The 144179-nt window shown below is 39.3% G+C and overlaps 5 protein-coding genes across 6 annotated transcripts in view; 3 read left to right on the top strand and 2 right to left on the bottom strand.

The window, feature by feature from the left end:
* Positions 1–12501, top strand: part of LOC128518705 (kelch-like protein 10) — a 14116-nt gene extending 1615 nt beyond the window's left edge. Inside the window, exons 1-3 of the mRNA XM_053491948.1 lie at positions 1–197; positions 11217–11597; positions 12145–12501. The exon at positions 1–197 is cut by the window's left edge and continues 1615 nt beyond it. Coding sequence (XP_053347923.1) covers positions 1–197; positions 11217–11597; positions 12145–12501 — 935 coding nt within the window. The remainder of the gene's footprint in view (positions 198–11216; positions 11598–12144) is intronic.
* Positions 12502–25391: 12890 nt separating this feature from the next.
* Positions 25392–30847, bottom strand: il21r.2 (interleukin 21 receptor, tandem duplicate 2). 2 transcript variants are annotated; one of them, XM_053493167.1, is made up of 8 exons: positions 30685–30847; positions 30292–30433; positions 30019–30182; positions 29150–29301; positions 28338–28542; positions 27968–28046; positions 27165–27249; positions 25392–27077 (listed from the first exon to the last, which is right to left on the bottom strand). In XM_053493167.1, the coding sequence occupies exons 1-8, from the start codon at positions 30752–30754 to the stop codon at positions 26514–26516; spliced, it is 1461 nt and encodes a 486-aa protein (XP_053349142.1). In that variant the 5' UTR covers positions 30755–30847; the 3' UTR covers positions 25392–26513. The 2 variants fall into 2 exon arrangements, with proteins under 2 accessions (XP_053349142.1, XP_053349141.1); XM_053493166.1 differs by having other exon boundaries at positions 28338–28545; positions 30685–30846.
* A 74-nt stretch (positions 30848–30921) lies between these two features.
* On the bottom strand, positions 30922–38840 carry il21r.1 (interleukin 21 receptor, tandem duplicate 1). The gene is made up of 10 exons (XM_053493165.1): positions 38630–38840; positions 38461–38494; positions 38203–38336; positions 37961–38069; positions 37596–37783; positions 37341–37495; positions 36833–37019; positions 36033–36114; positions 35419–35518; positions 30922–33467 (listed from the first exon to the last, which is right to left on the bottom strand). The coding sequence occupies exons 3-10, from the start codon at positions 38258–38260 to the stop codon at positions 32787–32789; spliced, it is 1560 nt and encodes a 519-aa protein (XP_053349140.1). The 5' UTR covers positions 38261–38336; positions 38461–38494; positions 38630–38840; the 3' UTR covers positions 30922–32786.
* A 2974-nt stretch (positions 38841–41814) lies between these two features.
* ube2ia (ubiquitin-conjugating enzyme E2Ia) lies at positions 41815–58742 on the top strand. The gene is made up of 7 exons (XM_053492771.1): positions 41815–41941; positions 43233–43333; positions 48449–48532; positions 50028–50100; positions 50199–50308; positions 54723–54802; positions 56499–58742. The coding sequence occupies exons 2-7, from the start codon at positions 43268–43270 to the stop codon at positions 56557–56559; spliced, it is 474 nt and encodes a 157-aa protein (XP_053348746.1). The 5' UTR covers positions 41815–41941; positions 43233–43267; the 3' UTR covers positions 56560–58742.
* Positions 58743–67152: 8410 nt separating this feature from the next.
* On the top strand, positions 67153–125776 carry baiap3 (BAI1 associated protein 3). The gene is made up of 34 exons (XM_053492525.1): positions 67153–67341; positions 79869–80034; positions 94141–94228; positions 95747–95824; positions 96129–96236; positions 97860–97919; positions 99873–99939; positions 101435–101648; positions 101815–101859; positions 102006–102083; positions 102201–102306; positions 102533–102640; positions 103921–104013; positions 104109–104212; positions 104387–104504; positions 104709–104833; positions 108190–108280; positions 108381–108437; positions 109487–109584; positions 109875–109926; positions 110023–110174; positions 110440–110563; positions 110863–111006; positions 111114–111209; positions 111477–111692; positions 114348–114416; positions 114907–114986; positions 115146–115254; positions 118191–118262; positions 118334–118417; positions 119658–119778; positions 119979–120102; positions 120198–120403; positions 123275–125776. The coding sequence occupies exons 2-34, from the start codon at positions 79883–79885 to the stop codon at positions 123376–123378; spliced, it is 3543 nt and encodes a 1180-aa protein (XP_053348500.1). The 5' UTR covers positions 67153–67341; positions 79869–79882; the 3' UTR covers positions 123379–125776.
* Positions 125777–144179: the final 18403 nt, after the last annotated feature.

Genomic DNA, 144179 nt, shown 5'->3' with positions numbered 1-144179 from the left:
GCTACAATGGCAGTACCACTACCAATAATGTGGAGTATTATAATAAGGCAACTGCTAAATGGATCAAAGCGGAAGACATGGGTGTGTTCCGCAGTGCATTGAGCTGCTGTGTGCTCTACGATTTACCCAACATGGCAGAGTATGCAGCACCCCGTAACGTTGTCTACAAAGACCCCAAGAGTGCCCAGAGCACCTCAGTAACAGAATGAGTGTGTTCAGTAAGGAGCTGCTGTTAGCTTGTGTGTTTTCAGCTGTTTTTTTATTCCACATGCTAGAAAGACCGCTGAGCTGGTGATCAGTTTTTCAGGATTTTATCCTGGAAAAAAAAAGACTAACCTGGTAGTGATAATGCCACTGAACTCAGAAAGGTTTCCACTCCACCTATAGACTCTGTTCTATCCTCCGCAAGTTTAAAGGAGTATTGCAGGCATCAGGGCAAAATACCTGTTAGATGTTCAGCTCGGGGAACTAGTGACATGATCTTTAAATGTGTTTCCATGGGAGATCCAGCCTTTTTGTGAAAAACCTCTAACTCCTATGCACCATTCAGAGTAAGTTTACCTAAAAAAAGTCTTGGTCATGTGATTAGATATCATCTCCACCTGTTTTTTTTTTTTTTGTTTGTGATGTATGACAAAGGCCAGACTCCGGTTTGTATTCAGACCGCAGGGTCAATCTGGACCCAGTCCACACCTCAGATTTGCAACGCAAAAATACAATGTAATAAAAATGTTATACAATTACTATTAAATAGGCTACAATACTTTGTTTATTGGTGAGTTTTTATTACATTGTATTATTGCATTGCAACATGGTCATGTCAAATTTTGTAGATTGCTATGGCAATGCTGGCCCGAGGTTATGGTTAAACATAATAGTTTCTCTGTTGTCATGGCATTTTTTACAGAAAAGCAAGACTTCAGCATCTTCTGTCAGTGTATGTTATGTCCCCTGTGCGGTGAAGATGTCATGATCCACAAAGTAAAGTAAAGTGTCTTCATCTAGTGACCACACCTTTTTTGTACCAAGGTTTTGGCAGCTTATTGACCTCAGATTGCTATTTCTCACACTAGGCTACTATGAATGTTGACTGTCTTTAATTTCCCGTCAAAGAGAAATTTTAATTTTTCCAATATAAATTAAAGACACAAAGTGACCTTTTTTAACATGTAGTTCAAAAAACTTAAAAAAAAAAAAAAAAGGAGCCTACAGGCTACTTAAATACTTTTTAAAATGAACAATTAAATAATTATAATGCATAGTTTATTAGGAAAAGGTAGGAGAGAGAGAGAGATAAGGTACTTATATGCACCTCATATTTGCTTGTGTTAAATACAGAAAGTAGTCGTTGTTGAATCACTGTATCAAGGCTTGTATCAGATTCCTGAGAATCATGTGATTGACACTTCCCGGGTGTCAGTTACTTTTCAGCAAGCTTCTTCTTACCTAGACAAATAAGCAGCAATGTGAGATTGCTTAATTATATTCTTTGATTTCTCCCATGGCTTTAACACATTTCCAAAACAGAAGCTCCAGTAGATGCAGGTTGACATCTACACAACCTCCTGCAATACTGACTATCTAACCAACAATTTGTGAGACTGCATGAATGCATGTCTGAAAAAGTGATTAGCATTACAAAATTATTACAGCAAAAAGTAATCTCACGTTTCCTTTTCATATAATACACTGTGGACTTTCAATACAGGACACTAGTGGCTCAGTGGAAGGTGTTTCACTTGCGATACAGAATGCCTGGGTTCGATTCCCAGCTCCAAGTCCCAGACCGCAGCCACTGAATGCAGTGCTGTTCCCAAGCCAGGATAAAATGGGACGGTTGCGTCAAAAAGGGCATCCGGCGTAAAACCCATGCCAAGCTTGTATGTGCAGACCGGATGGTCTGCTTTAGCGACCCCTTGCCGGGAGCAGACGAAAGTTCAACAACTCGGAATCCTGTAATCTGCAAAGGTTCTCGGATGACTCTGCAGTTGTGGAATGTGTTAATAGTGGTCTGGAAGCAGAGTATAGAGACCCAGTGGACAGCTTTGTGGAGTGGTGCGAGAGAAACCACCTAGTCCTGAATGTGGCCAAAACCAAAAAGATGTTTGTGGACCTCAGGAGGACCAGGACTACATTAAGCACAATCTTTTTGGGGTGGAGGTGGAGGTTCACATTGATGAAAGATTGGACCTGAAATGCAACACAGATGCTGTCTACAGGAAGGGACAAAGCAGACTCTTTGAGAAAACCTAGACTTTTTCAATATGTTGCAGAACTTTTAGCAGTCTTTTGTTGCAAGTGCAATATTCTTTGTTGCTGACTGCAAGAGGGGTAGCAGCAGTACAGGGGGTTAGCAGTGCCATTAGGAAAATCTATAAACTCATCATGAACGCCAGCTTAATACTGGGGACTTGAAATTGGTAGTGGGAGATTGATGCTACACAAACTGTTAACCATAATGGAGAACACCTCATATCTGACCCACAATCTACTGACTATGCATCAGAGAAGTTTCAGGAAGTTTCGCTTCAGCTCCACTGGGACAAAGTCTTTCCTGTCAACTGCAATTAGAGATTTACAATAACTCTGCTCTGTGTCAGGAGAGGAAGCTCCTTTTCTGACATTATTATAAATGTGGTCATATATATTATGTATTATATTTATTATCATATGATTAATCTGTTAAGATCCCATCAATGCGCCTTAATCCATAGCCTCTTAGAGGTTGTCCATGTGATTGCACAGATATGATCATGTACACTCATTCTCTTCTTTTTATTAATATTATAACTTGCTGGTGCACATTGTGTATAGTTACTAAGTTATATAAACATCATGTACATAGAAACAGTTTATTCAGAGTATTTTGCAACATTTACCTCGTTAATGCACCTTAATGTGCAGTTCTCAGATTTTTTTTAAGGCTTAATATTATTCTACAACTTGTTGACTATATATGTTGTTCTATAATCAGTGAACTGGCTGCTATAACAGCACAATTTCCCTTTGAGATTAATAAAGTTCTACCCATCTATCTATCCATCCATCCATCCATCAATCCGAACCCAGCCCACCTCAATTTACCAATACAATAATAAGGTTATTAAAACAGGCTGTGAGAAGTTGACCTGGGTGGTCATGATGCAACTTACTGGATGCAGACTGCCGTAAAACAGTCTTGTTTTCTTTGGCCCTAATACCTTACCGTGTACGTTTACATTACATTTAGGCATTTGGCAGACGCTCTTACCCAGAGCGACTTACATTTTTTTTTTATCTCATTACACATCTGAGCAGTTGAGGGTTAAGGGCCTTGCTCAAGGGCCCAACAGTGGCAACTTGGTGGTTGTGGGGTTGGAACCTGGGATCTTCCGAACCGTAGTCCAACGCCTTAACCACTGAGCTACCCCTACCCCAGACCGCGTATTAGTGCAGAGGTATCAGGAACTTTAAATAAACATGCCACCAGGTTTTGATTGCAGCGTTGCCTGGCAACCGCGTGTATAAATGCCCACGCCTTTGTTGTTCAAAACACAGTGCAAAGCATTTTCGCACAGCTCTGCTCCTTATGAGACCCGCGTTGTTACAGGTTATGTCAAATTTTGGAGATTGTTACAGTGATCCTGGCCCGAGATTATGGCTAAACGAAATAGTTTCCCTGTTGTTAGTTTAACGTGATACTGTAAGTTCCCCATTGTCACACAATAAAGAGCGACACCATTGCGACACTTGCAATCATTTTTCCACTACAGTTTAATGTATTTTGTCACAGACTCCCTTGAAAAACAAATTAAAACTCTGCACAAAACCTTTTTAATTTAAAATATCAGAAGTTATGCATTTTTAAGAGACAGTCTCTCCCCTTATGATCCTTATATGAATGTGTGCTGAATAGTCACTCAGTGTCAGCTCGCATGCCTGGAGCGGTGAGGTATACCCAGGCTGCCTTAGCCAGAGCTGGGAACTGCACTTTATAAACATTATACTCTCTGTGGAGTAAAGCCCAAGCTTTTTGAGTTCTTTTGCTAGATGTAGTTGTTTGAGGGTCGACCTACAAGATATAGCTGCTGTCTTTGCGGATTATTCACGCCTAGGAAAAAAGTTTCACACCAATGAATAAAGTTTTTTGGTGGTAAAGCTTTCGGCAGCGGTTCCTCCATTGGGTTTTGCTTTAGAAAAACTTTGCATATAGGAAGTTTGACATCTTTTAAAGTGACTGCAATATGTGGTATCATCAAGTTTAGAGACTATTTCTGTCAGATGGCAGCACGCTTGACTTCTTAAGTCAGTGTACCAAAAGACAATGTCCTGTGTACATTGGGAGCTGTGAACATTTACATTATTGCTTCCAAGTTCGTCCCCAGGCTGCTGACACAGGACCGAAAGAACATCGCATTAAAGTCTGCCAAGAACTCCATTAGTGTGCCTGTCATACATAACGATTAATTCATAATGAAGTCTGCCAAGAACTTCATTAGCGACCTGTCATTAGATGACCTGTTATTCATAACGATTCATTCGTAACATTCATTAATTCATTTGTAATGAGGATCATTAGTGACAAAACTTAAGTGTACTAATATACTGCATCTCAATACTAGTCTTGCTTGATCTTAGTGCTGCATTCGACAATATAGATCATAATATTCTCATAGATCGCTTACAAAATCACATAGGTATTGAGGGACAGGCATTAAAATGGTTTAGACCCTGTCTGATCAATACCATTTTGTAGATCTAAATGGAGAACTGTCTGGTGTAATGCCAGTGAAATATGGGGTCCCACAAGGGTCAGTTTTAGGACCTCTACTGTTTAGGACCTCTACTTGGGTAACATCATTAGAATACATGGGATTAGTTTTCATTGTTATGCTGATGATACACAATTATATATCTCAACAAAACCAGACGAAATACCTAAATTGTCTAGATTAACCAGGTGTGTCCAGGACATAAAAGATTGGATGACCAATAACTTTCTTTTACTAAACTCAGACGAGACAGAGATATTACTCATCGGCCCAAAAACCCGCACACAACAGCTTTCACAATTCAGCCTGCGTTTAGAAGGATGTACTGTTACTCCTAGCTCAACAGTAAAAGACCTGGGCGTTATATTAGACAGTAACTTGTTCTTTGAAAATCATACTTCCAATATTACAAAAACAGCCTTTTTCATCTTAGAAATATCGCCAAACTTAGGAACATCTTATTCGTATCTGATGCAGAAAATCTAGTTCATGCATTCATGACCTCCAGACTGGACTATTGTAATGCATTACTAGGTGGTTGTCCTGCATCCTCAATAAACAAGCTTCAGTTAGTCCAAAATGCAGCCGCCAGGGTTCTCACTAGATCCAGAAAATATGATCATAGAACCCCAATATTATCATCACTGCAGTGGCTACCTGTTCAATTTAGAATTAATTACAAAATAGTATTACCTACATACAAGGCTTTAAATGGTTTAGCTCCCACATACCTAACCAGTCTTCTAATACGCTACAATCCACCACGGTCCTTAAGATCACAAAAGTCTGGACTTCTTGTAATTCCTAGAATTTCAAAATCTACAAAAGGGGGTAGGGATTTTTCATATTTAGCTCCAAAGCTTTGGAATAGCCTTCCAGACATTGTTCGGGGCTCACATTTTCCCAGTTTAAAAGTAGACTCAAGAGGCATCTTTTTAATCTGGCATACGCGTAACTCATCCAATAACTTCATACTTCAGTACAGCCATCCTGAATGGCAACTACGCTAATTCTCTCCATCTGTTTTGTACTTTTCTACCCATCCCGAGGCATCTGGAGATTGTACCAGCTTCAGTAGACAAAGGCCAACCCTGCGAGGATCCTGAGGCATCCAGAGAAGGACCAGCTCCAGCTGGATTCTGCCTTATTATGGTTGAAGCTACACATCCTGCCCCGGTGCTTCCAGTGATCCAGACCCCATCTGCCCTCTGCACCTACTGACTCATCCCTATGATGAACTGGACTTCATGTTCATTTCATGTTCATTCAAGTTCATGTTCAGAAGAATTTCTGTTATATTGTACTTTCAGCTGCATAACACACATGATGTTATATCATCTCTATCTGTTATCATCCTATTGCCATCTCAGGGAGTTTTTTCTTGCCACTGTCGCCGTCACCTTTGGCTTGCTCATCAGAGATATTTAATTAATTTATCTCATTATTATCTAGACACATTTTTCTCACACATACACAATTTATTATTATTATTATTTTTAATTATTATTATTATTATTTATTATGAATTTCTTTTATTTTTGTGAAGCTGCTTTGAGACAATGACCATTGTTAAAAACGCTATATAAATAAAATTGAATTGAATTGTTACAATTAAATTAATACAACTCTGAGACAGTCTACACAGAGTAAGAGCCAATCATCTCCACAATCGAGAAAGGCGAGGCAGGCCCGCAGAGCTTGCATTATCTTTTTCGACATTATGCATCAAGCATAGGGGTAGCTCAGTGCTTAACGCATTGGACTACGGTTCGGAAGATCCCAGGTTCAAACCCCACAACCACCAAGTTGCCACTGTTGGGCCCTTGAGCAAGGCCCTTAACCCTCAACTGTTCAGATGTATAATGAGATAAAAATGTAAGTCGCTCTGGATAAGAGCGTCTGCCAAATGCCTAAATGTAAATGTAAGCACCTCCCCAGGGGACAGACTGTCAATAACAAATTCCATTGCCAGATTTTAAAACATCTAAAGAAGGACATACAGGGAAAGCGACCGGATCTGTGAAATGCAAAAATCTCAAAACTTTTTGACACCCCTTACTGTTCCCAGACTGGTGACGGCATTTTGATGTAATTGTCAACCTAAGTGTTTTGAGTCATCACAATAATATCAGTTTTTATGATTGGCTAGTTGAGAAACAATCGATCAGTAAAATGTCAGAGGTGGCTGAACAGAAATGAATCCAATAGCAGGCAAACGGTGATTAAATGATAGGAAATAATGTTTAAATCTTTATTTTATATACTAAGGCTTGGGTAAGCAGGAGCAGGAGGAGCAGAGGAGAGAAGCAGTGGCTGTGTGTGCTTAGTGACTGGGAGAGTTGGGAAGCCTTTATTGACAAAAGAGGTGCCAGGGCTATGACGCGAGGGGATCTCCACAATCCCAGGAGGCAGGACGCAGGGAATCCTCTCGGGTTCTTGCGAGCGATTTTTTCACCCTCAGCCAAGAAAAAAAAAAAGGCAAGGGAGGCGAAGTGGTGGCTAGAAGAATCGTCTTTGTCCAGGCGAAGGTCGATATCCAGAAATCCAGCAGCGAGAGCAAACGAATCCAAATCGTGAGTACAAATCCGAAGTCCTGAGAGCATGCGAGGTCATACACATTAATCATTCCGATAACAACATAAGTACTAGGAGGGGCGTAGACGAGAGAGAAGTCTGAGAAAACAGGCAGGGTCCATAACAGGCTAGGTCACACTGAAAACTATACATTTATACATATACCCTATACATTTATATCCCATACATGGCAGTGTCCCACTGCTGTTACTGTCTTACCTATTACCACTCATGAAATGTTTCATTTAATCTGATTACTTGGTTGTAACTAACTGTTGTATAATAAAATATAAAAAATGTAAATAATCACAAGGACACATGGTGTTATGTCCTTGGAGGTTATGTTTCTTACAGTTTATATAAATAACCATTATTGAAAAAATAAGGACAAAGACACATAATTTTTCATTTGCTGTCTACAGATCAGATTGGCAGTAATTCAATGGAGTGGGCTTACACTGGCCTTCATTCCTGTTATAAACTCTGTCTCTATTACAGTAGATGTCAGTGTTTAAGAATTAATAACACTTACCTTGACACAAACACGGAAATGTCAATTCATATTCACATACACAACCATACACAGCATTACACGACTGTTTGTGACCTTGAAAAGAAATAAAAAGTAGATTATTAGATTGTTAGAATAAAATAAAAGTAGAAATATGTCAAATATACGAAAATGTAAGTCTGTAAAAAAGTAAGAACTGTATAAATAAACTGTATTAAGTATGTGCAATGTGCAGGCAGCAGCAGAATGGTATGGTCTTGGAGTGTAAAATAGAATGATGAGCTGCAGTGATATTGTCCATCTTTAAAGTTCAGTAGTGCAATAGTAGTATGTAAACATACAATAACCATAGACCAGGGGTGTATTCCAGAAAGCAGGTTATGTGACATACCCGGATAAGTTTGAGGGTAAGTTAGTGGATAACCTCAACTTTCGGTTCCAAAAACGGAGGTAACTTTCTGGGTATGTATGTAACCATAGCAACTTACTCTCTGAAGATAACCTGTTCGGTAGGAGGTTATGTTCCAGGGTAAGTTTGTTTCAGAAGGTTATTGAGCATGGCGTGCCCTTTTGATGATGATCCCGTGGACGTAGAGGCACAAATTATACCAGGTTTTTTTGGCGGAAGAGAGTTATAAGACCGCGTATTGATGTTTTTAATTTCCTAATGATTATTTGAAAGAGTGTTATTGGTTTTTAATGGAATCGTTAATTTACTTAACACATCTCGGTGCATTGATGGCACCCACATTCCTATTAAAGCTCCTTCAATAAATGAGGGAGATGTTAATAGGAAATCTATTCATAGTAGCAATGTACAGGTAACAACTTAATTTTGTGTGCTTAATTTTTTGCCTTGTTAAAATCATTAAACTCATTACTTTTTTAATATGTGAGGCAAATCACATCATTACTAATGGCCAGGATCTATGCCAGGATTTGTGCATGATGCCAGAATTTTCCACAAGTCATCATTATGCCAGACATTTCAGCAGGGTATGTTTTGCTCTGTACAATTTTGTTGTTGTTAGTATATATTAGTATTGTACACTTGAATCATTACAGGACAGTACAATGGTTACTTGCTGGGGGACAGAGGATACCCTTCTCTGCCCTGTTTAACGACACACTACCCTGAACCTGATCCTGGACCACAGACACGCTTTAACCAGGCCCACAGCCAAACACGGGCCAAGGTGGAGATGACCATAGGGATCCTCAAGTTTAGGTTTCAGTGTCTGCGTGGGCTCTGAGCCAGTCCAGAGAGAGCATGCAACATCATAGTGGCTTGTGTTGTGCTTCACAACATTGCCACTATAATAGGAAAGAACCACTCTTCTTGCATTGAAGAAGATGGCCCAGAGGAACCTCTACAGATTTTTGCACACAACAGAGATGGAAGACAGGATTTGTCAAAACTCCTTTTATTAAAGTGTTTGCACTGGTCTGCTGTGCAGTTCATTTCTTTATTTCCTGAAAAAAAAATAAAGTAAAATGAAATGATAATTTAATGATATTGCTTTATATACACAACACTTTTAACATGCAACAGATTAATATATAAGTATTAATATAATAAGTATAAATAATATATAATTAAGTTCTCACCTTAAGGCGATGCTCTAAGAAATTCAATTTCTAGTGTTGCTTTTTTAATGGATAGCCTTTTCTCTTCCAATTAAGGTCCATCTCCATGTCACTTTTTCTTATTTGTTTTTGAAGATGTACCTTATACAGCTCCTTTGCTGGCAACTAGGAAGTAAAAATAAATAAATAAGATTCTGTCAGACAATAAAATTAAAATATGGACAACTGCACACAAATTCTTACATTGATTAGGTTGTGCATTGAGGTTGAAGGACCCTCTTCAGTGGGTAAATCCCCAGGTATGTACTGTGAAAGAACAATGACAGTTTGTTACTCTAATGTACAAAGGGGGCCTGCATTCTACCTCAGTGGATCTACCAGCATTGTCCACTTCTGTCACAGCAGATGTGGTCTCTACATCTTTATCCTTCAGTGAAAATATGCAAGTATACGTTATCTGGCAAAAAGAATAAAATAAAATAAAAGCAACTAAAGGTACCTGACAACAAAACACTTACAACTGTGACAGACTGTTCTTTCTCTAGCGTCCAATAATACAATCCCTCTATTAGTGTAAGAAAATACAACCCATAGAATTTTCAATATTATCAAAGAAAAAAACAATAATGTAGGAAAAAACATGACAAAGTAATAAACTAAGATCACAGTAGCCTATACATCATATGCAGTTAAATAAAGTAAGCCTGCATAAAAACATAAAGCATGTTCTTAAGCCTTTAAGTGACAGAGATCGTAATTTATTAAGTCGTATAATGAAAATAAATCATAATGGTAAACTTACATCTCACCATGTTAGTGTCACTGGTCGCCTTTTATTAAGGGACAAAGCCAGCTTCTCAGATGGGGTGAGGGGAGGTGGTGATGAGCCCCGCCAGTTAAATAGGCTTCAACCTTCTTTCTATTAGCTACATGACAGAAAGAATGTACTAAATCATGTTTAATAAATAGTTCAGTGATCGTGTAATCAAATATTACCTTTTTGCAGAACGTTTTTGTGTTTTATTTTCACTCGGCTTCTGGCTCCAGAAGGATTACACCTATTAAATAAGAAACCATAAATTTCTAGTCAGTATACATTGGTATTTTAGCCAAAAGAAATGAATGGCGGGAAAAGTAAATGCTTTCATTTAACAGTCAAAATGTCATGCTCTCAGCGCTCTGCGCTGATCTAAGACCGCTCCTGTCAGTTGACATTTCCGTTCCCACGCTGTCAAGCTCCTCATCACACGCCCTTGTTTTCCCACGCTGTCATGTCACTTCCACGCCCCCGATCCGCCCTGCCTGCACACCGGTTTCTCATTCAGTGCTGATTTCTCTGTGCTTATAAGGAAGTGCAGCGCACTGGATCTTTGCCAGATTATTGTGCTTCTCATACCAGTTATCTCGCGTTTACTTTGATAGCCCTCACGTTGCCAAGTTTTGTTTCCAATTCTCGTTTTTCTTCTCCTCGCTTTTCGATTCTGATTTGTTTGCTACGCTGACGGATTACACGGCTCACGACCCAACGCGCGCTCTCTCGACTACGGCTTATCTTCAAGTCTCAGCACAGACACCACGCTGACGGACTTCACGGCTCACGACCCAACGCGCGCTCTCTCGACTACGGCTTATCTTCACGTCTCGGCACAGTCACCACGCTGACGGACTTCGCGGATCACGGCCCAACGCACGCTTTCACGACTACGGCTTATCTTCACGTTCCAGCACAAACACCACGCTGACGGATTTCCTGATTCACTATTCAACGCGCTCTCTCCCTGACTTCGACCCAGCGTCACGCTCGCGGCACGATTTCAGCGCCGGCGGATTTCTCTGCTCTGCACGCTCTCACTCATCCTCGACCAGTCAACGCCTCGTTCCTGCACCTGCGTCTGGATCCGCCTCCGACGGACATCACGCCTCTTCGTGACCATCTCCTGACAGAATATTCTGGCCATACTATGGATCCAGCAGGATTAGACAGGATGAGGCAGGCGCTGGAGAATCAAGGCACTCTCCTTGGTAAACATCAGGAGGAACTGGTCACTACGAGACAGACGCTCGCTGACGTCACCGCCCAAATGCAGCGTCTCCAGATGCCTGTAGCACGGTCCACGGACCCTCCACAAGAGCCACACCTGCCAGCCCCACCCACACTTACGGCGGAGAGCCAGGTACATGCAGGTCCTTCCTGTCACAATGTTCTCTGATTTTTGAACTACAGTCCTCCACCTTCTCTCCAAAGAGATCCAGGATTGCCTATGTGATCACCCTTCTCACAGGTAGGGCCCGGGAGTGGAGCACCGCCCTCTGGGACGACCCAGTGTCACTGACCCATGTTGTGACACTTTTGCTGACTTTTCTGGAGAGATGAAAAGGGTTTTTGACCGATCTCACGTCGGCAGAGAGGCAGGCACCAAGCTACTACGCCTCCGCCAGGGGTCGCGTTCCGCTTATGACTATGCCATCGAGTTTCGGACCTTAGCTGCCTCAAGTGAATAGAACACCAGAGCGCTCGCCGACGTCTTCCTGGAAGGTCTGTCGGAGGCACTTAAGGATGAGTTAGTTTCTCGTGAACTTCCTTGTGACCTCCACGAGCTCATGGATCTCTCTGGGAGGATTGACTCGCGCCTTCGCTCAAGGCAGCCAACCCGGAAGTCACCACCCACCAGAAGACCTTCAACCCCCAGGGCGCCCCATCCCTCCTCTCCTCACGCGCAGATTAATCAGGAGGAGCCTATGCAGCTGGGCAGAACCCACATCTCCGATGAGGAGAGACGTCGCCACCGCCTAGAAAGAGCCTGTTTACTGCGGGGGCTCAGGTCACATGCTGAGGGACTGTCCGTTAAAAGGAGGCGCCCTCTAGTCAGACTGGGAGCCCTAGAGGGCGCTCCTCCCGATAAACTCCCAGAACCACGCCCACTGCTCTCGGTAACACTAGTCATCAGCGGCCAGCCTCACCCCATCCAGGCGCTCATCGACTTCGGCTCAGATCGGAATCTGATCAGCTCCGCGACGACCAAGGCGTTACGGGTCCCTGCACGTCGCTGGATCATCCCCTGTCCGTCCAAGCTCTAGATGGAAGCCCCCTTCCAGCCATCACTCACAGAACCCTTCCACTCACCCTAAGAACATCTGGGAACCACTCTGAGGAGATCTCCTTCTTCATTATTAACAAGTCCCACGCCGCCTTAGTCCTCGGTCTTCCATGGCTAGCTCTTCACGGTCCTACCGGCCAGGCTCAAGGAATTTCAAGCCAGATGCCCTTTCACGCCAGTTTTCACCCTCGCAGTAACCCACGTCGGAGGATACCTCGTCGCCGCCATGGAACTGGACATAGAGAGCAATGTTCGGCAGGCCCTGACCCAGGAGCCCTGACCTAGTGATGTTCCACCGAACCGTGTCTTCATTCCCCCTCGCCTGCGCTCACAAGTTCTGGAGTTTGCCCATGGATCCAAGCTATCTTGTCACCCAGGCGCTGTCGAACTCTCTTCATCGTCCAGCAACGATTCTGGTGGTCCACGTTAAGGAGGGACATGCCCAGATTCGTGGCAGCCTGCGACATCTGCGCCCGTTGTAAGATGGACAACCGGCCGACTGCTGGCCTTCTTAGACCTCTACCGGCTTCTCGACGCCCTTGGTCCCACATTGCGGTGGATTTTGTCACCGGCCTACCCTCTTCCGACGGGCACAACTGTATCATGACCATCGTGGACCGCTTCTCCAAATTGGTGCACCTCGTGCCCCTTCCTAAGCTGCCATCTGCCAAGGAGACCACAGAACTACTCGTCCTCCATGTATTTCAGCTCCATGGCCTCCCCACAGACATTGTGTCAGACCGGGGTCCTCAGTTCGCCTTGCGGTTTTGGGGTGCGTTCTGCAGGCTCGTCGGAGCCACTCCCAGCCTATCGTCAGGTTCCCATCCCCAGTCCAATGGACAGACTGAGTGTATGAACCCAGCGTTAGAGGTCTCTCTCCGCTGCATGACGACCCGGGACTCTACCACCTGGAGCAAGTTTCTCCCTTGGGTCGAATATGCCCACAACTCTCTGCCCTCCGCGTCGACAGGCTTGTCCCCGTTCCAGTGCTGCTTAGGCTACCAACCTCCCCTCTTCCCAATCCAAGAAATGGAGGTGGAGACCCCTTTAGCCCAACACTTCGTCCGCCGCTGCAGGCAAACGTGGCTACGCGCTAGGCGGACCGCCACTGCATTAAAGCCACCAAGTACCGTGTAGGAGACCGAGTCATGCTCGCCACAAAGGACATCCCCTTGAAGCGTCTCCCACGTAAACTCTCCCCCCATTTCGTCTGCCCTTTTACTATAACCAGGATCAACCCATGTGCAGTCCGACTTCTTCTCCCCTCGTCCATGCGACGGATTCAACCCACTTTCCACATATCCCAGCTGCGACGCGTCATCAGTTGTCCATTAAGTCGACCCAGCGTCACGCTCGTGGCACGATTTCAGCGCCGGCGGATTTCTCTGCTCTGCACGCTCTCACTCATCCTCGACCAGTCAACACCTCGTTCCTGCACCTGCGTCTGGATCTGCCTCTGCGCACTGACAGACATCATGCCTCTTCGTGACCATCTCCTGACACAAAAGGATGTGGTAGGGGTGTTTATTTTGCAATATAATAAAAGGGGAAGCGATGTCAAATTTGCAACTTAGTACGCTTATACATTTACTCTGTCCGTTACTTTTTTGCCAAGCCAACTTTCTTTCTTTAGCTGATGCAGCCGTATCACTTTATTTTATTATTATTGGCTTGAATTCCTCATATGCGTGCATTAAAATTTTTGTGAAGTATGCTGCTCTCTTTTTTTACTTTGATTTTCCATTTTGACTTGTAAAATTGGTGATCCATTGAAACTGTCTTTATGAATGCACCATGCATGTGAACTAACTCTGGGTAACCAGTGGAGGGTTGATTAAACTTCCTCTTATCAGGTGTTTTGGAACCGATATACTCGCGGTATGCGGGTTTGGGGTTAATCAACCCAGAGGTTAGGAACACAACAAGAGGGCAATCCAGTGCTGAGGGTGACAAAGGTCGAGATATGTTTGCTTATCCTAATTGCTTGTGGTCTGCCAAATCTGAGATCCACTGACGCAGTAAATGGCTGAGTACCAGGCGCTCCAGCTTGGTGGTAAGTATAAAGGGAATCATAAAAGTTAAATGCTGGGTTGAAGTCTGCGAAGAGAATTTTAACTTCCCTTACCAGTGTCAATTGGGTAAGCGATATATGAAGGAGGTAGGAAATGGTATCATCAGTTGAGCGGTTTGGACAGTATGCAAACTGTGGTTGATCTAGTGTGTCGGGTGGTGAAGAGATAATGAAGTCTTTGACTGGTCATTCAAAGCATTTCATTACTACTGAGGTGAGGTGGTAGTCATTGTGGGAAGAAGGATGGGGTTGTCTTGGGGACAGAAACAATGATGGACTCTTTAAAACAAGTGGGAATTAGTGACTGGGTTAGGGAGAGTTTGAATATTTCTGTAAACACAGGTGCTACAGTAGCTGGTCTGCGCAGGCTCTGAGGACTCAACCTGAGATTCCTTCTGGTCCTGCTGCTTTCCTGATGTTTACTCTCCGGAGGGCTCTCCTCACATCATGCTCGGAGATGATGAACGCATTTCCAGTGTTGGCATTCTGTCTACAGACATTTTGATAATTAGCATTATCTTTAGCGTTAGCATTAGCATTATTAGTTGCAGGCTCGAAGCAAGCAGAAAGGTGTTCAAAAAGTGAAGCGAGCATTGAAGGTTATAACAAACCTGCTACTATTATTAAAAAAAGTAACTTGCCATTAGCAGAAAGGGAGGGTAAGGACCACCAGAGACAACCTATATGCATTTAAGTGTATTTACATTTAATATCTGTGTCTCTTCTCTTTCTAACAAAAGTCCATAAACAAATAAACCCAAAGAACGTCCCGCTTCACACCCGATGTCCTCAGCAAGCGGCGTCCCTTTAATGGCGGTGCAGGCGCAGCTGAAGACTCGGTCCCGCGTGCTCACTGCCGCAGGCATAGCGAATCCCGGAAGAACAGCAGGCCCGTATCAACTCTGGGAAACACACGGCCACAAACAGAACAACACAAAAGAAAACCCTCCTGCATAACCATAGCAGAAGGTATCTTATAAGTTTATGTCAGGGTAAGCAAATTATAAATGCCACAACGGGCTTTACACAACAAACATTTAAAATCCATGTAGTTAAATGCATGCTGGACAAACTTATCCCACATTCGGGTTTACAAACATTTAGCAATTAGCTATTTAGCATCTAGCATCTAGCTATTTACTGTTTAGCTTAGGCTGTAAGAAGGTTGCTGTTACCTAGGCTCAGCCTCTCTCCTTCTTTTATTAATTTAATACCAATGGTTTCCACAGTGCCCCTGTTGGCCAGGAGCCCATGATTTGGCAACCACTTGTTACACCACCTCCCCCTCGAAAGAAGGCGTGACTTTGCCGTAAAAGGGCTTTAAATTAGCCACGTGGAACGTAAATTGTCCTGCTTGATTACCCAGTTCTACCATCAGGGTAGTTAACCCTGTTAAGGACCTTTGTAATTTTTGCAGGCCGCTTCCATTTTGGAGCTAGCTTGGCCATATGAGAGGCCTCTGCTCGAGACTGAGGAAAAGCACGGACCCACACAAGGTCACCCGCACTGTATGTGACGGCTCGTCGTCACAGTGCTCCGGACAACCTGGAACAGGGCTTTCTGATGCTCCACTGTGAAATAGGCAGGATGATCAGGTGGGATGGTTCGATGCAGCATTCGCTCCAGTGGTCCCTTCAGCTTGCGTCCCAGTGCTATCTCTGCTGGGGTACCAGTGCTTTCCTGCCAGGCTGTGTTGATAGCAAACCGGAACTTTGGAAGCCATATCAAACCTTCAGCAGCCTCCGCAGACTGCAGATATCGGGGTCACAGAAACGTTGGGATGACCAGCTGGAGGAGGCTACACCCAGCCTGCTTGGGGATCTGACGATACAGGAACTAGTTTATTATGCAATAATGGATTTTTTTTAACATCAGGATCCAACCTTGCCTCTTTCCACAGTGTATGAAGCGTCTCGTCCGCCTTTTGGGCCTTCTCTAGCTCACAGGGCAGACCCCACTGCCGATTATTGCCTCTGTGCAAGGCCAAATGGGCGTTCATGGTTTCTCCCTCCTAGTCTAAGCACTCATCGGGTTAAGCGTGAGAAGGGGTTTGGCTGGTTAGAAACACAAAAAGCGGCGAAAAACGTCAAAGCGGCGTTATCTGTAATGATATCGAATGCCTTTCCCTCCAAGTACTGATTCCACTTCTCCACTGCCCATACCACCGCCTGACATTCTTTCTCTGACACTGAATATTTGGTTTCAGCTCCGTGCAGCAGCCAGGAGGTGTAGGCAATAACGTTTTCTCCATCCTCGCGATCCTGTGTGTGTATTGCCCCCAGGCGGATGTTGCTGGCGTCTGTCTGCACCTTAAAGGGGTGGCTAAAGTCAGGAGCCGTTAAAACTGGAGTGTTTTGCAGAGCTGTTCTTATATCTTCAAAGGCTGACTGGCATTCAGGGCTCCACACCCACTTCGCTTCTTTCTTTTTCAGGGTGTGCAAAGGAGCAGCACGCTTTGAGAAGCGGGGTATGAACCGACGGTACCAGCCAGCCAGCCCTAGGAAGCGTTGACGCTCCTTCAGGTTGCGGGGAATGGGGTAGGTTTGAATCACCACTACTTTGGCTTCTTCCGTATTTATGCCTTTAGCCGATATGATGTGCCCTAGAAAGGAGAGGGATGACTGGCAGAGATTGCACTTTTTAAGGTTTAGGGTAAGACTAGCAGCTTCAAGGATTGTGAATATTTGTCGGAGGTGATTACTTTCCTAAAACAGGTCAAGAGGTCATGAGCCTCTGAAAAGTTGCTCCTGCATTCTTCAGGCCAAAAGGAAGACGGAGAAATTCATATTGATTGTTCTTGGTGACAAACGTTGTTTAAGGAATGCTGTCTGGATCCATCTCCACCTGATAGTAGCCACTACGCAGATCTAACGAGCTGAACACACACAGATTTCGTGGACCTGGGGCATGGGGAAGCCGTCCAATGGCGTTTTGCTGTTGAGGACTCTAAAGTCTACACAAAAACAGGTCCCACCGTCCCTCTTACCCACCAGCATGACTGGAGCAGCCCACGGTGTGGTGGATGGTCTAATGATACCCGCTTGCAGCACCTTGGCCACCTCTTCCTCCACAATTTGCTGTTTGTAGACAGGAACAGGGTATGCCTTCTTTCTGACTGGCCTTTCGTCGGTGGTGTAGATATCGTGGGTGATTGCCTTGGTGTGGCCAATTCGGTCAGTACACACTGTCGGCCATTCTAACAACAGCTCCTGCAACTGATATTTGTGTTCTTCAGACAGGAAGGCGTTGCTTACCAGGCTGAAGATGGCGGAGTTGGTGGCATCAGTCACTTGTGGCAATGGATTGGCCACATACAGGGAGACTTGCTTTAGAGGTGCTTTGGAAGGGGGAGGGTGTGAGCAGCTACTAGGAGAGGGAGAATGAGGAGTGGAGGTAGCAGCCGGTTGCGCATTCATCATTGCTTTTAACTGCGAGTCTCGCCTCTTCATGCACTCCACCATGGAAAGGCCTACGTTGTTTTACTGCTTCTCACACTGCTTTTTCACTGCCTGAACCAGTTGCTGCATCTCCACCTGGGCATTCTGCAGTTTACTTTGGAAGGTTAATACCTCAGTGTTGTGGAGGTGTTGCAGCTCACCCACCTGATCGGACAGCTCACCCATTCACTGGGTGAGCTTGTCTTCTAGCGCCTGCAGAGGCATCTCTATCTGACCGAAGCGGGCTGCTAAAACCATGAAAATGAGGCTTTGGTCGTCTTCAGCGTTGACGGGAGGAGGAAGAGGAGTAAACTCTTCATCAGTAAGCAGTTGCTCTACCCCATCATCATCTTGTGGGCCCTCATCTTGAATGGGCTCACGAGGCATCATGAAAGGGCCTGGTGTGAAATTGTGAGCTACCAACCCTATATATATATATCAGCAAAAAAAGAAACGTCCCCCTGACTTTCAACTGTTTTTACTTTCATTAAACTTAATGTGTAAATATTTGTATGAACACTAAAAGAGTCAACACCATAAGACATCAACTAAAAATGTTTCCCAATGTGTCCCTGAATGAAGGGAGGCTCAAAATCAAAAGTACCAGTCAGTATCTGGTGTGGCCACCAGCTGCTTGAAGTACTGCAGTGCATCTCCTCCTCATGGACTGCCTATTGTGGACAGTCTGAGCACTGATGGAGGGATTGTGTGTTCCTGGTGTGACTCGGGCAGTTGTTGTGGCCATCCTGTACCTGTCACGCAGGTGTGATATTTAGGGATGCACCGAAATTTCGGCCGCCGAAAATTTTCGGCTGAAATAGCATTATCGGTTTCGGCCGAATGGTAAGAAAGCGCCGAAAATAAAAGCCGAAATTGTCGCTACGGCTCTCCCATCCTCCCGTCTCGTTCGCGCTGTCATTACGCATCAAACGTCGGCGGTTTGGAAGCACTTCAAAGTTTCAGATGAGGACAGCAAAGTTGCAATAATTTTAATTAATTTGTAGTTTTTTTAATACAAACAAAAAGAAAATATTTTAAACATGTTTTTTAATGAAGCCATTTTCGGTTTCGGTATCGGTTTTCGGCCAAGTGCATCCAAAAATTTCGGTTTCGTTTTCGGCCCAGAATTTTCATTTCGGTGCATCCCTAGTGATATTCAGATGTATCGATCCGGTGCAGGTGTTGTTACACGTGGTCTTCCACTGCGAGGATGATCAGCTGTCCTTCCTGTCTCCCTGTAGCGCTGTCTTAGGCGTCTCACAGTGCGGACATGACAATTTATTGCCCTAGCCACATCAGCAGTCCTCATGCCTCCCTGCAGCATGCCTAATGCACGTTTACGCAGATGAGCAGGGACCCTGGGCATCTTTCTTTGGGTGTTTTTTACAATTGGTAGACAAGTCTCTTTAGTGTGTTAAAATACACAGTCCTGAAAAGGTACGTTTCTTTTTTACAGTTAACATTTTCATTGTAAATTCCATGGGCTATCATCATTCTGCGTGTGTGTGTGTAGGCTTACGTGTGTCTACCTAGAAGTCCGATAGTCAGCCAGTCATTTATATAGCTCTGGGGGTTTATCTGCGTGAAGATTGACAACAATTTCGATCAGTTGTGACAGACATAAGACCACTCGTTAATTTGATGTGGATAGCAATGTACCTAATTGACGGTTCATTTGCGAATCCCTTCACTCTGCCAACATTTCTGCTACTTCTTACCGGACCCGTAGCTATTCTGAAGGCTTCCTCAACCTGTCCCTGCTGGGTCACGTTTTTCACCACCTCCTCCAAATAAATTTTATTAACTACTCCTTCTTCACCTGTGTAACTAACGTTGACGTTACTCTGTTGTACACTCCCTTGTGCCGCTCCGGCAGCCTAAGCGCTCTGGACTGCCTCTGCACTGTTGCTAGATCTTGATGGCCCTACACCAGCAGCTGCAATTAAACGTGTGGTGGTTGGAAAAAATTTTGTGATTTTCTCACATTTTGCTGCTTCCACTTGTAGCCTTTTCTCCCGCAGCTTCTTTGCACCCCCCTTGCTCTTTTCTCTCTTTTTCTGGTTCATCCATTGTTATAGACGGACTTATCTCAAACTCCGGTTGAACTTTAAATAGCAGATTTTGTCAAGGTGAGATGAGGGCTGGCCAGGAAGGAGGCAGGGTGTGGCCTGAGATTTCATTGGACTAGCTCAATGTCCTTTAAGACAGTCAACCAATGGGCTGCGATTCGTGTCTCAGATACTCTACCATTGCAGTAATAAATAAATTGGCCTAATAAACTTTTTAAAAATATTAAATTATGACTGACAGCCCTGGCCCAAAAATGTGCGTCGGCCCACCGGGCATTGGTCTTTCTCGCCACCACGTCGTTCTGCCTGTCAAACTGAGCGTAGAAGTTGTTCAGCGCATCTGGGAGGGAGCCGTCACTGTCACAGGCAGGTGATGTCATCCTGTAGTTTGTGATGGCTTGTAAGCCCTGCCACATGCGCCGTGTGTCGCCGCTGTCCCTGAAGTGATTGTGGATTCACTGGGCGTGTGCGCGCCTTGCCTCTCTGATGGCCCGAGAAAGTTTGGCCCTTGCTGTTCTGAGGGCCACCTTGTCTCCCGCTTTAAAGGCAGAGTCTCTGGTCCTCAGAAGTGCACGCACCTCCGCAGTAATCCATGGTTACTGGTTGGGTCATGAGATGATGCTTTTGGAGACAGTGACGTCATCGGTGCACTTGTTAATGTAGCTGGTCACTGATGACGTGTACTCTTCCAAGTCAGTAAAGTCGCCGTAAGTTGCAGCCTCCCTAAACAGGTTCCAGTCAGAGCTCTCGAAACAGTCCTGAAGAGCAGAGATGGCTCCTGCTGGCCAGGTTTTCACCTGCTTCAGAACCGGTTTTGAGCGCCTGATGAGTGGCCTGTATGTTGGAATTAGCATAACAGAGATGTGGTCTAAGTAGCCGAGGTGGGGATGGGGCTCTGCCCGATATGCGCCGGGGATGTTTGTGTAAACAAGATCCAGGGTGTTTTCCCCTCTCGTTGCAAAGTCCACATACTGATGGAATCTAGGAAGCACTGACTTAAGATTTGCATGGTTGAAATCTCCAGCAACAATAAACAGTCCATCCGGGTGTGTATTTTGCAGTTCACTGATCTTTGTATACAGCTCCCATAGCGCTTCCTTAGCATTAGCGCTAGGTGGAATGTACACTCCGATAATGAAAACAGTGGTGAATTCCCGTGGTAAATAAAAAGGTCTGCATCTAACAGTCACAAACTCCACTAGCGATGAGCAATAACTAGAAACTAGCACAGAGTTCTTGCACCATTTCGTGTTGATGTAAACACACAAGCCACCACCGCGAGTCTTATCGCACACAGCTGCATTTCTGTCGGCGCGAAACGAGGCTAGCCCGTCTAGCTGAATAGCGGCGTCCGGTACTCTATCGCTGAGCCATGTCTTCGTGAAAACAAAGACACAGCAGTCTCTAACCTCATGCTGTGTAGCCTGCTGGAGTCGGATGTAGTCCAGTTTATTGTCCAGGGAGCAGACGTTAGATAAGATGATGGACGGGAGAGCCGGCCGGCTAGGGTTTGTTTTTAGCCTAGCACAGACTCCTGCCAGCTTGCCGCGCTTCCGCTTCCTCGCGCACCGCTTCCGATGACCCTTCCTCTGACATCAGGCAATGCCGAGGCTTCTAAGCCTGGTTCACGCAGCACATCATGGTCGTGTAGCTTTTCCCGCAGCTCATCGTGGATATCATTAACCGGGTTATTTAGGTTGAAAAGTGTCTGGCAGTTGTATGTACGGTCACCAGTTGCAACGATATCCATACACATAGTAAAATAAACGCGCTACACACAAAACTTAAACAACGTAGCACCATTTTGGCTCCGGAGAGGCCGCTGCGTGCTACTGCCGCGCCGCCATCTTGGATGTGCTGGAAAAGACACAACAGAGCAGTTGATACAACATCTCCGCCAAAAAGTAATGAACGCTATGCTATGACATCAAAGCTAAAAGCAATTTAAGAAAATATAAGTACACACACACACACACACACACACATCGAACCCTCGACCCTGGAGTTGTAAGGCAACTTGGTCACAACTAGTCTGTGTTGAGGAACCTAAGACTTGTGGCAGGGATGTTAGCTGTTTATACACTGTTTATACAGTGCATCCGGAAAGTATTTACAGTGCATCAATTTTTTTTACATTTTTTTATGTCACAGCCTTATTCAAAAATGGATTAAATTAATTTTTTTCCATTAGAATTCTACACACAACAGCCCATAATGACAATATGAAAAAAGTTATAAAAAAAAAATGAGAAAGCACATGTACATAAGTATTCACAGCTTTTGCCACGAAGCTCAAAATGAGCTCAGGCGCATCCTGTTTTCTCTGATCATCCTTAAGATGTTTCTGCATCCTAATTGAAGTCCACCTGTGGTAAATTCAGTTGATTGGACATGATTTGGAAAGGCACACACCTGTCTATATAAGGTCCCACAGTTGTCATGTCAAAGCACAAACCAAGCATAAAGTCAAAGTAATTGTCTGTAAATCTCCGAGACAGGATTGCCTCAAGTCACAAATCTGGGGAAGGTTACAGATTTTTTTTTTTGCTGCTTTAAAGGTAATGCACAGTGGCCTCCATCATCTGTAAGTGGAAGAAGTTTAAAACCACCAGGACTCTTCCTAGAGCTGGCCGGCCATCTAAACTGGGTGATCGGGGGAGAAGAGCCTTAGTCAGGGAGGTGACCAAGAACCCAATGGTCACTCTGTTAGAGCTCCAGAGGTCCTCTGTGGAGAGAGAAAAACTTTCCAGAAGCACAACCATCTCTGCAGCAATTCACCAATCAGGCCTATATGGTAGAGTGGCCAGACGGAAACCACTCCTCAGTAAAAGGCACGTGGCAGCCCACTGGAGTTTGCCAAAAGGCACCTAAAGGACTCTTAGACCATGAGAAACAACATTCTTTGGTCTGATGAGACAAAGATTAAACTCTTTGGTGTGAATGTCAGACGTCACGTTTGGAGGAAACCAGGCACCGCTCATCACCAGGCCAATACCATCCCTACAGTGAAGCATGGTGGTGGCAGCATCATGCTGTGGGGATGTTTTTCAGCGGCAGGAACTGGGAGACTAGTCAGGATAAAGGGAAAGATGACTGCAGCAATGTATAGAGACATCCTGGATAAAAACCTGCTCCAGAGCTCTCTTGACCTCAGACTGCGGCGACGGTTCATCTTTCAGCAGGACAACAACCCTAAGCACATAGCCAAGATATCAAAAGAGTGGCTTCAGGACAACTCTGTGAATGTCCTTGAGTGGCCCAACCAGAGCCCAGACTTGAATCTGATTGAACATCTCTGGAGAGATCTTAAAATAACTATGCACCGATGCTTCTCATCCAACCTGATGGAGCTTGAGAGGTGCAAGGAAAAATGGGCGAAACTGGTTAGGTGTATAGGTGTGCCAAGTTTGTGGCATCATATTCAAAAAGACTTACTGTATGCCTGTAATTGCTGCCAAAGGTGCATCAACAAAGTATTGAGCAAAGGCTGTAAATACTGTCGTGGCAAATTTGCTATGAACTATGCCAATTTTCCAAACAAAATCAATAACTACTCAAGTACTGAAATAGCAAAAGAGTTTATTGCAGCCAAAAGTAAATGGACAGCACAGGACCAGCCAGACAAAAGACAAACAGACAAGATTCTGCAAAGTTGACTCTCCCTCACCTCCTACAACTTCCCTAATTTTACATGGTTTATATACCTTCATTTAACAATTACATCATTGTTTGCTCCTTCTTAAGTCAAGAAATTACTTAATATTCATGAGATGTAAGCTAATTTTGCTCAGGTTAGATTGATATAGCACCTCCCAATTACATAATCTCTTCTTCTTTTTTTTCATCTTATATTTATTCAAGTCTGGGCCTAAGAAGTCTTATGCTCTCTTTTTTTTTTTTTTTGAGAAAATTTGGCTTGTTCCTTTTTTTTTTTTTTTGACCAGACCATTGACCACCGTTGGTGACTCGGGTTTTGTTAAAGCCGCAATATTTAAAAATCTTTGCTCATCAAAATGTGTAAGTGTCCTATTTTTATTATATTTAATTATTTTTATAATTTCCATATCACATTAAATTTTATCTAACTTAACTGTCCATTATGTATTTTCTACATGTATAGAGATTATTTGTCTATTAGTACTTTTAATATACAGTATGTTCTGGTTATTCATTTTGATTATACTTAAAACATATTTCTAAAATTAAGTGATTAATTCAACGATTTTTAGTTGTAGTATGTTGCAGTATGCTTTGTTTTGTTATATTTCTTTTGCACATATTTTTCTATTGGGCCCATGTTTACTAAAATTCTCTTTCTTGTTGAATTCTAGTTTGCAGGCAGCACCCTTCTCCTTCAACTTCTCATCTGAGATTCCTTCTTTCTTACTCAAACCGCCACAATTTGCGTCTGATTAGAGCATAGACCATCAGAGCATAGTTCGCCACCTTGAAATTGTGATTGCTGAGATTGAGGCTCTCTCTCCACCAAGGCGTCCTCCAATGCGACCTCACATTTAGGCATTTGCCAGACGCTCTTAGTGACTTACAAGATCTACTAAGCAGTTGAGGGTTAAGGGCCTTGCTCAAGGGCCCAACAGTGGCAACTTGGTGGTTGTGGGGTTGGAACCGGGGATCTTCTAAACCGTAATCCAGTGCCTTAACCACTGAGCTACCCCCTGCTCACACCTGACCTTACTACAGGTTCATGGATGTTCCACCACCTGGTGGTAAAACCCCTGCTTCTCCCCCATCTTCACCCAGCATCAGCCTCAATCCCACCTCTCCAGTCCATTACCCTCACTCTTCTGAGGATGGTACTGCTGAAGATCAGTGATTAACTTTGTTCTGAATATGATTTATGTTGTTTATCTGTTTTTCAAAAGCAGAAGTCTTTGTGTCCCAATTAAAGCAGAACCGAAAGCTTATTTTTATATTTTGGATGGCTGGCTTTTCTGTATTTTCCCCTCCAATAAAGTTCCTTAATTTCTTGCACTCCATGTGTTCTTGGGTCACACTTTGCATACTTTTTCCTAATTATTATTACCCAATTATCATTAACCAACATAAAAGTAGATGTAATAATAAAATTGTAATAAATTATTATTATTATTATTATTTTGATGTTAGTTTACTTATCTATCGCTCTGTAATCTAACCTTTGCCTTCTGCCTGCATGCTTTTCTCACTTCCTCAATTTGGTTCCAAAAAAAGGTGAGTAAGAAAAAAAAAAAAATTTTAATAAAACTTTATTACACAGTAAACCTTTTTTATTTGAATTTCACATAAACACACATTAATGGAGAAAAACTGTTTTGTCAGAAAAATTAGCAAGAATATACTTAGAAAACCACTGCTGTAAAGTAAAACAAACAAACAAATGTGTACCTGCACTTTACCTTTGAAAAGAATTGTGACAGAGCAGTGTTTTAACCACAACTCCTCAGCACAACAGGGAGGAAAAACTGTTGGCTCCGTTGTGATCATGTAACGTTTGGCATCAAAACAAAAAGCGCATGCGTGCTACATGTTACTCGGTACACATAAACCAAGACTTGTTCGTTTTTCAAGTCAAAATTTATTTAAAATCTTGCTCGTCTTGCGGAACACTCGCAAACTGTGTTACTTGCAATCCAAGGTGTCACTAAATCTCTTAATGTCTGACGGTGTTCACAAAAATCTTGTAACGGTTGTCATTTATACAAAAAATGGTGGAGGTGATGGTTCAAAATCACGGGGTTGATAACCCACACCTCTTTTTTGAAATTAAAACCATGTTTTGAGCTCTTCTTACATTTAGAAAAGAAGATACAAAAACATTTAGGTGATATTTCAATTTTGTTTTTATGCTATTAATATCATAAGACATGGTATTTGGATAATTTTATTATTTAAGCTGATATAGTAAAATATGTGGAAGAATAACAGAAATGGCCATACAGATCAGTATTAAGTAAAGCCTAAAGAAGTATCACCTTCAATCCAAACTTCTTAAAGTGGATATGAATAGAAAAGGGCTAATAGGTCTTTCTGGCAATAAAGAAATGTGAAAATCCTCCTCAAAGTTTTGGTTTCAATGGTTAAGCTTTCCAAATTGGTTCTACTTATCTTATGTAAGCACTTTGTAGTAATCTTTGCTTAATGACATAGACCAAGTCCTAAAGGTCGGAGATTTCTATACGACATTGTGAAAACAGTGCGAAAGTTGAACATCCATATCTGTGCTGTGATTTCAGACAGCAGAGGGCAGCACTTTCCCTGGTATAAAGCTGAATGTGCTGAAAGATGAACACAGAACCAGTTTAAAACAAAAAGCATTGTGACTGCCTGTGAGTACACCATGCAGTGAAGGTTTGTGAAGCAGCTGATGCAGTATCTACAAAATAATGCATTAATTCAGACAGCTCATGGTGTATGGTCACCCTTCTATAGACAGCTGCAAATTGTCCAGAGTCACTGTGTCCAATTCTGGTGTATTCTCTTCCAACGTCATGTTCAACAGGTTAGGTGCAGAATGATCATTTAGCCGTAAACCAAGATTGGGGACACACTGCACACTGCCAAATGTGGGAATAAGGCCAATGTCTGAGTTAGTTAAAGTGCAGTAATTTTGAGCAGGGTTGGTAAAGGTTAATACTTCAGTGGGCTTGCAGATCTCAAGTTTGGGCTCAAGGTCATCTAAAGACATAAAACTCTCAACAGCCTCGAGCTTGCTCAAACAAAGGAGATTTTCCTGAACATCGCAGTCATCAGGCAGGAAATCAAGATTGGTACAAGGATTGGTATCAGTGATGCATGTGTCAGATGTCAGACATGGTGCCCAGAATTCTGGTGAAGGACCCACGTAAGGTGTGTGACATTGTGAATACATGTTTGTGGTATGTTCTGGAAGCTGTTGTCTTGCTGTGATCTCCGTTATCATGTCAATTGTTGAAATTTCTTCGCTGTAAACTTGTTGTACATGACCTTTAGAGAGCCAAAGCTAAATAAAATAAAATAAAATAAGGAAAGTCATTAATGTGTATGAAGTGAAACCATGCAATTGTCTGTTCGAAGTAAGTCATCCTACCTGGATGTTGCACTGAGCTGTTTGGGTTAGGGGTGAGATGTGTGGAGCTGGAGTTTTCACCCATGCTATCTTTTTAATCTTCATTCTGTCAATAAAAACAATATGGTAACACACCTCTCTATCATCTCCCTATCATAGGTCGCACATCACACATGCTTGGGCTATTTGATCACAGCTACGTGAATACGGCTACTATTACTATAAATAAATGTACAAATGTAGTGCACATTCTCTGTACTTGATTACGATTATAATCAGACATTGCCATGTGGACAGATTATTATTATTATTATTATTATTATTATTATTATTGAGTATTTCTGAAACTGATGATTTCCGACAGATGAGGAAAACGACCCCGCATCTAGAGTTATTCAAATTAATAACAACTCTGTACAAGCATGGTGAGCGGAAAAACATCTCAGAACTCACACCAAAGCATGAGCTACAAAAGCGGAAGACCCCTATCAGGTTCCACTTCTGCCATTCAAGAACAAGAATCTAAGGCTTTCATGTGCTCAGACACATCGCTGAAGACTAGAAGAATCTCACCTGGTCCCATATGGTGCCATTTTGTGGCACCATACTAGGTTGAAAAACCTAGGAGATCAGCAGTTTGGGAAACACTCAATATATCAACCATCGTGCCGCGGTCAAAGTCATTAAGATCACATTTTCCCACATTCTGATGTTTAAGGCAAGCGTTAATTGAAGCTCTTGACCGCATTATTTGTTCATTACACTGACGATGTTTTAGATTAAAGCTCTTGGGCAAGTTAAGAGAAACACAGGGGTTACAGTACCTTGCAACAGGAAATAACAACAGAGACATTAGTCCTACTACCAAACAAATCGGAATGATAATTCCACTCTCCACCGATACTGTAAAACAAAAACAAACAAAAACAATAAAAAACCATTACGCTAACTTCTGATGTTATTTCAGTTGTAACCCTGATTACTTCTGCACTCGGTTTATGTGTGTCACTAATTGGCTGGTCTGTTTTAGTTCCTGATTTTCCGTTTGTTTTGGTCTCACTTCTCTTATGTTATCATGGTTATTTCCTAGCATGAATGTTTACTTTGTGTTTTATGCTCATGGTTCATAATTCTCATATGTGCTGGTTCCTGTTTTTTCTTGAGTGTGTGTATTTACCGCGCTTATTTCAGTACCTGCATCTCTACCTGCATCCACTGTGCTGCCCTGGAGTAAAACAGGTCTGGTCCTCCACCTGATTTCAGTGCTCTCATGACTCGTTGTTCCATCATACTGAGCATTTTTACTGAGAATTTTGTTATATACCGTAGCAATGTATTCAGTTCCTGGAGTAAAATGTGTCTCTGGGATCATGTACTTTGTTTGTTTTGTATGCAGCTCCTTCTGAAAAAACACAGCATGTAAAAAAAAGATGATATCAGATACTGAAGTAATAGAAAACATTTGGTTTAGTGTGTGAGGGTTTATATGTGTGTGATCATATATAAATCACAAATAACAAAACTTGTCAAACAATGAATGTTTAAGCAAAAATGATACCAATTTGAATCCCTTTTTTGATAGGAATAATAAACTGAAAGGTCATGGTAATTTTACTTTATATTGATTTGTTATACTGTAGGTTATTTTGTGTGCCTCCATAAGGTGGGATCACAATTAAGATAAGACCTGATCAATAAATTGTTTAAGACCTGGCTAATAAACAAGACCTAGATGGTATCTTGGCAGTTAGTAGGAATTTGCCCCTAGGTCTGAATATGTGTGTTTGCATGGTGCTCTGGTTTGTATTCCTGGATTAGATGTTAGACATTAGTCCTTGATTAGACGTTGGACCTGTCTAGGACACATGGTTACTGAAAGTGTGTTTAAAGAGTTCAAAGTAGAAATATCAAACTAAGTTATATACAGAGCATGCCAATTTTGTTCTAAACCTTTCTAGAACTAAGCAAGTCTTTTCCAAGGCTGCTACATTTTCACCATAACTTACCCTGATAGATTGTCCCACTTGTTGGTATCTCAAAATGTACTCAAAAGGCAAGATTTTACCATATATGTGAGTTTCATATCCACTGTTCCATGTAAAGGTATAGTTCCCATTTTCATATTGCACCGTCAGATTATATGGAGTAATTGGTTTGACTGTGAAAGAAAAATAAATTTAGACTGCAGCAGAAACATATATAAATACACCTACAGTGCGTCCTCTTAAATGGTTATTCTGCATCCCTCTAAAAGTTGTAACTCGTAAACCTCCGACCAAGAAAAACCTGTCAACTTTAAATTCCTACTCTGAAACTCTGGATGTATTCTTAACTTTAGTTCTCGAACCAGCATGCCTGCTCCCAGCATAAAGAGTAAACAGCACAACTTCTCTTTAAAGTATATAAAAATACAAACAATGTTATACAAACAATAAATCCACAGCATGCGAGAGAGAGAGAGAAGAACCACTGGCTCAGTTGTGGTCACGTGACGCTCATACATCAAGTTCTCGCTCGTTTATCAAGATAAAATTTATTTTAATAATTTGACCGTCTTGCAAAACGCTTGCAGACCAACTTACTCACAATCCAAAGTTCCACTGTATTAGCTTTAAATCAAACAACATTAGACGGATTCTTTTGTTAAGTCTATAACACTGTCTCTCTACTGAGAGAAATATGCTCATCACTCATTACAGTAGCTTGGCTGGAAAAGATGAACAATGAGATGCATGTGTTTTGTTTCTCCTTTTGGTTGAATTGGTTTGTTGAAATACAGACTTCACACTTTCGTGGTAAGTTAAATGCCACGTTGGTTACATAATACAGATCATGTACAGTATGCTATGAAAGACATATTTCAGTAGCAACTCACTGTGATGTGCTGGCTTGTAACTGGACTTCAAAAGCACACACTGTTTAAGTTCACACAGGCTTATTTTAAATTCATGGTTATCCGTAAATGAAGATCGATGGGCAGCCACTTTTGCTCTGAATATGCAGCTGTAGCCATCCTTTTCCACTGCAAGCGAACAGAAACTATTTGATAAAGAAAAGAAAAATTGTACTTTAAGTTACATCTTTAAACGCTGCTAAGCTTTGCATAAAAATACATTGATTATGGATATAGTATGTTATAAATAAATACTTTATATTGTCATTTTTCATGTTAAATTCCAGCTGGTATGTAATATTTTCCTTCCTTTTGGGAATGGCTCTGGAATCTAAAAAACAGCTGATGTTCAACCAATAATCGGTATCACAGACGAGCAAATCTGAGCTGACTAGAGCTGAAAAATGAAAATAAATTTGTTTAATGTTTGATAAGGGAATGACACCCTCTATGATATAACAGAGCATGTTATGCTGTAGTCTAGAAGTTCAGTGCTTTTCACAGTATACAGTTACACAATGAGGAAACTGCAATTTTGTGTTTAAGTCAACTTATACACATCTTTTCATGTATAGATTCTTAAAACAATTACATTTCTTTAACCATTACTTTACCCTCATGGGAAAAACAAATGAATGAATGACAAACCTTGCTCTTTGGCTTGACATATTTGTGTGAAGATCAGTAATGCACAGAGAAGTCCAAGTTGGAGCCCCATTCTCACATGAGACAATCAGTACATTTAGTAAAAACTAGCCTGAGAAAGGAGACTCCAAGCTTCAAGTCAGAAAACCTGTGATATAGCGAACATATAAACACATCTACTTTTTATGATACTTAAAGGCCGAGGATCATTTCATCTGCATTCAAAGAGACAGCTACGAATTTAAAACTTCCATTCTTAGAAGGGGGGGCTTTCCCCCCGCCCCCAAAATCATTGTTTATTAAAAAAAACAATAGAAACAACAAAGATAATGCACTATTACAATAAAAGTTACAAGACAAAAATAACCAGATGAAACATATCAGTAGGATTTGCACTACTAATATTGTAATAATTTTTTTTCCTTTTTGCATATTTAATTACAATAATTACAGAAATACACAACAAAACAGTAACCTAGGCAGGTAACTAAAACATGGTCTTTACCTTGTGAGCTTTTGCAGATGAATAAGCTCTCTGTTTGTGCTAAGTGTACTAGGCTTTATATACAGAGACGGTTCCTGTCTTAACCTCAACATTATCTTCCATCTATGATCAGTTAATGAAGTAGGTATCTTGAGGGTTGGTTGCTTTGACATTTCGGAGTCATTTCTCTTCTGTGCGTAAACTGCGTACAACATCCTATTAGTCAGAAAACCCAAAGCAAGCAGGTGTGTTTTCTATGACACGGTAATTGACACTGGAGACGAATACGTTTGTGTAACTTCAAAACCCAGCATGGCATTCGTCATAGTACTTATAACACATTATTTGCATACAAACTGAAAACTTCATGGGAACGTGTCATGCAGTTTTGCATTTGTACACTTGCCATAAATAGAGTTCATCACACTTAATTGCACTTTAAGACTGGACTGGATTTAGATGACTTGAAATCTCTTATTGGGAAAATAAATATGACATCAGAACAAATGACATGCTACTCATACAGTATGCATCATGCATAATTCACTTTCCTTTTTACAGTCAGTCCTTTTTGTTATTGTAATATACTCCATGTTTCACTTTAGTGTCCCCTTACTTTTAGTTGTTCTTGCACAGGGCCATGTAGAAGTGAGATCATGTTGTCAAGATCTCCTGTATACAGTAGAGAGTTTATACAGTAAGTGCTGCGCTAGTGAAATCAACAATAATTCTCAACTCAAAATAAACCTGCATGCATTGTGTTTTCTTGGGCACGAAATAAACAGGGAGCTTTATACGGGAATTTCAAATGTGATGGGTCGAAGCTAACCTTTATTTTCTTGTCAGTTAGATTAGAAGAAATAAAGTGCAACTACACTGGTATGCAAAAGAAATAAAAAAGGACTTTTTAAGGTAAAACATGCTTCTAGTAAACATCACAGACACACAAGTAAATAAAATACATCTGAGCAGTGGTTCTGTCTGATAACTGCAAAAAAAAAAAAAAACACTTTTTTTTATTTTAAAGGCAACACAATTTTGGTCTGTCCAAACTTACACAGCATCAAATCGGCTGCCAAAAGAGACCCCGAGATGACATTAGGTGCTTTAATATAATATTTTGCTAAGTGTTAAAAAAGGATAGAAATCAGTCAGTAGCTGAGATCAGCATTCTACTTGTGCACAAAGATGATCTGATAAATTTGCAGTTCAGTGGCTATCAGATTTAGTCTGAGAAGAATGCCCATGTATCATTATCTTTTCAAACTCAGTTTCCTCTTCACGCATAAAGCTTGATAACCCGTGCTAAAACTAAGGGCCATTATCATAGCGCTGGCATGTAATCTTTACAATCGTTTGTTCTACACTAGCATTCTTGTTTTGTTCAGAAAAACAGCAAATTGTACAAAATGATAGCATCAAAGTCTCTTTTTGAAAATTTGCACAGGCAAATACCCAGAAATAAGTCAGCATCATGACTTTAAGTTTATTGTTTTCTGCACTGTAGAGATGCAATGGTATTTTGTCCTTATTAAACATGCAACAAGGATTTTGTTTGACAGTTCCAAACCCTTTTGCATGATAGCACGTCTGTATAGCAGTTCACGGAAACAGAAGATTCCTACAAAGAGTTACTATTTTCTCCTGAAGCTGGCATAAAAGCCACCCACTGCTTGACATAGTTTGAATGGGTCCCCGCAGTGTCGCCCAATAAAGCAGTATCCGTGCGTTCTCCTCCTTCACATTCAGAGCTCACTGGGCTCGAGCAGTCTGATTCCAAGAATCCACTATCAATGGTGTCCAAGTCAAGGCCGATTTGGGGATAACCATAATCAGAGTGCTCATTGGAAATAAATGAATCCAGTGAGAGCTGTTCACCATTTTCCTCATTGTTGGGTTGCAGCTGCCATTCATCAAAACCCTGTCCTTCTGATCCCTTCCTGGTGTCCGGTTCCAGATTTTCGCCCTCATCAGGAACATCAACTATGTTCCCATGAACCTCTTGGAAATCTGACATGCCGCCCTCCTGCCCAGACACCGTCACGGTATCCATGGAGATGTGGCCACCAGAGTGGGCAAGGCCAAGGCTGCTGCCTCCAAGGAAGTACCGCTTTGACAGGGCTGGGTTTATCAAGCTGAGAAGATTCCACTCTCCTGGATTACCGCCTCCACTTGCCTGATCACAGAGAAGAGGCCTCTGCATCTGCGTGACGGCTTGCTGCTTTTCACTCAGCACCTGCAGCGGTGCACTTTTCTCCAATACTTCAAAGCTGCTGAAGGTAAACACTGGTCCGACCCATTTCTGTGAAAATAAAACATGTGTTAAGGATGACACCCATATATGCGTGTTGAACTTCTCATTATAGATTTATTCCCGCCTTGCTGTTATAATAATCTTTTATTTTGTTTTAGAATCTTTTCCACTCTTATCGAGTCAAGCGCTGACGTTGAAAAGGATTCAGTTCAAGTTCATTAGAAAAGGTGTTCACTGGGGGTGTTCAGTCAGGGATCTGTGCAGCACACTCAAGTACTTCCACTTTAACACCTTTAAAACAGGCAATATTTTATTATTTCTTTATGCAAGGGGGTATGGTCAGGCTGAAACAGGTTTGGAAGAATGTGTAATGGTCAGGTGTCGACATGGTTTTGGCTTTATAGTGTACTTAATGCAATAGTATGATCAACCCAATTGTAATAGTATGAAAAACCAATGGTCATGAAAGGCTGCTGGTTTTTGCTCAAGGCATGACAAAAGGAAAAACAAGGCATGTTGCATTTGTGTCATTTATTGATTTATAATTGGTGTTTGATTCATCCTGATCAGGGTAGAATGACTAATATCCATTTGCTGGAGTTACTCTTGGCTAATTCCCAACCACCAGTTAGGTCTTCCCATCATATACCAGCTACCAATTAGGGAGGATGAAGTCTATCACATGCCTTCTTTTGAGACACACGAAGCTAGCCAAGTACACATTTAAAGCACTGCATTATTATTTAGAGGAAGGTGAATCCACCCCTTCTGCAGGCATGAGCTGACCGATGCATGTGATTGGCTAGTGTCACTGTGAATAACAGGAAGAAGAGAATCTGTGCCACACAGACAGCATGGCTGGTTTCCCTTTTCTCACCCTTCTGCTCATCTTAGTATAATGAGGAACGATTATCTTAATCTAAAATCAGTCCTCAAGTCGTGAAATTGCCAATTTCATTACTTCAAAAAATAAAATAAAGAAATGTGTATTTATTTGACCTAGGGCACTGCAGGGGTTATGTGAAGAAAAGTAATACACTGGGACGTTGTGTGCAATGTCTAATATAATACATGCTTAGTACACAATTTAAAAAGACAGACAGTATAATTCAGGGGTCATTTCAGGGTAAATGTTTGAAATGTTTTTAATGTCTTGAGTATCTTAAATGTCATCTTTCTGACTCAGAAGGGCGACACTAATGACTCATTCTCAAAGTAAGATAAAGTGCACTAGAGCTGAGTTTGAAGTTCAGATCAGCAAGATAGAATGAATCCAGTACGAGTCTTTTTGCAGTCAGACTGCTCAAGAATTCATTTTCTGTCTTAAATTAAAGATCTAATACTTCTGATACTAACTGTCTCATTTTTCCATTGGAATTGTTTTTTACTTCCATCATCGGCTGCATGGAAGGAATAACCTCCAACACAGTTAGTTAACATTTCTCAGAGGAGTAACTTTTTTTTTCTTTACAGCCACAAACCACTGCTACGTGCCAGCATGACATTGAAACATAAAAGGCTTAAAGTCTGGTTGATTCTGTGAGCTCAAGGCTGAGGGCTCCCCTTCTTTATTCAGTGGAAACTTCATAAAATTTCCCTTTGAGATACAAACATCTATATATAACAACCCACCTAATCTGAGTTTAGTGTTGAGATCAGAGTACTTTCCATTAGAGGGGAAAAGCGCTACTTTCATTTTGCACATGTAACACTTAGGTCCACCCAGATGTGAACGTCGCAGCCCTCCCAGTATTTTTTTTTTTGAAGCCCCTGTAGACTGACTCATTCACGTCCCCTTTTGCATGTGGTTAAAAAAAGTTATGCTATATTTCACATATAAAATTCCCTTTGACACACACTAGTCTCTTTCTCTTTCTATCTCTCTCCCTGGTTAACATTTGCTGCTGGACGAGCTCTGAAGTGAGCTCAGGCATGTGCACTTCTTCAATATTTTCAAAAAAAAAAAAAAAAAAAAACACACTCCATGCCACTTTCTTACCTTGAAATCCCCTTGGTATGTGTGATAAAGGGGTTTGAAGAAATCGTGGGGGTCCGGGATGTATTGAAAGAGACATGGTTTCTTAAACAACCCCCTGTACCTGGGGAACACAGTTAGAGAAACTCATTTTATTATTATTATTTTTTTTACCCACGGTCAAGTGATTAAAATGGGATGAGAACTGAAAACAAGGGCCTTCTCGGTTCGAGGAGAACTGATGCACTAAAATTGGTGAAGTGTTCGATGCAGCAGCACTGCACAACTGACTTCCTTTACTTTCTTGCCTGTGTGAAGCAAAGACCTGTGTGCAAGCAGAACTTTGCTGCCTTTGTGGTTTATGTGAACGTAGGAGGCATGAAAGGACTGTGCGTGTACGGTAAAATGAGTGATATCAATTACTGGAAAAGGAGGTGGCACGCTGTGTTGAAAATCAGCCAAACTGTCCATTAAGTACTGTATCTAAGACCTCCCAAGAGAAGATGATAAAAATATTGTGATTATAAATAATGATATAATTCGGTGTGTTCTGACTTCTGAGTAAAAATAAATAAAAACCTGATAGTGCATCAATGGTGTTTGTTAATAATCATAATAAATATATAAAATATACTCACCATATCCCAAAGAATGCAAAGAGTCCAAAAACAACAGGCAGCATCATGAAGTACCATAATGAATCAAATGGCACTGTAAAGTCTGTAAAGTAAAAAAGGGCTTTTTTTATAACAGCAATTTAAATCAAAATAAAGTACAAGAGTCAAATCATTTCTCTATTGATATATTTTAACCTGTTCTACTTCATTTAAAAAGTCCTGATGATTCTAAACGTCTTTAGGCAAATACCAAGATATAATAACACTGCAAAAGTAGTAATCATAATAATGGTGTTTAATGTAGCTAAAATGGCGTTTAGTCTTAAATATGAAATTTTAAATCAATGATGCATGTGTTATGAATTTAATAGTGGAATCTGCAATAGATGCATGAATGATAAACCCAATTTTAAATTCCAATATAATAATTTTAATGCTTGGTTATTAATGCTAAAATGTTTTGCATTTTATTTGCACAAAATTTGTATGTAGCAGAAATAACAACGGTTAGGACTCAGTGATAAACAGCAAAAATATATATATATTTTATTTGTATTTATGGGTTATTAGGTCAGTGAGGGTCTGCTGTTTTATAAAACAGATCATGGAGAACATAAAAATTGAAGAACATGAAAATTGAAAGAACGTGAATCAGTCCACGTGCGGAGAAAAACTTGTTCTACCACACACACTGACGTTCAACAAGTTCAATCCAAACAACTTTCACAACCTGATATTTTCATGAACTGAAAATGAAATTCCCTCATTAAAACTGTTACACAATATTCCAGTAAAGCGAATAAGTTTGTTTATACGCCGACCTTGGTCCTTGGTGTAAGGGCAGATGCATTCAACTCCGACACTCCACTTGCTCCATTCACTTTCAAAGTCGTAGTCTTTCATTCGGGCTTGAACATCAAGCACATAGACTTTCCCTGGAGAGAGCTGGTCACACAGGATCTCCTGGTACCTGCAGTCCTCGCTGATGTTGTACACTTTGAAGTCCTCCTATGTAGTGAGGGGGGAAAAATATATAGTGTTCGGTGTGAACATGGTGTTTGGTATATCACAGTGGTTTTATTTTTCACACGCAGTTTTTACATTCACCACTTGATTTGCAAGTTTATGGTCAACAATGGATTTTTTTTTTGCTCTTTTGAAATGCACCCATGATTTGTAATGTGCATTAATGTTACTAACTGTTTGGTTATTAATGCTAGAAATAATGTTATTGAATTAATAACATTAATTGCTTAACATTAACTGTGTAACAAAAGAAAGGTTCAGTTAATAATAACAACAATGTGATGTAGGATGTAAAGACTTTACCTCAATCATGATGACTTTTGGCCTTAAACGCACCCGGTATATAAAACAATCAGGCCGGTCAAAATTTTCATAATTTTTATAGGCCATCTCCCAGGATAGGTTGAAATCTTTATTGTTTTTTATGAGGGTTAGATTGACAGGTTGCAGTGGCATTACTTTAAACAAAAAAGAAGAAAGAAATATTAACAATTGGAAGAAATTCTGAAAAAGCTAATTTGCATGTAAAATCAGAACCAACTATAGGTACACACGTACTGATCTGATCCAAGGTAACAACTTTTAAAGGCTCCTCTTCCCATTCAGTTTGTTGGTCGACTTGTTTTGCTCTGAGGGTGCATTCCGTGTCAGGGTTTGCTATCATAAAGAAGTTCTCTAGTTCTATGGTACACCAGAGATGTGGTGGTCTGATGACACATCTTCCATCTGTAAAGCCCATCACATCACTGTAAACATGAAAACAGATGCAAAATGTAAGAAATCTGATGCTCAAGTCCAATGCATTTGGAAAGAAGAATAAAGAATGTTAGTAAAGTTCACTGGAAGTAGTAGTTTTATAGGCTTCAATGATTTATGGGCCATATATATATATATATATAGATATAAATAAAACCATTTCACACCTGCAGTTTGTGTGAATCTCATAGGACAGGGATTTTTCTGACCCTGAACAGGAACAATTCATTGTCGAAATATAGTCTGTTGTACATCTCACATCACATGCACCACCTGCTGCAAAAAAAAGCACAACAAGTTCATCTCAAAGTACTTTCATCTCTGCACAGCCTGCATATTCCCTGCTAACATACATACAGTAAATCACAAGAAACAGCAATCTAGGACCATTAGAAGAACTCGGACTTACTCTGCTGGGTAATTCCACATAACACAAGCAGAAAAATGGCCAGGTATAATGTTGCCATTATAAAGAGGAGCACTCGAACTCTGAATTCAGCTCAGCTCAGCTCAAGTGCTTGTTACACAGCAAAAAAATAAAATCTGCAAAACACAAGCCAATCCTATAAACTTCAGGGTAACTGTCTGTGTGGTACACACACACACATGGAACAGAGAAAATGGAAGAAGAAGACGAACAGAAAAATGTACGAGGAGCAGAATTTACCTTTAGTTTGTTTTCACTTTCTCCTATTTCACTTCTGTTAAAAGGAAAAAGAAAATATGAAGAAGAGAAGAAAAAGAACAAGAACAAGCAAACAATGGGCTTTAGATTTCTCTAGAAGTAGCTCATAAACATGTCAAGAAGAAGCAGGAAGAAATCATTCCTGGCTTACTTTAACCGCTCTAAAAATCCCATCCAGTTATTCCAATCGATCATATCCAAATCTCCAAACAAGTCTCTAATCCGGCTGCTGCTCCATTCTTTCCAGCAAACATGACTTTTTAGAAACAGTTTATAGACCACGGCATAATCCTCAGCTATCAATGCTGTTCTATTCACCGACCAGTTCATTCAACAGATGACGTCTGAGACTTCATGACATGAAGGATGTGGTTTTGTGGTCTTCTGCAAAGAAAGCTGAAATGTCAAGCACCTCCTTCTATTTGCTACTTTTTATTTTTTTTCTCTGTTCTAAGGTCACAAGAAAGTGCAGTCTCATCGTTAAAAATCTCATACTAAGATTTTTGTTTAAAAACATTTTTTTTTTTTTCTAAAAAATTTATAAATTATTTTCTCTAAACATGAGGTTAATGTTAATGTCCATTAGGTAGACTCATCTTAATTAACGGTGGAAAAAGATATTGTCCAATTTTGTTTTTTTAAAGTGGCTAGGCCATTTATTAGTATTCTGAATTTAAAATACTATGTGCATGTAAAAGTTTGACCTATTCCTTTGTACAGAATCTAACTCTAATCTGTAATGTAACTGCATAGACACCGCGAGCTAGGTCAAGGTGAGTGTGTCAGGATATACTGTATGCAGGATTGTTATTAGCAATTATTAAACATTTAGCAAAAATGCAGAATATTCAGGACATTTTGTTAAAATAATGGATATAGTTTTGTGCAAAGTTACAGTTCTAGCACAAATTAGCAAATAAGGCATGGTGACAGAAGCCATCATGCTTCATACGACTGAAGAACATAAACAACAAAACATAAGCACACTGGAACCCGATGAGCCGATGTTGAACAAGGGAAGAACAAATTCAAGACATTTAACATAATTTTAATGTTGAATAGACCAAAAGTATTCAAATTAGGGAATTTGCAGCTACACTGCAATATCAAACAGATACGTTTCATACATTTTGACGAAAATGTCTTGAACACATATTCAGTCTACAGTTAAAATAACCAAAATTTATTACATTAAAATGATATGAACATTATATTTTTAACATTGCTGAATTCTGTGTCTATAAAGCTCTATAATTTATAACCACTCTATAACCACTACAATGTGTCTTCCTGTTCTGCTCTATAGTACAAAATATGCCAGAGAACCTTCCTCTCCCAGGAGAATGCCACAACCAACGGTTTAAATTGCACACCTGCAAACAAAGCCGTACACAACCGTCCCTTTTACTTAATTTGTCTGCAACTTCTTTTTTGAGAGAGAAATTGCTTATTATGAAAAGATATATCAATTAAGCAATACTGCCTGATCAAGAGTGTGGTTATATTCTATCGTAGTCATAATTAAACACACCTGTGCAATATTGATTTTACACAACAGTTTTATGAATATAATTATTTATTTGCAGTAACTGACATTTCAGATACAATATCCTAAAAAAAAAAAAAAAATATATATATATATATATATATATATATATATATATATATATATATATATATATATATATATTTTCTTTGTTAACGGAACTAACAGAGGTGCACCACCTCGGTGTAGACAGTGTTCATATGGTTTATGCAGATTCTCAACACAGATTCCCGAAAACAAAGTATACTGAAGACTTCTCCGTGATGTGTCACGAATGCGTGTCCGAGATGTGAGAGTTTCAGGATTGCATATTTTGCCACATATAGTATTAGCCACTTTAGAAGGGGTATTGCTTGTGCGATTAAATTATTAGTTGGGAATTAACTATTGAATTATTAATATTGAGGATTATTTAACACTCGATAAACGTCAGGGTGATGCTTTCCATAAGAAATTTTTACCATGGTATAAGTACCATGGTAGTCCAATAGTACTAGCAAGGTAACCACTGAAATGCCATAGTACTTAAATTCAAATTTTATTTGTCACATACACAGTCTTACACAGTACGAAATGTAGTGCAATGCTTCTACGACTGCCAGTGACATTATCACCAAAATACAGTCGGACACACCATGGTACTTCCACAGTACCCAATGGAGTATATACCCTACTAAATTTTCCTATGGGTCAGCTCAGATTAGGGTCTGTCTGAAGTTTCTCATGCTCTCTTTGTGTCTGCTTTGGATTTCTCTGGGTTCTCAACAACTCGAATGCGGATTATTTTTATAGAACAACACAACACTCTTTGCTTTTTGCAAATTGATTTACATTGTCTGTTAGTGATTGGAAGTTTGGATCATTTTCATGACTCGGTTCTTTGAATCGCATTCATCAAAATAAATAAAAATCATTTCTTCAGTCATTTAGTTCATTTTGTTCTTATAATCAGAAATATGGTGAGCATGGGGTTAATACACAGAGATCTTTTTGACAGACGTGTTTGACATTGTCTGTCCTGGCGTCAGTAAGTTTATCGAAACAGTGAGCGACTTTGCAACTCTACAAAGAGCATTAGTGAGGTCAGGTATTGATTTTGGAATTTTGAGGAGACTGCAGTTCAAGTTTCCAGGCCAAAGATAGTTCATAGTTCTGTGAATTTTTGTGCCTTTCACACTCTTTGGCCAATGTTGTATTCTTTTCCCTTTTGCTTTGTTTACTGATTACCTACAAACCTACAGGCTACAAGCAAGATTTCACTGATGAACTGACGCACACAAGCTAACTCCATGCTAACTGTGCGTACGGTTGAATAAAAAGGGGGAGGGAGGGGGGGGGGTTGCAGAAAATGACAACATGTGACGTCACCATTGGGCGGAATTTAGCGCGTTCAGGGCGCCATTTTTAACAGCTTTTTTTTTTTGCACGAGCCGCGTTGTTAGCCCTGTTAATCGCCTGATAGAAAGCACAGCCACATTATCTTTATAATATTCCACCTAAATTGCTTCATATTTAAGGGGAAAAAAAATTATAGATTAAATGTAAAAAATATATATATATCCCTACAATTTTCCTCTAACGCCTTCTCTTAAAACCGTTTCTTAGATACCATTTTTAACCAGCGAGATTTCCCCCTCTTTTGCTTATTTAGCATAAATAACTGTTAAAAACCTACAAGAATATAATTTAATATTTTTAATTGTAAATCCATTTTACGATAATAAATTACCCACAGGAAATTTATATTTTTATTCAGGCATTCAGCAATCTCCTCATGGGTCCTACTGAGCCTGTGTTTTCACAGGAGGGAAACTTCGCTATCCAACAAGCCACAGCTAAGGAGTTTCGCCATTATTTCTTAAACGATCAATTGTGCGTGTCAGGGGGAAATACTGTGGTTTTTAAATCTAATTAAAGGTAAGATGTGAGATGTGAAACCAGCGTCCAAAAGAAAATAACAACAAATTGACGGGTGATTGTGCTGTTGGGTTTTTAATTTTGTTAGCCGGGATGCTAGCTCCCTGTTGGCGCTAGGTGAAGTGTGTTTGAGCATATTCATTAGTGAGCTACCTCTTCACACACACACACACACACACACACACAACCAATACGCGTCTTAAACATTTTAGCGTTATTACGCTACAGTGCAGTGTTTGTTTATTTGTTTGTGTATTAAAAAGTCCCTTGAGGTGATAAGCTTCCTTGTGTGAGAGCCCTGTCCAAAATGACCATAAATAATAATTACAACTCATTTTGCACACACATTTTAAACTAATAGGTAGCTTACACAATAGAGTAATACTTTTAAACTAATAGATAGCTCACACAATAGAGTAATACTTTTAAACTAATAGGTAGCTTACACAATAGGAGTAATACTACAAATACAGTGAACAACAACAAACAAAACAATTATATAAAATAATAAATAAATAAATAAATAAACTCTTTTCAGATGACCATATAAAAATGGTTTCACTATTCCATTGTGCAGGTTTGGAGTCGCAGGTGATTACATTGTGATCGTGTACATTGCACAGTAATCAATATCCATGTGGTCCAGGTAAAGATATAACAGGCAGGAATCAAGATTCAGGACAATTCATAGAACTCTACCAAACCTGCCCTTAAGGATATACAAGATTATTTATATAAGGTTTTTAAAGCAGCCTGTAAATTAAGGTTAAATGAGGTTTAATGTCTATTTATTTAATATTTTGTTCCTAATTTCCATGTCTTTCTGTTTTCCTATGCAAAAATAGGCTTATAGTTTTGGAAACTGGTAATGTTAATAATATTTTTGGCTGAAGCAGATTATTTGCATTTACATTATTTCCTATATGAAAACATTTCGCAATACAAAATTTTGCCTTAATAAATTTAATTCATATGCCAAGGTACCACTGTACAAGTATGTGTCAGGTGTAATAGTCATTAAAAAACTTCCTTACTTGGTCAAAGAGCCTGAGAAGTATGGGGTGCGATGGCTAGCTAGTAAACTAGGCTGTACGTTAATTCTCTGAGGAAATGTGTTTGTGTAGTGTCTTGGAGTGAAGCTCCGAGAAGGTGCTCATGGACTTAATATGAAAGTTCTAAAAAAGGATTTCTCTAATGCATTTTTTTTTTTATTAATGTGTCCTGCTTATTGACAGGACCTGGGATTTTATTTCACGATCTTTGTCATGTCTGCATTTTTTTCCTTTTACAGGTTCCTCAGTGTCAGTTTAAGGAGCTGCAAAAGTCATGTCTGGTATAGCTTTGAGTCGCCTTGCTCAAGAACGAAAGGCTTGGCGGAAGGATCATCCATTTGTAAGTATGAGGAGGAAAATGTAAAAAAAAAAAAAGGGAATGGGGGGGGGGGTCCATATAGGGAACCTTTTATTACTAAGGAATACAATCCGGGAATTTAGTAACTATCGTGACTGAATGATCTGGGGCATCTGTAATACCTGTACTTTAGAAGCGGGACAAAAAGGAACAGGATAAACTAACGTATAGTGAATTTAAAAGGCCTTGGAGTAATCTGTGGAATTGTCCTAAATGTGGCAGCAAATATCGCAGTCCCGATAAGGATCCTGTCGTCTGCTTACCTGACTGCTACCTCCAACACCCAACACCCACCACTCACACTAGCTAACACACACAACCCTTCACAAGTATAAATGAAGTCAAATCACAAGTGAAAGTTCAATTTTAGTCATGTTTAGACATTTAGATGGGTCTCCAGTTAGTGTGTGTGCATGTGCGCACATACGCAAAAAACAAAACAAAACAGATTTTACTATTTCTAAAACAAGTCAACCCATGTCTTAAAGCCCCCGAAGTGTGTGTGTGTTTTAGTGCTTCAGCTGACATATCCATCAGATAATGCATTTTCAATTATTAAACACTCTTTCACTCCTCCTCCAAATGCACAGTTTTAGTGTTTATGTAAATGAGCTACTGTTGAGCCACGCTATACAAAAACCCTGCAGAGCTGAGCAACAGGCTGTGGAGGAGCATTTCTTATATAAGGGCAAATTAGGGGGAAAATATAATTTGCTTGTTTAAACTTTGGCGAAAATAGAAAAGGCAGATATATAGCTTTGCTAGCTGATTAGCATTGCAAACAAACTTCTGTAGCTACATACACTTAATAGAGGCACCACCATGTTTATATCTATATCTATCTATCTGTGTCTTTTTACTAAACCTGACTTGCATTATACAGAACTCTGTGAGAAATGTAAAGGTAGTTTGATTTTCATGGTTACGTCCCAGACTTCTTGTTAGCTGTTAGCATTTTACCAGTGAAATCTCACTGACTCAAGGAATTGAATTTATAGGTCAGTTATTGATTTAGAACAGATTCACACTTTTCAAATTAAACTTAGAAACGTGAATTGCTGTAAAATTTGCTTATACAAATACTTGCATTTTGTTTTTAGATACTTTTAATACATTTTCAAGCGTGTCCCTGTTGCTTCTTCTTTTGAGTTTTTAGATGGTTGATGCAATACTGCCACCTATTGGACTGGAGTGTGGAGCGAAGCTTGGCAGGAAAAAAAGATTATTGCTTTGTATGATACATGTGTTTTAAACAACCAACAACACACATTACACAGCATTTCAGTGTTTATAAGACACAATATAAGATTTTAGTAGCTTGCATTACATTCAAAAGCAATAAGAAATATATTTGCCAGAGACAAATTGGACGATAATGTTTAGTGGATAAAATTTTAATTGAATTGATTGGTAACTTTACAAACAACAATGCTTTCTGCTCTTTTTTTTTCAAACTTTGGAATAAGAGCTTGTGAATGAAAAGATATGGAAGAGGAGCTTTCTCTCTCTATTGCTTCTTTATCAGTCACAGTGACGCACACACAGAGGGTTCTGCTCTGTAAGCACATGGATGTGAAAAAGGGCAGATAGTGCTTTTTTCGCCTAGTGGTTGTCTGGAAAGAAAATAGAACCGAGATCATTGAGCATCAGGTACGTGTCTTCCGGTTGAGCAGGATACTTACTACAGAAAGGAGACCTGAACGACTAGTGCTACAGACTGTTCACAAATCAGGCAAATCATCAGCAATGATGCAGTCTGATCTAAGGACCAGTTTGCAAATGGAGACAAATTCATGACATTGCAAATTAGTGATCTGTTCATTATGGTCAGAACACCCTGAAAGCAAACACACACACACACACACACACACCTCAACAGAGATGTAAATGCACACCCAGAAAAGGAACGCAGAATTGTTTTAACTCCATTGTTCCAACTAAGTCATAACCTGTAATTAAGCTGAGCTGGCTGGCGTACTGCCCTTCTTGACTCCTCGCACCCTCTCAGAGTGATCTTTTTAAAATACATGCAGTTTTACCCTTGATGTAGTAATAACGTCTCCTATGAGCATTCCACTGCTGTTGTTTCAATTTCTGTGTGTTTTAGTTTTACTGTTTTCATCATCAGGTCTGAATTACAGTAAAAAAAGAAAAGCCAGTTTTATTATTATTATTATTTTTTTGCTTAACTTGCAATTACCAGATGGAAATTTTAACCTTTGTCTCACTTCATACACACGCCTTCACTGTTACAGTGGGTTAAAATACTTAAAGTCTGGATTTATCTTAATATCACACACACTGCAGTTTTCTGATCTGTGACCTATAAAAAAGCTAAAGTGTGTGTTGCCATAGAAACGACTCAGGCGATAGATTAGGCGATTGCATCACTGCTGATGATTGGCCTGATTTGTGAACAGTCTGTAGCACTAGTCGTTCAGGTCTCTTTTCTGTAGTAAGTATCCTGCTCAACCGGAAGACACGTACCTGATGCTTAATGATCACGGCTCTATTTTTAGACAGTTTAGAGATTTAAAACAGCTGTAAATACAAGATACTTTAGACTCGGTGAGGCCTTTCACACAGGTCATAACCACACACACACTCAAAAACAATAGGGCTCTCGCACACTGACATCTGCACTATGAAACATTAGCACCATCGTAGCAAGGCTGATGTCATATTGCTTAGGAAAATTTGTAAAAATAACAGAATTGAAATATAGTTGCAAGCAACGATGACGAACCCAAGCACCCTGTGCCATCGCCACTCTGGTGGCACCGCACAACCTGTGTGTTATTTAAGTGTGTTAAGACCTCGAAAAAGCCACCGCCACCCGGTTGCACCGCATGACTTGCACACATCACACACTATACAGGGCTAATGTTAGTTTGGGCTTTAAATACTTGTTGGGTGCGTTAGTGTGTGTGTGAGGGTTAATGTGTGAAAGTGAGGGAGAGAGGTTTGTGTGTGTTTGACATGTGGATGTGTCAGTCTGTGTGTAACGAGTAAATGTGTTTGTGCATGTTTGTGTGTGTGTCTGTGTAATAACAATAGTTATGTGTGATGTGAGTTTGAGACATGTGTCTTGTTAGTGTGTGGGGTTGTGTGTGTTTTTGCGTGCAGGTGTGTGAGACAGATGAGTGTATGAGTTCAAATTTGTGATGTCAAAAATCGTTACAAACGTAAACATGAGAAATGCAAGCCCAGTACAACGTTACGCACTGTTAATGGTAGCATTATCCGACTTGTCACACAATTTTCTTCGTCAAGCTGACAAATTGGTGAAGCAGTGCAACGTTTACATGAGAATCACAAAGTTTTGTTTATTATTTTATTTATCTTGGAAGCTTTTTGGGAGTTGGATGTTAACTGTACAGTAATTTCCATTGAAAGCAAATGATGTGCAAGCTACTTTTTTGTGATTGAGTGGGATTGCCATATATACAGTGCATCCGGAAAGTATTCACAGTGCATCACTTTTTCCACATTTTGTTATGTGACAGTCTTATTCTAAAATGGATTAAATTTATTATTTATTTTTTTTTTCAGAATTTTACACACAACACCTCATCATGACAACATGAAAAAGGTTTACTTGAGATTTTGGCAAATTTATTAAAAATAAAAAAAATTGAGAAAGCACATGTACATAAGTATTTATAGCCTTTGCCATGAAGCTCAAAATTGATCAGGTTGGATGAGATTGCTCAGGCGCATCCTGTTTCCCCTGATCATCCCTGAGATGTTTCTGCAGCTTAATTGGAGTCCACCTCTGGTAAATTCAGTTGACTGGACATGATCCACCAATCAGGCCTATATGGTAGAGTGGCGAGATGTTAGCCACTCCCTAGTAAAAGGCACATGGCAGCCCGCCTGGAGTTTGCCAAAAAGCACCTGAAGGACTCTCAAACAAAATTCTTTGGTTTGATGAGACAAGAATTAAACTCTTTGGTGTAAATGGCAGGCGTCACGTTTGGAGGAAACCATGCAAGGCTCATCACCAGGCCAATACCATCCCTACAATGAAGCATGGTGGTGGCAGCATCATGCTGTGCGGATGTTTTTTAGCGGCAGGAACTGGGAGACTAGTCAGGATAAAGGGAAAGATGACTGTAGCAATGTACAGAGACATCCTGGATGAAAATCTGCTCCAGAGCGCTCTTGACTTCAGACTGGGACGACGGTTTATCATTCAGCAGGACAACAACCCTAAGTACATAGCCAAGATATCATAGGAGTGGCTTCAGGACAACTCTGTGAATGTCCTTGAGTGGCCCAACCAGAGCCCAGACTTGAATCAGATTGAACATCTCTGGAGAGATTTTAAAATAACTGTGCACCTCTGCTTCTCATCCAGCCTGATGGAGCTTGAGAGGTGCTGCAATAAGCAATATAAAAATATACATGTTGTATATGAAAAAAAATTATTTATATATTTTTTCCCTATACAACATTTCATTTTTTATCTTGCTTATTTTATAATCAGATTAGTTTGTTGTAATTTGTAAATCATAAATCTGTGAATTTATAATATAATATTTGATAGAAATTATGCGGGGTAGGGGGGGAGGGCAATCCGTGGCAGAAAAAAAAATTAGCGCATAACAGTGTGCCTTAGTTTTTTTGATACTTTGAAATACATTTTTTTGGTTTTAAAATAAGAATGTAATCATATATTCAAGAATGTAACAATTCATCTCAGTCAACTTTAAGCTTTTCCTTATTTTGTGAATAATGAGAATGTTTATTTTTGATAAAATGCTGTATGCATTTAAAAAATAAAAGTAGATTTTTCTAAAAAGAAAACAAATTAATCTTTTGTTTCTCTAATATATTTTACATTGCTGTTTAATTAAGCAAAATTACATTTTATCTGATTAATCGATTAAATTTTTGGTAGAATGCTCGATTACTAAAATATTCTATACCTACAGCCCTTACACACACACACACACACACACACACACACATTTACTTTTTGCCATAGGTCTGTTCTAGAGACAATTAGTGTCTGTGTGTAGTAAGTGAAATATTTAGTTTTTCTTCATTTCTGTTTAGCTTAATGTTGATGTGCTATTTTTTTTTTTTTTTCAGGGTTTTGTAGCTGTTCCAACCAAAAACCCTGATGGAACAATGAACCTGATGAACTGGGAGTGCGCCATTCCTGGAAAAAAAGGGGTGAGGATCTTGCCCCATTTTGGAGAAAGCACTAGTGGATATATTTTCAATTATATAAATTTAAACCATACAAAGATACTTTAGGAAGCATTGAGAAGACAAATAAATAAACAGTGGCAGTGTCAGTGGTTCTGACCGGATGATATGTGTTTGTGATGTTCAGCTGCCAGTCTGTTTACTCTGTGCTCTAGCCCTACTTTCAGCTCACATCATTTTGGTTAGTAGCTAACTTGTATCATTCAGGAAGCCAAAACCCCAAAGTAGGAAACTGCTGCACACAGACTGAAGATGTGTTTCATCTTTAACATGTTGCCAAAGTGGAACAGTGACAGTAGTTAAGCCGAAGAAAGATTTATTAGACAACAATAGTGGCATATTGTATGCTTATCTGGACAGGAAGCTGTGGCTATAATGTACACGGAAATGCTAGCAAGCAGTCTTTATAATCAGTCCAAATGTTGTGGTCTAACTTGAAGTATTATAGTTAATAAGTGTTATGTACTATAAATGTATAAATTAAATCTGACAATAAATATATCTTACTATTTATATATAATGCTTTTCAGAAGTGCTAAAGCATGTGATACATAATTAAGTACTTATTAGTAATTAGGAATGGGTATCACCACACACTATCACAATAGCTAAAAATGTAAATAATTTCTATTTACAGTTTTAGAAATATCCAGATTTGATTTAGCATTTTGTCTGTTACAATTTTATTACTTAGAAAATTCTTGTCAGAACTCAAAAGTTTTTTTTTTTACAGCTTCACAACTGAATTAAACATGAGTAATTAAATGTAGCCTGTTCCTTATAACCTTAGTTTTCTCACTTAAAAACCAAGTGCAGCATTTAAACAATGCAAACTAACTTCAAATACAAGTTTAACATTTTACTTTAAATTAAATTAATCACGAAGCTACATTGTTACTCAGTAGTGAATATCTCTGTCATCGGCCAGAATTATTATTTCTAAACAAATTTCTCTTTTTAAGAAACAGCAACATTTTTTCACCGCAAGTGCTAGGGTTCTAACATAGGCATATGCAGATTCTTTTTTTTTACGCGATTTTTAAGACTAATTAGCATTTGCGGCGTTTTGAGATTGATGTAAGTGTGTTTAATAAGTGGGTTTTAGGCTAATTCACTTGCAGATTTTAGAGAAAAGATTTTTACCTCTCAGGACTTTTGATAATGTAACGCCACAAAAAAAAAATTAGTCTCTATTGCACAACTCGTAAGCTTGTGCACTTGGCACAAAATCTGTTCCATTAGAGCACATAAACTGAACAAGATAAAAAAAAGTTGGCAGTTCCAATATCTGGCTGATCATCCGGTGAATCTCTATTATAAATGTAAAAAAAGTGACTTTGTAGTCAGTGTAGTGATACATGAATTTCACAGTTAACACAGGATGGCGCGAAAACTAAAAACATTTATTTGTACCCTGGTTTTTCAAAAATTATGAAATTATATTTTGTTTTAATCTCAGACACCTTGGGAAGGCGGTTTGTTCAAACTGCGAATGCTCTTTAAGGATGACTATCCATCTTCCCCTCCAAAATGTAAGTGGTAAATCTAGTTTCCCTTCCTTATTACTTTAGGCATGTTGTCGGTATAAAGCTGTAGATCGCTGCATTGATCTCCTGTTCGCTCCCGTCAGGTAAATTTGAGCCGCCACTCTTCCATCCCAATGTCTATCCATCAGGAACAGTCTGCCTATCAATTTTAGAGGAGGACAAAGACTGGAGGCCAGCTATTACAATTAAGCAGGTGAGCAGATCAGAATGAAAGTGCTTCGTACTGGATGCTGTATCAATGAAGATGGTGTTTGTTTCCTCAGCACAGGCTTATGTGTCAGACCTGATATATAAAATTAAACCAGCTTCTGTTTGGTCAGGTGATCCATTAGCAGTTTTAAAATGCCAGGCTGTTGTATGGTGTAAGTTGCACGCAAAAGCTGACCTAGAATTTCAAACGCAAAATAAAGTAAATCATAAAAATCCGAAATCATATTCCTCAGTTTGCATTTGGAGTTCAGTCTGAGCCAGTATTTACTTGGGGGCAGGGCTTCGTGCTCACTGGCCACAAAGCAGGTGTTTGTCTTCTGACTGGACAGAGGTCAAACGTAACATTGTTAAAGACCGACGTTAGTTTCCCCTTTAGCACAAGCGGCTATCATTTATCATTGCGTGTGTTGGCTTATAGCTTTATTTCGTGAACAAAAAGTAAGTTACTTGCTTTTGCTTTACAGACACACACACACACCACATACACGGTCACAATGTTATAGTACAGAGTACACACGCACTCGTATGTTGACACCTGTGCACTGAGACAATTAAGCGTGCAGGAGAGAAGAACCAACGACTCAGTTGTGATCACATGACCCTCGGCAGACAAAGCGCATGTGTAGAACTCGTATATCAAGACCACGCTCGTTCATTATTTTAGGTGAAATTATGAAAAGCTAGCATCTTAATGGTGGAATTAAAGAGTTTTTTATTTAAAAAAATTAAACGAAAAGCTGAAAGTGCTCATTAAAGTAGATTAGAATTAGATTTAAAAGTCTTGATCAAAGTAAAGGTGGTATGTTCCATAAAATGCACAACAAACTAAGTATACAAAAATAATCCACCCCAGGGTGCGATTCAATATGACATAAACAAAGTTACAGTTTCTGAAGTGCACTCTTTTTGTATATAACCTCAGCTCTCAAGTCTGTATTCCACTTAGACAACAGCAGTTTAAAAAGGTTTAAATTTAATTTATTAATCTTTCTCTCTATATCTATCTATTACTAGATTCTCTCTCGTCATTTTAATGGGGAAAAAAAAAACACCACATCAATAAGCAACATATTTATAAATATCCTATCAGTATCAGTCTTGGATACATACAGGTATGTTCAAGTCTCTGTGAATGAGCTGCTCTGCTCTGTGCACACTTCAGACCTATCATATTAAAGTATTAAACTGTGCTGTGGTGGTGTAAATATTATGCAGAGAAATTACTGGTATTTGCCTGCTCGATGAGAGAGCTATTACAGATCTAGCAGTTACTTCCCCCATGACTTTCTGTTGTCAAAAATAGTGGCATGACATTTCAGGTGGGGCTTATAAAGCAGCCATGATCATGATGTTATCATTGTCATCATCAAACTCGCATTTGTTATAGTGCTATAGTGATGACGGTATTTGAGCTCAACAGGTTCAATCTGACTAAGCTTTTTTGTATTTTTCTTTAACAACTCAACACAGGTCTCAGAGCTCCTCCAAAGTGTGTGTTAATGTTCCATCTGAAAAACCCCTCAGATAATTTCATAATTTTTTTCTTTCTCAATCTCCCTTTATTTCACCCCTCCTCTATATACAGTCGTGGACAAAAGTTTTGAGAATTACATACATATTGGATATTGGAAAAGTTGCTGCTTAAGTTTTTATAATAGCAATTTGCATATACTCTAGAATGTTATGAAGAGTTATCAGATGAATTGCAGAGTCCTTCTTTGCCATGAAAATTAACTTAATCCCAAAAAAACCTTTTCACTGCATTTCATCACTGTCATTAAAGCCCTGCTGAGATCATTTCAGTAATCGACTTGTTAACTCAGGTGAGAATGTTGACGAGCACAAGGCTGGAGATCAATATGTCAGGCTGATTGGGTTAGAATGGCAGACTTGACATGTTAAAAGGAGGGTGATGCTTGAAATCATTGTTCTTCCATTGTTAACCATGGTGACCTGCAAAGAAACGCGTGCAGCCATCATTGTGTTGCATAAAAATGGCTTCACAGGCAAGGATATTGTGGCTACTAAGATTGCACCTAAATCAACAATTTATAGGATCATCAAGAACTTCAAGGAAAGAGGTTCAATTCTTGTTAAGAAGGCTTCAGGGCGTCCAAGAAAGTCCAGCAAGTGCCAGGATCGTCTTCTAAAAAGGATTTAACTGCCGGATCGGAGTGCCACCAGTGCAGAGCTTGCTCAGAAATGGCAGCAGGCAGGTGTGAGCGCATCTGCACGCACAGTGAGGCGAAGACTTTTGGAAGATGGCCTGGTGTCAAGAAGGGCAGCAAAGAAGCCACTTCTCTCCAAAAAAAAACATGAGGGACAGATTGATCTTCTGCAGAAAGTATGGTGAATGGACTGCTGAGGACTGGGGCAAAGTCATTTTCTCCGATGAAGCCTCTTTTCGATTGTTTGGGGAATCTGAAAAAAGGCTTGTCCGGAAAAGAAAAGGTGAGCGCTATCATTAGTCCTGTGTCATGCCAACAGTAAAGCATCCTGAGACCATTCATGTGTGGGGTTGCTTCTCATCCAAGGGAGTGGGCTTACTCACAATTTTGCCCAAAAACACAGCCATGAATAAAGAATCGTACCAAAACACCCTCCAACAGCAACTTCTTCCAGCATTTTCCAGCACGATGGAGGCAAAAGTGATAACTAAGTGGCTCGGTGACCAAAACGTTGAAATTTTGGGTCCATGGCCTGGAAACTCCCCAGATCTTAATCCCATTGAGGACTTGTGGTCAATCCTCAAGAGGCGGGTGGACACACAAAAACCAAACCAAACCAAACTCCAAGAAGTGATTATGAAAGAATGGGTTGCTATCAGTCAGGATTTGGCCCAGAAGTTGATTGAGAGCATGCCTAGTCAAATTGCAGGGGTCCTGAAAAAGAAGGGCCAACACTGCAAATACTGACTCCTTGCATAAATGTTATGTAATTGTCGATAAAAGCCTTTGAAACGTATGAAGTGCTTTTAATTATATTTCAGTACATCACAGAAACAACTGAAACAAATATCTAAAAGCAATTTACCAGCAAACGTTGTGAAAACTAATATTTGTGTCATTCTCAAAACTTTTGGCCACGATTGTAGACTGTTTCAGTGTCTATATAAATTAGTTACTACTGAACCACATCCCTGCCAAAGGGCAAAGGAGCGGTCTCTTTTTTTTGTTTGTTTGTATAATGAGGTCACAATATAGGAAAAAATATAATTGGCTTGTTTATGCACCAGGAAATGCAAAAAGGGAAAAATAAACAAAAAGCAGGGAACATTATTTTTTTTCTCACATATTTGTATGTAGATGCTCACTGGAGACCCAAGGAATGTTTAAAATAAATTTTGCATAATAGGTGGTGCTAAGATATTGGAAACCAATGGTTGTTTGGTAATTAGTTTAGGTTTGTCATACTTCTCATCACTGCTAGACAGATTCCAACTTTTGTGTCACACTTAGTTATAAGAATTCAGTCTTCTGTTTGATTGTTTAAATTTTCACTGCATGTGAAATGCGAGCCAATCCTAGAACACGAAACCTCACAAATTAAAAAAAGGCTTTGCAAGACTTTAAATAACATTAATTTTACTCATATGAATAAAAAAGGTTGACAAATGATGAATTAGAAATAAATTCCAATAAACAGCCAACATATGTTTGTTTACATTTTAAATACTTGTTCTGATCTGGTTGTATAAGCATACATTAAAATTAATAAAACATGCTGCTTGAAGGCTGACCCGCCACATATCGGACATTGCACATAAACACGCACACATGGATACACGCACACACGCGCGTACACGTGCACACACACACACACACACACAGCCAGACAAAGAAGTGAGAATTGACTCACCATGTCAGCCTCTTAGTTTATATCTATTAAAGCTTGCAATTGCTGAAACACAGCCTGGAACAAGAGCTAATAAGAAACAAGAACTCACAAACAAGAACTAAAAATATTCACAGAGAAAGGAAGTTCGTGGGTGGATGAATGCAAGTTGGTTGTTGAGTTTGATGTAAATGTTTTTTGAACTGTCTGGAAAGAAGTGCTGCCGTATTGTCAGATTTGATTAACTAAAATTACATTTACTTTAATAATTTTTAATCATTTATTGTGCTCAGTTTAAGCTCTTTGTGTTTGAATAAAAACTGGAGGGTTTGACTTGAGTTGTAAATGAGTAAGTGGATAAAAGGAGAACATGCTCATGCTCCAAAATAAAAGTACACAATATATGTAATAATAGATTTGACTCCAAATAACAGAAGTTATTTAATAAGGGTTGACAGAGCGTCTAATTGTCTTGTATACTTTGTGCCTGAAGGGGGCAGAATGTTCTCATGATTGGCAGGTGTTCAGTCCTTTTTACCTCTCATTGGATTTTTCTTTTCTAGATCTTGCTAGGAATCCAAGAACTCCTAAATGAGCCAAATATTCAGGATCCTGCACAAGCCGAGGCATACACAATCTACTGGTAATGTCGGTGTAATTTACTGAGCTTCCATATACACTTGTGTTCAAAATAATAGCAGTGTGCTGAAAAAAGTGAGTAAAGCTCCATATCCATATAATAACTTTTAATTTAAATCACACAAATGCATTGGACTCCCTGCACATTCTCTTCTGAATCACAACATGAAGAAAAAATGTGCTAAATGCATTTTTAGTTTACAGAAAGGGAAGAAAAACAAATATTAGTCAGTTAAAAAAAAATAGCAGTGTAATCATTCATCAAAGTGATGAATTTACTGTTTAAACAAAAATGCTTTTAATCTTTCTTGTGCATCTCTGAACTTATATTTAGTTGTATAACCATGCTTTCTGAGAACTGCTTTATATCTGTGCTGCATGGAGTCAAACAACTTTTGGTACCTTTGAACAGGTATTCCAGCCCAAGAAACAGCATTTTTGTCTCAGAAACAGCATTTTTAATGTCAGGCCACACATTTTCCATTGGATTAGGGTCTGGGGATTGGGCTGGCTGCTCCATAACGTTAATCTTGTTGGTCTGGAGCCAAGATGCTGCTCGCTTACTGGTGTGTTCGGGGTCGTTGTCTTGTTGAAACACCCATTTTAAGGGTATTTCCTCTTCTGCATAAGGCAATGTGACCTCTTTAAGTATTCTAATGTACTCAAATTGATCCAAGATCTCTGAAATGTGATAAATGGGCCTAATACCATAGTACAAGAAGCATCCCCATATCATACCGCTTGTGCCTCCATGCTTCACTGTCTTCACAGTGTACTGTGGCTTAAATTCAGTGTTTAGGGGTCACCTGACAAACTCTGCGGCCTCTAGACCCAAAAAGAACAATCTTGCTTTCATCAGTCCACAAAATATTGCCTCATTTCTCTTTAGGGCTGTCAATGTGTTCTTTGGCGATCACGTTTTTTTTTTTTTTTTTTTTTTTCCAACAATGGGACTTTTTGCGAGGGCCTTTTTGCTGATAGCTTGGCTTCACATAGGCGTCTTCTAATAGTAACAGTACTAACAGGTAACTTTAGATGTTCTTTGGATCATTGGCTGAGTCAGTTTGCCAATTTTGTTATTCTTCAATCCATTCGAATGGTAGTGTTCCGTTTTTCCACATCTTTCTGGTTTTGGTCTCCATTTTAAAGCATTTGATAGCATTTTAGCAGAGCAGCTTATTATTTGCTGCACTTTTTTGTATGTTTTCCCATCTCTAATCAACTTTTGAATCAAAGTACGCTGTTCTTCTGAACAATGTCTGGAACGACCCATTTTACTCTGATTTTCAAAAAGAAATGCACAGGACAACCTTTTTTGCATTTATCTTTAAATAAGGGGAACTTGTTTGACCCTTTTTTTTCACAGAATAATTTAACTCTCTAATTAAACTCCACAGTGCTATTATTTTAAACATGCCCCTTTTCAATCAATGATCCAATTACACAGAATCAGGTGCTGCTAGTCATGACTGTTGGGTCTGTTGGTTTTCTATGACTCCACTACACCTACAAGTAAAATATTTACTATGAAGAAATATAATTTCTCCCCAAAAAAATTATTGATATAGTTACTGGTGTTGGACTGCTATTATTTTGAACACAACTGTATTCTACATTGTATAGAACAGAGGCAAGCAACTGTATGACAGTTTGTCTTTAAACCTAATGCTGATTGTTTCATTTATGCTTTTTCCCCACAGCCAAAACAGAGTGGAATATGAAAAAAGGGTCCGAGCACAAGCCAAAAAGTTCTCTCCATAAGTCTCAAGATTTTTCTGTGACGGAACGAAATATCGGACCGTGCCCCGCCCCCCTGCAGTATTTCTTAGCTGCTCTTCTCATTGCCCTTCTCCTCTTTCCACAAATCTCCATGCAGGTGTGAAGAAAACTGAATGTGCCATCATTATGTCCGGTGACACCTAACTGAGCATTCTATCTGCTCATAATTTGACTTTGTCTTTTGGGGAAATAAATAAATAAATAAATGGAGATCATTGCCACGTATCAAAGCGAATCCGTAGCGCAGACACAAATTCCTCCTTCCAGGAATCCTGGGGTGCCACAGCTCTGCACGATTTCCATGTTTTCTCTCCTCCTGTATTCTTGAATCACAAGCAGCTTGCTAATTAGCTAATGTGTGTTTGATCAGGGACAACAAAACTACACAATGGAGGCTTTTCTCTTCCTGAGGCCTGTCTCATGAAGCATGATTAATCAGTTAGCTATCTATCTTTCAGCTTAACCCATGGGGTAGGTTATCCTACCGTACATTATCATGGTAACCACCTGCCTTAAGTTAGACTCTGAGATTATAAACAGCTCGTGGGCCAGTTGTTTAATCCTCTATTTATAAATTACAGCTAATCTCTGGAAACCTTTTTTTTTTTTTTCATTTAACATCTTATTAGAGGCTCTTTGCAGTTACTTTCCTTTTGGTTTTTCTACTTGGGGCCAGGTAAGATCATTTGTACTTAAATGAAATGTAAGCTACATTTAAACTTTAGATCCTGTTCCAGCCCTTAGAGAACACAAGGCTGTTTTGCGTTTCATACGTCACCTCATCTTGACCGTACTGTAGGCACAGAGATTACTGGGATAGTCAGACTTAAGTCAGACTGCTAAAATTAGTATGCTCAGTGGCTTCCCCCTTTTCTCTCACTGTTTTCTGTGTGTGACTTGTCCACCTGACCTACGTGCAGTTCGCAGTGCCTCGGATGAAAATGATTAGCTTGAATACCAGATATCTACGTTCAGAGTGTGTTTAACACAAGAACTGGACCTGGGTATTCTTACACACATACCTGGTTGGGCATCTTGATTGTTTGACCCCAAATACATGGACACCTGATCATTGAATCTAAGAACCGAATTTAAACTGGATCAAACCGAGGTTAGAGCTAAGTTTGTTGTGGAAGAACTCAAGTTTCCTGACTGATCTCAACAGCTTTGGGATGAACTGAAACCGAATCCTATTTGACATTTTGACTTAAGTGCATGAGCTATGTTTTTTTTAGATCAATAAACACACACACATGGCCCACAAGCTTTTCCAGAAGTTTGGAGATGATGTTGATGATGATTATTAGTAGTGGTAGTGTTAGTAGGATTATAACAGCAGAAGCAAGAACAACTCTAATTATAATATAAATTTTTGGATTGGGATGTTCAATACTTGGGTGACCAAATTCTTTTGGTCATACATTGGATCATCTCTCTATCCTGTTTAGGACATGATCTATTCCATTTCCTGGAAATTATACTACTAATTAATTTAAAGCCATTTTCTTTTATCAAAAGGAGCAATGGTATTTATTAAATCTTGGTTTATAATCTTTTTTTCTGTTACATATTGTGCCCATCATCTTTCCATGCTTCCAACAGCTTAGCTAACATTTCTTTACCCTGCTTCTTGAGACATGGCCCTGGTCAGAAGATAACTTAGGGATATGTTGTTTACTGTATACTTGTGATACGCCAGAGCTTCTTATGTGCAAAATCGAAGCACTGGAGGGGGAAAAAAAAACAATGAAAAGACAAGCATAATTATTAACCCAGAAGGAAATTTTGTGTGCTTTGGTTAATATTTTTTATTTCTAACTGCCCTCTTTGATTCTCGTTCATGATTTTAATTATATAAGACATGCTGTTACTTAAACGTCAATATTGCAGCTGCTGTAAAACAATGCTTTTATACTTTCATGTTTTTTTCTTTTTTTTTTTTTCCTTTTTTTTATTACTGTGTCCATATAACTTTCCATTCCCCGTGTGGGCAGTGTAGACAGCATGTTGTAATATAAGGTATAATAGATTTTTTTTTGCTGCTTTGGCAAAACATACACAAAAAAGCCCACTGAGTAAAAGAAAATAAGGATATACAGTTATGTCTTGGTGTTTTTGTTCTTGTAAGTGTTTAGAGTAAATAAAAATGTTTATACATTGCCAAACTGGTGTTTGTGTCAATATATATTATTTTCGTGTGATTAAAATTTTGCCTTAATGGCCCTACAACAAACTTTTAAAGCGTTGACCACCAGTTCTAGGGTTTTCACCACATTAACCAGGAAAGATTCAAGTTCACAATTTTCACCATCCAACAAAAGCTCTATTGCTTCATTCCATTCAGTTCCAGTTCATCCCAAGGGTGTTAAATTGGTTTAGTGAATTCAGTCAGCATTCTTCTGTTTCAGCTGTAACACACCATGTCTTCATAGAGCTCGCTTTATTTATGGAGGCATAGTCATGCTCGAAAATGTTTGGATCTTTTTTTTTCCAGTAAATAGAAACTAGGTGTTAAGGGAAGCTTAAATGCTTAAACTGGATCCAGAAAGCTCCAGGGTGGGTGCAGGCTTTTATTCCAAGCAAACAGAAGCCACACCCGAAACGAAATACTGGGGTAACCGGGGTCAGTTTTATTTAATTTAAAAATGCCATCTTGCTTTAGTGACAATTTTCAGGGGAAAACGGAAGCAGCGAGTTTGTCTTTGAAGTTGCTACTTTGTTGCTCAGGCCACACTAACACTGGTAAATCAATCAAACTAAGGATAAACTTTTCCTAAAAATTTCTAGAACTTACAACTTCAGAAAAACAACAATATATCACTTTTTACTCTGCCATAATTTATTTAACAAAAATAAAAGTAAAAATTTATGTGGGCAATGCTAAGTACCCCCATGATTCAACAGCTTGTAAATAGTATTGAATGAATAATTTTCTGTACAACTTTATCCGTTTCACATTTTTTAAATTATGTTTTTACACAAAAACACACAGAATTATATATTATAACTATAATACATATGCCCCTTTATGCATGACCCACAAGACCCCTGGTGCACTGTGGTGTTCGGCACCAGGATGTTGGCGGCAGATCCTTTGGGTGCTGTTGGTTGTGAGGTCAGGCCTTTTTATTTTGTCTGGGACATCCCACGGGTGCTCATTTGGATTTTAATTTGGAGATTTTAGTGGCTGTGTCTGTGGATCTGTGCCTGCTATGTCCAGTGCTGTGTGGTGCACTCGGTGTTCTGGTGCCTTTCGATCGTGGCCAATATAGACCTATTTTAGTAATTTGTGCTGCATTGGATTTTTGGTGGGATCAGACCAGAAAGGCTGTTATTTGCTTCCCGAAGGCATGAATGAGCCTTGAATGCCTGTAATCCTATCACCAGTTTACTGGTATATGATTGATACAGTAATCACTCTTGGTGTGTTCATGTTATGGTTGATTCGTGTATATGCCTTATGCCTATTTAGAGGTTCCAGTGCAAGGGTTCGGGCTGATTGCCGTCTTCAAACAGCAGGTTAAACAAAATTAAGGCACAATGCAAATTACAGGTCTGCAATGCAAATTAAATCATTAGTGCTTCCAGAATTGCCTTGCAAACTGAAGTGATACATCTTACTTAATCCTGTGGGCTTTAAAGAAATAAAAAGAAAGTTGATGTGATGAGGGTTAATTCTGTATTTCCAAATAGCTCTTTCCTTAGGGTCTTTCAGTATGATTAGCTTCTCATTTAGTACATTAATATAAATGGCACTTTCATTATGCTGCTCATGATAAAGCCATGTAGACAAGTTTCCTAAAAAAAAAAAAAAACAATCCATGGATGATATCGACATTACAGTCACGACCCCAGTATGTTTTGGAAGCAGTAGTTTTGTCTTCTATTAAGATTTATATCAATAACCAATGAACATAAAAAATTGTCCCCTTTTCTTGCAATCTGGCTAGTAACTAGATGAGCAGTTATTTTAAAGATGCCATGAGGCAGTCAGTTCGTGCATTTTGCACCAGCTGGGTGGGTAAATGATGCCCATGGAAACGGAGCAGAGGGCCATTATAAGCCTTTTTTATTTTCTGATCAAAATAACAGCCAGGATCCTTCTGTAGCTGCTCCCCAAACTGTGACTGCACAGTCACCACTGACCAAATGATGTGTGCCAATAATGAGACCTTTTATTTGTTTTTTTTTTCTTTAACCGTGTATTCTACAGTATATGCAAGAAGATCATTTCAACCAAGAACCTATAAGACACAATGTTCTCTCTCAGACTACAATCTACTGAAAGACAGCAGACATGACGCTCTTAATACTTAAATAAAAGCAATTTAGTAAGAGTCGTGTCCAGCATGGGCATAAATAAAAAAAAGATCATCAAAGACAATTTTGCCATATGAATACTAAATGGTTTGCATCTTTTTGATGCAGCCTGTATAGATTGTGAGTAAAGAGAGCTTAAAACAGATATTGCCATTTGATCTTTTCAACCAGATTTGAATATGAAAACAGCAGAGAATAAAAAAGCAGAAGGTAGGATGTGAAGTTTAGAGAGCCTCTTAAGAGCCACCAGATGTATGACGCTGTCATCCTCATCATCTATTTACAAGGGAGTTCAGCAAAAATGAATACATTACTATCGCTAACGACAGATAAAAGCCGGCATTATCTGTTGCAATAGTTTTTCCCTAACATTTTAGTAGTGATCCTTTGTTTGTAATGTGTGTATTTTGGTATAGAATTAATGTGCTCCAAATGCGTTGTACGTATACACTGTAAAACGTGGGACTGGGCTTAATTAACAACTGTTAAATTAATATTTGTAACAAGTACATAATAAAATTTACTAACTGCATTCTGGAGTCAAATTAAGCTGATTTAAACAAATGCTGATTATTTATTAATTCCATTTCAAGTTAATTTTTTTCAGTTCAAAATAATTTTTTGTTGTTGTGAATTTCACTCATTTAGCGAGACTAGGTTCTGCAATTTCCGCCCAAGTTTTTACATCCAGACAAGGTGCCACATGCTGCATTTTTCTTAAGGTTCGATTTGTTTAGTTAGTAATATGAATATACAAATAATTTTGTAGCAGTTGCATTTTTTTTTTTTTTACAGACAGTTGTGAAATATACAAATTTTATTGTGTGGTTAAATTCAGTTAAGCTATTTCCTTTCAGTCTGCTCTGTTTTTATTTGGCTAAAAGTCAAGCTTCGCATGGTAGTCAGTTCCGTGTGTGAATTTTATTACAATGTGCTTTATATAGTATATAATAGTCTTTAAAGAGGCAGTTGGGCTAGTCAGTGTTTCAGCGTGTTAGCGTTAGCTTCCCCCCCCCCTCCCCCACTATGACGAGTGATTAGCTAACCTTGACACTGAGTGTCTAACTGCAGCAGGTAACCGTTTGCTCTAGAGGGGAGTAATTAACATAAAGATTTACCTTTTGTGTTTTGAATTGAGCTCAATATAAAATATTAAATGAAATAAGACACGTGTAGTAACAGAATATTGTATGTTTCTTTATGATGAATATGGCCCACCTTTGTAATAGTCTCATAATGCTAGTTTTAATGTTAAAATAAAAACTCTTAATGAAACATATTTGGCAGTATATTCTTTTTTTGATACATAAAGTATACAGTTAATGTCCATTTCACCAGCTTCTGATGCTGCACTTGAAAGAAATGTTGAAAGATGTTTATCGTGTCTGCAAATAAATGTCAATGTTACAAATGTTAAATGCTATTCCTGTTGTTTTTATGGTAACCCAGCACAAGCATTTAAGTAACTTAGAAATATTACAATTGTTTCAATGAAGTGACATCCAATATTATTAAGTATATTTGATTTTTAATTTAACTATATTTACAGTAGGTGCAGATGAAGATTTATCTGTAAAAGTAAATCAGGTTCATTTTTAATTAATGTTAGTCAATTTCTCTCAAATCTTCAATAAAAATAAATTAATCAACACTTTTTTTTTTTAGTAAAGGTCAAACTGTTTTCCTTAAAATGATTTAATTTAGCTTAAAATATTTATGCTGAATACATTATATTTTCGACAGTAAATATTAAATCAAACACAATAAAAGACTTGATTTAATTTACAATTTAATATATATTTTGTCTTACATTAAAATAATTTATTCTGTTTTTCCTACTCATGATTATAGTAGTAAAATTTACTTAAATATGTTAGGTGTCACTTTGTTGCCATAATTTAATTTAAGTAAACCCTAGGTCAGATTTTTTACAGTATACAGTAGTAGTAAATAAAATAACTACTTGGATTGTTGCAGGAAAATAATCAGGAAATTAAATCAGTGCGATTTACATTTTATCCCTTTTACATGGCTATTTAAATTTCTGGCTTTTTAACTGTTTAATTGCATTTAATGCTGTGGAACAATTCAAACCCCATCGTCTCCCATGTTAAAATGTTAAATCTTCACAACAGGAATAAACATGTATATTTTTGTAATAAGCATGTTTAGTCTCCATGGTAAAATTTTATATTTATAACAACTTTGTAGGAGTAATTTTTTTATGCAACTTACTCATTCACTCACTTACTCACTCACTCACCATCTAAACAGCTTTATCCTGTGTACAGGGTCGTAGGCAACACATGGTGGGGTACACCATGACAGGGTGCCAGGGTGCAGGAAATACACACACTAATTTACACACTACGGAGTAGCGAAACATCAATTAGCCTAATCTGCATGTTTTTGGACTGTGAGAGGAAATCCACCAAGGATGGTAGGAACATGCAAACTCCATACACACAGACCCCGGGATGCAAGGCAACAGTGCTAAACACTATGCCACTTTTATGTAACTCATTAGTTAAAATGATATTTATCTAAAAAATTATGCAAAATTAGGGCCGGGGGTGATTTGAGTGACACCTGCATTGTAGGTGTCAAACTGATAGCTGTTTGCTATTCATCACTTTAACTAATCAGCTAACTGGGATAATTTTTAGTAATATTTTAATTTGCCACAATAAATGTAAGAGTTGACACAGGACAATGTGTAGGTTATGAATGATGGTGTTCAATCAGTTGCATTGTAATGTTAGCATATAAATTAATGTTACATTTACATTAAGGCATTTGCTCTTATCCAGAGCAACTTACTTTTTTTTTTTATCTCATTATACCATCTGAGCAGTTGAGGGTTAAGTGCCTTGCTCAAGGGCCCAACAGTGGCAACTTGGTGGTTGAACCTGGGATCTTCCAAACCGTAGTCCAATGCCTTAACCACTGAGCTACCCCTGGGTGCATGTTAGCCACCATAGCTAAGCTAAATATACATAGCTTGTGGTAACTGAGGTAAACAGGAATGTTCCAGCCAACAGCCAGACTCAGCATGTGGTTTTTTTCTTCACCTATTTGCCCGTTTATGGATGAATCGGAACTTAGGCAGAGTCAGTTCCGGAAAAGATGGCGATGACCAGTGCGTCTACGCTCTTCAGAAAACCAGTGGGTGATGTCACAAAGGCTTTGTCCAGTTCTTTTCAAACAGTCTATGGTTGTCACTTACACTATAGCAGCTACAAACGTTTATTCCTTGACAAGCCTCTTTTGTTCAAGTTGAATGTAAAAAGACAAAAACTACCAACCATCCAGAAAACACAATTTGCTTTGTCTTGAAGTCTAATTGATTCAATGTGACACCTCGTCCAAGTGTCACTCCTTCCATAAATCCTAAACACAATTTTCCATAAGAAACAATACAAAACACATCTTTTTTTAAATACAACTACACGCTCAAAATCCATTTATTAGTAGGCTAATGCTGCATTTGGCCAGAGGTTGTATCTTGTACATTCTGGCCTCGTACTAGAAAAAAACGAAGAAAAGCTTCCCACAACTTGGAATTCCTCCTCAGGTTCTCAGAACGGTTTTCTTAATTCCAAGTTCAGCAAGCTTGTCAAATCAACATGACCGCTTAGAGAAAAAACACCATATTTTACATTTAAATGACTTATAATGGTACTAGCATTAGAATAACATTTAGACATATTACCTTGTTAAATAATAATATAGCACTTTCTTTACAGTTTTTTTCTTGTGAAAAGTTAATATACACCTCACTCATCCCCCATCAGTCAGATCCAAAAATTCAGCAGCACTTAGCAGGAAATTATCTTTAACTTATGTGATATGCCTCTGTTTTAACTGACAGTGGCATTAGACATTAGACAGTTCACAATTAGAGTTTGGTACCTGGTGCCTCGCATTCATTCATGCTGAGTTGAAGCCATTTAACCGTTTACTGGCAATTTGGTAACTGTGGGCATTTAGTTTAACGCCTGTGTATTGGTTAATTTCAGAGATGTGAGGCACCACACTCTAGCAGCCATGTAATTAATGTGTCTGAGTCTATTTATAGCAGCAAAATAGAGAGAGGCACTGCAGATGGGTGGATGGGTGGTCATAGTGGTCTAAACATTGATATGCACAGGGTCATAAGGCCATTTTATTAAAAAAAAAAAAAAATCTGGAAAGCAGGGGAAGGATACATTTAGTTTCCAATTTGACCTGACAATGCATAAGTTTTTTTTGCTACCATTTTTCATATACAGTATATCTCACAACATGGTTTCTCTTGTGTGCTGTATCAGGGTGCACATGTAGAGATATTTTGAATGACATGTCATAAATTATGTGCATGGAGAAGGCCATGTGGCAGATAGAAAAGCAATCACAGAAGGGAGTGGGGGTAACTGACTTTGTAGCAGAAGTGAATGTAATACTCAACCGGATTGCATTTCAGTTTCATCAGTACCTTGCAGTCATGGCACACTGAAATGCACAGCCCTGAACATAGAGCGAAACAGGGGGGTGGGGAGAGGATTCAAGTCAAACTGGGAGTTTTAATTGTGCAGAATTTATTTATTTACTCATTTTCTATAGCACTTATCCTGTACACAGTTGTGGGAAGCCTGGAGCCTATCCCAGGAGCCTTTGGGCACGAGGTGGGGTACACTCTGGACACGGTGCCAGACCATTAATCCATGCAACTGTTTTACTGTGACTAAGAGTCTAATCACCAGACTGTAAATGTCAATCGGCTTTATACCTCATTAATGAGAAATTTTATCAAGTCTCGATTTGATTTAAACGCTTGTACTGTAGAAATATGATTTACCAAATGAATTAATTAAATAAATAAATAACCAGACATATTAACCAGTCCCATGTTTACGACACTCCAGGTTTGCTTGATTATGTCTCTAGTACTTGACTGGAGTCCACATGTTGCAACTTTAATTGATTCGACATGATGTAGAATGGCACACACCTGTGTGTATAATTGCATGAAGGATCAGATCTGTGAGATGGTATAGACTTCTACGTTTCATTAAAATATTGGCTGGACAGAATTGTTCATTAAACGGATCATTGTGGGGATGTTTATGTTTATATAAAATTTAATTAATTTACATTTTATTTTCCCAGTTTGGATGAGACAAAAAAAATTTACTTGTTGATTTAAACCTAAAAGGTGTCTTGTGAAAACCAAGTAGTGCTAATGAACAGGTTAAAACATCCTTATAGTGACAATAATGGTGGAGGCATCATGCTGTAAGAGTGTTTCTCAACAGCAGGGAAAAAAAGACTTGTCAGAATTAAGGCAGACTGTGCTGAAGGTTCAACTTTTACGACAACAACATAAGGCCAGTCTGTGAATGTCCTCAAATGACTTGAATACCATAGAAAATTATTTGTACACAGCTGAGGATGGCAGTTCAAATATTTACCCCTCCCAATCTGTCTCTAAGAGACACCTGTAGAAGTCTTCCCTCCTGGGTCTGAGAAAGCTCTATGAGGAGATGACCAGGGGGTGCCCAAACTGCCTAACTACTTAGTAAACTGCCAAATGCCATAAATGTAAATGTAAGTTGGCAGCACATAATTGTCTAAAATGTATTTGTATGAATTTATCCTGTGCATTACAGCGTGCAATTGAGAGACCCAAACTTGTCCCAGCATATCAGTGCTCCTGTGCACAAAGCTTGAGTGTTCTTCCTGTGAATATTCAACTGTACACACAGTCATCGACTTTCACATTGCAGGAACTCGGTTGGAAGTCATTCCCACATCCGGTTTAAACATGGCTTCTACCTTGATGGTGTCCAAACGCTAGTGAAACACTCGGATAAGTGCATTAGTGTGGCAGGGGATTATAAGGGGATTTTTCCACTCTCAGGATTGTGTTATTTTGTACAATCAAAAGTCTGGGTTTGACATCAGCACAAAGGGTTGACTAAATCCATAGGCACCTGTGTGTGGGTTTTGTCAGGTGTCCAGATAGTTTTGGCCATATGCAGTAGTGTAATTGTGAACAGTAAGTTAAGCACATGTAATTACTCACGCACTGGTTAATCTGGCCTGAGCGCAGGACTGACGTCCCCACAGCAACAGACCAAATCATGCCAAGTCTGGCTGCACTTCCTTTGACCATATATGGTGGGGTGGAGCTCGAGAGAGCGAGAGAGAGAGAGAGGGAAGACACAGAGCTGCCTCGGGGAATCAAGCGCTTTCCATCGAATAAAGGCAAATTAACGCGTTGGCTTCACTCAGCGTCTCGCCCCTCCTCATTTACTTATCATCATCATCATCATCATCACCTTTCTCCTCCTCAGATTAAAACAGCGTCACCAGCTCGTGGCGCACATTTCCTTTCCATGCGCGCAGAAAAGTGCGAGGCGCGCACATCCACACCGCACAGCACCGCATGAGCCGCGCGCACAGGTGAGCGCCTTTTCCCTCATTACGCGCCAGCGCTCACGCGCTCAGCTCGCACTCAAGTTCGGATCGTGCGTCATTAACGGTTTTTTGTTTTTGTTTTTGTTTGTTTAATTATTATTAGTTTTTCCCTGAGCTTTATTCTTACAGCGGTTACAGATGTGCGCCGCGTCTTCCTGCCTGTCTGTTCATCGCGTCCATTTTCACGGGATTTTCATTTCCAACATCACGGTATTATACATGCGAATGATGCTGACTTTCATCTTCCTTTCTTTTTCCAGTGGTTTTAAAATGCTTTACATTAAGGTCGTGTTATTTTGTTGCAAGTTTGTCTCATCTCATTGTGTGCGGATTGCCTGAGCTATACGGGCACGCACAAACAGAAGGGGAATCTTTTAACCTGTTGATTTGTTTTTGATTATAAAAGTGAATAAATGACGTCGAAATAACAAACAAAGAGAGACATTAAAACGTAAGAAAGAAAAAAAAAGCATTGCGCCAGTTGTTCAATTCTTTAGTTCACAATTTACGCAGTAGTACAAAATATTCTTCATAAATACAACGATGCGTTTAACTACTGTTAAACTCCTAAAGGCTTGCTAATAGACAAATAACTGAAATTATAAATGATAATCACAGCACACAAACATCACCATATTGCTCTGAAGGTTTGGTATTATCATTAAACCCACTGTCAGGTCCAAATTAATTGTTGCACCTGTTGGGACATGGCTGGAAAATAATTTTTTTAATGTTAATCACATCATTAAAAAAAAAAAAAATAATATAATAAAACTAATAATAATAATAATTATAAAAATCCAATCAATTTATTATAATTTTTTTCTAAATTTTTGGAAACTCTATTTTTTCTTTTTTTTATTCTTAATATAAGGTTGTATAACATTTTTTTGTGGTTAAAAGCAAGAATTCGAATGTCAATCATGTGTATAATATAGGACAATTATTGATTGTTATTGATTTGATCCAGGTGTTAATGATCCAGTGCCTTTTTTTTTTTTTCAAATAAAGCCATGATGACGCCATGAATTCTGCTAAGTACCAAGATGTTTTTGTTATTTTATTGTTTTATACAGTAGGTACTCAATCAGAATGTCTATTACCGCTGCGTAAATCGCCATGGCAAAACGACAGCGGCCAAAATAAATCAGTTGCATTTCAGAGTCATTTATGAAATGTCTGCCTGGTGGCACAAAGTGACATTTTCACTCAACGCAGTTTTAAAATATAATTAAGTCATAAAAAATGTTGTATCGAAGAAATACAATAGTGATGGTAATTTCCACATGAGTACTTTATACAACAAACATGCAAAATCTGAACCAGAGCTATTGATATTTACTGTACAAAAATGAGTAAAAAAAAAAACATTGCTTAAATGTTGTTTAGACAGACGATCAAGTTCACCAGCTGACAGTTTTATTTGTACAAAGAATAAACGGGTATATATCTGTTTATTGTTATTTAAGTTCTGGGTTATTTCAGGCACTTTAAACACAATGTTGGGTCACATGAGATGTAGTGGGTCATTTACAAATGAAGACCTGGTTGGGTTATTTTGACCCAACAACTGGTTTATTCATTATTCTCTTATTTCTCCAAATGGCAGCCTGAAAAATGTTAGAAATATTACTGTTATTGTGTCACAAGTGTAGTTTTAAGAGTTGTTTAGGATGCAAGAATGCGTGTGTATACTTTACAGATATAAGTTTGGTACTATTATTCTGTCTAAATAAGGCTTTAACAAAAATATTAAGAAAATATAGGGGTAAAGGGGTATTAGAAACAGAAAAACAGGAGCGTTTGTTGCCAAGCCAACCTGTGTTAACCCTTCATGAGACTCAGGCTGCATCTGTGTCTGTAACCTGTCATGCTAGTTTATCACAGCTTATTGTAGGTGTGATAGAATGTGCTATGAGCTACATATGCATTCTTTATTTTATTTTTATGCAATATTTAGGTTTATAATTTTAGCACATTTTCCGCATTTTGTGCTGTAAATAGTTTATTTATATATATATATATATATATATATATATATATATATATATATATATATATATATATGTTTCATTTCATTCATGCTTTTGTCATTGTTTGTTGTTTCATGAGACCATATTAAAATATGGTACAGGAATCTTTAAACCTTTGAAACTAAATTCTCCACAGCTCTAAAGCTGACAGGTTCAACGAATAAATCAGAGAAAATGTTGTCGTGTTGGTGAGATTTGTGATAAGCATTAGTGGATGTCAGAACTTTTTCTTTCTTTAAGTCTTCATGGATAAATGTTTAAGAGCCAGTTTTTCTTCAAAACACTGTTTGAGTGGAGAATTACATCAAACCACACAGGGGCATGGGGGATATGTGGGTGAATTTTTAGTGGTGAGGTGAACCATGGCCACCCGGCTGTGAGTGGGTGACAGTTGGAAATGCTTCAGACTGTGTGTGACTGTACTGGGAAGTGAAAGCTGGGTAGACTCCCTTAAACCCAGTTTTCTTTGCTGAGAAATCTGTCGAAATACCTTAACAAAGTCATGCTTTTACCTTTGATTCACTCAGTGTCTTGTTGAGGACAGAGTACAATACATTTGAGAAGATAAGTTACCATGACACTTTTCTTTTTAAGGTTTGCTTTTTCATTAGTAATTATCTAGAGAAGGTATAGACATGCATAGACCAACATCTGTGATTATTTCATTAAAGTAAAGATCGCATGCTTAATTTGTTTCACATAAATTACTCTGAAAATGGTCCAAAATGGTAAAGGGGACCTCAAGGTACATATTTTCAAAGCATTCTTAGAACTGGACAGACTGTTATTAATGTTTTTGGCAAACTCCAGTCCGGTCTTATGAACCCACTTCACTTGGGTGGTTGAACTCCTTTGTTCTTGACTGTTTTAAAGGAGTTTTTCCTTCAGCAAAATAATTCTTGTCCTCTATCACTGGTCTTTTCCTGTGGTCTGCTAGTTTTTTTTGATGTTCCTGAACTCGCCAGTGTGTTCTCTTATGTTATGCTAGTACAAAATAGTTGATTTGGCAGAAAGGGTCAGGATCGCTGGCAGCTCAGGAGTGCCATGTGTAGCTAGACAGAAAGAGAGAGACAGAAAAGTTCAAACATATTTAGTTTAGAAGGAAACACAGACATGAGGGGGAACTGGGATGCAAAGCGACCAATCACCTCACCGTCAACAAACATCAATGGGTGATCAATGAGAGTGGGGAAGACAGCATCTAAACATACCAGTTCACTGTAATGCTCTACATCCATGAGCTCCTTTACCTCAGGCAAATTTATGAACAAAAATGCTTGGCTAAATAAATCGTTTTTTTGAACACTTAGACAGTCCTGAACATTAATTGAAAGGCTGAGCCATAACTTATAAATAACTTAGCAATGCAAAAACAAAAAATACTGTAGAAAACAATGCTTTTTGTTTAAGCAAGCACAATGGAGACCCATCTGAGAGTTCAAAAATGACTAAAAAGTAAACTTTGTCCACTTTAATACAACGAAGCAGTTACTGATACCAAATCCTAGGCATGTTTAAGTCAAATCATTGTTATATATCAAGAAAAAAGCCCTTTAAAGTCAAAACATTAAAGCCAAATCATATCCATATTTCATTCTGCGAGCACTTTCAAGTCACAATTCTGCCTGTAACGTTACATAGTTCATTACATAATTTATCATTTTGTTGGCTCTCCGAATGAGTAAAACTCCACTCCGCAGATGTAGACATTACCAGTCTTTTTGCAACAACTGTAATTTACCCTCTCACCACAGCTGCAGGAACACTGAAAATGCAAGTCCCACTAGCTGTCCATTTCTATCAGAATCAATTACATCATGCTCTTAAAAAGACAACCATTAAATGCCATTCTAATTTGTTACACCACAAAGGCGTGTCAAGCTGCCCTTCGGCATTTTCTTCCTCACGGCAGTAAATCTTAACAGCTAGTATTCTTAATTTCGCTTCTCTCGTGCTTGGACTGACAGTTCTTGCCTTGTAGATCGATCTCTATTGTAAAGTCTGAGTGGTATCATGGCTGATGTTAGGCTTGATTGTGGTTAAAGATAGTCTCTTAGGAAATGACCATCAAGGATTTAACAGAGCACCAAATCCCGAAAGCTCTTTTAAGGACTTTTGCCAAAACCCTGGGTATTATGGTTTTTATCTGCTTATTGATCTTAATGATTAGTGCTTGTGGTTTCCATTGCCTATGCTGCATGCCTGAGACAGAGTCTCGGAGACAATAGTTACGTTTACATGAATAACACGATTGAAACCGCTCCAATTAGGGATTCCAGTGTAACTGTTTACACAGACGCTGATCCTTCAAGATGTGGGTTCACAAGCACGAAACATTTTATCACAACGTATCTTTTTAACCATTGTGCAGAGTGGTTCTGTCCACTATGAAGTGTTTAATCTGCCAGAATTAAGGTTTAGGATTAGGTTAAACTAAAGTTTAACTAATTTTACTCCATTCGGGCAGAAGGAACATATTCAGGACAGAAATGATTGATCAAGTTTTAGCACATGGCTAATTCTCTAGCATATAAAAGGTTTATTTATCTACTGAATGGGTTATCAGATGTTTACACCACCCCTCTTCCCACTGAAAATTCATTGTGTATATTATGGTCTTTCTTTTTAAACCAACCTTAAAGCAATCAATGATAATCTTCCAGGTTCTGATTTGATATCAGTCTACAGTACTGTATAGATTTCATAAATTTGTAGTAGATCATGTAAATACGGCTTCATCTTTGGCATTTATAGATTTATACAGTATGAATGAGACAGACACACAATCACGTCTATCATTAACCTTTTCCTTGTAATCTGAGAATTGCGTGTTGACAGGGATGTTTATTAAGTGCCACTCAGGTTTCAGAACAGATGCTGGTACTGACTTATTTATGCAAACAATGGTGTCATCAGGGGAGCAAAAACACACTGCCTGCTCCTTTACCAGGACAAAAGTGTCTCAGCCCTTTGAGTACTCGTAAGAGCTTCCGTGTGGTCTGATTAAGGTGTTGTGTTTTGAAGACTAGATTGGATTGATTAGGTTACCTGGTGAGTGGCTTGAAGGTTAAAATGTTTGCACATACCACTTGGTTATGGCTTGCGCTAAATCATCAGCTCACTGCTGACCTTTTTTGTGCCACTGTTCAGTGGCTCAGAATTTAAAAAAGGCTATGTGACATTTGGGCTGTTTTCCCAATTTTAGAAGCACTGTGGGCTTGACTTCAGTCTTGTTGTTTATCCTGACAGCCCTAAGATGGAGAGATGAGAATTGGCATTCATAACAATCACTGCCATTTATGAATTACTCTCACTCACTCTCCTTCATACGTATAAATATAAATGGCAAAGATAAAGCCATACTTATATGATCTATTACAAATTTATGAAATCTATACAGTAGACTGATATCAAGGAGGCTTAGGGCACGAGGCAGGGTACACCCACACACTACGGGCAATTTGGGAGTGCCAATTAGCCTAACCTGCATATCTTTGGACTGTGGCAGGAAACCGGAGTACCCCGAGGGAAACCAACCAAGCACAGGGAGAACATGCAAATTCCATGCACACAAAGATGGGAATTGAGCCTGGCCCAGGAATCGAACCCAGACCCTAGAGGTGCAAGTGCTAACCACTACGCCACCGTTTATAAATTATTGCTAACAATATTTAGTTGATGAGATCTGCACAAAAAGCTCAAGGTGAAATTTAATAGAAGGGCAGATATATCTATCTTTAATCAATGCATAAGATCTGTGATCATGCCAAAATTTGATAGCTTCAGTTTCTTGGGCAGCATATCCGTTGTGTCTTTTGTGCCTTCACAGACAAACAGCGTTTCCTAAGATTTTATGTGTGAACTGTTTACTACTTTAGATGTTTTCTTTCATGCCAGGGAAAATTCATTTCAGATTGTAAAGACCAAAGAAATATCTGCTACAGACTCCAGCCTGTCAGCCCAATGAGGGGGATTATGCAGGAATCTTGGCTGATTTTATTTGACAGAGCCCAGTAGGTTAATCTGTATGACTGATCAACATGGCAGGGGTTGGGGCTGCTGCTGATGGTGGTGGGTTTACAATTAAATGACTGCTTCTTTCCTGCCAATCCATACCATGTATCCATTTAAGCAGTGTGAAAGAAGATTTGAATATAAAGTGGGAAAAACCAGCCTTGCTGACATTATTGATGAAGGAGATGTTTCAGAAATTCCTTCAGGCTTCAAAAAGACAAAATTCCAGTCACTGTTTCTTGATTATTTTTTTTCTTTTCAGCTTAACTAGCTTGGAAATACTGATATAACAGCACGACAAAGTCTGTTCTTTCTGGATTCCTGTGTACCTGTGCCTTGCTCAGCCGTTACCATAGAGACCCCTCTATCCCTAGCAGATGAAGCTGGGGCTGCCTGACTGTCTCTCATAGAAGATACTCTGTTAAACAACACTGTCATCCACATGGGCCGGGAAAGGCTGTTTGTGCTTTTGCTTTATGCCAATGCTCCCCTGGCAGTTGGTGCTGTGTGTGAGGTGGCACAGCAGTTTTCATACGGGCTAATGTCTGAGACAGAATGGCATACAGTTTAGACTGGGCAATGCCTGATTGAAACCAGTTTGCTTGCAGTTCCTTGCCACCAGTAACAGCCATGTTCTTAAAACCAGATGCTCTAAGTAGCTATAGGATGCCCTTGCACTCTCTCTCTCTCTCTCTCTCTCTCTCTCTCTCTCTCTCTTTCTCTCTCTCTCAACTCTTATTCTTTTAAGAGCTATTAGGTGAGAGAGGAAAAAACTGTGCAGCTCACTCAGAGAACTGACCTTTCATAATGCACGTCGCATTCTATTATGGTGGTGGTGTGAAGTGCTGTCGCCTTTGGACTTCATCTTGCTGAGTTAATTGCATCACGGCTTGGAGCTTTACATTTGCTTAAATGTCCAAGTGCAGGCTTTCATGGCTTCCAAAAAAAACTGATCAGAAGGTCAGAACGAACCCCTGGAATAGAGCTTGTCTGGAATAGCAAATTATAAACAAATTAAACTTCTTCATAAACAAACACTGACATTGTGCTCTGTAGCAAGAGCAGGGAACAGGTGGAAGAAAATTTGGAGTGGTGGAGGTACGCTCTGGAAAGCAGAGGAATGAAGGTTAGCCGCAGTAAGACGGAATACATGTGTGTGAATGAGAGGAACCCAACAGGAACGGTGAGGATACAGGGAGCAGAGGTAAAGAAGGTGCAGGACTTTAAGTACTTAGGGTCAACGGTCCAGAGCAACGAAAAGTGTGGAAAGGAGGTGAAGAGGCGGGTACAGGCAGGTTGGAATGGGTGGAGAAAAGTGTCAGGTGTGTTGTGCAATAAAAGAGTATCAGCGAGAATGAAAGGAAAGGTGTACAGGACAGTGGTGAGACCAGCGATGCTCTACGGCTTAGAGACACTGTGGCCCTGAAGAAAAGACAGGAGGCAGAGTTGGAGGTAGCAGAGCTGAAGATATTGAGGTTCTCCTTGGGAGTGATAGGATAGGATCAAGAATGAGTTCATCAGAGGGACAACCCATGTGAGATGTTTTGGAGATAAAGTCAGAGAGGCCAGATTGAGGTGGTTTGGACATGTTCAGAGGAGAGATGGTGAATTTATCGGTAGAAGGATGCTGAGGTTGGAACTGCCAGGCAGGAGGTCTAGAGGAAGACCAAAGAGGAGATTTATGGATGCAGTGAGAGAGGACATGAAGTTAGTTGGTGTGAGAGAAGAGGATGCAGAGGATAGGGTTAGATGGAGGCAGATGATGCTGTGGCGACCCCTGAAAGGGAACAGCCAAAAGACAAAGAGGAAGAAGATAAACAAACACAACTTCTGGTTGGGCATGATCATGGGGGAAAATGTCAAACTTGTACAAAACTTTGATGTTGAAGTGACCGAAAAGAGTTTTTGTTTTAAAGTAATCTATACACAGACAATATTTCTTCAATCCTATTGAAATTATGCTGGTTAAATATTTTAACTTACACATTAATGTTTTTTTTTTTGTCCAGCTTAAAGGACAAAAGCTATGCTTCCCATCTGTGTAAACAAATCCCACCCCTCTGTTATTATTCGTAACAAGAATTCAGTCTCATCTATGATTGGTTAGATGTTTTACTACAAGTCAAAGCCAATCAGAGCTTCTTCCTCAGCCAGGGAACCAGTGGATAAAAGTCTGAAGTAAAGTTCAGTGAGGGAGAGGTGTTCTGATGGAGTTCACTGATCAAGAATGGGAGCTAAATTTCCTTCCTGGGGTGATAAACATGCACAGAAATAATATATATACAAGGGAGTTTCAAGGTGTGCGTCACAGATCCGCTCGCTTTTACCACACATCCTCCCTCAGGTGCCTTAAAACCTGGCAGCAAAATTTGCTATTGACGGTCCGGCTGCTGGGGACAAATTCTCGATGCACAATGCCATGAATGTCGAAAAAGACGATGCGCATGCACTTGGTCAGGCTGCGTAACTGCCTCTCCTTTATCGGTCTTGGAGATGATGGGCTCATCCACTGTGTTGCTGCATCTTAGGGTCATACCCATACACCCAAGTTTCATCCCAGTAATGACATCACCTCGACATGAAGGACGGGTCATCCATGGCACACTTGGCAGAGTTCTTGGCAGACCTTGATGCAATGTTCCTTCTGCTCCTGGCACAGCAGCCTGGGGATGAACGTGGAAACACTGTGCATGTTCAAATCACACGTGAGGATCGGCTAAACTGTTCTGTATGGCACACCGACAATGGCAGCAATGGGGGTTGAGGACGTTGAAGGTTTTTCCGATGGCTAGTCGTCTTCCAGTAATGTTCTTCCGCTCTTAAAGCATGAGTGTCACTCAAAACACTTTGAACTCCTCATTGAAAGTGAATTGTGTCACATGCCTCTGTAGCAGATTTGCCCAGTTTCATGCATAATTTCACGTTTACTCAAATTCCAACTTGCTATACATGATGAAATAGCGCATGTGGTAACAAACATGGTTGTATCAGTTGTACCAGTAGCACAGCTTTTGATGTACACAGGTTGATGTCTTTTGGCACACTGACTTACACAATGCACTCGCCAACAAATGGCAGCACAAGGCCGCCCAGTGACTGTGAGTGCGGCCTTATGCTGCCATTTGTTGGCGTGTTACAAAAAGGAAAGGAAAGACTAAAATAAGATATAAAATTAAAATAAAATAACAGTACAACAAAAATACACAATATAGAAAATATATGTAGAAATATAGAACAAAAGAAACAGCTTTACAAGGTAGGTATAGATTTATATACATATAGATTTATGTCATTTTTGTGTGCATGAAGTTAGATAGAATGGTAAAAAAAAAAAAATGGTAATGTCCAGGGTTGTGCAATCTACATATTTAAAGTGTAGTTGGTCAGTGGCCACTGGTGTAAACGAATGTCCAGAATGTCCAGAGTGAGTGTAAAAACCATATGTGTGGATCAGTACTGGGTGGTGTACTGATTAAGAGACTGTATCGCCTGCGGGAAGAAGCTCCTCCTCAGTCTTTCTGTGTTGGTCTACAGGGAGCGGAATTGCTTCCCAGAGCTAACAGTCCATTGTTGGGATGGCTGAGGTCCTTCACGATTTTCCTGCCCTTGGTCCAGCACCACCTGCTGTAGATTGAGTGCAGGTCAGGGAGCTCGGTGCGGATGATGCGCTCTGCTGATCCACCCTCTGTGGAGCTCGTCTGTCCTGCATGGTGCTGTTTCCGAACCAGGTTGTGATGTTTCCCATCAGGATGCTCTCTATGGTGCAGGAGTGAAAGTTCCTGAGCACCTTGGAGGGTAGTCTGAAGTCTCTCAAGCGTCTGAGGTGGTAGAGACGCTGCCGGGCCTTTTTCACCACGGTGTTGATGTGACAGGACCATGACAGGTCCTGCGTGATGTGAACACCGAGGTATTTGAAGCTGTCCACTCTCCCCACTGGGCTGTTATTGATGACGGTAGTCTGGTAGTTCCTCTCCCAGACCCCCAGTCATCAAGTGTTTACATGGCTGATATTTACCTATTGAATGGATTATCTAAGGTTTACACCCCCCTATCATTCTGATTGGAAACTCACTTCGAGAGTTTCAGGCCAGACTGTTCTGATTGTGGTGTTTACATGATGCAGTTTAATTCCAGTTGAATGATTATTGCCATTATTATGGGAATATTAGGGTCCATGTAAATGCAACTAACCAGATTCTTGCTCAAATTAGAAAAAGAGAATCACATTAATTGCTGCATGTTTTTGTCAGCTGCAGATTCCTGGGTCAAAATTATCTGATAAACATTAACTAAAGTATAGTGTCTATTATATATATATAATTTATTTATTTATTTTTGTGTGTGAAAGAGTGAATCAACTCCTTTTTCTCCCCTCAATTTCATGACTGTAAAGCCACGAGCTGAAATGCCCTCGGAGTGATTATATTCTTTTGTGCTTTTTCTCGTTCCTTTCACGCAGTCTTCATGTAGATGATGAAGCATGAGTAAGCTTCAAAGCTCCTCCCCATAACCTTTAGAGGTTTAACAGAAGTGAACATTTACTGTCAGTTTTCTGAAAGAGGTGTTTGTGTGTCTGTTAGAGATGTCTCCTTTCATCAAAACCCTTCGTGTCGTAATTGTCATCTCCCTCTTCTCTCTGAAGCATTTGTTTCATTGCTTTTTTTTGGAGGAGGAGGAGACATTACTCTTCACAGTGCTTACACCCTGTAGGTGAGGGGATATGAATACAAAAACAACAACAAGATAAAATAAAATCCCCTGTTTTTTTTCCAGTTTCTATTTTTTGCATTGGTTGTGGGTTAAACGAGCGAATCAGATTTTCCACAGTGGTGACCTCATATAAGATGATCCAACCCATGGCTTGATGCTGGGCTCTGTGCGGTTCTGCTGTTTTGTGAACATCATTTTTTTTTAAAGCTACAGGAAATAATGCGCTGTTAGCAGGTAGTGGCTAACTGCTAAAGGCTAACCTATGTTTAGCTCTTAAAAAGGGCCATTAGCGGTTAGCAGAAACTTAGCCCTTAGCTTTGATTTAAATTTTATGTCTCCAAATATTTAGGATGTCCTTGTCATTGACTCTTTAAATTGTATATAAAATGTATATTTTCCTCATAGTCTGTTAATTTTAAATGTTTGTGTATATGCAGTACTTTGATTACTTTTTTGATGTAACGTGTTAGGTCCGCCATTTAAGTACTCAGTTATTTAGTTATATTTTCAAAAATGTAATCTGTTATTAAGACAATTTATGTAATTCGTTAGTAGTTACCAGATCATGGGCCAAACTTCATTGAGTGATGATGGTAGAATAATTATACAGGTATTGACTAAAACAACATGCATGAGAAATCACAAAGGAGTTTCAATTTTCTGCAATGGAAAAGTACTCGAACTAGTTACTTTTAACAGAAATTTACGCTGTAATATAACTGATTACTTTTCAATGACAGTAATTCTATAATTTAGTTAGTTACTTTAAAAAGTAACGTCCCCAATACTGTATATATGTTTGCGAAACTGCAACGTTTGAGGTGGTAAAATGTTGCAGTTCCTTTATAATCCTGCAGGTGGTTTAAAGGAGCTCTAAATGAGACACCCAGCATAATATTGTGTGTGGTACAAGGAAATTATTTGCCGAGTTTGTTTAGGGATTGTAAACATCTGGAAAAAAAAAATTAATCGGGATATTTATAAGTTTAAATTGAAAGTTTAATTATATGATATCGTATCGGCTCGCCCCTGGTGAATCCCATCCTCACTTAATATGATCCCAAACACGGACGTTTATGTTGCGATTGTTCTGCTTGGCTGGAAACTTTGACTTCCTTCCGTAGCATCAGAAAGCTACATGCACATTAAAACAGCACTTTTGTATATGGAATGAAAGAGAAAGAAGATCAAGCATGTATCTGAGTTGAAACAATAATATACCCATTTGGAGAACTTATGTTAACCTTTTTTAAAAAGAAGTATAATATGTGACATTCACATGCTATAAGTGCAAATGATGTGTTGATGATTAGAGTGGATACAGAAAGGTACAGTTTTCCAAAAGTGCATGAAGACAGATACATGAGTGACAAGAGGTGTATGGAAGTCCATCTCTCGATCGCATTTGGAAACAGTTAGTCAGAAAATCTGCAAGCATAATGGAGGTGGTGTGTAATTGCTGCCTTTTGATCTTACACCACTAATCACTCGCTGCGGCACAGACAAATGTGCCTGGCAAACGCACGTCAATTAACACCACGCAGGATCTCTTCGAGCTCTGCACAGAATGCATGCAGAACCGGATGCAGGCTGTGATTACAGTAATTATTCATTATCCTCTCTGTGTGAGCAGCCAAAGGTTGGTCAGCGAGGTGGACACTGGGTTAATTGCTTTTGTTTCCATACAATTCTGAGAACAGAAATGAAACCAGAACGAGGGGAAAGAGATACTGTTCATTTGCCTCTGTTTTACAGGTGGTGAACGAGCAATGTCGACGCTGCTGGAGCTAAAGAGCAGTGTGCTGAGGCAGGTGCAGAGGAGCCAGTCCCTGAGGAGCAGGAGGGAGCCTCCGCCCGCCGCCGCCGCCGCCGCCGCCAGCCCGCTGACACTCCCACACAAATCCGACAGGGCCGCCTTCGGGTGAGTCTGCATCACTCGCGTCACATGCGGCTTACCCGAGAGCCCAATCGTCCAGTACCTCTGAAACACCAAACACTGCCGTCGACAGGCAGGGTTTGTGTTGATGTATTTACTTTCTCCCACATATCAAAACAGATGGCTGGATGAATGACTGTCAGTGAGCCACAGACCTCACAGACGCCCACTGGGCCTTTACAGTATTCTTGCTCTGGAAGTGACTCAATTTTGACACCTCGCTGTTGCACATTTCAAATTAACTGGTGTCTTGAATATCATGCACACACACACACACACACACACAGAAAGAATTAAGTAACAATCACATTTACAGCTCATTAGGGGAGAATTTGGGAGAGTGAGCAACCTTTAATCTTTCATCTTTAGATCATTTAGACAGCGTAGATGGAGGAGAAAAGAAAATGAGCTGCGGGAAGATAGTTGGAACACATCTGGGCTGGTGCCGCGCCAGTTCAAGACAAGGTTTAAGTCATTTTATATCTAATTCAGCTCTTCTCATTTAAAAACAAATACAGTTGTGGAAAAAAGTGAAGATGTCAAGATGGCATTCTTATGATCACTATTTCAAAAAACGTCAGGCTTGTTTGTTGTTGTTAGATGGATTGATAGATTGATTATTAATCCTGGAGGAAATTTCCAAACATCCAACAACAATAAAAAGAAGTTACTTGCAGTGCAACCTTGATGAGCAGCATGAAAGTGACAATGGAACTGAGTCTGTGCGTTATAGCAATTTCTGTAATAGTGAGAGTAAGTGAGCAGATCCTGAATCTAACAGATGAGAGAGGTATGCACAGAGTGATGTATATAGCAGAAAGGCCTAAAGCCTAGATCTTGCAGTCTAAATTCTCACGGCCCCGTAGAGAGGTGTTAAAGAGCCGAATGGCTCCGGGGACAAAGGATTTCCTGAGTCTATTAGTTGGGCAGCTTTGAGACAGAAGTCTTCCACTGAACACCCTTCTGTCTGCAGAACACTGTGCAGTGGGTGGGTGGGTTGGGCATGATGGAGAGCATTTTGTTTGATGTTGTTGGTAACTTCCAGAGGAATTGATTAAAATCTAGATCTGATTTTGATTAAATGAGAACTGGTTCTGTTTGTCCAGGAGTAATTTCAGCAAATGGGGACAATTTCTTGCTTTTTTTTTTTTTTTTTCTTTCGTCAGTCTATTTATTTCACTTTGAACATGGCTGATGTCAGTACTGAAAGTAAAGGGAAATTAACCTTGAGGTTTCTATAGCAACCATGAATGTGTTTTTTTTTTCTTCTGTTTATTGCAGGTACTCCTAGAGAATAAAATAAGAGACATGTTTTTTGAGTGCCTGTTATCTGTCTTAAGGAGAAATTACGTCTACGGATGTAACAAAAATGTGATTTTGTTCTGAATCTTCGGTCGACATGTGCAGCAAATATGTTCCTGTATGTGAAATTGGCATGACTTCTTCTCTACCTTTATATATGTAAACTAATACCAATTATTTGTTGGCTTCTTTAACGTATGTTTTTAAAATATCCATTGATCAGCTTTACTGGAATAATCTTTGTTATTTCTACTTTGATTAACTTTAATTTTATGTTGTTACCTATACCAATACCATAGGAGAGCCTGGGGCATTAGCATGCAGGTGACATCACTGCCTTCATTAAACTTTCAGGAGGCTGCGTGAATCCTTCATTAGTGCTAGTGAAAAACTTGTGTGAAATTTCTTGACCCAGATGCTTGCATATTAACGTTATCCAATTAAGAGAACGTGCAGCCTGGAAGACCTTAAACAGAGCTTGGGGAAGGTCCAGAGCCCTGGCCAACATGTTTGGGATGAATTTATGGAGATCTTTCCCCATTGGCAGGCTGAAGTATGTCAACAGTCTGGGAGATTCATTATCTTTTTTTTTTGTCTCCTATTTAAGTTTTGCTTTGATCATAAGGAGCTGCCTTTATGTATTTCCAGACAGCAATTTGCTTGCCTAGAGAACCTGACCAGACAATTTGTCATCAGTTTGACTGGTGGTGGTGTGAGTGGGTGTGAGGCGGTGTGAGAGGATGTATGTATGTTTGTATGTAGTAAGTGGTAGAGAGGTGGTTGGCGGTTTGTTCATCACGCTATAAAGTCAGATGTGAAAGGCCTCTTGAGGTATAGACTTTTTAAGGGAATCGATCTCTATGCTTTTGTGATATTAATGAAATTCATGCATAGATTGGTTTATTAAAATGTCCAGCAATTAACACGAAAGTAATGCAACAAACTGTGACTCTTTATTGATGATTTTAGCTCTTGCCAGTTACCGGTATGGGCCGCTGCTGGGCCGGTACTTCCTCTGACACGGCGGGCATCTGACTGCAAACATTCCAGACTTGGAAGTCACAAACAAAAACAGAGGAAATTTTAGAATAAGGGCATGTTAGTTCGAGCCACTTTGGGTTTTTAAAACTAATCTCTGACTTCTGAGTTTATTTATTTTCATTATACTGAATTTGTTTTCATTGAACTCAAAAGGCAGGCTTAACACAGTGATGGTGACAGCCTGGTATATACTCAAGCAAACATGATGAGGATGATTCATGATAAAGATAATATCATGAATTGTATTGCATATCCCTGTCATAATAACTGAAAGAAAACTCTTTAGAATTTGATTTATTGCAACTTGTTTTCAAGCCCAGTCCTGCTTGCATGCAGTCATGCTTGCTTTTTTCCCTTTGCGTTAAACACCCATTTACTGTAATGAAAAAAGTCCCATGACTGCTTGTTTCCTTGTTACAGTAGTCGTGTTGGTTCCCATCTCCCTTATTGCAGGTTAACTAACCTTCTTATTTTCCCCTAAAACAGCAAACCATCTTGGGTACTGCTCGCTTGACTCATTAAGAAGGCCATTTCAGTGACTCTCCTAAACAAAACTAACAAATTGTAAATACAGTCCAAGATCAACAACCTAAAAAATTTTTAGTGAAGGGAAAGGTCAGGATTTTTAAATATCAAGTAGCCCGAGCTGTAACGTAATGTGAGAAGCGGATTGAGTCTAGGCTTATAATTAATATAAACCAGAGACATACAGGATCTGGAGGAAATGAAGTCCATTAAAGTTTTATTTATTGTTGTGTGGGCAAGCATTATTTTAAATTTTTTGTAATAATCTACTAAAATATTTTTGTTGAAATGCTGCCCGGCTCAGAGCATGGTTATTGCACACTTAACATTTAATACCAGAAGGTACACTCATAAGTGCAAATCTCAATTTGATGCCTATCTGAAACACAGCGCCGCTTTTTTTATACCCACAGAGAGAAAGAGAGAGAGAGATATGAAACATTTACATGCTAGCGTATATTAATCCTCCCCTACATTACACATTTACACTCTACACACCTGCACTCTCATATATCTACTGAACAACCAAAATAAATAAATCAAAACACATAATATGAATGAATTGGCTTTATGGGGAGAGTCTGTTTCCTAGCAACATGAAAAGGGCTGCTCTCGAAGGTGTGTGTGTGTGTGTGCATGAGAGCATGTGTTGGTCACTTGTGTGTATGGAAGAGAAGGGATAATCCAGATATTCCAAATGGAATAATTAGCAAAGAAGCTCTCCTTAATGTAGGGAAAATTAAGGGTAAGACGCGAATATCTACTTTACATTATTACACATTATGTCTTTTTTACTTTGTATTTATTAATATGGACATAAAGCATGTATTCATCAACATCCCAAGATACAAGGCAGGGTACACCAAGGAGTGGCAAATTATCACATGGCACGTGCACACACACGCACACACACACACACACACACCCCAGTGCTATGCTATTGCATATTCATAAACATAAACAAAGAAAAAAAAATTAGGAACCTCATCTTATAAAAATCTTATATGAACAAAATATAAAGTGTTGTAATTTATGTCTGTATTTTTGAGAGAAATTCCTTGTGTATGTCAACGTCCTTAACCAATAAACTATTTCTGGTTCCGGTTCTGATTATGACATAGTGCACATGCACTGATGAATCTTCAATAGGAAAAAAAAAAAGCTAAAACATCCCTGACCAAATATTTAGTTCAATTATATGCTAAACCATCATCATGGGACAAGGAACCACATTAATCTGCTTTTAGACTAATAATAAGGTACGAAAAAGAGTCCGAAGTCACAGGATGACCTGAAAGCAGAAGGAACAACAGTAAGAGAGAAAATAAAAATCAATTAACTCTCCAGGGCTGAAAATTAAGCACTAATATGATAATCTTGCAGAATTATTTTAGAACCATACACTGCAATATATTTGAACATTATGTCTTTGGCAATAATTTATCTGTTTATGTGTATGTGTATGATGTCTAAGAACCCAAAACCCAATGGTGTAGCATGGGATAGAAGCGTCGTAATAAAGGGCTGCTTTTGTGCAAACAGCATTAGGAATCATGTAAAGACTGATGTCACAGGACATCTTAATAGACTAAAATTGAATCTTAACAACCAAGAAATTGAATCTAAGGAGTTGATGGGTGTTTGAACAATTCAATGACCCCAAACATGCGGATAATGTAGATTATCTCTAAGTATTAATGTTGCCATTAATTTGTGGTGTTTAAATACTTTTTCCCATATCAGTTTCTTAGTTTATGTTTACAAGTACCTGTTTTTTTTTTGTTTGTTTTTTTAAGATTTATAGGCACAAAGTCAAAGACATCATTTGTGTAAACTTGAAGTGGATATACCAATGCACTGAAGCACGAATGTCAGAATAGTTATTTCCCTTTATTGAAGATATAGTGTCAGTCAACAGTTTTTAAACATGTTTAACTAACAACTTACTAACACAACGCTTGCATCTCATTGTCTCTTGTCCACACATTGCCTGTGTATATTTTACATTTTGTAATATTATGTCTCTGCTTCACCACAGTGCTTACACCACAGTACTGTATATCTATGTTAGGTATATAACATGGTGTTCAAACAGCATCTAAGGCTACGTTTACACTGTCAGGTGACCCAATTCAGATTTTTTGCTCATATGACACATATGGGATATGATCTATGTACATGTAAACAGGAAAAAAAAACGCATGCATTCTGATATTTCAAGATCGGTTTTAGGCCTCCTTCATATGTGGAAATAAATCAGATATAAATCAGATATGTGCTAATGTGGTTGTCGTGTAAACAGACAGATTGGATTTTCTAAGGCATTGTGTTCTGTACGTCATTAAAACTGCGACTTCTTCGACTACGACTTTGACAAAACGTTATTCTCCGGTGGAAGCCCGTGTGGAACATCGCAGATGATATGGAAAAGGAAAAGCACCCAGCCCCCCTTTTTTTAATGCTTATTTCGGCTAAATAACATTAAGAAATCAGTATTTGGTGAATGAAGCATATGCACAGGCTGCAATTATGCGTTTTTTTCCTCTCCTTCTTTTTAAAACCATGGTGACGTTTCGCGAACTTTGCATATATCCCAGAGCGTCAGGCATACTTCACCTTCATCCATCTTGGCTAGTGTGTAGCGCAAAAACCTCTCTTTAAATATGCGCAATGTTTCAAATGGTATGGCAAGTGTAAACACGTGTATCGGATATGAGTCATAGTTGAAAGAACGTGTAAAAAGATGAAATCAACAAATCAGATTAGGGCATCGAGACCTGCAGTGTAAACGTAGCCTAAATGACATAATGTCTTATATCACAGAACATATCGCGAATGGTAAGCAACACATACCTGTAAATCATTACTGCTGGAATGTAAACATGATTTTTTTTTTTTTAACATTCTCCAAAATCCTTTTGAACACATTTAAACCCTCGCGAAATCCGTTTGTCACATTGTGCTGTCAGTCTGTTCATATGCTGTTCAAAAACATTTGCCCGTCTGTGGGTTTAAGTTCAGATGAAAATGTTAGACTTCTGCTCGCAGAACACAAAAGCCTCCTTTACATTAAAAGGCTTATTATGTTAATGTTGGGATTTGATGTGTGGCATCTATAGGTCCCTGTAAGGAAAAAAAGGAAACATTTAAATTACACAATATTCTGCTTCTGAAAAGAACATAAGATTGGTTCATTATATACAGTATATACTTTAAAAGAACAGGTCTTTATGCCTTGCACTTTGGAAACCCTGCGTATTACAGGCAGTATTTTAAACTTATATAACACAGTAAATACTATACACATGATTTCTTCATTTCTAGATTGTTGCATGGAAAGTTGATCAGGTCCTATTTCTTAAGCGTCTTTCAAAGCTAGTGATTATCTTATACAGTCATGTTCAAAAGTCAGTACCCCCTCTTTTAATTCTACTTTCATTATATAAAAACATAATAACAATCTAACTGTAGCAGACCTTAGGCAAATACACCTCAGACAAGAAACACACACCTGAATGCTCCAAAACAGCTAACAAGGGCTGATGATTCGAAGCACCTGGCAGCAACTTACGTTCTTAAGTCCTGTGAAAGCAGTAAGGGGGTACTTACAGTGTTTTTCACGTCTGTGAGGCGAGTATAGACAGAGTTTCGGTTCATTTTCTGACGCGCTCAAGTTTACCGAAAACAATTCAGAATAGCGCACCCTGTTTACTTTCATTATTTTATGTTTTTGCGTAATTGTAAGTGCACTTAAATAAAAGTGGAATCTTTTAAAGACTATGTAGCTTATATAGTTTTATTATATAATTTTTGAACATTAATCTGGCAAACTGAGACAAAAGAGTCTGTTTTCTGGTATACGCTAATGTTACACATAATATAATCCAAAGGCTAGATATAAAGGTATACATTTGCTTTGCTTAAATTTGATGCAAATAAAAAACGCCTATATTTATTACTATATTTTTAGTACTGTAATTTTAAATTCATTTAATGTTTTACTTGTATTTCATAAGGTTTGCCAGCGATGGTACAGCACAACGGGGGTCATTATTTATTAAAGACAATTATGATGATCATAACAGCCTACTGCATTTCATTCTTATAATAATGACATTGACATTGAACGTCCTGACAATGTGATCAACGTGATTATGATAATTTATTTTAGTTAATAAATCTACTACAAATTTAAAGACCACAAAATATACTGTAAGATGACACAAAACCCTACACGCGTAGCTTTTCTAATTACACATGATAAAATCTAAAGGCTCCTGTGTTAACGTTTACTTTGCTTAAATTCAATCCTAATAAAATTTAATTGTAATTTTATTTCTGTAATTATAAATTCGTTTAACTACAATGTTTCACTTGATTTTATCCGCTACTACAAAAAGCCAGCAAATGTACAAACGCAAATGCTGTGGCAGTGAGGTGTGGCGGTAAAACCATTATTTTGATTCAGTATCTACTGTATATACTTATAGAAAGCAAAATGTCTGCTTTTATATAAACTCATGGAAAACAATTTTAGACGTCTAATTTTAGACAATATAATCTGTAATTCGAAAAGTAAATTATAGGCACGTCCACTGCTGCGGTGACAACGAGGTGACACTTTACGAGGTAAAACTTTATAAGACCACATAGCCTTTATAAGACTCTACTTTTATTTAAGTGCACTCACAATGACGAAAAAACGTTATGATTTTGTAAATGTTTAAAAGCAAACAGGGTGCGCTGTTCTGTACTGGTGAACTTGTGTATACTCGCCTATAATATATAATTACAGAAAGCTAAATATCTGTTTTTATATAAACTAATACAAAAAAATTTAGACAATGTAATTTGCATGAAAAGTGGATTTTTGGCACACCCACTGCTGCGGAGACGACGAGATGACATGATCACCTTCATCACCACAGCCAAAGACATCACTAGTTTATAAATACATTTTTTAAATGGTCAGTCTGCTTGTTGTATTTCCTGAAGCATTTATAATCATTAGTCTACAGTACTTCTGCCTTTACAGTATGGGTGCGGTTAAGCGCTGATCACACTACGTAGGAAATTAAAGAGGAGGATCACGATGCTGAATCGAAATCCCGAGCCCAAACCTCATTTAAATTAACGATCAGATGTTTTTACACAAGAAACATTAAACTAATTCAGGGGGTACTAACTTTTGAACATGACTTTCCTAAGTAATGTTAGTTAATCTTGTATGCCATTAAATGATGATGCTTAATTAAATGCCAGAGGCTTGGCCATAGGATTCAGGAGGCAACAGAAGCGCAAACAGCCATCAAGACCTTTTTGAAGGTTTAGAGCACTGGTTCAGTAAATTGATCATTTAAACAATAAAGGTTAATGCAAAACGTATGAGGCGTGTTTATCATGCACAACAGAGTTTCCAAACTTTTAATTTTTATAAAGAACAAAAAATGGTAATTTGTCAAATTATAAGCATTAGCAGGTTATTACAAACTGAAAGGTAATTGAAATCAAACAGTATTCAAGTCAAAACTTCATTATAGGTGAAGTTACATTTGCACATAGGACCCCTAGTTAGAAAGGAGCTTCTGAACTTTCCCATCCATTGAATTTGTCAGGTTTTGGATGGTATCTGCTTCAATTGTTTTGCATGAGGACAGAATAGCCTCCCATAACTGTTGCTTAGATGTGAACTGCCTCTCACCATCATAGACACTCCTTTTGATGATGCTCCAGAGGTTCTCAATAGGGTTGAGGTCAGGGGAGGATGGGGGCCACGCCATAAGTTTCTCCCCTTTTATGCCCATAGCAGCCAGAGATGCCGATGTGTTCTTTGCAGCATGAGACGGTGCATTATCATGCATGAAAATGATCTTGCTGCGGAATGCACGGTTCTTCTTTTTGAACCATGGCAGGAAGTGCGCTTTGAGAAACTCCACATACTTTATGGATGTCATTTTTACCACTTCAGGGATCCTAAAGGAGCCGACAATTTCTCTCCCCATGATTCCAGCCCAAAACATTACTCCACCTTCCCTTGTTGGCGCCGTAGCCTTGTTTGCATGGGGTGGCCATCAACCAGCCATCCACCACTCCATCCATCCATCTGGACCATCGAGGGTTGCACGGCACTCATCGGTGAACAAAACAGTTTTGAAGTCAGTCTTCATGTATTGTTTGGCCCACTGGAGCCGTTTCTGCTTGTGTGCAGTGGATAGAGGAGGTTCGAAAGGATGGCTTACGCACAGCTGCAAACCTCTAGAGGACCCTGCATCTTGTTGTTCGGGGCACGTTGGAGGCACCAGCAGCTTTAAAAACTTGTCTGCTGCTAAGACAAGGCATTTTTGTAGCTGCTCTTTCAACCAGATGTAATTGCGTGTTGGAAAGAGTCCTCAATCTTCCCTTATCAGCACGCACACGTGTGTACTCTGAATCAGCTACATACTTCTTGATTGTGCGATGATCGCGATGAAGTGTCTTGGCAATGTTGATTGTTCTCATGCCTTGACCTAAACACTCAACAATTTGTTGCTTCTCAGCAGCCGACAGGTCCTTTTTTTTCCCATTTTGGTTAAAAATGTAGGCTGCTTAATGTTGTGGGACAGCCTTCTTAAGTAGTGTTGCCTTTAATTGGACACACCTGCCAAACTAATTAGCACAGGTTTCTGCAATTGCTTTCAGTGATATAAAGAGCCCCGACACACATCAGCATCCATGAGTTCAACTGACAAACCAAAAAATTCTTACCTTATCACTCCTAAACACTTTTTGCATAATAATTTGGAACACAGTGTAATTATATTACTAAGAAATGACTTCAAGCACGGTGATTTAAAGAAGGCTGCATGTCCATGAATGACGCTCCCTGCCAAGGTGGCTCGAAGCCCACTGCAGTCGTTCCTGTTAACATTCAGCAAGTGATACTCCTGATCCTTAAAAATCAACAGATTACTTGTAGAGACGCATCTGTCTGTGTGAACTGTACAAACACTCATTCACCAACACTTGCACGTTACAAGAACTCAGTTGTAAGTTATCACCATGTTTCCGTCCAGTCCTGAACTCGCTCTAAGAGATCCAAATGTTTGGGCCATTTAAGGAGTTCCTGGTTGAAGGTTTGTGGTGGAGATTTGAAGCACACCTGATAGATGATCATCAGTAAGAGAGGATCTGTACGTGGATTTAGTAAACTTCATTACCGAAAATGTTTGTTCACATGTATAGTTAGATCCAAAAAGAACCAACATCTTCTGAGCATGTTACCTCATGTTTGGGAAAGTCTCCTCCTTGAGAGATAAATAGAACTCTAGAAATAGATCCAGGGGTAGCTCAGTGGATAAGGCATTGGACTACGGTTCGGAAGATCCCAGGTTCAAACCTCACAACTACCAAGTTGCCACTGTTGGGCCCTTGAGCAAGGCCCATAACCCTCAACTGCTCAGATGTGTTATAAGATAAAAATGTAAGTCACGTCTGCCAAATGCCTTAATGTAAGTGTAATGTAATGTAGAACTCCAGCAGTGATGCTGACTTAAGCCCAATCCCAATTCTACCCCTTAGCCCCACCCCTCCGTTTGGCGCGTTCACGTGAAGGGGTAGGGGTGTCTCATTTCGCTTTTGGTTGGAGGGGTAGGGGTAAGGGTAAGGGCCAGATAGCCCTTCAAAGAAAATTTTTTAGGACCTCACTTCAAACGAAGGGCTAAGCGAAATTTTCAACATGGCTGCTCACTCGAGCAAGCAGACCCAAAAATGTAACAAATTTTTGCCATTAATAAGGATTTTTATGACAAGTTTTCATTATATGTATATTACCTTTAGTCTTGTGTTTGTGTTTATGGTGATGTTCTGTAAAGAAACGTTTGCAAAAAAATCGCTAAAGTTTGCTAGCGGATAGCACCGATTGCACGATATTACAAAAATATATTTTTATGTCATACACACTTTCCTGCATGCTACAAACAAATATGAAAATTCAGTAGCACGACAGTTTGCCGAGCATTTGATAACGCATTGTTTTTTTTTCTTACGGCCATACTGTATGTGTACATGTAAATGAACGGATACGTATGATGACGTATAACAGGGTTGTAGTGGTGTCCCATTTCTTAGGGGAAATATTTTAACCCTTCCCCTTTCCACTTCGTTTCAAGGGACAAGGGGAAGGGGGCGAAGGGTAGGGGAGGGGGTAGAAAATAGAATTGGGATTGGGCTTTAAAGTGCTCTGCCAGTACTGTATCTGACTGCAAGTCTATGAGCTCCAGCTGAACATCAATGCGTGCATTATCCACATTGCATGCAAGGAGCGGAAAATTTCATCTGCAATGTTTTAAAACTCTTTAAATCATTTTGAAAACTCACTGCACAGGTCTCCTAACATAGATGAGTACCTGCAGAGGTGACTAGCTGATGGTTTGACTTCTTTCAAGGTTTGCATGTGAGTGAGAATTTTGTTCTCTAGTTGATTTGAAAGAAACTGCAACTTTCTCATGAAAGCCTTGACCAGGTTATGCATTTCATGAATAAAAAGGCTCTTGCCTTGCAGTTTAGTGCTCAGTTCATTCATCAGTGCTGTCACATCAACAGCAAATGCTAAATCTGCAATCCAGTCTACATCTGAGAGCTCAGGGATGTTTTTGCCTTTAATCTCACAAAACTCTTGAATCTCTGCTTTTAGGCCCCAGAATCTTTTGAACACAGCTGTATGGTGCACGATGTCACCATGTTCGTTATCATGTTCTTCTAAAAGTGCAACAAACTGCCTGTGATTCAATGCTTGTGTCCTGATAAAGTTAACTGTCTTAGTAACAACATCAACAACATTGTTAAGTTTTCACACTGACTTGCACAACGCATGTTGATTAATAATACCATGAATAAATACCAATTTATGCTCCGCGTCAAGTTCGGTCACTTTATCTCGCATCCGTTTCAAAAGTCCAACATTTTCCTCTGTCAGATTCGGACAGCCATCAGTAGTGACTCCTACCAGTCTGTCTTGTTTCCATGCATGCGTTTACCTCGTTGAACAAATCGTTCCCTGTGGTTGTTCCTTTCATTGATCTCGCTGCTGCCAGCTCCTCCGTAATCTTGAAATCCCGCGTTATTCCTCAGAGAAACACGAGTAACTGTGCCGTGTTGTGGACAATCACAACTCTCATTCAAAGCCAAGGAGAAAAAGTCAAAACTTCCTACTCCACTTTTTAGCTGAAGTTGGAGATTCTCAGCGACGTCATCCACCCTTCTGGTAACCGTTCGCCTGGGCCTTTCTTAAATGCTTCTTTTTTCCTTTGGACAGATTAACGTGGCAGAGTCCACCAAGCACTCTTTGACAAACTCCCCCCTCCGGAAATGGCTTACAGTTCTTAGCGTTTTTGTGGGATATCACAAAGCTGGTCTCGGTTGCTGCATCCTGGGCTGCGTGTATCTTAAAAAAAAATTGCCTTGTTGTTTTCCTAGCTTTGCTAGCAAATATTCAGATATCCGTGCTCTTTCAGCCTCAGTCAAATGTCTGCATGCTTCATCTCATAATGCCGACTCACGTTGTACTCCTTAAACACGGCGACCTGCTTACCACAAACTAAACACACGGGTTTACCGCCGACTTTAGTAGTCCATATTTTCTTGAAACCACGGCCTTCAGCGTCCACCTTTCTTTTTTTGGCATGTGCAAATATTTTGAAGGGACTTGTTGCTAATCACATGCACTCAGACTTGTTTCAGAGTATCTGTACGTAAACGACGCACGCACACTGTAAACAGGTTTCAAAGTTAACGCACTGCTGTTTTAGTGCATTATGCAAAATTTTGAAAGTAGGTTTTATTTTCTTAATTCTAAGCAACCTTTCACGGGCCAGTCAGAGTCAGGCCGCGGGCCGTATTTGGCCCGCAGGCCTTAAAATGCCCGGGTCTACCCTAAATGCATAAAAGGGCTAACAACCTAACTCTTATGATTAAAGGAAATCAGTAAAACAAGAAATAACTTTGCTAATAAGGATAATAAACCAGTTTGCTTTAAATTGATTTCCTAACATTAATTACATTTAAGATAATAAAATTGTTTTGGACTTTGAAGCGTTTTTGATGTAACTGAAAGTGTCATGTTTTAAACTCCTAATAAACGAAACAACAAATGAACAATCACACAAACGAACAACTTTCAAGTGTGTCTAAAGGCTGATTTTTCCTCTTGAGGTTTCTTTAGGCTTTATCTTCTTGCTCCAAGAGAGAGCCAGAATGAACTAGAAAACACGTCACCACCTGCTGTGATGACATTAATAAAGCATCACCGGTTGTAAATGTGACAATGTAAAGAATGTGAAAGAAGGATACAGTGAGAATGAGAGAAATGTTCATTTCTTTCCACTTACTCTTGGAGTCAGAAGGGGAAAGTAGAATGGATGTCGGCGGTGGGGGGTTTAGACGGTTAGTAGGGGGTTGTGTTGCTGGTGGGGAAATGTGTGTGTTTATGTGTGTGTGTGGGTGGGGGGGGGTGTAGGGTGCAGGGTGGAGATGGTCTGTGGGGTGGGGGTATTCCCAAGGTCCTCCATCATGCCAACCAATCCTGCCATGAATGTGCTATCATCACCATGGCGACAGAGGCTGGGAAATTAGCGAGTGGCAGGGGTCCAGGAGTTCATCCCTTCACTTCGCAGGAGAAATAAATCAGCCGCCTCTCTTGTGCATCGGTGTCTAATAAAATGAACTGAGTTGGATAGCACAGAGTTCTTTCCATTGTGAAAAGGAAAAAAAACTACCAGTGCTCCTTTTTAGAGAGGCAGTGACAGGAATTACAATATGTCCATCTTCCTGTGGAAGCAGTTTCTTCAAGATTAGCTTCTGTCTCTTTTTTTTTCAGGTTTAGAAATGAGATGAGATGAAATTTTTTTGCGCCCATGTAAAAGTAAAGGAAAAAGACTACAGATAAATTACATAAAACAGCTATTAACTGAAAAAGTTCTTATAGTCGGGTAGCTTATGCTTGTTTGTTTTATATCTGAGCTCCATCTGATCCATCTGGTCAATGCTGAAATACCACAGTGATTGCAGTTACAAAAAAAGGCTGCACATGACTGACACCGTGGCACTCACAAATCAGCTGCACTGAACATTCTGCTAACAAGTGCCAAGTGGTACCTCGAAACGCCGACCTGCCTGTATTCTAAAAGGAAGAACTTTTTGTGAGTGTGAGATGCTTTTTAACTGAACCGATCCATTTAAATGTTGCAGGGTTGCCAAGGGAAATGGGGAGTTCTTTGAGCGAATGAATAAAATTGTCCAAAAGCAGGACTGTCTGTTGGTGACCAGCCAAGCTGAGGTGAGTATAAGATTCACTGGACACCAAACACACTCCTGAGACCCACCTGTTTTTTTAGAATATGAGTGAAAAGAGGGCTTACAAAACTGTGAATAGGACTGTTTGTGTAAAGAATCAGAAGGCTGGTTATAGATGTTCAGGTTCAACCGTGGAACGCTGCTCATGGTGGCCTTTGCTCCACCTACATATAAAGCAAGTGTCTGATTTAATGTTTGATTGAGCAGTTCAGGGTGCAGTACTCTTCTCTTAGTATTCCAGCCCCCAAATGCTGAAAGGAAGACCTTGCATAGACACAAACACACATTTGTAGTAAGGACAACATATACAGTATATATGTGATGGATGGCTTGTTCATTGCATCCACTTGACCCAATAAACTCACAATTTACCTTTACTGAAACTCAGAAGAAAAACCTGTTCCAGCATGACAATGCTCCTGTGCAGAAAGCAAGCTCAATGAAGACATGTAAGTGTTAAGGTTGGACTGGAAGATCTCAGGTATCCTGCGCAAAGCCCTGAATGAACTCAACACCTTATAACACCTTTGGAACAAGTGTGTCATCAACATCCTGAACTCACTAATGCCCTTGTAGCTAAATAAGCCCAGATCTCCACAGCCATGCTCTAAACTTTAGTGGAAGGACTTCTCAGAAGAGTAAAGCACATAATTTGAGCATACATGGGACTAAATGACTAAATACATGGGATGTAACTCAAACACTACTGTCTGGGAGTTATTGCCACATTCCCCGTACAGTCCTGACCTCACTGCAAGCCACATGCTTGGGAAAGTTATTAAAGGGGGTTCCTGGGGGTCCAGCGTTTCAGATCGGCAGTCCGATCATGGATCCTTAATGGTATTCAAGCATTGGTGAAACACTGAGATACCTGTGTTAGTGTAGAAGGGGATTATATGGAGAAATAAAGGGAGTTTTTATGCTCATAACTGTGTTGTGTTATTCTACACAATCAAAAGCATGTATGTACAGTATACGCATATGTATACAGCCTTCTCTTGCTTTAAAACAAACGGCTACTGACAGCAGGAGAACAGAGAATCTGTTTCATTTGTATGCAGAATAAAGGAAAGACCTAGACTTTTATGTTAGTAGTCTAGACACAGCTGAAGAACTCCTGTCCCAAGAGCTTGCCCCAAGAAAAACCTCGGAGGCAAGCGCTGCACATGGGTAATTTTATTAATATGAATGTGCAGCTCAGAAATTCGAGTTTAAGCACCTGCACCTGAACATGGGGAGCCTGGGGGCCCACGTTTAGCGCTTTGAAGATGACCCTTTGATGATTCTTTGCAATTCTTTTGCGCTAAGATGTGAGTAAGAGAGAACTGGGAGACTGTAAACTGGACAAGTGGAGTTTTTAGCACATGTCCTCAGTGTGGTGAATCGATGTGTATGTTATGTGTGTATAGAGAGTTCGAGGTGGTTTTACACATGAGAATCTTTAATAAATTAGAGCATCTGTTACATTTTACGTTCTTGTTCTTGTGTCACACTTTACAAGGAGGAGGTTATTGCAGGTCCACCACCACCAGAGTGTATGGACCAGCTGCTTGTTCCTGAGAAAACCACTAGGAATGAAGTGAGTTGTATGTGTTTTGTTAATTGGTCAATGTGTTCACAGTTTAGAAGCCCAGATGCGACATGCGATTGTACCACCGCAGCATACTGTACATCTGTATTCAATTAGAAATAGTCAAAATAAATGAATAATTTTGAATCAAAACAGAAATAAGGTTTGATATTTCTGGGATTCTAAGATTTAATTACTGTATAATCACACTTTTAGTAATTAATTCCACTTTTTTTTTTTTTTTTTTTTTTTTTTTTGCATTGTATTGTCGGCCCTAAAGCCCATATTAAAGGAAATAGCTTTTGTTTTTCAGCTTGATTTATTATACGAGGAGGTCGTCTACACTGTGGTTAATCGTGTCGGTGTGCCATCACCTGAATATATAACCAACGAAGAGGACTTGTTCAGCTACCTACAAAAGGTAAAGACCCTCCCTTCCTCTTTCACAAACGGGATTGATTATACAGTATGTATGCTTCATGTGATGGAAATTGTGTACTGTACAAAGTGCTGAGAATGTATGCTTATAGTATAGTAAGTATAATTTTCAGGTATGTATTATAAGTGGGAGTGTTTAACATAAAAAGCTACTCATATAAGTTTTTACATGACTTAGAATATGGATTTTATATAGTAACAATACCGGAAAAAATATTCTAAATTAACATTATAGTTCAAGTACTTTTACGTTATGTCCATTTTTGAAAATAAACGATTTATTTAATATTTACATATTAATACGCAATAATTGTTTTTTTATAATAAAATTTTCTGGTCTATTTTTGTGTGCAAGTAACCACATATAAATAAATCCTGTAAATCACTGATGTTTTTAAAAATAATGAAAAATGTCAAAAACTATATGAATTGTATTAGAGTTTGCATTCAGTGTCTTTGCAACTTTGCATTTAGACTTGCATGAGCCTATGAGCCAACATTGAGAAACTTTCTTATATGTTTTTTTTTAATAAGGAAATAAGCTGATAGAATTTGTCACAGGTGTTCTGCAGAAAGTTGTGCATTTGTGTCTTTATGAAAAATCCAAGGCAGTCTATGTGTTATTTTTATTATTACAGTTGTTATACATGGTTAAACATTATATTTGCTTCATATTTTATAGAAACCCTAAATATCAAAGTGATTTTCCCCCTCATTTTGACCTTTCGAGTTATAATTTTGACTTAGTGTCTTGATATAGTATTTAGTATCTTGTAATTTGACTCCGTATTTTATTGTCCTACACTGATTTTATTGTCCTCATGTTCGATTTTGAATCTTGTTATTTTGCCTTAGTAATGTTTTATTTAATTTAGAAGCTTGTTGTTTTGATTTAGAATTTTGAAATAATCAATTTTAAGATATTTAAGTCAAATGGTAAGATTGAAACAATATACACATTTTTGGAAATAAATGCTTGGGGGAGGTGGGGGGACACACTACCCCCCCCCCCCCCCCCTATTTATGCACATATTATGTAAACAATCATCAAAACAGTATTTCTGTGTTTAGTTGTGTTAGATGTCTTCTAGATTTTTTTTTCCAGTTTTAATATTCAGTATCTAACCATAACATATATAAACACTATTTAGTTTTGCTGAAAATTAAATAAACCATGTAGGGAAATATTTCATGGTCTTTTTGCTTTTTTTTTGTGGTTAACGAATTGGATCAGATTAAGCCATGATTAAATATATAAGCCCTCTCCTGCTGGTCACTGATGTTCAGCACTGCTATTATATTAGGTGCAGTCACACCCAATCTTCTCTTACAAAGCGGTGACGGAAACACTTCAAACACTGACCTAATGATCTATGTCTTTGTTCATTCAAAATGGATAATTTGACCTTCTAAGGTCATACCAGACAAAGAAAGACTGATACAGTAAACGCAGTGGAAATAAACACATTATGAACATTGTTTGTCTGTTTAATTTCACACATACAACTTTATTACACATTTGGTGAAAAGAACAATCACAGGTGTCCACTTTGGGACAATTATTTATGTCTGTTTTTTAAATACCATATATTTCCTGTTCGCCCAGGTGTTTGATATAAGCCAGGAGGAGCACGAAATCATTCTCCAGAGAGTGAGAGAGAGCAAGGTGAGGCTTTTGGTGAATTATTCTTTGATAGATACAGTATGTTTCTGATAAGTTTAAGTTTCAGTCTTGTCCATTAGACATACATATAAAACATATTTTGGTTATGTCATTCTGTAATGTGTATTTTGGTTATGTCATTCTTTGTTTTTTTTTAACATCATATACATTACCTGGCCATGAAAAATTTACAGAACATCAAAGTATTAGAACCAATAAGTAGTTTTACAATCAATGTAGTGATTAGCACTGTCGCCTTGCACCGCCAGGGTCCAGGTTCGATTTCCAGCTAGGTTTGCATGTCCTCCCCGTGTTTGGCGGGCTTCCTCTGGGTACTCCGGTTTCCTCCCACAGTCCAAAGACATGCAGATTAGGTAATTGGTGTTTCCAAATTGCCCGAAGTGTGTGAATGAGTGTCTGTGTGTTTGCCTTGCGATGGATTGGCACCCTGTCCATGGTGCACCCACCTCTTGCCCTACTGTAAGTATCCTGGCATAGGCTCCTGGCCCCCCGCGACCCTGAATACAGGATGAAGCAGTAAAGACAATGAGTGAGTGAGTAAAGAAGAAAGACATGTGGTAAAATCAGAGCTATATTTAGTAGTCACAGTAAGAGAATTTCCGTGAGCATGTTATTGAGACTTTGGAGTGTTGGAAAAAGGTCATGTGATCTAATGAGTCGAGATTGATCCTATTCCATTCCGAGTCAGGGTAAGAAGGGAAGCGCATGAAGCGATCCATCCATCATGCATGGTGTCCACTTTTTTTTGCAGTGGAGGTAGAAATAGCAGCTGAATACTGTACCTCTTTGTAGACATCCACCTAAATCATTCTGTCATGAATCTGTCCGGGAGATTTCAAATGTCACTGTGAAACAAGCGCAGGCTCCTTGAGCAGACAAACTGTGTGAAGGAAACAGGCACATATTGTGCCATTAAGCTTCTTACAGCTATCCAAGCCTTCACTCTGAATCTCAGCTAGAAACAATCGCCAACTCTGTGTCTGACAGTAAGAGTACTGATTGATTCCTCATCTCATGAAAGGTCATGGTGTTGCTGGACTGCAAGCTGCTTCGACCCTCAGTAGATATTTAATCTCAATTTTTTTTTTGAACTACAAAGTATGGAGATTTTATTTGGCAACTAAACAGAATGTTAATGTTAATTCTTTTTATAATGACTTCAAAGTCATTTTATTCATCATTTGCATATTACAATGATCATTTTTTTCCATATACAGCAATGACATTTAACACGGCCAAATTATGCAAAATTCACTTTTTGATCGTTTCGCATATTCACATGGGTCTTGATTGTGTGTACATCCTTTCCTGTTTTCTTCTTTAAATTAGCTTTTTCTTGCTTTTCTTTCTATTTCTATTTTTTTATTACTTCCTACTCTTGTGATTAATCTTTTAATCATGGTGTTCCTGGACAAAAAACAACACCAACAACCCTCCTCAGGCTCAGGGCTCAGCTTTACCCAGGAGTCACCATTTTATATTTTTATCTGAGTGTAACAGCTTATTTATGGTGGAAATTTTCTAACAGTGTGTGTGTGTGTGTGTGTGTGTGCATGCTTGTGGTTGTGTATTTCTTTCTCAATGAGTGACAATTCCAGTGTGGTTTTTGCTTTTTTCTCAAAGGTTGTGACACTGTAAGGGTCGCTATTTTAACTTGTTTAGGCGCGTTATGATTCTAATGTTGCCAACTGTCCCTTTATATTGGCTAAACAAAAAGAAAAAGAAAATCAGGCATGATAGAGTGCAGGAGTTGTGTTTTTGTTGGAAACATATTGAAAACCTAAGACTTACATTACGTTCTTTAAAATTGAGCCCCATCGGTGAGCTTTTAAGTGAGTGATGCATCTGCTTTATTTATTTATTTATTAACTAATGAGAGCGCTAGTTTCTATCCCATCTCTTTTGTAATGACATATCTGATCTTTTCTTCTACAGAGACCAGGTTTTTCTCTAAGGGTCTCTGTCATGAAAGGCAAGAATCTCATGGCTAAGGACGCCAATGGTGAGAGATGTTTTTTGGAATTTGCAGTGTCTAAATGCTGTAGTTTTTTTTAGAAATGTAATATGATTTCGAAATCCTCAGAGGATAAGACATTGGTGTAGTCCGATCCAATGGAAGAGCCACTGTAGCTCTAAAATGCTAGGAGAGGTTAATGCTGGTTCATGTAAAAAGGAGTGTCCGTGCACACAAAGTTCATTGCTGTTTTGGTTGCAGAAACGGGGCCCTGTTTAATATGATGCGGGTGGTTATGAGGTTATGGCTGATCGGTATATACTGTATTGCTAACAATCACACAACTATCCCGTTGTGATTGCTCAGACAATAAACAAAGTAAGCCCCACTTCTTGAAAAAGTAGGTCACTTTGCACGTTGGGCCAGATGTTCTTTTTATCTGTTAGCTGGTCAGTTGTGTCAGTATTTTGTAAAAAAAAATGGTATAAAAAGCAACCCTATTAAAGATTGATAATCCAGCAGTATTAGCGTCCCTGACCATACCCCAATCAAATAATTTAGAATGCTAAAGTAAGCCAAGTCTCTAATAAAATAAAGTACAGTGGAATCTTAGATTGCGAGCATAACTCGTTCCAGAAGAGAGAGAGTGTGTGTGTGTGAGTAGGTGAGAGGAGGAGGGGTGTGTGTGAAGACAAGAGGAGGAGGGGTGTATGTGAAGGGGCACAGTGTCCAATGACACACGTGCACACACATAATGCAATCCGTGCAGGCTGATAGAGAGAGAGAGAGAGAGAGAGAGAGAGAGAAACCTCTCTAATGAGACTTTCTTTTGCTGTACACACATGCTGTACACACGTGTGTTATAATAAACATAACACGTGCTGTACACACAAACACACACACAAGAGACACAAAATAAAATGTGTTTTACGCACACACACATGGTCACAGTGTTATAGTAAACAGTACACGTGTGCACGGATGTTGATTATACCAGTAAGAGACACGCCCTAAGACCCAGCAGGGTAGATGATTACCCAAAATTCCGCAGCGTAAGAGAGAGAAAAACCATTGGCTCAGTTGTAATCAGCTGCGTCAAAACAAGAAGTGCATGATACTCGGTACTCGTAAACCAAGACTTGCTCGTTTTCCAAGTCAAAATTTTATTAAAAATCTTTGCTCGTCTTGCGGAACACTCGCAAACCGTGTTACTCGCAATCCGAGGTTTCAATGAATATCCATTACATCTATATATGATACATAAATTCATCAAAGCATGCTAACTGGCTATACTTACTGTATGTTAGCATGTTTCTGACTTTGCCAGCGTTTGGTTTGATATCTCATGTGCTGAACATGCAGAGGCAAATTTCAGTGCTTAAGGTGGGGTACCGCTGTACTTTGCCACTCCGTTTGTCCAGGTACATTCAATAAGGCAAAACTTTGGTTAGATAAATATGCTACACTAAGGTACAGACAGATGTTTCTTTACATGTGTGTTTTGGAGGACAGCGTTTCATGTGCTGTTTCTGCGGCTCTGTAGGTTACAGTGATCCCTACTGCATGCTGGGTATTCTTGTGGGACAAAGTCCACGTGAGACCGAGGAGAGAAAAGAGAGGAAATTTAGCTTTCGTAAGAGGAAGGAGAAGTTAGAGAAGCGTTCCAGCGTCAAGGAAGTCCTGGCTGCACGAGACATCCAAGTGACTGATGTCAAACCTGAGACTCTGAACCCCGTGTGGAACGAACACTTTGTTTTGTGAGTATTAAATTAAAATCAAGCTCTAAACTGCTTAATAAAGCATGAAGTGTACAATAATTAACACGCTGCTCAGAATAATTGTTTAATTACTGCTTGTACATGATTGCAAGAATGACGGTGTATGACCTATAATCGATGAAGTTTCATTCTTATCTTTACGCAGTGACATTGACGATGTCCAGAATGACCTCCTGCATCTCGATATATGGTAAGAAATCTGTTAAAATAGCCTTTAGGCCTATTTCTCTCAACACCAATGGTCATGAAAGTCCAAGCAAATAATCAATCTCACCCCAGCATACCAAAGATGTTAGCTGGGAGTGTAAAATAAGCCACAAAACCCATTTTCCTTAGGGATCATGACGATGATGTGTCTGTGGCTGAAGCGTGCCGTAAGCTGAACGAGATCAGTGGGTTCAGAGGAATGGGAAGGTACAGCATTTTGGGGTTACATAGTCAATTAAAAACACCACAACCCATTCCAGTTTACTAATATTTAAATGAATTATGATTTTTTTTTTATAAGTTTTTTTTTTTTTTTGTTACAAGGTACTTCAAGCAAATAGCTAAATCTGTGCGATCCAATGGAGCATCAGCATCAGGGAGTGAAGAGAATGCAGATGACTTTCTCGGATGTTTGAACATCCCATTAAGTGTAAGTTAAAATGAATACAACAGAATAATCTATTTTAGGGACCATATAATGTAAGTACCATCATAAAACCTTTTTTTTTTTGCCTAGATCTCCTTACAATAACAAAAAAAAAAATTGTTAAAAAAGTTAATATTTTTTCCCAGTTTTTTTGGTTTCAGACAAAGAAACAAAGAAACAGCAACAGTAACACACACACAAAAACAGATTGCTGTTTATTTCTCAACAGGAGATCCCTGTTATTGGCTATGATAAGTGGTTCAAGCTAGAGCCACGGTCTAGTGCATCTAAAGTGCAGGGAGAATGTCACCTCATTTTAAGACTCTTCACCAGCCAGGTAAAGATCTTTGTCTATTCCAGTTCTGAAAATCGTTTATGAATTGTTGAGGCTTTTGTAAAGACATCTACAAGGGATCTTCAAGTCTAACTGGGACTTTTAATTGTGCAGAACACCAGTTCACAGACGAATGTGTCTCTTCTGCAAGGCTTTCCACTCGCTGAATGTTTATGGGAACGGGTTCCTGAGTCACCTTGGGTGGCCTTCTTTAAAATACTTTATTTTAAGATTTTAATTTCTCTAGTCCTGGTTTCACTTCAACACCCCTTGTGAATTTTAATTCATCAATTAGTTAAAATTTATTCATTCATTTTGCATTCAGATTTTCCTGTGTATGGTCACTGGAACCTATCCCGGGGAGCTCAGGGCATGGATGTGTACAGGGCAGGTCTAAAGCTGCCTAAGCAAATACTTTTTGACTAAGCTGCCTCTATAGGATAAAAGAAATACTATAAAAATGATGTTTTTTTTGTCATAGTAGTTGCATAAAAATGATCAAACAAACAAACAAAAAACAAATAAATTGTTATATCAGCCAAACTTTTATTATTTTTGATAGACTAGCCTATAAAAAAAAAAGTATCCCATCGTGCAATAATGCCGATGTACTTATATTAATCTACTATCTCATAAACCAATCTTAGGTAGCTGGCAAACATACAGGCAGCTAACATGGTAATTAGCTTTGTTCGAAAAGAAAGCTGATGTTATCTAAAACAAAGTTATTTGTCATATAATATTTCAATATTGTTTAGGATGTTGCCTTCCTATATCCGCTACTGTTTGGTGCAACAACCGCACTTTCACTGTTTGAGTCCTAGAGTATGGCCGTGCTCCATAGATGTGATACTCTGGTGATTCAGTACATTCAGGTGGTCAGCTGACTTCATTTTACTTCCACATAATGTTGCCGAGTCTAGACCTGAGCGACTGATCAACCCCAGATCATAACACTGTCTCTAGAGGCTTGTACAGTGGACACTATGCATGATGGGTGCATCGCTTCATGCGCTTCCCTTCTTACCCTGACACGCCCATCATTCTGGAATAGGGTCAGTCTGGACTCATCATGTCACATGAGTTTTTTCCATTGCGTCCAATATGTTTTATTCCCATGCATTGGAATTACACAAAGTGAATGTGTGGCTTGTGATGGATTGGCCCCCTGTCCTGGGTAGAGGGGTTTAGACGATGAGTGAGTATTAGGTTGTTTGGATATGACTGCACTATGATGCACTGTCAGTCATGATTATATTTACATTTATACCTTCTTCCTACAGAGGGACACTGCTTTGAGTAAAGTGGTCTCAAATGTCATCATTCATCAGAAGATATTAAGTCAGATCCTGGAATATGAACACAAACAAGTTCAGGTTTGGATTGTTCTGTATTGATACACTGTTCACATTCCCACACTGGCAAGGCCAAGCAGATGTCACTGAATGCTATTTTCTTGAAAACTTTTCAGAAAGAACCCTATAACTGGAATGGACAGGTGTGTCCAGCAGCATGGACTGTGCTCTCCCATCATGCTGTGCAAGCCGATCTTACTCCACTGCAACAGGCAGTCATGTGTGTATTAAATATCGATCCTACTGTATATTGATAACCCGTGCCATTCCACCTCACCATAATCCATATTTTGATGTTTATGCTTTGTTTATGCTTTGTTCAGTAGAGAAATTTAAAGTGGATTTATGGACAAGCAAACCACCAGTCAGATCTGTATTATGTGTGTTTTTCTAGTCGCTGGCACTGCTACAGTAGCCATCACCGGTCACAGAGGATGTGTTATACACTACTGCTCAGGCTGCTGAGGGCCGTGGAAGCCGAGTGGGAGGCCGGAGATGTCAATAAAGAGCTGGTAGGTCCTCTTTTTCACAAAACATTATTGACCAGAACGGTAGGGAATGTTCTTTGAAAGGGTGCAAAAAAGACTCGGGTACTCTTGCTCTCGAAGACCCCTGTGCTTAGACCCTGAGAGAGTGTATCGAGTTAACAATGTCCTAAATGTGTCGTTTCTGAAGTGTTGTGTGAGCGTTAACTGTGAATATTATTGTGCACACAGGAGACCCTTCTTGCTGAGAGCTTCAGACTCTACTGTGATTACTGCCTGTGTCTTATGAAAAGCATGAGGCTTGTGTTTCCATGCACTAACCCCGCTGCCATCACGCGATGTGAGATAATGCTGAGGTAACACACAGATAGTGAGTGAGTGCGAGAGAGACAGAGAGAGAGACAGAGAGAGAGACGGAGAGAGAGACGGAGAGAAATAGACAGAGAGAGAGAGATACAGAGAGAGAGAAAGACGGAGACAGAGAGACACAGAGAGAGAGAGAGAGACAGAGTGAGAGAGAGAGACAGAGAGAGAGAGAGAGACAGAGAGACACAGAGAGAGAGACAGAGAGACACAGAGAGACAGAGAGAGAGAGAGACAGAGAGAGAGACAAAGAGAGAGACAGACGGAGACAAAGAGACACAGAGAGAGAGAGAGAGAGAGACAGAGTGGGAGAGAGAGACAGAGAGAGAGAGAGAGAGACAGAGAGAGAGACAGAGAGACACAGAGTGAGAGAGAGAGAGAGAGAGAGACAGAGAGAGAGACAAAGAGAGAGAAAGACAGAGAGACAGACGGAGACAAAGAGACACAGAGAGAGAGAGAGACAGTGAGAGAGAGACAGAGAGAGAGAGACAGAGAGAGAGACAGAGAGACACAGAGTGAGAGAGAGAGAGAGACAGCGAGAGAGAGAGACAGAGAGAGAGACAAAGAAAGAGAAAGACAGAGAGACAGACGGAGACAAAGAGACAGAGAGAGAGAGACAGAGTAAGAGAGAGACAGTGAGAGAGAGACAGAGAGACAGAGAGAGAGACAGAGTGAGAGAGACAAAGTGAGAGAGACAGAGAGAGAGAAACAGAGAGAGAGACAGAGAGAGAGACGGAGACAGAGAGACACTGAGAGAGAGAGACACACAGAGTGAGAGAGAGAGAGAGAGAGAGAGAGAGAAAAAGAGAGAAAGATATGAAAGGTCTAATCTGGGAAGTCTATTCAAATTCAAAAAAATTGTTTTCCAGCTGTCAAGAAAGAGAGAGAGAGAGAGACACAGAGAGAGAGACGGAGAGAAATAGACAGAGAGAGAGAGAGACAGAGAGAGAGACGGAGACAGAGAGACACAGACAGAGAGACACAGAGAGAGAGAGAGAGAGACAGAGTGAGAGAGAGAGAGACACAGAGTGAGAGAGAGAGAGAGAGAGAGAGAGAGAGAGAGAAAGAGAGAGAGAGAGATTTGAAAGGTCTAATCTGGAAAGTCTATTCAAATCCAAAAAAAAAAATTTCCAGCTGTCAATAAAGTAGCTGTCTATGCCGAAGCTTGTGTTGCTGTGCCCTTTCTGACACCATATTCTCTAGGGGGTCTGTATTGGCTAGATGGGTTAAGAAGAATTGATATCCTGTGGAGCTTTTTCTCAGGGTTGTTCTTAAATGTAGTATAGTGCACTAGTCTCAGTTAACAAGTCAATACTACGAGCACACACAGACTCGCGAACTGGTGGCCGTATTCTACAGTCTGATTAAATAGGCTGATAGAAATGGCAGCTGAGTCCCTCAGGTCTGTTTAATCTGTGCAGGAGTGCACGCGCGAGAAGCCCTGCATGCTCAGTGTAAATGTCTCCTAAGTGAAATGGAGTGGTTTTTGTTAAATTTCACTTGCTGAACACATTGGTGGAATCAGAACTATTCGATCATGTAAAGTTTTTGAGCGACAGCAGCATTTTTTATTTACACAGTAGCTTGATTTATTCGGCAGGTTACCATAATCTCCAAACAAAAAATGTTGTTTAAAAATGTTATTTGTCACTGATTTATGCTTGTAGTCAAGTGTCCAGGGCTTCTTTAAATAACGGTTAACTAATTGACAGCTGGCGGCATGGTGGCATAATGATAGCATTGTCACCTCCCACATTTAGGGTCTCAGTTCGATTCCAACGCTTTGGGAACATCTTTTTTTGTGTTGCCGTTTGTGAAGCATGTGTGTATCAAACACGCCAAATTTTTTGGCTTATATAACCTCGGTCAGGTGACGTCGTCTGATGAAGTGCACATGCAGGTTATAAATAGGAGTGAACCGGAACATTCCTTAGATCAATTTTGTCTGAAAGGACGTCCAGTCACGCAAGCAGTGCGGCATTGGAGCGCAGCATCTCGTTCCTGCTTTTTCAGGGAACAGGGTTACAGCAAAGTAACCCGAGATGTTTCCTTTCAAAAGCTACACTCGATGCTGCGTGAAAACGCTATGGAAATGAGAATACCAACGCCGCCGCACTGCAAGTGTCTGGACCACCAAGGTTGTCTAGCGTGTGCACATAAAGGCCAAGGAGGTCTCAGAGCTAGCTCTGGGAGGCTGACTTGTGGCCCGTGAGCCCGGAGTAGCATGAACATCCAAACTATAGAATCTCACAAATGTGTGTGGAGAGGACCAACCAGCCGCATACACACTTGCTGCAGGGGAACACCTCTTGCCAGCGCAATAGATGAGGCAATCCCCCTGGATGATTGAGCCCTGTATCCTAGAGGCGAATTGTGACCACGCGCCTCGTAAGCTAGGGCAATAGCATCTCCAACTCGGTGTGGCAGCGTTTGGCATAAAAAAGACTGCTCTGACTTACGCCACTGGCTAGTGCGATGGACGTAAATCTGAAAATGCAGCATAGCTCTGACTAGCCCAGGGGCAAAGTCTAGGCAGGACGGGAGATTTGTGAGATTCTATAGTTTGGATGTTCATGCTACTCCAGGCTTACAGGTCCTCGAGTCAGCCTCCCAGAGCTAGGTCTGAGACCTCCTTGGCTATTGTGTGCACACGCAACACAATTCTGGGGGTCCAGACACTTGCAGTGCGGCGGCGTTGGTATTCTCGTTCCCATAACGTTTTCACGCAGCATCGAGAGTAACTTTTAAAACGGAACATCTCGGGTTACTTTGTTGTAACCCTGTTCCCTGAAAAAGCGGGAAGGAGATGCTGCGCTCCAATGCCGCACTGCTTGTGTGACTGAACGTCCTTTCCACACATGCTTCACAACCGGCAACACAACAAGATGTTTCGATAGTGTTTTCACGCAACATCTCATTCCCGCTTTTTCAGGGAACAGGGTTACAGCAAAGTAACCCGAGACGTTCTCCCAGTGTTTGGTGGGTTTTCCGGGTTTCCAAGGCTAATTGCCGTTTCCAAATTGTCCTTGGTGTGTGAATGTGTGGGTGCCCTGTGATAGATTGGCACCTGTCCAGTGTCTACCCCGCTTTGTGCCTTACGTTTCCTGGGATGCGTGAGTGAGCCTGTTCTTAATTTAAGTGGGTGTAGTACGGAAGGGAAAACCAAAACCAAAATATGCAGGGCAGTGGTGGCTCAGGCATTTGAGGCTGTGGTTGCTGATCGGAGGGTCGGGTTTGAGTCGCAAAAGCCCCCAAATTTTGTCAGGAGACAGATACTATAATGACCAGTATTTTTCTGTTTTAAAAAAATATCAATGCTTTGTACTTATTGTGCTCACATGTAATTCAGGACGGTTGGACAGATGCAGATGATGCAAGCGTTTAAGGCAGTTTGTCCTAACCGTAATGAACTACACCTGGAAATAGCAACTGTCATAAAGGTAGGATTGTAAACCTTACTAACAACAATAAGTAATTCTTGTCAAGGACACAGTACTTTTTACGAGAAAGTTTTCAGGAATATTCTCCCTCTGACTACAGAAAGGCACAGTGGAATGGTACGAGGCCACAATTTCACACTTTAAACCAGAAGAAGGGGTAAGTTTCATATTTTGTAAAAAGAAATACTGTATAATATTTTATTTACAAGCCAGTGTGGTGTAGATTTTAGACTGCTGTAGATTTCATTAATAATTTGTTGATTAATTTGTAAGTAAGATATTGTCATTTTTAAGCTCTACCAACAATTCAATCAATAGAAAAAAAAAGGAAAACAGTAATCTCACCTCTGGAATTATATTCTATTGTCATTTATACAATTACTTGCTACCAAACCCATCATTCTTTAAGTGTTTTAGAGGAGTTCAAGTCAAACTAGGACTTGAGGAGTTCAAGTCAAACTGGGACAAACTGGGACTTGACATGCGTAACACATGGTGTAACCGTTTTAAAGAATGCTGTACATCTGCGAACGTCGATGGCAACTGAGGTGGCTCAGAGCCCATTGCAGTCGTTCCTGTGAACATTCAGCGAATGGAACGCCTAATCCGTGAAAATCCCACCGATAACTTGTCGCCACCGTTCCGAACAGACACATCTGTCTGTGTAAACTGTACACACAATCTTTCACCAGCACCCCTACACATTACAGGAGCTCAGGTAATGCTGTAGGTTATTACCACATCCTTGTCCTGTCCTGCCCTCACTTCAAGACATTTCCACATGTTTGGGCCATTAAAGGTGTTCCTAGGGTGCAAGCGTTTTAGACATGAAGCAGGCAATCCGATCACGGCACCGGCATACTGAGAGAACTTTCTACCTTGATGGTGTCCAAGCACTAGTAAAAACACTGGGATAAGTGCATTAGTGTAGCAGGAGATTATATAGAGAAATAAATAAAGGGGGTTCTGTTATTCTGCACAATCAAAAGTCCCAATCTGAGTTGAACACCTTATAGAAATGACTTAAACATTAAAAAAAACACATTATAGTATTATTGCAGTTAATTTTATATTCAGTAACATTTATGTTACGCTGTTAAAATGTCGCTGTGGATGAAGTATGTCGAGTCAGATTTCATGAATGGTGATAGGGATAAAGACGCTTTTGTTGACTGAGCCTTCTGTGATTTTGCCTTTTCGATGCAGACTGTGGAAGAGCAGCTAAAGAGACTTGTCCTGGTGGTGGATGCAGTGTGTGTTGACGTACAGCGAGGGCAGAATGTCTACAACAAGCTCTTTCATAAGTAAAACATCACCATTCTCATAATGCTCTATAGACCGGCACTTCGTTTCCAGAGCTTGATCCTTCCACTGAGTTTAATTACAACTTTAATTTAGCTCTCTGATTCAAGCATTAATCCACTCCTAAAGGTCTTGCCTCACCGGATACATGTCATGCATGTTTGATTAGGGTTGAAATTAAACCGTTCAATTGGTAGATCTAGAGGAGAAGAAAAGTACCACTTAAGAACTGAGGTTAAATACTTCAGCATCTTCTCAAGCTTCCTGTCACAGAGTTTATTGTTTCTTTCAGCTCGGTGAAGGTGGACTTCTTCAGCATCTCCTATAGGCAGTTAGAGAAGCTGGTGTGTGCACAGACATTAATAAAATCTATTCTCTTTCAATGGAAGAACGTGATTTGAATGTAAGAATGTAACGGAGAGCTTGCGCCTTGTATGCAGGTGGCTGATGACGTGAGTGTTGAAATGGAGCGTGTTTGCGGGACTTTGGAACAGGAAAACTATCGGCTCTCCCAGACGATGGGCGAAACCCTGTTCGAGGTCTTCATATCTCTCAAGACCCTCAAACGATTCAGGGAGTTCCTGCCACTCAAGTAAGTCATTGCATATCTTTAAATGTTCAGGATTTCTCAAGATCAGATGATGATTGCAGTCACATAAAAAAAAAAAAACTACACTAGATGAAAGCGTGAGTCATCATGACTATATTTGGCTGATAGATGAATAGTTCTTGTGGCTAATCTTCTGAATTGAGCTTGCTGAATGTTCTGTCACGATCCTTAAGTTCTATTTATAAGTGGTGATTCAGACACTGGCATCTTTTGTGTGTGTGTGTGTGTGTGTGTGTGTGCTTCATAGAGATACCAAGATGCTGGCACTAACGGGTTTTCACAATTGGTTCAAATCCTCCATTCATAAATGGCTCCAGATTGTGCATGAGAAATCTATTGACAGGATTCGCAAGGCTGTCGAGATGGACCAGGCAAGTTGGAGAAAATATAAAAAGTCCTTGGATTGATTGCACAAGCTTAAAGATGTGTAAATATAGTCCATGTCCACATAACGACTTTGGAAAGCTGTAATCACTCCTTGATTTCTACTTCCTCTGATGTGTAAATTAAATAGTTTTCTTCTCACTAGGCCAGAAATATCTCAAATTGAAGCAAAACGAGCCTTAAGAGTTTTTCTACAATCACACGTGTAGTTGCAGTGCCTGCGAGAGAGCGTGAGAGAGCGAGATCTCCATTATTCGTCTATATATGTCTTGTGTGTATGGTGCAGTTCGAGCCAGTCCAGCCGCAAGCCAAACACAGTGTGTCTGCAGTGGACGTCACAACGTGCTTCAACCAGGTGCAGGAGTTCTGGACCCAGCTGGCTTGGCCTGACTCTGCAGGGGCATTCATTTTCATCACGCGCCTAACTGATGTAAGCTCACATCTTTAGAAAATTTCAATCACACGGGTAAAAATACATTTAAATGACTCAGATTAGGAATGCAGAAATGATCTCCGGACGGTGTTGTGTCGATGCAGAATTTGTGCAGTGAGGCAGTGTGCTATGCAGAGCTCCTGAAGCGCAAAATTGAGAGGAATCAACTGGGTCAGGACCACCGAACCTTCATCATGCAGGTATTGCCCTTGAATACAGGTGAGGGAAACGGGCTTTCATTTTACAGGGAGTAAAGGTCAGTGCTGAGTTCTCGTCCTCCTTGGCAACATCTTGACTTGTCAACTTTCTTGAAGGGATTCTTGTGCTGTCATGCTTGCTTATTTTTATTTTCCTTTGTCTGTAATCCTGTTGGCATTCTTTCAGGTCTTTCTAACTTTGCTTCGCTTATTCTTTCGCTTATTCTTTCGCTCTTCTTGCTTTCTCTTCTTCCTCTGTTTTCTCTGCAGCTCTCTGTGGCACTTAACAACACGGAATATGTGCAAATGTATCTGTCCAGCTTGCCCCGGGAGCTGGACTGGAGGGCTGTGGAGAAGGCTATGGAGGAGTCATGTGGTGCTGAGGGCAAGGAGCAAGTGAACAAAGCCCTAAATGGCCAGTTATATAATGCTGACCTGGATCTGCAGAGGGAGGCTAAAAGGCTAATCACACACCTAACTGATAAGGTTCTTCATCTGCATCATCAGACAGTAACATTTCAACAGACACTGAATATTGGAGTTTTGGTATTTACAGTGGAACCTTGGATGACGAGCATAATTTGTTCCAGAAATGGGCTCGTATTCCAAAACACTCGTAAACCAAATTTAATTTTCTCATAAGAAATAATGAAAACTTAAATTATTCGTTCCACAGCCCAAAAAAATAAATACATAAAAATAATTAACATGAAATATTAAGTAAAAATAAAATTAATTAACCTGCACTTTACCTTTAAAAAAAGTAAAAATAATAATTCCTGACAGGCGCTGTGTATGTGGGTGTGTGTGTGAGAAGCTGTGGTTTATTGGAAAAATAAACCAGAAATCTTTCTAATGACACTCGATTGAGCAACACACTAATGGAATCACAGCTGTAAGTAAAAATAAAACAAATTAACCTGAACTTTACCTTTGAAAAGAATCGTGACAGAGCAGTGTTTCTGTGTAGAGCAAAGAGAAAGAGTGTGTGTGTCTGTGAAGACGAAAGTAGGAGAGGTCTGTGTGTGTATTTGTGGGTAGCACGGTCTCCAAATGACAAACATGCACACACACACACGCACACACGCCACACACACACACAGCAGGCAAAGAGCTGGCTAAGCCTGAAGCAGAGAGAGAAAATGGATCTTTAACCTTTTTCATGCATACACAGACATAAAATAAAATATGTTTTACGCACACAGACATATATCACAGTGTTATAGTAAACAGTTCACGCATGCATGGATGTTGATTGTACCAGTAAGAGACGTGCACTAAGACCCAGCAGGGGAGACGATAAGCCACAATTCCGCAGCACAAGAGAGAGAAAAACCGTTGGCTCAGTTATGATCACGTGACACTCGGCATCAAAACAAGAAGCGCATGCGTGATACATGATACTCGGTACTCATAAACAAGACTTGTTTGTTTTTCTCAAATTTTATTTAAAATCTTTGCTTTTCTTGCGGAACACTCACAAACCGCGTTACTCGCAATCCGAGGTTTCACTGTATTTTAATTTCTTCTTCTTTTTCTTTTGATGCTTGAGAATACCACTGGGGTAATTATAGAACAAAGATTTTAATAAAAAGCCTTTACTCTTCTTCATGTTGGCTTTAATAAATTGCTGATTTTTTTTATTGTATTTATAATAGAAGTAGTTATATATTATATATTAATTCATTTTTCAGAATATATTATATTATTATATTATCATAGGCGCAGTGAACATGCCAAAACCAATGCATTGTGGTACAAGATTATATTAAAAAGGGACTAACAGAAACTTACCAAACTAGACCCAACATCGTTTTTAACATTATTTGCATGTTAGGAATCTTAATATTAATGAATTAAGGAACAAATCTGACTGCAGTGGTTTAAACTGGAAAGAAAGCTCAGGGGAAATGAAAGCTTTCCCACCTTCAATTTATATGTAAATGAAAAGCGTGGCTAAGACCTCTTACTATAATTTGATGGAAATGAAAATCATGACATAATGATAATGATAATAATAATAATAATAATAATAATACACTCAGCCATAACAATAAAATCATTTGTGTAGGTCCATGTTATATGATTCCCACCTCGGTTGCATGGAGTTTGCATGCCACCCCCTTCTGCTGGGTTTCCTTTGGGTGCTTTTTTTTTGTGTGTGTGCGTCCTGTGATAGATTGACAAGTTATACCCCGCCTCGTGCCCTAAGTCTCAGGGGTATGGCTCCAGGCCCCCCTGACCGAGTGAGTGAGTGAGTGAGTGAGTGAGTGAGTGAGTGAGTGAGTGAGTGAGTGAGTGAGTGAGTGAGTGAGTGAGTGAGTGAGTGAGTGAGTGAGTGAGTGAGTGAGTGAGTGAGTGAGTGAGTGAGTGAGTGAGTGAGTGAGTGAGTGAGTGAGTGAGTGAGTGAGTGAGTGAGTGAGTGAGTGAGTGAGTGAGTGAGTGAGTGAGTGAGTGAATAACTACTTTTTTGCGACAAGTAAAAAAAGAAAAAGAGTTTATGCCTTTAAAACAAAAATATGGAAAAAATATTACCTAATTCAATGTAGGCAGTGTAGCCAGAGCCTACGTCAAATAATAAGAATAAAAAAGCTAACTAGTGGTTGTGAGGGATGGTGGTGCCAAGGATGTAAAGTGTTGGATGTTCCTAAAATACAACAGCATGGTGCATTGGCTGCAAACAGTCACTGACCCACAAGCACAAACAGTAAACATTTCCAGTTAATTCTGACACTAGTTGACAATAATACACTATACTGATGCAATTTCCATCTAGAATGTTTTTTTTTCTTTTTTAGCAGGAAGACAGCTGATTCTTTGTCACAGTTGGTGGTTCTGAATATGTTTTGTAAATAATTATATAGTTCATGTCCTTGTATTGCACTAGCCTGGCCCTAAACATGTTGCCATGGCAACAGGCAGTAACTCAAGACAGGAACACCCACCCTAAGAGTGACATGAAAAAAAAAAAAATTTGTGCCAGTGTGAATGCCTGATGACTGAAGTGTTCCAGTGAGAAGAAGATCTGTGATTACAAAAAGTTTCTGTCCCCAAAGCCTACCGTTGGCATCACCCGGGGTGTAAGAGGTTTGAAATTTGCCAGCTCTTGATGAAATTCTCCTTTTTGCGTTACTATGGCAGATGCTTCCTGAGCTTAGGAGATACATTCAGCACATCAGCCTCTCTCCAGACACCATAAATAATGATGATGTGAGTCATTTCACTGATCACATGTAAATATAGTCTGACTTTTGCAAATCTGATCCAAAGATGGTTTGAAATCCGATTCAAATCAGATTGACAAAGATGAATGGAACTTGCATTAAAATTCAAAATGAATTTTTTTTTTTAATTGGGTAATTTTACACACCCTTACGCTTTCAATTTGTCATTTAGTAATTCAATTGTAATAAAAATTTTGTAGAAAGTTCAATTACTTACTATTTTATCGATACTATGCAAAAGCCGCGCCATTTAATTTATTACCTAATACCTTTCATACCAATCAATGCATGGCGATAGGTCATATCTGGGCTGCCAGATCTGATCTGATCATTTTCAAATAACAGTGGGGAAAGTCAGTCCTAAAAGATCAGATTTGTGAAACAAATCGGATTTGCCTGCAGTCTAAACAATGCCTAAGTTACAGTACATACTATAAGCGTACACATCTGTGATCTTTTCATGTAAACTCTTCCAGGCTGTGTCCCCATTGATGAAATTCCTGGATTCCACTCTAGTCATTCTCAGTGATTCACTGGTGAAGGAGAACCTGGCAAGGTAATTACCTCTTTCTTACCTCAAAGAAAAGCTTGTAATGCATTAATACATTTAATTTATTAGTGAATGTTGCAAGTAATTTTAATGTCACTAGGGTTTTCCATGCTGTTTGCATACATGCTTTCTGTGACGATTGTGGGTTTTCTGCCTCCTTCAAAGAGTTCTCTGGAGTCTCTGGGAGCTCCTGGTGAGGATGATCCTGGACTCAGTGGCAGAAAACAGAGGTGTCCAGGTTGAGTTCTACACACGGTTCCAGTATACTGTAGAGGTAAGTGCTGGGTTTTAATACAGTGGCATGTTTTTCTATTGGTTTATGATGTCAACCGAATTGACACATTGCTGTTGCTGGTGCTTTACTTTGTTACCATTTCACCCCTGAATATGCTCTTGCAATTCACATGCATCCTGCTAACACATTGTGCAAGCCGTCAGTGATAGTGACACAGTGTTTGATATAAATCAGTCAGAGTTACTGTTTATTTTTGTCTTCTAAAGCAACACGTGTAGATAAAGGTTTATTTCTGTCTTCCTCCTCCACTATAGCGAGTGTATATATTTTTCATTCATTGCGTTAGAGCACTTGACTGTGAATTGCTAGCAAGATTGCTCTGGTTGCTAGCTTAGCCTGTAAGTCCGTATATTATGGTGTTTGAGATAGGGAGCTGGATTGTTAATATTCTTTATCGGATCTTTATCTGGTTCACAGGATAGGAGTGTGCATGTGCCCCTTCATTTTTTTGTCTGTTTTTCCATTTGCTTTGTGTTCCTGATTATGGATCACATCCCTACGTGAATGTGTCAAAAGGGACTGACCAGAACCACTAATCATTGTTTGGTGACAATCCAGCTAGTATTGGATACGGTGGCCCTGAAGTACAAAACAAATTAACAAAACTGAAAACAAAATTACAAAACCCAAAACAAAATTAACAAAACGGAAAACAAAATAAGTAATATCTGACTGTCCGAGAAGTGCAATACAAACTAACAAAACGGGGGTGTGGGGGGAGGGGGTGGTGGTTGTTTTTGTTATTTTGTTTTCCGTTTTGTTAATTTGGTTTTTAATTTGTTATTTTGTTTTGGGTTTTGTTATTTGGTTTTTAATTTGTTATTTTGTTTTGGGTTTTATTATTTTGTTTTCAATTTTGTTAATTTGTTTTGCACTTCACGGCCACCGTAATTGAAGGAAGTAGAGATCAGTCCCTTCATTATGCGGTTGATTATAGTTTTATGTTGGACAGTAGGGTAGATTGCCTTTTAGATTGGAAAGCTCCCAAGTTCACACTACTGGCACCCTGCAAGAGAACCTGTAATGATTGCCTTTAATGTCTAGTGGAGAGTGTGGGCAAAGCAAACAGCAAAAGAGGTCGATCACATCTGTATATTACCGAAGGCCCCAAGGTCCTCCAAAAGCCCATAGTCTTTTTCAGAGCATGTCAGAAAAATCATAGGAAGGAAATGCCCCAAAGAGCTCCACCACTTCCAAAGAATCCAGTAGCGCCTGGAAAATAAGGGCAACTACATCGAACAATTGGCTCCTTGTGACTATGCTGTAGCATTACAAAATTCAGCACTGTTGTTGACCCTCTGACACTCTTATAGCTCAAGACCTCACTTTATGACCGTCAATTATTTTTTCTCTGAAAAGAAGTATGCCATCCTCTTTGGAGAGAGACAGTCAGCCCTGGACAGATCACTCTCTGGATTGGGTGGCGTGTGGTGTCAAATGGGCATATGATCCTCTAGTTGAGGTCATAATAAGTCAAACTGCAAGAATTGATGGTGACCTTGCCAATCCTTTTCTTCTGAGACACTGTTATGATATTATCCATTTAAACAATAAATTGAGGGTCAGGTCTATAGTAAAACGTTCTAAAATAGATTTCCCCTTATATAAAAACTCCTCAAGTGGAGTTAAGCCTAACACGATTTAGTCCCTCTGGGAATACCTACAGTAGCAGTACAGCACAGTGGGGCAGCAGATGTGTGGACTTACAGTAGTTAAATTGAGGAAGCACATGTGGATCTGGTGTTCTTTCATCAAAACATAGATTCTTCTGTGCAGTGACATAGGGCACTCCCTGGTTAAGGCAGAGATTGATCTCCTGGGAGACAGCCCACCAGCTTGAAGACCAACCCTACAGTAACAAGCAATTCCACTAGCAGTGTTTCATCCTTTTGGGCATTCCAGAAGGCCGCACCCCAATTACATTATGTTTGCTACAGATTGGTAAAAGTTATAAATCATAATGAGTTAGGGTTACGGACCATACGATTGTGGCCTATCGTGGTACTTTACAGTATGTCGAGGTGACCCCTAGTGATCCACAGCTGGATTTACAAGCTATTGAATCATGGCGGGGGTACTTAAAGTAGCATGTGGTTTCATGTGGCTTAATTTTTGGTGAATAAATAGTGGTATGGTGAAAACATATATGTTGTGTTTTCCCAATACAAAGACCCGCTACATACAGTATAAATTTGTTTTGGTTTTTATCAGTTTTTTTTTAAGGCAGTACTTTTGAACATGACTGTAAGTGACATTTTAGATAAATTTTGATCTTTTTAGATAAAGACCATCATTAGGCAGAATTAAATGTATCCATGATCAACCAGAGATACCAGGAAAAGCAAAGCCAGAGTCAGGGAAATGGAATTAAAACCAGAAAGATGAAACTAATTGCAGATGCAGAGCAAAAAGGTGACAAAACCCTCAAATTAATTTTCGTTTCTTTAACTTAAAACAGGATAAACTATCCCATTAATACTCACTGTTTCCTATCATGGCATCCCAACAATTAATCATCAGTCATCCTGGCAGCCACTTGTCCAGTTATTAAAAAGAGAATCCACAAAAATGACAATGTGCTAGTAGTACTATTCTAAGTGACAGGAATTGGCAGGAGTGCAGGACAGATTTCTATGTAAAGTCCTGAGTTGCTAGGTTGCGTGGGTGAACATGCTGTGCTCTATATAGTTGGTCTATTAGCATAGTATGAATCCCATGCTGTTACGAGTATGTGTGCAGGTTTGAGAACGTACTGCCTGGAAGGATTTTAATTAATTCTAATCAGAGGTGGCGTGACATTTCATAGCTGCTTGGGCAGGCTTGCGGGGAACCTTGGCTAAAACCTTTGACCCTATATGGAGAAACCAATTATCTCTTATCTTGTTTTATTTATTTATTTATTTATTTTTGTTTAGACATTGGTGCGTTTTTTCCATGCCAGTGGTGATGGGCTGCTCTTGGAGGACCTTAAATCTGGTGACTACAAGGTAAAAACTGCTTGATATTTGGTCACACGGAGTGCTAACATGCTAGCAACTAAACCCGTTTACTATTGCAGATCCTGGAGGAAGAGCTGCGACTGAACAAGTGCACGTCCTTCGAGCTGATTGAGCAGTACTTTCTGGAGAAGATATCCCAGCAGGTAGGCTTTAGCCCTACTGGGGTTTGACACCCAGCCCACAGTGGGAAAGGTGTTGATTAGAAACTGAGTCATTACAAAGAGCTTCTCTTCTTTCATGATTATTTCTTCTTTTGCAAAACATTTTTTTTTGCATTAACTTATGTAATACAACCAGTGTTTATTTTATCAACAGAAATATTTTGTGTGATATTTAGATTTAACAGTAGAAGCGCTGCGCCAGTGTCACCTACTTTTAACGCGGTTCAGCGGTTATTTGACCTGTTGTTTTGAATGGGAAGCTGTCGCTGACACACAATGATTGCTAGATGGCGCTTTCACCCAAAGCAAATAGTTTAGCTCCAAGATAAACTTGCACTTGGACAATGCGCCATTCATTCCCGCGTTGATAATTTTTATATTCAATTGAGAAAACCCTCTACAGAGTTTTTAAGGGGAGTCACTAAGTCTCTACTTATAAGATAAATAATTTCATAACGTTTTGAGAAAATTCATTAGTTCGTTCATTCTATCTGAAGCTTCTGAAGTTTCGGATGTTTTTTGAGTGTGACAGTGCTTTAGATGGAGCAGATCTATGCTAAAACAATGTAATGACCCCTTATGAGAATATAAAGCTTTATTATTGGGTTTGAATAAATCAGATCTACCACAGCAGATAATAAACTATGCTATGCTATTTGAATTTGATTATGTCATAACCGAAGCAAACACCCTGATTGTGTTTCATTCGGTGTTGCTAGGCAACGGACAACGTAGAATTTTTATAACAGTACAAGAACATAACAGGTCTGTGCAGTTAGTGCCCTTAGTATATATAAATGAATAAATAAATGAATAAATAAATGAATAACACATTCCAATGCCCTTTCAAGAGAGTGCCATAGTCTATTGTTAGTTTTAATGATTTGGCTGAAACTAATTTACACTAACCTAACACCACTGATCATAAGTTTCAGCTGAAAACTATACATGAAAATGTAGATGCAGATTCCAAATGTATAAATATGCATGCTATTTTATATATATATATATATATATATATATATATATATATATATATATTTATTTTTTTTTTATTATAATTTTTTTTTTTTTTGAAATGTAAGCATACAGAAGTATTTTTTATTTCCCCATAGCGGTCAAATGACCGGTGCTTGGCGCTTCTAGTGTTCAACTAGATATTAGTAAGTCAAAATGTATACTCCGTCCAAGATCTGTAGCTCATTTCGACCTCTCATTTCAGCGAATCTTGAAGCATAGCCGATTTGGGCGCATTAGTGTTAAATGTTACTATGATGCTTCTGAACAAAGACTCACTGTGGAGATACTGCATGCGGCTGATCTCATTGCCCTGGATGCTAATGGTGAGCAGGACTGACCATCACACTGACATTGCCCTGACCTGTACATCTCAAACATGTTCTTGTGTACTGTAATGTAGATTAATATGTTTTATAGACCTAGGCATTACATAAAACCCATGTTTGGCTTAATTTTTGGTTAATAAACCAGTTATCCTGTTTGTATCATTATGGGTTCTTCCTTTTTTTCCTCCTTCTCTCAGGTCTTAGCGATCCATTTGTTATAGTGGAACTTTGCCCTCACCACCTTTTTCCTAACTCCAGGAGTCAACGCACTCAAGTGAAGCTCAAAACTCTGCACCCAGTTTTCGATGAGCTCTTCTACTTGTGAGTAGAACTGGTAGTATACAAGGCAGTAGTTATATATAGAAAACTATCCTCATACACATGAACGTTCTCTCATCCTGATGAAATCTTCACAGTCATGTAAGCCCGGAGCAGTACAGACACAGGTGTGCTTGTCTCACCTTTACTGTGATGGATTATGACTGGCTATCAACCAATGATTTTGCTGGGGAAGCAGTGGCCCCCCTGAGTGACTTCTGTTGGCCAGGGCGACCCAATGCCACTGCGGCGGGGAAAACACTGCAGCCTTTTATCCTACATCTGTCGCGTCAAAAACCAAGCGGTATGCTAGCCTTTCATTCTCTGTATGTTCATGACACTAAAAAAGCAACCACCCAATTGTTTAATTAATTTAAATTTTACATGGGGTTCTGAGGTCATTCCCTATTTTACAGGTTCTCCTCTGTGCTTTTATTTGCACTTGATTGGCCATGTTGGTATTTTTTTCTCCAGCTGTTCTTCTGTGGAAATATTTTGGCCTGATTTATCTGCTTTCACCAGAATCTGTGCTTGTATAATATTTAAACCTTATCTGGATGTGCAGATGTCCATCATTTCCCATCCATGTTGCATTGGGAAATAAGATATGTGACTTGCTGCCATATTTAGCCTTGCAGCATGTGTACCAGGGCCCCGCTCACCGAAATTTAATAAAACGTTTACAGCCAAAATATGGCATTAGTGCTAAAAAGTGTCTCACCTAGGTGAAAAAGTGATTTTTCAGATAGGATCATATAACACATGCCTCATTTGTAAATATGCATACAAGTTCATATATTTATCACATTTGCTAAATACAATTCCATGCCCTTTTATTTAGTGTTTTTGAATTCTGATTTTCCCATGAATTTAAGTGTCATTCAGATGAAACTTAGCCTATTTAGATTTCACATGAAAAGATATAAACCTGAAAAAGTGTATTATTCTGAAATGCAAAATTGTTAAGATATTGCAACATGAATTTGATATGGTTACGGACACTACAGATTTTGTCCAAAAGAACAATTTAAGCAACATTTTAACAGGTCATATGTTTCTAGAAGCTCTCACCTAGTTTGGGATCAATACTCATAAAGAAAGGTGAATAATTAGCATTTTAAGTGATTGTTGTTTGAAGCAAGTATAATGCTGGAAAATGTCAATTTTTGGGACACAGATAAAATCTCTCCAAAATGGCTGGAGTTAGCAACTTGAATTTTTTAGGCTTGGTCACTTTCATGTTGCAAAAATTCAAAAGTAGCTTCTTTGGCCACACACACACACATTTTCTGTATTTTATATAGGACTCCCTTTGCTACAAGCGGGTTTACTCTACACTCGGTCTGTTTTATGAAAGAGGACACGATGCAGTTTGGACTCAAAAATACCATCTACCATATTGCAGTAGAGAAATTTGGGAGCTAAGACACACCTTACAGTAATAAGTAAAAAAAATAAAAGATTCAACAGAGAGGTAACATTACAACACAATAGATGTGTGATGTGCCATACACATGTAGTGTGTGGGAAGCTGTTGTGTCTGCCCCAATCTCTGAACTGATTTCTAAACACTGTTTGAAATTTAAGGGGCCAGAGATGTGGTTGGACGTTGTGTGAATGGATGTTATTCGCCATGAACGCTCCAAATAAAGGTTAAAAATTTGGCATCCATGCAAATTAATTTAAACATTATTTGATAAAAAAAACACTTGAATATTTCATTGGACCACCATGGAATTGTTTCGATAAGCTTGCGTTAATTTTCCCTTATAACCATTTTTCTGATTTTGTATTGACGATGAAAGTCAGACTTCTGCGTAAAGCCTTCTCCAGCATGTCCCAAAGATTCTTTATTATTTTTTTTTTTTTCATATTTCTCCCTAATTTAGTGGTGGCCAATTCCTCCCCGTCACTAGGGGGCTCCCACATTAAGGCTACTACTACCATTCAGCCGGGAGGGCGAAGACTATCACATGTTTCCTCCAAACCGCGTGACGACAGCCGACCGCATCTTTTCGAACTGCTTGCTCACGCACCGTTCGGGGCGGAGTAACACACTCGGAGGAAAGCGCTAGCCGCTCCTTCCGCGTGCGCGAGCTTACAGACACCCCTGATTGGCTTTAGAGCCGTGATTAATGTGGGAGCGCAAGTACCGATGAATTCTGGCATCGTCAGATACAGTATAGCCGTGCCAGCAGGAAAGGAAAAAATCTATTGAGAAAAAAAAAAAAAAAACGTCATTCAGTACATTCAGGTCATCAGCTGACTTCATTTTATTGCCCCATAACGTTACTATGACTAGACCTGAGCATAATGTTATGCTACTTACCCTGACACATACATCACTCTGGAACAAGATAAATCTGGACTCATCAGACCACATGACCTTCTTCTAATTGATACAAAGTCAAATCTTTATGCTCTCTAGCAAACTAAAGCCTTTTTCTCTGATGAGTCTCACTAACAAGTGGTTTTCTTATGGACACACAGCTGTTTAGTCTCAAAACTGTAGTACTGCTATTACGTCCACTATTAATCGTAGCTGTGAGCTCTTTTCCTGTGAGCGGTTTGTTGTCTTTTTACAATTTGGTTTTACCAAACTTTGAAAACATTGTCTCCGATCCGAACCACATTTCTTCCTCGAAGATAATTCTTCCTATATCCGCTATTCTTCAAAGTCTAAATTATGTGTTTTTTAGTTTTTAATCCAATTTTAGTATTCAACCTTTAGTTGTCTGCTTGATACAGGACAACAATTTGATCGGAACAATTTAAGCGGAAACATTAATCACTGCAGTACAGTAATTATCTACTGAAAGACTTTTATCATTTGCTTATTTAAATTTAAATAGTGACTTTTTTTTATCCAGGTAGTGTATATTACAACATTCATGCTGGGATGGTTACTTGTAAAAATTGTATTTTATATATTTTTTATTTGCTGCTTAGTTTGTCCATCTGAGTTTGTATTCATCAGAATGCAAGCTTTTTTTTTTATCACATGGTAAAGCAATTATCCCACTGATCAACTAATACTATCCCAATAGGGCTTAAGACACAACTGATTCAGGTCTATTTATTTAGATCTAAGAAAATCTCATGTTATTTCTGTGAATTATCAGTTGCTATGTCTGTTGGACGAGCCTTCCTGACTTAGTCTGTGTTACTGTTCCAGAGAAACCAGTCATGAAGATGCTAGAGGCACGGACGGCAGACCGAGAAGCCCAAGAGTTTGTGCGAAGGCTAAAGGAGATTGAAAAGTCCATGGAGGAAGAGTAATTTTTTCCTCCATGATTTACAATATTGCCAACTATGTGCTTTTATACCTGTTGTATTATGTTTGCTATTTAAAACAAAACTCTTTTAAATGTGTATTTTTATCTGTTGTCTACAAGTGATCTATATGAAAAGATGTTAAAAGATCGTATTTTGTCGCTGTTCAGCACTTTGTGTGCTGTGATTTAACGTATTCAGCTCACCCAAGGAGCTTGTGAGAATTATATAAATTCATTTAATGATAGTATATTTTTAAGTAACTTTAGATGGTAAGCTGTCGAATTAGATTTTGAAAGTTATTTTAAGTACGTATAGTTTTTTGTGACTTAAAGTATAAGAGATATTCTACTGTCTTAAAATGGTTTATGAACTACGCTCAAATGGCATCAAAAGAATCTTCACTGTAATGTGTTTATGGTACTTTTAAGGTCACAGAGTGGGTCTTTGTTACTGTATGAAGAACAACAACAACAAAAAAAAAACTCTCGCTTTTGAAAATGCTTTAAAAAATCTGTCTAAAAACTGTGAACTGTGAACATTTGTCCTGGACTCAGACCGGACTATGTTGACAATTTGACTGTAGCAATTTTGTGAGAATATGTCTTTCCTAAAGAATGTTTATTTATGCTAAGTGGTTCTTCAATGTACTGGTTTTAATGTTCAGATGGTTTTTCTCATCGTTTTGCATTAAGCAGGTAGAAGGGTTTCAGCTGAGTTAACAAAAAGGGCTTCGATTTTTACATTAGAATTACAAGTGGTTTCTGTTTCCTTGTTGAATTCTGGAAGGACGAACACAAATCCAGGGCTGACTAAGCTTTCTTATTTTAACAATAGTCACGATTAACCCAACTATTCACTATTCAGGTTCTAGAAGTGTTTAGCACATTCACCAGTGGGTTTGAATGATTTTAAATAGCGCCGTGGTTAGACCTGCACAGTTTGGGTGGGTTTGAATCTCACCTCCATAAGGTGATTGCATGATCTCTAGGAGCATTCCACCTTCCTCCAACATAAAAAAAAAATTATAATAATTTGCAAATTGCCCGTAGCGTATGACTGGGTGTGTGAGTTTGTGAAAGTGTGTGTGCTCAGGCTCTGCACAGGATAAACACGATGGAGAGAATGTAGTGATTTTCTAACCCAGAAAGTCAGCTACTCTTTATTCCTGGAGCGTATTTTAAGGCACATTTAAAATTTTCTGTTACGTTCCTTTTTCCAAGACCTCCAGGGCATTTTTCTTTGGAACCAGTGAAGTATTCTTATTGCTTCTTTTCAGGGCAAGTACAAAAAAGCAAAGTCGTCACCTCGTGGCCGCTATAAAATCCCTCGCTCATCATCCCTATCGCTTGTGTAGCACAGACACTGCAGGGGCAGGTTAAACGTTGTTAAGGTTACTTGAGCAAAACTGAAGGAGCTCACACAATTATTCTTGAAGGTATATGTATACGGTATGATGTTAATGGTGAATGCAGCTTAAATTTCTTTGCTCTCAACCCCTATGCCGGTAAAAAGGGTAGAAAATCCTAAAGGGAATCCAAAACAAGCAGTGAAAGGCCTCGCAGCAGATAGTAGCAAGTAGACTTGCATGGATTGTTTATGTAGATGAGAAGATAAATTGGCAGGTCCCAACACAATATAGCCCAAAGCCTGATGAGAAAAAAGTGCACTGTGTCACCTGCTACTGCAACCTGAAAAAGCCTTTAGTGCACCGTCTCAGGGGGCTCCAGATCATTGTCTCTCTCTCTGCCAGAAACACAAATTGGACATTTTAAAGCTCCAGGCTACACCTTCGGCATCATAGCGTTCAGACCAACTCAACTCAACTCATCTTTATTTGTATAGAACTTTACCAACAAGAAGTGCTTCACATAAATAATAAAATAATATAATAATCTACTAGAATAAAATAAAAACAAAATAATGACAATAAAAATAAATACAATTTTATTAAATAATATAAAAAAAAAAAAAAAAACACACAAGCTTGGAAGTGGATAGATGTTCTGCTTAGATGATATCCTGGTGCAATTAGATACTGTATGCATTTCATATCGCGCACCAGTCCTGTGCCATGGCGATTTAGTGAATGTGGATTCTTTCTGCAGGGACAAAGACTTAGGACCAGCATGCTTTAGTAATGACTGATTGAATCTAGTATATTAAATTGCACGTCAAGAGCACCTTATTTTATTAATTTATTAAATGTTATTAGATGCTTTGTACTTGCACAGATAAGCCATAACATTAACACCACATAACAATCATATACCAGTAAACTGGTGGCAGGACCCATGGCTCACACATGTCCAATGAGACCAAAGGACGGCCCTTCCAGTCGGATCTCACTGAAAAACTAATGCAGCATAAATCTAAAAAAAAAAAAAAAAGGGTCAATGTAGAACGTCCAGGATATATTGGATACCCGTAGAATGCACTGGCCAAACGAGTCTGATCCATAGATGTCCCACCCCGTAACCCACAGCACCCAAACATCCTGAGGCCTGAGACCACAGCACACCTTGAGGTCTTGTGGAGTCAAGGGGAACCCCTACAATATATTGTGCTTAATGTTTTTGTGTTGTAATGTTATGGCTGATCTGTGTATATTTATATTTCCAGCATTTGCCATATTACAATATCTTAGTGGACATCTGTGTCATTGAGGCTCAAGTAGTGTGAGGAGCGGAATAACCAGTAATTGCACTGTAAACATTCATCAACCTCAATATCTAACATTCTAACAGATCTCAGTTAAGATTGTGTTAATAAAGGAGGAACAGTGGAAGGATATATGTGTGGTTCAATGACACTTGGATCACAGAGAGGGACCAGATGTTGGACATGATGTCCCATTTTATAAGCTATTTAGTGGGTTCATGGGGTGATGGCTTTGCTAACTGTACTCACCAAACATCACAGTATTGACGAGTATTAGATTTTCTTTCAGAGATAGAGCGCCCCACTATCATGATGTTGTCCCCCTCTACTCTTCTCGCTCCTTCTTCACAGTTCCTTTTTTTCTCAGCATGCATTCCCTTCCAGTGGAGACATAAACAAGCATGAAGTCCAGTACTGCTGCCAATCAAGCACAAAGTTACTGTATGCTTTCACCTCATGTGTCAGCGCCACTGCTTAACACTTTCGGTAGTTCTTGACACTCTCTGCACTTCACTGTGTCCCTTGTGATTTGACTAATGCTGTATTCTGTGTGCGCATGTGTGCGTGTATTCAATAAAATTACAAAAACTAAGTAAGCAACAACAGACAAGGCTTAGAGTGAAATCTGTTCTAAATGAGGAGCGTTACTGGGGTTCAGATGGTGATGGCGAGCTGCTTGGTCTCAGTTCTCGCTCCAGGTCTGAACTGTGGCTCCACTGTACCGGCTGAGGCATCCACATTCAACAGGTCATGCTGGTCTCAAACCACATCATGTTTAAAATTATACCATGAATACATGAAAAAAAAGGAATAAAAGGAAAAATTGCTGTATAGCATTAATCTGACCCCAGTCTGTTTGATATAAAAGTCTTTCAGAGATCTTATTTCTCATAGGTAACATTGACATACTGTTCACACAATCATTTACCAGCACCACTTGCACGTTACAGGAACTTGGCTGGGAGTTATTGCCACAACCCCCGTATAGTCCTGACCTCGCTCCAAGACATTTCCACATGTTTGGATTATTAAAGGAGTTCCTGGGAGGCCAGTGTTTTAGACATGAAGCTTTGACTGAGAACACGTTCTACCTTAACGCTGTCCAAGCACTAGTTTTTACTCTCAGAACTGTGTTCGGTTATTCTGCGCAATCAAAAGTCCTGGTTTGACTTGAACATACCTATGAATGACGAATTATAACTCATGGATTATAGACGAGTCACCACCAGGTGTCCCTAAAGAGACAGAAACGACTAGTACTGTATTTTCCTGGAAGCTACAGTAGGTGGCGTGTTCAGACGCTGAGTACCGGTACTAGCAGACGACAGAAACACAAACTCATACTCTAATTATTGTTTATTGTCTTATACAGTACAGCACTTAAAAACATTACAGTCAGGGATTTCTGCTCTTTTCCACATTAGACTGTTGCAACAGAACTGCAAAGTACGGCAGTATTCTGGGTGAGATGTGCAGCAGCGTGGCAGTTATGAAAACACATTAAGACCGGAGCGCAGACACCCAGTAATTATCCTCAATTTGGCCACCAATTTGGTATCTCTGCATATCAACACAATAATGAGACGCACACACACACACACACACACCATCTAATCGAGCTCTGAAATTTACTTAGTCTTACTGTAGAATTGGGTGTTTCTACTAAATAACAATTTAAGCAGGGAAACAAAACATTACATACTGCTTACACACACACACACACACACACACACACACACATCAATGCACACAGACTTCAGTTTAAACCTGAACTGAAAAAAAGGCAAAATAAGAACATATTGCTACATTTTTTAAACAAATGACTAAATAGATAAGACTAAATATTTATCTTCTAAATAAATAGATGTTTTTTGGAGTTTGCATGTTCTCCCCGTGCTTGGTGGGTTTCCTCCAGGTACTCCGGTTTCCTCCCACAGTCCAAAAACATGCAGATTAGGCTCATTGTATGAAGTGTGTGACTGATTGTGTTATCATATCAGAGATTGTTGTATACATTAAAAAAATTTTTTTTAAAGGTTCAATATTTCTTTAACAAATTTAACATCTCCTCCTCAAATGAGCTACTGCTGAGCTGGGGAGGCAGATTTATATGACATCACAATAGGGGGAAATCTAGTTGGCTTGTTTAAGCCGCGGCGGCCAATACAAAACGGAAAACTGCCGAAAAAAAAAAACCCTTTTTTTTGTACCCGCACACTGGAGACCCATCTGCATGTCTAAAAATGGTTACATCTTGAATTTTAATTCAATTGAAAAGAATTTTAATTTCATTTTAATATAATAATGGGTATAATAATTGCACTGTAACTTGTCACACACTGTGTAGCCTCATGCCACACACTTGCACTCCACCCCATAATGTTGCATTTGCGTAAACTGTAGAAATCCGTTGAGCATGAAGTGACCGACAGGGGAAATGTTTCTGTTGCTCCTCTCTAATCGCTCTGCGCTGGACCTGTGTGGTACATTCCAAAGCAGGCGTGTCTGAGGACTACGGTTCGTCCAGACTCTCTTTGCATGTTTTCGCTTCCGAATGGCAGCAGCTCATAAAGTGAGCTACGGGTTATTAAGTTCTAAGTAGCTCCTGCTGGTGGTCAGACCCTGTTCAGCATTACAAGTGGTTCATGGGTTCCATGACACTACACGGCTCCTTGCCTGCTCACACACTCCGTCCACCACAGCCTGCAGTTTGGAATTTTCTGGATATCGGGTTGTTATGTGCTCTGTTTAAAATGTCATCATTCTAATAGCTTTATTCTGCTTGGCTGAGGGGGAACGGCAATGAGCGCCGATGATGAGGATTTTCATCCTGGATCATAGCGGGATCACTTTCAACATATGGTGCACATCACGGCATGCAGGAGCAGGCCAGAGTTCGTTATGTAATTTGACATACAAGTGAAAAAAGACTTTCTGGAAAAGTGGGAGGTTTTCTGATTAGGAAAAAAGGGCTATAATGCCTCCTGTGACCATTTAAGTCCTGTAAAGAAACACTGATATGTACAGTAAATGTCTGTAGAGACCAGGATAAGGTGGAGAAAAAGTACTGTAGTACCAAGGACAGATATAATAAATAAGAAAAGAAGACATGCTATTATAATATAACTATACCGTGTGGTTTAAAAGTCTGAAATTGTTTAAAAACCAAATTTGTTACATTACGTTTTTATGTAAAACCTGACGGTTCACTGATCAGCATGCGATCTGTCAGGTCTTACACTAACTTGTGGCATATTAAGTACTTGTATTTATTCCACTTTTTCGATGATAACATGAGACTGAATAAAAAAGAAATTCTTTGAAACTCACTATGAGCCAAGGAGCATATAAATTCACTTAAATCCAATTCAATTTTATTTGTATAGTGCTTTTTAACAATTGTCATTGTTGCAAAGCAGCTTTACACAATCAAAAGAAATTATGCACGTTTACAGGAAGTGTGAACGTGTATGAATCAGAATGATCAGATTGTCCCTGATGATCAAGCCGAGGGCGACAGTGCTAAGGGGAAAAACTCCCTGAGATGGAAATAGGAAGGAACCTTAAGAGGAACCAGACTCAACAGGGAACCCATCCTCATCTGGATGATGACGGGTAGCAGGGATTGATCTGCACTCATACTGTATCATCAGTGAAAACGAAGCCCTTCTTTCGGCACACAAATGGCTCTCTTCTAGTTCACAGTGCTACGTACTGTGCTAGGCTTTAAGAGAAACTAAAACCTGCAATTCACTGCAAAAGAAGAAGAATGCCTTGTTCCTCCATGACAATGCATGTTCCCATGCAGTGCCTGCAGTGATGGAGGCAAAAGCTGCAGTTGAAACCCTATGTGTTATATTATAAAATGCCAAACCGAAGCATTTTTGCTAAAACTCTCAGTCTCTTGGACCCCACGGTACTGTATGTACCAAAATATTGAAATATAGCCTATCTAATATTTCACCTTTATGATATCAGTACTAAGAATCAGTGTCCATAAAGACTGGTGGGATGAAATTAGGCCCATGTTTGATTTTTGAAGAAGAAGTAAAGCCACACAATTTTTAAAATTCAGTCTGTGTAACTCAAACTTGCAAACTTTTACTGTCTGGTTACTAACATGAAACATCTCCTCATCCTTTGGTTCCTCAGAAAGGCAACATGTGGGTATCTCATCGAGTGTGGAGAACCTGGTCTGTCTAAGGTAAGATAAGAAGAATGAACAAACATTGGTGGAAAGCCCTGCTCAGAGGTGGTTCCTGCTTTTAATGAGACGCTGATCCACCAGGACTTTGTCTACTCTGAAGCAAATCTAATCCTCTTGCAGACATCTAACACTGAAAGAGGCTGTTTGTGATGCAGCTTGGATCGTATTTACGTTCCTCTATGGGATTATTCCTGTAGTGAACAGACCGCTCTTCATCTTTTCTTACCTGTATTAAGGCTCACAGGTGAAGAAAAGGATTAATGGTCATGATAAAAAAGCAGATGTGTTTACTCTGGAGATTGATGCCCACTGAGCAGTCATTAACTGCACAACTGCTTTGCTTAGGTCATGTTCAAACTTAACATGAAGCTGGATGGACGTTTTCTCCCTGGAAACTCCTGATCGTACAAGACACACCCACACACCCACCTACACAGGTTCACCATGTATGGGGCTTATAGGCAAAGAGCACAAGGCTTGAGGCTGTTGCTCCTCCAATGCGTAACTAGCGGCAACTGAAGTGTCATACTGATGTAAAAGATCATCGATATATTGATGGTGAACAGGGCTAATCTAATCTCATATTTTCTTCCTTAGATATTGGAGATCAGTCCATCAGCAATTGCAAAAGTCCGACTTTCAAGTCACTAATCCAAAAAATCATTATCCCTAATGGCTTTGCAGGTGTTCCTTTTGGTTAGCAGTGGTTTCAGGAATAACATCATCATGAGTAACTGCCCAGTATAAGTTGAATGGCGGTGTTATGGACACTGTTCATAAACTCAGCACTGTTCCATTAGATGAAGTGGTTCTCAGTCTTCTTCCAGAAGCTACTGTATACTGATCGTGCCAAATAGTGCGGTCTTGGCCTGCTGGGAAGTGATGTTTAGATTTAGTAGAGCTGGCATTTTAAATATCTGTCTCATTAAATACACTTGGTTGATTGTTTGATTGAATAATTAACCTGTTCATGGACGGGCAGCTGGTGCGGGACAACTTTTCTCTCCTTCAATAAATAATATGATCATTTAAAATGGGTTCGTATTTAATAAATGCCCTTCTTTTTCTACTGGTTTACACGGAAAATTACAATTAAGAAACAATTATAAATTAGATATATGTTTAAAAAAATTAAAGCAACCAGAAATATGGCTTTATATATATATATGAAAATACATACAATACAACAATAATATACAATAATAAGATAATACCCATACAACAACATCATTAAAATGATTCAGGCTCTAATAAAAATTCCCCCAAAGTGAAGAAGAATGTAAACCAGCATGGCTTTATTGCTGTTAGTCAGGTTCATTAAAATAGCTTTATTAAACACTACATCTAAACGTCATTTACTGCTTTTTACTGCAACAGCTTGCATTGTGTGCATGAGGGTCATGAGGTCCAGGGTGGAAGACTTTATCCTAGACGATTTTTCAGAACACATTCATAATGCACGTACAGTATATTCCATATGATTAAGTTTGCACTAACATTGGATAAATCAAGTGTCGGCTCAGCAGCAGCCAGGTTGCACAACGTTATATCCCTAATCTGTTGAATCGAATCAGACGAGCCACTATTGGATGGAGATACACATAAGAAACGGTAGCCACCAAATAAGAAAAAGATTCTTGTAATACGTTTAACTCATTGAAACAGAATTTATGATAAGCGAGTGAGACATGCTGCCTTTTTTTAATTTACCTCGAGCTTTCTAAGAGACACCCGAGCCTTTACTAAATGCACAAGGCTGCTACCACTCTTGTATTGCACCCCTCCATCCACCACCTGTCTTCTGAATAGTTAGTAAGTAACCCATTGTTTCTGTGCTGTAATCTTGAATTCATTTCCTGTCTTGGTTATTCACAAGCAGGATCATTGTAGGTCAAGTGGTCAGTCACAGAGCTCCTAAGGATCCACGACTCCTTCCCTTTGATGTCCAGAAAGGTCTCCATGAGCACCATTATGGAGGGAAGAAGAATGCGGTTTGGTCACCATGGTGACAGCTTCCTGGTTCACACTGAGGTCAACAGACGTCCTGTGCTGAGGCTTGACTAATCAAGCTAAAGCTTTAGAAACGTACATAATTTGATTTAAATCTATTCTAATTATCCTATAGTAATTGTTGTTTTAATCTAAAAGCAAGTAACAGTCTTTGTCTTTTTGTGATGTTGACACATGGGAGGTGTTCAGACAACAGTAGGGGGGCAAACATTTAAGGCTTAGTCTTAATTTTACAATAATGTAAAAGTAAACAGGCAGAGCTTACGTAACTTCCTATAACTGCACTTAAATAAGGGAGGCAGTAAACATGTTAAACGTCGAGGTGTACTAGCTCAACAGCAAGAATTGATTTAAATTATCCATTTAAAGTCCGAGGTTTCCAAATAACGTTTTCAGTTAAACCGGTTAAGATTGAGATGCTGGTAAAGGCAAAAAAAAAAAATTGAATGCTGAAAATGAAATACAACAAACTAAATTATTTTTAGTATTACAGTACTAAAAGTATTACAAAGAAAATTAATTATCATAAAGATTTGTTGTTTCTTAACTTTTAAAAGCAAGAATAAATTGTGGTCAGGGTGATCGTGGTGCGTGCAGAGCCTTGGGAACTCTGGGTGTGAGCCAGGATACAGGTCCATCATAAAGCACCATGCACACACCAAGTTGGGATTATTCACACACACACACACACGAGCATACACACATACACATGCACACACATACACATGCAGAGACACAAACACACAAACAGACAGACACAAACACCCACACACAGACACACAATGCACATATGCACACAGCCAGACAAACACACACTCACACACACACACACACACACACACACACACACACACACACACACACACACACACATGCACACACCAAGTTGGGATTATTTACACACACACACACACACATGCACACACACGCTTGAGCATACACACATGCACACGCACACACACATGCAGACACACAAACACACACACACACACACACACACAAACGCACACATGCACACAGACAGACAAACACACACACGCACACACACACACAAACACACACATGCACACTCACACACACAAACACACACACGCACACACGCACACACACACAAACACACACATGCACACACACACGCACACAAACACACATGCACATACACACGCACACGCACACAAACACACACATGCACACAGACAGACAAACACACACATGCACACACACATGCACACACACACACACACAAACACACGCACACACACTCTGCTATCAAAACCTAACAATCCTTTGTCAAAATGTCGCTCTAATGACAAAATGAAACCCACTTGCATCACTTACAAATCAGCAGCAACACACTATAGTCTACTTTATATAAAACACGGCAGGCTTTTGTTTGCACTGTTTTTATTCAGTTCCACAGAAGGCACGTTTTCACAACACCCAAAAAATGAAATACCAAATACTGTACATTACAGTCGTGTACTTTACAGTACAGTAAATCCAGTTAAAGCAACAATCAAACAAATAATACACTGAAAAACACAACTGTGCATAAGTGGACTTATGGATCCTGCCATCTGTTGGGGTCTGGCCACAGGATCTCATCAACATCACAAGCAATGTCTTCTCTTGCTAAGCATCGGGGAAAATACCCCCTTGTGTGCCGAATCCATCCGTGGATTGACCTTCCCTCCATGTCTCCGCAGGCCTGTTCCATATCCTGCAGAAAAGGCATGCGGGCATGTGGTTGGCGGTCATATACGCGCCATCTCCAAGCAGAATAAAAACTCTTCTATAAGGTTGAGAAATGGCGAGTAAGGGGGCAAATACACAACTTTAAATTGATCATGGTTGGTGAACCAGTTCTGGACGATGCAGTAGCAGCCCGATGGAAACTGACGTTATCCCAGACAACAACAAACCTGGGCTGCTCTGGTCTGTCCTGTACAACTGCATCATAGAAATGTGATTATGTGTTGCGCATTAGATGGACCCAGTTTGGAATGATGGTGCAGTAGCCCTCGGAGGCGGCACACAATGTGATATTTCCCCCGCGCTGCCCCGGGACGTGCACAATCGCCCTTTGGCCAAGTATATTACGTCCCCGTCGTAAGGTTGAATCCAGCCTCGTCTGTGAAATGGCTTAGATTAGGGTGGACTTTCTGCCCAGCTTCCCTCATAGTCAGGCCATGGTTTATGACATGGTCCACCTAAGTTGCTCTTATGTCATCAGAAATAATGGTCCTTGCATGGCCTCTTTGACCACGTCCTCCTCTCTCCCTCTGTCTTCGTCTTCCTCTACCAGACAGACATGTACGTGGGTTCCAACCTGAAATAATAATAATAATAATAATAATAATAATAATAATATCACTGATTACATTAAAGATCAGCAAATTATTTTTAGAGGATGATTTAGACTCTGGTGTAAGGTGCAGGCACAGAAAAACATTCCTTCACTTCTTTTCCTGACCCTCATGACTCCTGACATGAAGCTATGAGGAACATTCCTAAGCACAAAGACTTCCATACCTAGTCTCACAGTGCAAAGTTCAAAGAGGTTAGATCTCGTGTGGCCAAGGAAAAAAAAAAAAAAAAAAAACACCTTAGATAGATATTTTATTATTTAGCACCAAAATACATACATGATGTGTTCTTATTTTCTCTGTTCTAGAAAATCTATGCCTCTATGTATTGGGTACTCATGTTACTTACATCATCAAAGGCCAAAAATAAGGTTAAAAAAATGTAGACATCACTCAACAGTATTTATTGTCATTTTGTGCTTAACAGGATGCTGTTACTGTTCTGAAACATATTCGTGAAAACAGAGGGGGATTTATCACATGCCCTGTACACCACAACACGCAGAATATGTTGGTGCTGCTGACCTCACTTGGATAAGTGTATATGCATGGGTGTGGATAAGGCATATCCCTCTGGCTTTAATTCTAAGCGGGATATTTATTTGGAAAGCAGAACACATCTGGAAGAGCATCTGGATTCTGATGCCTCCATGCAGACTATGAAGCTGGGCACCCTGCAGAGTCTCATCACACCCTTAACAAAATCTCTCTTTCTTCCTCTCCTTTCTGGTTAAATCTTTTTTTTTCTCTTAATGTATTTCTCTCCGTTGGAGTCTTCTTGTCTCTTTATTCTACGATTTCTCTTCATTACTTTGACACTTATCATCCCAAGTACACCAAGACATATATAAGCGGCGTTCATGTCAAACCGGGGCTTTTGATTATGCACTAATCCCAATATTTCACCAGTGCCTGGGCACCATCAGGTAGAACTTTTTCTCAGATGCTCACCTTTGGTCATTGCTATGACATGCTGTTTAAATATTTTCAAATAATGGATTTAATCTTCTTCTAATGGTTACTTCAGATGATAAAACAGATTGATGTGGATGATGCTGCTAACCCCATCACTGTTGCTGTTTTTTCGTATGTAAATTAGGTTTTTAGGATAAATTCACGTGGCACCATCCAGTAGATTTGGAACTGATTGTTTTTAAATCTTTTTTTTTTCACGGTACTGGGGATAAAAGCAGATTTTAAAATGTTTTAATTTGACCTCTGGTTGAGATAGGTGGCGCCCAGACTCCAATCTTATGCAATAAGTACTGTAGTAGTGAAGGAATCTTATAGATTGCCACACATATTCAGTCATTTATCGTCTATACCGCTTTATCCTGTATACAGTGACGAGGTGCCAATCCATTACAGGGCACACACACATAAAGGACAGTTCGGGAATAACAATTAGCCTGTGGGAGGAAACCCACTAAGCATGGGGAGGACATGCAAACAGACCCAGAGGTGGGAATTGAACCCAAAACCTGGAGGTGCAAGGCCACAGTTCTAATCATTAAGCCACTGCCACACATGTTGTAGGTCATTTTTTTTCTTTTTTTACACATACCCCTATTATTTTTAAAATTCCCCCTGTATTAATGATGCATGAACAAATGAATTACTAAACTCATACTATGAATTGTACATGTGACAGGAAGGCTTCCTGGAATATACATGATCATTACAGAAACTGTGTTTTTTCCCCCTAGAGGTATAACTGCGAGCTTTCCTAGAAAAATCATCAATAAGAAAAAGCTGTTCCTAGTCGTTTCTTTGAAAAGAGGGCGTGAAGGGTGAAGCAGGCGAACATACTCATCAGTCTTCATTTAGCAGCATTCTTTTAGATGAAAAAACATCTATCTTCAAGTTTAGAGGTTTGCCTGTAAGCTGGTGTAACAGAAATTTTGGCTGGTATAGTATAGAAATTCAAAGCCACATAATCCAAGACAACACTTTATTCGACAACATTCAACGAGTCAGTCTGTCCACATTGGCTGGCATTCTCAAGCGAAACCAAATCAGAATGAAACAACTTTATAAGGTGCCGTTTGAGAGAAACTCTCAAAGAAACAACGAGCTCAGACGAGCATATGTGGATGTAAGTACTATAGTGACTGCAGTACACTACACGCAACATTGTTCCCCAGTGTACTGGATAACACCATATTGACTGATTTTTGTTCTTTGTTTTCAGGGAGTACTGGAAATGGATGCTCATGCAATCCCACATGAGTTCATCTTTATAGATGAGGCTGGGTTCAACCTAGCAAAGACCAGAAGAAGGAGGAGAAACGTTATCGGCCACAGAGCCATTATAGATGTTCCTGGCCAACGTGGTGGGAACATCACAATGTGCGCTGCCATCTCCAGTATGCATGGTGTCCTCCACCGTCATGCCAAACTTGGACCATACAACACAGCCCATATTCTTAGATTCCTGGACAGACTTCACAACAGTCTCATACCACCAGAGCGTATGAATGATGCAGACCATCAAAGATACCGGTACGTTGTAGTATGGGACAACGTCAGCTTTCATCGTGCAGCCCCAGTCCCAAACTGGTTTGCTGACCACCCAACATTTCTCGTGCAATACCTCCCACCATAGTTACCATTTCGAAACCCAATAGAGGAGTTCTTTTCGGCATGGCGGTGGAAGGTATACGACCGGCAGCCCTTTGTGCGCATGCCTCTTGTGCAGGCCATGGAAGAGGCATGTGATGAGATTGATGTGGGTGCGATTCAGGGATGGATAAGGCACTCAAGGTGCTTCTTCTCTTGATTTCTGGCAAGGGAAGATATTGCCTGTGATGTTGATGAGGCGTTGTGGCCAGACCCGGCTGTGCAGCAAGATGCTGCCCAATTTTTCTTTTCTTGCCTTTTTTTTTAATTTTTTTTTATTGTAATATATTTTTTCTGAAATTTTCTTTTTCAGTTTACTGTTTTTTGTACGAATATTTTTGTTCAGTCCCATGTAAATATATCTGCTGTGCATATGTTGCGCTGAAGTGTGTGCCATTTCATGCAAAAGTTTGATTTTAATAATGTTACGTGTAGTTTCGGTTGCAGTGCTTCATTTTGCAGGATATATGAGGTATTTTGCAGTTTGGGTGTGTGGTTTTGTAAATTGTGTTAAGTATTTTGATAAAACCAGACTAGTTTGAAAGATCGTGTGTTAGCAATTGGAAAAAAAACTGTAAATAACAGTCTATGGGTGTAAAAATTATAACACTTTATACTCTTATCTGATTACTGAGTTAAGAGAATTGGGATGCACAGAAATGTGGATGATGCAACTTTTCGGTTGAGGAAACAAAACATCCGGTATTAAAAAAAAAAAATAGTAAAAGCAGCCATGATGCAATGTAGGGCTGGACAATAATTCGATATCAATATATATCGCGATATAATTTTTTTCAATAACGGTGATATGATTTTTTAACACATTTCCGATATTTCGATATACATTTGAATATATGAGCCAACAAGAGTGTGTGTCTATGTGTGTGCGAAGCCGAAAGGAGTTGGGGGTGGGTGGGGGCTGTGTGTGTGTGTGCGCGCGCTTCGCACACACATAGACACACACTTGCCTTTACCAGAAAGGAGTTGGGGGGGCTGTAAAGGCGAGTGTGTATATGTGTGTGTGCGCACGCTTCTGCTAATTCTACTAATAAGCTGAGTCTGAGAGTTTTAATTATTTGAAAGTTTATTATATATATATATATATATATATATATATATATATATATATATATATATATATATATATATATATATATATAATTCTAATAGGAGGAGCCTGGAGGTATTATAGACTTTGCAAATTCAGTTTGCAGACATCCATTGTGTGTGTCCTCTGCAGTTTTTTACTGAGGCTTTTTATTATAGTCCATATCGATATCGGAATTATATCGTATCGACCAAAATTACGAAATATATCGTGATATAAATTTTTCCCATGTCGTCCAGCCCTAATGCAATATACTTTAGAGATTTTATACTGGGTCAGAGGGAAAACACAAACATGAATAGTTGCATGAAAATGTACCCCATGTACAGTTGTCCTGAATGAGAAAACTAGCGATAGAGACCAAAAGTGTTTTTTTGTACCAGGCTGTTAAGATGTTTATTTCTGGGCGTCTGGCCACACGGTGGCGTAGTCCTTAGCACCAGGGTCCCTGTGCTTGGTGGGTTTCCTCTGGGCCTCGGGGTACTCCGGTTTCCTCCCACAGTGGGTGGATGGATGAATGTGTTAATGAGTGAATATGTGAGTGTGTGTTCCCTGACATGGACCGTCCCCTGCCTCGTGTCTTATGTCTCCTGGGATAGGCTCCAGGCTTGCCATGACCCTTTATAGCATAAGCAGCACAGAAAATGAATGAATGAATAAACACGGTGCTCTGTGGAGACTCACTTTTGGAGGTCATTTAAGGATTTATTACATCACGGACTGCATGTTTAGGCATTTTCCACACTTCTTTTTCAGAATTGCCCCTTGCATAAATCAGGTGTAGATGCCATGACACTGCCTCCACCATGATTGACAGTAAGCTGGGAAATTTTGGTTCAAATTCAAATTCCAATTTTATTTGTCACATACACAGTATGATATGAAGTGAAATGCTTATACGACTGCTGTTGACCTCAATATTACAAAAAAATAAGTGAATAAAAAAAAAATTTTAATGTACATAATATACAGCAATAATAATAAGAATAAAAATTAAAATAAAATATCTGTAATTCTGTGTGATTTCCAATCGGACCTTTTGATACCTACTCCTTAATTAATAGTTAATTACTAATTATTAAGTTAAATACTAACTCCTCATCAATAATTTGCATGTTATTCATTCACAGCTGTGTTGTCTTCAGACATCAGATGACGATCCGTTTAGATCATTGAAGTGGTTGTTACATTGTTGGTGATGTCACTCACTGCTTCATAATGTCCCTTTCGTAAACCTTCAGCATTTTCTTCGGCTAACATTTTGGATGTCTGATCTCAACTCCAAAGTTACTTAATTTCTCACACTATTTGAACTATTTACAGCTCTTTATTGTTTAAATAATTCATCACACAGCAAGAACCAGCTATCCAATATTTTTGATCACTTGAAAAATGCGTGTTCTACGTTGTATAATGCATTGAGAAATGAATATTTAAAAGATAAAAGCTCTTATATCTTCTCATGTTTATCTTTTGATCTCAAGAACTGGCCCCGCCATTCCAACACTTTTGAAGGTGGGTGTATATACTTTGTGTATTGGGGATCTGTCTGTATTTAGAGGAATCACAGGGTTTCTTTCCCTTCATTTAAATGCTGTTTTGCTGCGGTTATGATAGGTCTGCATGTTGCTAAATGATGGTTTATGACAGGCAACACCCGGGTGTTTACTCTAACAGGCCTGCATTTATTACATCACAGACGGTCCTTTTGTCCACATAAAGGTTCGCAATAAAACAATTATAATGTTATCAGCCATGTGAACGTCCATTAATATAATCCCATATCAGGTTTTATTGGCTCTTCATTGCACTCTGTCTAGATGTTTATATTTGATAGTATCCTATTAGTGGATAAACATTTATAGCACTAATAGCATAAAATATATACTTACATTCATAGTATTTGTCAGACTCCCTTATCCAGAGCGACTTACATTCTTTATCTCTTTATTATATATCTGAATAGTTGAGGGCCTTACTGGAATAATACTTACAAAATCTTCTTAAATTAACTTCTGTGCAGAAACGAATTGAGGCCTTGTCCGGGTTAAAAAGCAGCATTAGTATCAGCGATACTGTTGGGGCGACTAAGATGTAAATTCTTCTCTGTGGGAATAGTCAGCTTACTGTTTAGTCTTATCTGATGCTGCAGTGTGAGGGCCGGGGGCCAGGGTCTGGTCATTGTTCTGTCTCTGAAACAGCACTTCTGTGTCACCCACTCCTGTACAACTGCGATACTGAAACCTCTAACTGCTCTCTGTTATGTAGAAACTCTAATGACATGGCCAGAGTTCTGTTGAGCATGGTGTGTAGAGCTTGGCCCTGCCTAATGTCTTGAAACTCACTGGCAATGTGAAGCTGAAAATTGGTATACAGTATGTTGGATGAGAAGGAAACAGGTCTCCAAAATTAAGGGTTACATACTGTAGCATCTGTGAGATGTCAACCACGCAGACTGGTCCAGTGCATGTTTTTCACTTGGCATGATGAGCATGGGCTGTAGACAGCCTCTAATGATTTATCCCAGCTCCTCTCCACATGGGCTGCACCTCAGCAATGACCTCATGATATTCAAAGCACCCTCCCAACTTTATATATATTAAATAACCTCTCCGTCTCTCACTCGTACATACATGTACATAAAACTGATGAATTTGGTAAAACAGTAGTAAAGTATGCCAGAGTATTTTAGACATTATTTGTTTTGCAGTTTTTTTTTTTTAAATAAACATATACAGGGGTCAGGATTGTGCAGTATAGAGTGACATTACCTTTTTTTTTTTAGCACAACTTATGTGGTGAGCTAATTTTTATTTTATTTTAAGCAACTACACAAACATGACTGTGCAAAAATCAAAAAAGGTCACATACTGTAGATCATGTTTTTTATTGTTGTTTTTGGTTGATTAATTCTCATATTAGTCTTCTATTTTGGGTCATGAGCAGTTGTCTAAGCATGTCACTGCATATCGTACTGTGTATGACTGTGTATGTGACAAATAATAAAATTTGAATTTGAATTTGAATTTGTCTCTGTGAAATAATAATAATAATAATAATAATAATAATAATAATAATAATAATAATGACCATCAATGACCGACAAATTCAGTACATAGTCGCTTTATCTAATATCATTGCACTGGTTTCATATTTTTTTTTACAAAACATCTTTATAATTTTATATTTATACTATATTGTATACAATTTATTTAATTGTCTCCTTTGTCTATTAAAATTTTTTATTTTGTACATACATACATGTTTTTTATTTGTTTGTTGCATTGCATTTCAACACCTTTGTACTTGTATAACTTATATTTGACAAATAAAATTATTGAATCTTTAATAATAATAATAATAATAATAATAATAACAACAACAACAATAATAATAACAACAACAACAACAACAACAACAACAACAACAATAATAATAATAATGATAATAATAATAATAATAATAATAATAATAATAATAATAATAATAATGACCATCAATGACTGACAAATTCAGTACATAGTCGCTTTATCTAATATCATTGCACTGGTTTCATTTTTTTTTTTACAAAACATCTTTATAATTTTATATTTATACTATATTGTATATAATTTATTTCATTGTCTCATTAGTCTATTTTAATTTTTAATTTTATACATACATTCATGTTTTTTATTTGTTTGTTGCATTGCATTTCAACACCTTTGTACTTGTATAACTTATATTTATAATAATAATAATAATCATGATAAAAATAATAATAATAATAATAATAATAATAATAATAATAATAATCATGATAATAATAATAATAATAATAATAATAATAATAATAATAATAATAATATGCTCATTTTGAGAGTTTTTTATGATGTTATACCCATATTTTTAGTTGTGGTAAAACTTCCCCTGCAATAATAACTTTCACTACCTGAAATAACTGAAAACCCAGATGCACAGTTGGATGTCTGAAGACTTTCATTAACACACCAGCAAAGCTTCCATATAAGCACATATGTTTTTTAATCATCATTGCCTTTAGCCGCGTTGCTGACACGGATCTGTGCCGTTTGGGTGAAAAGGGGGTAAATCTTATACTTTGGTCTATACCAATAGCCCAGGTCATTTCTTTTTAATTTGACCGCAATCCTCTTAAGATGTTAAAAAATATCCAATATACAGTACACTTTGTGCCAAACATCACACCAATATGTGGTTGCTTTCCAAGCTGTTTCCACTCACGTAATTGCATAGCATGTCTGTATACTGCAGCGTTATCGTTTCCCTTCATTCATCAAACCTGTTCCAGCACGACAACGTGCACAAAGGAAGCTCCGCAAACGCATGGTGCGTTGAGGACGTGTCGGGCTGGAAAACCTTGAGTGACCTTCACAGAACTCAAACCCATTGAATACTATCGTGATAAACTGGACCTGGAGCTTCTTTACCAGCACCAGTGCTTGAGCTCAGTGATGTTTCTGAAGCTGAATGAACCCAATCCAGTCATGATCCAAAACCTAGTTGAAAACGTTTCCAGAATAGAAGACTGGATCTTATTATTACAGCAAAGAAGGAACCAATCCGGAACATGATGTTCTACAGGCACATATGAGTGTGATGATCAGGTTGTGGTCAATTTTACACTATTGCACATGTGATTTTGAGTGTTGTTATTGTTTAGCGAGCCACTTTGACCTGGACAGATCCAGCACAAAAATAGCATGAACAGAGACTGATCTCTGACTAATCAAACACACTGACGCCAAATTCAACAAGTCGTTCATTCTGCAGTGACTCAAGTGTCCCTGTAAAACTAGGCATCCGAACATAGACATCAACTTCTGCAAAAGTGGGACAAATGTGAAGGAAGGATCAGTCACACCGAGTACACATCAGATAATAATGAGCTCACTAGTATTTCTTTCTACTGATACTAGCTTTTGTGACTTTTTATGGGAAAAAAACACCAGAGGAAAAAAACAAAACTAAGATGTAATCTTTTGTGTGGTGGAAGCATGTCTTTACAGCGTGTGTAGGTTGTTTGCTGCCTCATGAGGAACAAGGTGCTTGTATGAAAGCCTCCAGATGAACAATGGAGATTAGCAGGGCCTCAAGCCTGAGGAGGCCCACAAAAAGGCTTAAGCACAACTTACTGTAGGCCACACACACACACACACACACACACACACACACCCAGCAGTCCTATCAATCACACTATTATGCACTGTTCACTAGACATCAGAAACACATAACAGCTCCAGGATGATGTAAGATCGTTCTTCATGGTTCATAGTTCAGCAGTCAACAGACTGAAAACACAACATCAGCACACACTCCAGCTCAGGAGCATTAAGGTTGACCGGCCTGTTCCTGATAGCGCCAGTGCATTTAGCCTGGCTCCAGATCCTGTCGATATGGAAACATTAAAAAAAAAGCCAGGAGCCCTTTTAGGTTTGGGTCAGTCGAATTTACAGACATTCTAATGTTGAGCCAAGACATCAAGTAAAAAAAGACCTTTATCTACTGTATCTTCTATATCTACTACAGCAAACATAAGATTATTAAACCTATTTCTAGACATATTTGACTATTTAACAATAAACATTTCTAGTGCTGCTGGCAGATGCTTTTGCTTCTTTTTTTTTTTAGAAATAAATTGTTTACAGTTCCATCAATCATCTTTTAATAGAACAACTTATTTGTGTTTAAAAAATTGTACAAGTGCCATAATGAGTGCGATCTGTGTGTTCCTTGCTTTGTTACCATGTTTCTTGTTTTCTATAGAGGGAAGAATAGGACACTATTAAATAAATAAATAAATAAATAAATAAATAAA

Source organism: Clarias gariepinus, chromosome 3 (assembly GCF_024256425.1).
Source record: "Clarias gariepinus isolate MV-2021 ecotype Netherlands chromosome 3, CGAR_prim_01v2, whole genome shotgun sequence".
In the NCBI taxonomy this organism is placed as follows: domain Eukaryota; kingdom Metazoa; phylum Chordata; class Actinopteri; order Siluriformes; family Clariidae; genus Clarias; species Clarias gariepinus.
Note: the sequence above shows the minus strand (reverse complement) of the source record. Positions and strands in the feature narration are given on the sequence as shown.

Bases quoted from the DNA above. Each gene is read 5' to 3' on its own strand.
- il21r.2 (XM_053493166.1), bottom strand. From the start codon at position 30,754: ATGGGGCTCCAACTTGGACTTCTCTGTGCATTACTGATCTTCACACAA. The intron at 30,183-30,291 runs GTATTTATTTAT...TTTATCAAATAG, and splicing joins ATGAAAAATGACAATATAAA to TTTCTGTTCGCTTGCAGTGG. The intron at 27,250-27,967 runs GTACTGTAACCC...TTTTATTGACAG, and splicing joins TTGTTATTTCCTGTTGCAAG to AATGAAGATTAAAAAGATAG.
- il21r.1 (XM_053493165.1), bottom strand. From the start codon at position 38,260: ATGGCAACATTATACCTGGCCATTTTTCTGCTTGTGTTATGTGGAATT. The intron at 36,115-36,832 runs GTCGGCGTATAA...TTTACTTTACAG, and splicing joins CCCTTACACCAAGGACCAAG to ACTTTACAGTGCCATTTGAT. The intron at 35,519-36,032 runs GTGAGTATATTT...TGTGTTCCCCAG, and splicing joins TTTGCATTCTTTGGGATATG to GTACAGGGGGTTGTTTAAGA.
- ube2ia (XM_053492771.1), top strand. From the start codon at position 43,268: ATGTCTGGTATAGCTTTGAGTCGCCTTGCTCAAGAACGAAAGGCTTGG. The intron at 48,533-50,027 runs GTGAGGATCTTG...TTTTAATCTCAG, and splicing joins CCATTCCTGGAAAAAAAGGG to ACACCTTGGGAAGGCGGTTT. The intron at 54,803-56,498 runs GTAATGTCGGTG...TTTTCCCCACAG, and splicing joins GAGGCATACACAATCTACTG to CCAAAACAGAGTGGAATATG.
- baiap3 (XM_053492525.1), top strand. From the start codon at position 79,883: ATGTCGACGCTGCTGGAGCTAAAGAGCAGTGTGCTGAGGCAGGTGCAG. The intron at 104,834-108,189 runs GTAACACACAGA...CATGTAATTCAG, and splicing joins CGATGTGAGATAATGCTGAG to GACGGTTGGACAGATGCAGA. The intron at 108,438-109,486 runs GTAAGTTTCATA...TTTTCGATGCAG, and splicing joins ACTTTAAACCAGAAGAAGGG to ACTGTGGAAGAGCAGCTAAA.